This window comes from Gouania willdenowi, chromosome 17 (genome assembly GCF_900634775.1).
Source record: "Gouania willdenowi chromosome 17, fGouWil2.1, whole genome shotgun sequence".
Taxonomy (NCBI): domain Eukaryota; kingdom Metazoa; phylum Chordata; class Actinopteri; order Blenniiformes; family Gobiesocidae; genus Gouania; species Gouania willdenowi.
This window is the reverse complement of record NC_041060.1, coordinates 2,742,791-2,864,686: the sequence shown is the minus strand read 5'-3', so window position 1 is coordinate 2,864,686 and position 121,896 is coordinate 2,742,791. Positions and strand designations below refer to the sequence as shown.

The 121,896-nt window shown below is 36.2% G+C and overlaps 8 protein-coding genes across 10 annotated transcripts; 3 read left to right on the top strand and 5 right to left on the bottom strand.

Moving 5' to 3' along the window:
- Positions 1-5,753: 5,753 nt before the first annotated feature.
- On the top strand, positions 5,754-11,882 carry gfi1aa (growth factor independent 1A transcription repressor a). The gene is made up of 6 exons (XM_028472684.1): positions 5,754-5,943; positions 6,027-6,203; positions 7,070-7,473; positions 9,347-9,484; positions 10,325-10,490; positions 11,519-11,882. The coding sequence occupies exons 1-6, from the start codon at positions 5,832-5,834 to the stop codon at positions 11,695-11,697; spliced, it is 1,176 nt and encodes a 391-aa protein (XP_028328485.1). The 5' UTR covers positions 5,754-5,831; the 3' UTR covers positions 11,698-11,882.
- Positions 11,883-12,457: 575 nt separating this feature from the next.
- rpap2 (RNA polymerase II associated protein 2) lies at positions 12,458-28,983 on the bottom strand. The gene is made up of 12 exons (XM_028472683.1): positions 28,915-28,983; positions 27,813-27,861; positions 26,330-26,444; positions 26,155-26,253; positions 25,994-26,059; positions 25,134-25,222; positions 25,002-25,037; positions 23,112-23,808; positions 22,363-22,454; positions 20,617-20,697; positions 17,950-18,018; positions 12,458-13,237 (listed from the first exon to the last, which is right to left on the bottom strand). Exons 1-12 carry the CDS (start codon positions 28,970-28,972, stop codon positions 13,093-13,095), a joined length of 1,596 nt encoding a protein of 531 aa, XP_028328484.1. The 5' UTR covers positions 28,973-28,983; the 3' UTR covers positions 12,458-13,092.
- A 738-nt stretch (positions 28,984-29,721) lies between these two features.
- glmna (glomulin, FKBP associated protein a) lies at positions 29,722-39,433 on the top strand. The gene is made up of 19 exons (XM_028472891.1): positions 29,722-29,843; positions 30,037-30,089; positions 31,127-31,252; positions 31,331-31,444; positions 31,518-31,626; positions 32,726-32,954; positions 33,033-33,132; positions 34,952-35,133; positions 35,208-35,261; positions 35,825-35,855; positions 36,039-36,128; positions 36,432-36,473; positions 36,538-36,611; positions 36,711-36,795; positions 36,864-36,973; positions 37,948-38,011; positions 38,081-38,216; positions 39,047-39,120; positions 39,205-39,433. Exons 2-19 carry the CDS (start codon positions 30,051-30,053, stop codon positions 39,292-39,294), a joined length of 1,749 nt encoding a protein of 582 aa, XP_028328692.1. The 5' UTR covers positions 29,722-29,843; positions 30,037-30,050; the 3' UTR covers positions 39,295-39,433.
- Positions 39,434-40,171: 738 nt separating this feature from the next.
- Positions 40,172-49,215, bottom strand: cdc7 (cell division cycle 7 homolog (S. cerevisiae)). Its single transcript, XM_028472916.1, has 12 exons — positions 49,055-49,215; positions 48,781-48,857; positions 46,759-46,845; positions 46,532-46,667; positions 45,497-45,590; positions 45,257-45,399; positions 43,980-44,268; positions 43,741-43,854; positions 42,894-43,036; positions 41,838-41,920; positions 41,610-41,759; positions 40,172-40,707 (listed from the first exon to the last, which is right to left on the bottom strand). Exons 2-12 carry the CDS (start codon positions 48,836-48,838, stop codon positions 40,385-40,387), a joined length of 1,620 nt encoding a protein of 539 aa, XP_028328717.1. The 5' UTR covers positions 48,839-48,857; positions 49,055-49,215; the 3' UTR covers positions 40,172-40,384.
- Positions 49,216-50,531: 1,316 nt separating this feature from the next.
- On the bottom strand, positions 50,532-80,004 carry hfm1 (helicase for meiosis 1). Its single transcript, XM_028473278.1, has 40 exons — positions 79,800-80,004; positions 74,512-74,582; positions 74,295-74,416; positions 73,178-73,358; positions 70,660-70,756; positions 70,417-70,558; positions 69,834-69,875; positions 69,276-69,346; positions 69,058-69,190; positions 67,844-67,995; positions 67,646-67,723; positions 65,742-65,897; positions 65,470-65,670; positions 64,429-64,517; positions 64,313-64,356; positions 63,938-64,039; positions 61,674-61,819; positions 61,416-61,510; positions 61,178-61,311; positions 60,786-60,833; positions 60,623-60,703; positions 60,437-60,528; positions 59,907-60,013; positions 59,771-59,818; positions 59,598-59,695; positions 58,731-58,865; positions 58,053-58,138; positions 57,820-57,903; positions 56,487-56,644; positions 56,294-56,403; positions 55,499-55,684; positions 55,355-55,414; positions 54,794-54,918; positions 53,868-53,950; positions 53,678-53,745; positions 53,525-53,596; positions 52,492-52,734; positions 52,344-52,419; positions 52,124-52,229; positions 50,532-50,681 (listed from the first exon to the last, which is right to left on the bottom strand). The coding sequence occupies exons 1-40, from the start codon at positions 79,878-79,880 to the stop codon at positions 50,532-50,534; spliced, it is 4,353 nt and encodes a 1,450-aa protein (XP_028329079.1). The 5' UTR covers positions 79,881-80,004.
- On the top strand, positions 76,453-91,540 carry znf644a (zinc finger protein 644a). Of its 2 annotated transcripts, none has more exons than XM_028472436.1 (6): positions 76,453-76,603; positions 82,419-84,819; positions 86,993-87,583; positions 88,677-88,805; positions 90,335-90,437; positions 90,525-91,540. In XM_028472436.1, exons 2-6 carry the CDS (start codon positions 82,422-82,424, stop codon positions 90,724-90,726), a joined length of 3,423 nt encoding a protein of 1,140 aa, XP_028328237.1. In that variant the 5' UTR covers positions 76,453-76,603; positions 82,419-82,421; the 3' UTR covers positions 90,727-91,540. The 2 variants fall into 2 exon arrangements, with proteins under 2 accessions (XP_028328237.1, XP_028328236.1); XM_028472435.1 differs by lacking the exon at positions 76,453-76,603 and adding an exon at positions 76,825-77,157 and having other exon boundaries at positions 90,525-91,539.
- A 2,045-nt stretch (positions 91,541-93,585) lies between these two features.
- Positions 93,586-102,829, bottom strand: LOC114479404 (uncharacterized). 2 transcript variants are annotated; one of them, XM_028473070.1, is made up of 12 exons: positions 102,632-102,829; positions 102,319-102,410; positions 99,933-100,026; positions 99,477-99,858; positions 96,753-96,828; positions 96,607-96,670; positions 96,508-96,546; positions 95,457-95,604; positions 95,312-95,372; positions 95,110-95,240; positions 94,465-94,554; positions 93,586-93,727 (listed from the first exon to the last, which is right to left on the bottom strand). In XM_028473070.1, exons 1-12 carry the CDS (start codon positions 102,715-102,717, stop codon positions 93,707-93,709), a joined length of 1,284 nt encoding a protein of 427 aa, XP_028328871.1. In that variant the 5' UTR covers positions 102,718-102,829; the 3' UTR covers positions 93,586-93,706. The 2 variants fall into 2 exon arrangements, with proteins under 2 accessions (XP_028328871.1, XP_028328870.1); XM_028473069.1 differs by having other exon boundaries at positions 96,508-96,670.
- A 2,055-nt stretch (positions 102,830-104,884) lies between these two features.
- lrrc8da (leucine rich repeat containing 8 VRAC subunit Da) lies at positions 104,885-117,621 on the bottom strand. The gene is made up of 2 exons (XM_028473739.1): positions 117,320-117,621; positions 104,885-109,414 (listed from the first exon to the last, which is right to left on the bottom strand). Coding segments are annotated over exons 1-2 (2,562 nt in total). The 5' UTR covers positions 117,321-117,621; the 3' UTR covers positions 104,885-106,853.
- Positions 117,622-121,896: the final 4,275 nt, after the last annotated feature.

The window sequence follows — 121,896 nt, the reverse complement described above, 5'->3', positions numbered from 1 at the left end:
AAAGCTGCCCCACGTTTCCTGGTTATTGTGTGTGTGTGTGTGTGTGTGTGTGTGAGAGAGAGGGTGACACAAGCATTTCTGAGGCCAGAGGTCAACAACAGCTCACAGATCATTTGGATTTTATACTTCTCTGTTATAAAACAACAGCAGAAATACACAAAATGACTCCAAAAAACATAAAAAATTATATAAAAATACACAAAATGACTCAGAAGTAACAGAAAACAGTTAGAAAAATACACACAAATCTACAAAATGACAGCAGAAATACACACGATGTCTCCAAAAACACAAATCAACAATTAATATACACAGAATAACTAAAAATAACATTTGAAAAATGTACAAAAAGCACATAGAATTACAGAAAAACAGACGAAAGGATTATAAAATACACAAACATAACAGAAGAAAAGACAAAATGAGAGCAAACGCACAAAAATCATTCCATTAACAAAAAAAAATACACAAAATGACTCAACACATGAAACAACATTACAGAGAAATACACAAAAATCAACAAAATGACTCCAGAAACACAAAAACTATTCGTTGTTTCCTGCTCAGATTGTTCTTTATCCTTAATGCTGACATGAATGTTGATCATGTGACCCTCAGATCAGATACAGTCACATGTTTTGTGTGTCGTACTGTGATTAAAGTTGTGTATTCTCTGGTTTAGATAAAAACACCACAGTTACAAATGCTTTGCAATCATGACTTTTAGAACGTGTTTGGCTAAAAACATTTAACACCTAAAGTTTAATTACCAAAGGGTCAACAGGAGTCAGTTGACACAGTTTATCTGATAAAAAAAGGCCATCAGCGCAGAGCGTCTGTGACTGTGATAGAAAAGCTGCTACTGCTGTGAAAAGTAACACAGAAACAGTGGAAGGAGCTCCCCCGTCTTCTACTCTGATCATCCACCTTCCATTTCAATCACAAACGTTCTGTGAGCACGAGGAGCCGCAGAATCAAGGCCTGTGGGGGAACGAGGCGCAGACGGAGAGCAGGGGAAGGAGCTGTGGCAGCACTGATAGCGACTTTCAAACTTTGGTTTCCTGCTCCCACTTCTTTTCTGAACGCTGTCAGCTTAGAGAAGATCCCTGATATTTATTCTATATCTTATACAAAGAGTTTGACATATACATACTTCCACTAAATTATGAACTCATTCATTCATTCATTCATTCATTCATTCATTCATTCATTTATTCATTCATTTATTCATTCATTCATTCATTCATTCATTTATTTATTTAATTATTTAATTATTTAATTATTTAATTATTTATTCATTCATTCATTCATTCATTCATTCATTCATTCATTCATTCATTCATTCATTCATTTATTTATTTAATTAATTATTTAATTATTCATTCATTCATTCATTCATTTATTCATTTATTTATTTATTTATTTATTTATTTATTTATTTATTTATTTATTTATTTAATTAATTAATTAATTAATTAATTAATTAATTAATTAATTAATTAATTAATTAATTAATTATTTATTTATTTATTTATTTATTTATTCATTCATTCATTCATTCATTCATTCATTCATTCATTCATTCATTCATTCATTCATTCATTTATTTATTTATTTATTTATTTATTTATTTATTTATTTATTCATTCATTCATTCATTCATTCATTCATTCATTCATTCATTCATTTATTTATTTATTTATTTATTTATTTATTTATTTATTCATTCATTCATTCATTCATTCATTCATTCATTCATTCATTTATTTATTTATTTGTTTGTCATGTCATTACACAATCTTTTTTTTTCCATACATGAACAAAGAAGAACAGAAATAAGTTAAATCTTGTATTATTTGTTCCTAATAACAATTTTAACACAATAAATCAATTAGATTCTCCAACATTCCACCCCATCTCCTCACCAGCTCACAAAACATAACAAAAACAGCATCATTTATCTTACAGTTCCGCAGTTACATTCAGGTGTTTTCAGTTGTTTTTTTTCTCATAATCTCTCAGAATTTTGTCTCTGTGCATTTTTTTAAATGTGTAAAAAACACTTGTACAAAACTTAAATTCCACAGTTTAACTCCATAAACATTTCTGCTTCAACGATGTCCGTGCAAACATATTCCAGAAATGATATTTTCTTCTATGGCAAACGTCATGTCCAACAAAATTACTTTGAACATCATCTGGCAATTTTTTTTGGTTTAGTTTTCCATAAAATAATCAGAATTTTTAAGTCGACGAGATCCTTAAATTTCAGTAGTTTATTCTGTATAAATACATGATTGGTGTGTTCTCTACAACATTGAGTTGAATTTTTAACTTTATATAAAATGCCAATACTTTCTTTATACATAATCAATATGAGCGAGTCCAATTTACTTTTTTGTCTAAAACATTATATATTTTAACTCTATTAATTATGATTTTCACATTATCAATTTTACAATGATTACTGAAAATCGTATAGTTTGTTTTGTCCCAATTTAAAGACAACTTATTTTCATTAAACCAATTTCTCACGTATCATATATTAGGGAAAGATCATTGTATTCTAATTATATACAACATCCCATATGGGAAACTAAAGTCATTTTGTGTGTTTTTACAGTCAATTTGTGTATCTTTTTTGATGTTTTGTGTGTTATGAGTCATTTCTGTATTTTTATGCTGTCATTTTGTATGTTTTATGTATTTGTAGTTGTTATTTTGTGTGGTTTTGGTCAATTTGTGTATTTTTGTTGCTTTTTAGTGTGTTTTTTCTGTAATTTTGTTTAAAGACATTTTTGTGTATTTTAGTTGTCATTTAGTGTATTTTTTTTTTTTTGCGTATGTATAAACACAAAAAAGACAACAAAAACAAGGCAAGTATAAAATACACAAAATGACAAAAATAATACCCAAGAATGTCTCCAAAAACACAAAATGGGAGGAAAAATCAACAGACAGAACCCCAAAACACACAAAACTACATCAAAAACACAAAACTACAATAAAAATACACAAAATGACTACAGAAACACACGAAGCAACAACAAAAACACACAAAAAAAAGAGCATATACAAGGAGTCACAACGTTTGTGTTGTCATGAACCTTACTGTGTGTGCAAGATTAAGTCTGTGTGTGTGTGCGTGTGTGTGCGTGATCATTAAAATGAGAAGTATTGTATTTTTTTTTTATTTTTTACTTTACACAATTCAAACGTTCAGAGCTGAGATTTTGGATCAAATGTGACATTTTTAACATGAAATGTTAAAAAAATCTTGGATCAATTCTTACTGAACGAGTTGTGACGCTTGTGTAACAAATAAACTCCATTTATAAATAAATATTGTTGTACATTAGTAGATGTGTGTGAATGCAGAGCATGAATCTGTGTGTTGTCGAGTCTCTGCTATAAAGTGGCTGCAGTGTGTGTGTGTAGTGTGTGAGTGTGACACATGTGTGTGAGTGTGTAGCAGCTGCTTCAAACACACACTGTTCTCACAAATCCATTGATTCTCTGCCGCTTTGCTTTGGTCTGACCTTCAACACAAGGCCGAGCTTTGCTATGATTTCACACTTTAAGGCAGATTTCTCAACAAACCAAACGTCTGTCGGACCCTGAACGCATCTTCTATGAGCATCCCCCTGAATGCAGCTTTCTAATGATGTGAACCAATGGTGATGAAGTCAGTGCAGGTAAGCTGAAGCACAGTGAGTGTAAAGAGATACTCAGGCTCCCCTACCAACAGGCTGTTGTGCACAGCGGCCGTGCACGTCTCATTAACAGGATCACTTTACAGGCCTGCATTCAAACAAACGGCTCATTATCCATCACTGCTACTGCTGTCCAGGGCCTCAAACACTGGGGCACTCAAATTAGAGCATCACACCAACAACCTGTATCACAAAATGTGATTTTATCTCATCCAAGGGTCACATCATCAACATTTATGTCAGTGTTTATAGAATAAATGTCAATCTGAGCATTAATACTGGAAAGGACGAAGGGTTTGTGTGTTTTTAGTGTCATTTTTATTGTCATTTTGGCTCTTTTTTATTGTGGTTTAATGTGTTTTAGCCATTGTGTGTATTTTCATTATCATTTTGGGTATTTGTATTGTTGTTTTGTGTGTTTTTATTGTGATTTTGTGTATTTTAGTCATTTTGTATGTATTTATTGTCTGTTTTCATATTTATATTGTTGAATTGTGTGTGGTTTTTTTTGTCTTTTATCATATTTTTGTTGCCATATTGTGTTTCTGGAGTCATTTTTATATCATTTTTATTGTCATTGTTCCAGATATTTCTCTATTTTTGTAATTTTTTTGAGTGTTTTAGGAGTAATTTGAGTTTTTTTTCCCATTTTGTGTGTTTCTATTGTCATTTTGTGTGTTTGTGTTGTTTTTTGGAGTTATTTAATGGGTTTATGTTGTCGTTTTGGAAATGTTTTCTGTCAGTTTATGTATTTTTGTTGCCATATTGTGTTTTTGGAGACATTTGGTGTATATTTATTTATTTTTTTGTTTCTTTTCTGCAAGCTTTTGTGTTAGTCATTTTGTGCTTTTATTTTGGGGGCCGTACAAAATTACCAGTTGCCTATGGCTGCATTAATGATAATAATAATAATAATGATAATAATTTTATATAGCACTTTTCATAGACACACAAAGTGCTTTACATTGATGTGCATTCGATCATAAAAAAGTTGTGTTTACCTTTTCAATCTCAGTGAAAGAACAGTGTAAGAATAAGTTTATCATCTGTAACTGTATCTTTTACCCTAAATGTTTTACACACGTACAGTAAGAGGCAGTTCTTGGTCGAATTTTGTGTGGCTCCAACATAAACGTACAAAATGACAAAAATACACAAAATAACTCCCAAAACACACAGAACGACTACAAAACACACACAAATAACAGAATATCACACAAAACTATAACCGAAAGACAAAACTCAATAAGAATTATTTAAAATTACCTAAAATTCAGAAAAAAACACAAAAAAATAACAAAATGCACAAAATGAAAACAAAAACATCAGAAAAATTTACCAAAAAAAAACACAAAAAAAAAGACAAAAATGACCTAAAATACACAAAACTGACTCATAAAAAACATAAACTGACAGATAAAACACACAAAAAGATAAGAAAAATACACAAAAAACAACAAAAATACAGATTATGACTGCAGAAAACAGATCAAATCACAGAAAAATACACAAAACGACTACCAAAATAAACAAAAATAACAGAAAAACAAGCTAAAAAAAACAACAAAAACACATAAAATGAAAAAATACAAGGGAATTACTCCAAAATCAGCAACATCACAGAAATAATGCCAAAATCCTTTGTTTTTTCCTGTTTTAATGCTCAGATGAATCATTATCTAAACTTTGACATGAATGTCGATAACGTGTTCATTTGACTTTACTTTTGGATTTGAATGTGACTATAAATATTTAGTCCAAATCAATCAAATCCTGTACATATCTGAGTGATGTAAACCTGATGGTCTATGATTCTTTATTCTGTTGAAGTGTGTCCTATAGAAAAGTGATATCTCGCCTCCATTGAGACCCTTCTGGGGGGGGGGGGGGGGGGGGGGGGCAGAGGTCCTTCTCTTGGCCACCCGCCAAGCGACATCTGGTAAACGATACGGCCTTTCTGCGCATGCGTAATAGCCTGCCAAAAATCCCAACTCCGTCTCGCTTGACAGCCAACAGCGTCCCAATCCGTTCTCAGATGAAGTTGGAGCAGCGCGCGGAGCAAAGGACACCAGTTGGACAGTGTGAGGTTTGAGGACCAGACGCAGCACATCAGACAACATGCCTCGGTCCTTCTTAGTGAAGAGTAAAAGAGCCCACAGCTACCACCAGCCGCGCTACCTGCACGATGACTACACCAAGCTGGACACCATTCTGGCACGCGTTTATCCAGGTATGGCCCGTGCGTAATTACGCACAAGAATTGCGGTGATAATTACCTGATACTGATGGGATTGTTTGTTTCAATTTCAACAGAAGCCAATGAGCACCAGGACTGTGAGGAGGGTGCCGCTGACAGACCGTCCCCCGGGTCCAGGCTCAGGTCTCCGGGGTCGCTGTCCTCCAGCTCCCTGCTGAGCTGCGGAGGAAGTCTGTGCGATCGGTCCCCAGACTGTGATTTCTGGCGTCCTCCGTCTCCTTCCTCTTCCCCAGGTCTGTTGAAACGTGTTGTATTCGATAAAAACTAAAAAAAAAAAAAAAAAAACATTTTAAACAGCTGCTTAATGAAGCAACAAGTCTGTTTTAGTCGTTGGTTTTTGTTTATTATAACTGTAAAATTTGGCTAAAAAATTAATTGATTTAATAAAAAAACAAAGCTATTTTGGACGTTGGCGCACAACTGTAACCGTTTATGTCAGGGGTTTTTAAACCTTAGGGTCGTGATCCCATGTTGGTTCGACTGGAAATAAAATGAGGTCACCTAAAATGTCTACAGTTTTAGAATTACTGTTTAAAATTAAATTTTTTCGTTTTGAATGTATTTATTTTATTTTTATTTACCTATTTTGCACAATTTAAAAAAAAAACAAAAAAACAAATATAGATACACATGCAGTGCAGGAAAGAGGCAGAAAGCTCAAAAAGCTTAAGTGACTATTATTCTTTTTCACATGGAAACACCATAAACCATTTCAAAGAATTAAATTCTATACTTTCACTTTCTCAAATATAAGTTTAGTTAAAATGAAATGCAGTGTAAAAATATCTGCGCTGGTGCGTCTTGTCACTTTGTGCAGAATTAGAATTAGAATGTTTTTATTGTCATTATACACACGGTATTTGTATTTGAAACAGTTTATCAAACATGATTAAATGTGTGATAAAAATGGAGTCACGACAGCAACAACAGTAATAAAATAAAAATGTTGGGAACACTGGTTTATGTAAAGGAATGTGTGGTTTCTAATGCGCATTTTTCAACTTTTACGCGCAACAGTGACACTTCACGTCATGTCATAATAACGGACTGTTTTAACGTCTTAACGTCTCAAACACTAACGAAAAGCAACATTTCTCAGATTCAGAGACTTGCTCCACTCCAGCGGAGGACGGTCGCTTCCACATCCCGGTCTTTCCCTACTCCTGGTCGGCCTACAGCAGCTCAGAGCTGAGGCATCTGGTCCAGACTCATCTTCATCATCAGAACCAGCACCAGCAGCGGAGCCACGTGGAGCCCCAGCCCCGCTCAGCTCTCACCTTCTACGGGGCGCAGGATGGCGGCGGAGCGGAGGCGCTTTACGCACAGCGGGGCCTCGGCTCCGGATGTTACCAGGACTACTCTTCCTCATCCTCCTCTTCCTCCGAGCAGTGTGCGGACGTGAAACAGCAGCAGCCCCGCGTGACAGAGATAAAGACCGAGGAGGAGTTCATCCGCTCACATCTGGAGTCCAGCGGTTCCTACAAGTGCATTAAATGCTGCAAGGTGAAGCATCCACACTCAATATTTCACAATCCATAAAAAAATACCCATAGTTTATTATTATTATTATTATTATTATTATTATTATTATTATTATTATTATTATTATGTTTACTTTTCCAGAGGAACTATATATATATGTTTATATACACACATACTAGGGGTGTGCATTGCCATGAATCTGATGATACGATACGATTCACGATATGCATGTCCCGATACGATATATATACAATCACTTCGAAGAGCTGTTGATATCACAATATCAATCATTTGTAATATCAATAATTACAAATTTTACCATAACAAGTACAAAATGGTATGAAATACTATTTGCTTCTTTTTTTTTTTTTTTAAACTTGCGAGAACAAGTAAATGGTAACTCACTATAATTTAAGTACAAATGTAAAAAAAAAACAAGTGTTATGTTTATCAAACTGTCAAATTATATATTTTTAAAAAGATTACATTTTTCTTCAGATTCTGTTAAGTTTTTAAATTCTAAGAAAAGCAACCACATATATCTATAAAAGTGTATAATATGTTTTATGAAAATAAAGGTCAATCAACTTCCAGCTGAAATGCATTGAGGAGTGACGTAGTTTAACAAGGTCTGATGGTGCGTTCACTGACACCCAGTGACCGGGAGTTTATGTATGTTAGCGACATTAAAAGTTTTTTCCGCTAAAAAAACATGATTGAAAAAACCTATTTCGACATTTTTTGGATCGATACGTTAATTGCACAGTGATATATATTCCCTAATGGATTGTTTTTTCTCACACCTTTAATATTTACTAGTTCATAGCCCGATTTGCTGCAAGGAGAAAGGATTTTTTTTTTTATTATTAGAAATGTTATTTCAAGATTAAAATAAATAATTTTATGCATTTACATGTACGCAGGCTTAAAGTAAATACATTGTATTAAATAATTGGATGGCATTCATAAAGATACATATTGACCAATAATCAATACTAATACACAAAAAGTTAGTTTCAGTTTCATAAAAGTTTTTTAACAGATTTTTTTTTTTTTCCTGGGGGAGGGGGGGGGGGGGGGTGATGATGAGTCATCATTGCGCTTTAAAACATCTGGGTAGCTTATGTTTCATTTTAAGAGTGACTTCTATAATGTAATGTTATTTAACTTCCCTTTAGACCACGTGTCCAACTCAAGGCCCGGGGGCCAAATCTGGCCCTTTAATGCTCCAAATTTGGAAACTGTATTTTTCCACTGGGCTAAAATGAGTTTGACACCCCTGACTGCATGTTGAATATCGTAGTGCAGAGGTTCCCAACATTTCCGGGTCGTGACCCCTTTTAAATATCACAAATGTCCGGTGCCCCCAGATACATTTTTCTTCTTCTAGAATTAGTCTTTTATCATGTTTATTAAAGTGTGCTACAAATAAAGAGTAGCAAGGATTAGTGACGAGTGCACCACCTCAGATATTTTTATACAGCATTATATTTGAAATTGATTTATACTTGAAAACATTTAGATATAGGATACAGTTATTTGATCTATTGTGTTATTTGAAAAATAGTAATTTAGAAATTTTTAAAATATAATTTTTTGTTTTAAAAAAAAAAAAAAAAGGAAAAAAGTAAACTGAAAAAATATACAAAACTACAATCAATGTATACAGAACGGACTCCAAAAACACGAGAAAGAACAATAAAAATGCACAAAAACACAGAAAAGTACAACAAAATATACTGAAATGACTCCAAAAACCCAATTTTAACAATTACGAGACATTTCAGGCGACCCATTTTAATTCCAGGCAACCCCACATGGGGTCCCGACCCCAAGGTTGAAAAACACTGTCTTAGTGGATGTGTGATCTGATCTGTGTTCTGTCCTCCTGCAGGTGTTCTCTACTCCTCATGGTCTGGAGGTCCATGTGCGCCGCTCACACAGCGGTACGCGGCCATTCGAGTGCAGCATTTGTGGGAAAACCTTTGGACACGCGGTGAGCCTGGACCAGCACAGGGCTGTGCACTCTCAGGTATACGGGCCCCACACTCTCATCCTCAGGCCTTTCACGCACACTCTCAGGCCTTTTACACACACTGTCAGACCTTCAACACACACTATCAGACCTTCAACACACACTGTCAGACCTTCAACACACACTGTCAGACCTTTTACACACACTCGCAGGCCTTTTACGCACAATATCAGGCCTTTACGCACACTATCAGACCTTCAACACACACTCTCAGGCATTACGCACACTCTCAGGCCTTACACACACTCTCAGGCCTTACGCACACTCTCGGACCTTTTACACACACTCAGGCCTTACTCACACTCTGGCCTTTTACGCACACTATCAGGCCTTTAACGCACACTGTCAGACCTTACACACAATCTCAAGCCTTACGCACACTCGCAGGCCTTTTACGCACACTGTCAGACTTTACACACACACTCTCAGGCCTTACACACACTCTCAGGCCTTACGCACACTCGCAGGCCTTTTACGCACACTGTCAGACTTTACACACACACTCTCAGGCCTTTTACGCACACTGTCAGACTTTACACACACACTCTCAGGCCTTACGCACACTCTCGGACCTTTTACACACACTCAGGCCTTACTCACACTCTGGCCTTTTACGCACACTATCAGACCTTTAACGCACACTATCAGACCTTTTACGCACACTCTCAGACCTTACACACTCTCAGACCTTACACACTCTCAGGCCTTACACACACTCTTGGGCTTTTTCCACATACTCTCAAATCTTACGTACACTATCGGGCCTTTTATCTACACTCTTGGGTCTTTTACGCACACGGCTCCATAATTTACAGTGTGTGTGTGTGTGTTCCACAGGAGAGAAGCTTCAGCTGTAAGATCTGTGGGAAAAGCTTCAAACGCTCCTCCACTCTCTCCACACACCTGCTCATCCACTCCGACACGCGGCCCTACCCGTGCCAGTACTGTGGGAAGAGGTTCCATCAGAAGTCCGACATGAAGAAACACACGTTCATACACACAGGTGAGAGAGACTACAGAAGAGGATTAGGGACAATTTTGACGGAGAAAATAATTTTGGACAAATCAAGAATAAAGGCGAAATGTTGAGATTTAAGTTGAAATTTCAAGAAAGAAATGTAAACATGTCGAGATTAAAGTCGAAAAACGAGATTAAAGCCAAAATTAAAAAAAAATAAACTCAATAAAAGTCGAAGTTTTGCTAATAAAGTCAAATCTATGGAAAGTGACACTGGCGTATTCACCATATGACAACAAACTGCAGATTGTGGCCGTGTATCGATGAATGCGTTAAACTATACTTAGAAGTTGGGTTTAATAACAGATTATTTCTCTTTTAGCTCATAAACATGGCGTTGTCACGTCTTTAAGGACTTTGAAGAGATATTGCCAAAAACTGTGAAGTTTGGAAGAGGCGGAGCATCCAGTCCGTGTGGCTATTGAGGAGCAACGGAAACAGATTAGGGCCAGTTTGAATGGAGAGTGCAAGTTAAAGTATTTGAAAGAAGACGTTGGTCTCAAAAGTACGGAAATGGATTAGGGTCAATTTTGATGGAGAAAATAATTTTGGGCAAATCAAATCAAGAATAAACTTGACGTTTTGAGAACAAAGATGAAATTTCGAGAATAAAGTTGAAATATAATGTCGAGATTAAAGTCAAAATGTCAAGTAAAGTTGAAATAAAGCAGTTCTGTCTGAGATTATTGAGGAGCAGAAACAGATTAGGACCAGTTTGGACGGAGACTGTTGTCGCAGAGTGAATTGGCCCTCGTCAGCCTCCGTAGATTTGACTTTATTAGCAAACCTTCGACTTTTATCATGATATTGTATTTTGAGTTTATTTCTGAAATTTTGACTTTAATGTCGATGATATATTTCAACTTTATTCACGAAATTTCAGCTTCATTCTTGATTTGCCAAAACTGGTGCCAATCCTCTTCGGTAGAGTCTGTGAAACGAAACCCGCACCAATGAGCAGCTCTGAGCGTGCGTGTAAAGCTAACCATCACGGTATACGTGTCGTCCTACAGGAGAGAAGCCTCACAAGTGTCAGGTGTGCGGGAAAGCCTTCAGTCAGAGCTCCAACCTGATCACACACAGCAGGAAACACACGGGATTCAAACCGTTCGGATGTGACCTGTGTGGGAAAGGATTCCAGAGGAAGGTGGACCTGAGGAGGCACAAGGAGACGCAGCACGGACTCAAATAAACAAAGAGACTCATCACTTTACCTCTTTTTTTATAATGTAAATAAGTCTCTAATGACATTCATAATCTACAGTTTATGACAGATATACACAGTATTTTTCAGTGTTGTCAGAAAATCAGAAGCAAGTTGAGTATCTTTGAAGTTTAACTACAATTATTATGGAAGATTCTTCTGGTTTCTTTATCAATTGTGTTTTTACGTGTTATTAAGAAAAAAATGTGTTTATTTTCAAATCTGTAAAAGTGTAAAAGCTGTTTGAACAAAATAAGTATGTTTCTCTGTAAGTAAATATTATACACATATGTAGTACTTTGTTTTTCTTTCTCACACGCAGTAAAGACTGTGTCCAAAGCAGACATGATCAGCTATTTGTGTGGCCCCCGAAAATAAGAAAAATTACACAAAATGACAGAATAATATACCAAAGGACAAAAACTGCCAAAAAAAATTACACAAAATGACAACAGAAATATACAACAAAAAACACATATAAAATAACTAAAATAAATATGAAAAAACGACAACAAAAATATACAGAAATGACCAAAAACAACGAGATAAATATACAAAAAAATAATAAAAATGCACAAAATGACTCCAAAGACACACAAACTCTGTTGTTTCCCGTGTCATGCTCTGATCAGTCATCATTCTAAAGGTTGGCATGAAAATTGATCATGTGACCCTCAGATCAATCACGTTTGTGGCCCTCGCTGTGATAACAGTTGCTAATCTTTGATCAGTAAAAACAGTTTCCACACATATTTACAGATTTATTACATTTGATTCTGTGAATTTCTCATTATTGGACTGAGGCAGACTTCTGTGCAGGATCAATAACACACAGTACTTCCTTCACTCTCAGTCAGATTGAAGTCCAGTGCACATTGGAGCACTTGGTGTCCCTTGATTTTAACGGTTGTGAAAAACGAGAAGCAGCGATCAATCACGTTGACGGCGACGACAGCTCAGACTTTCTATCTGCTGTGCAGCGCACGCCACCTGGTCATAACCAAATATTTTCAGAGCAACACATTGTTCGCATACCCATATAACAAATGACATTATGGCACCATAAACCGTGGTGCAAAGGAAGGAGACGTGCATGTTTTATGACGGCAGCACGGTAATAAGTGGCTCTGGCTCAGTAAAGCTGGGTGTGATTTATATCGTTTAGTAGTTGGTTAAACATCCACGGCTTCAAAACTTGTTTCTAGGATGTGATTTGCTCACATCTCACCACAGATTGTGTACACAGTGCTTCGCTATCCGCTCCCACATCCTAGAGCAGTTTGTGTTGTCACTCAGATCACTGTGTGCAGCAATAACCACACACAACACACCCACACACTTTTAAAACACACAAAATGCAGTGGTTTACAGACACGTGTCACATCAGTGTGTGTGTGATTCAAAGATCTGGACCAGGTGAAGCAGGTCCAGCTCCCGCAGGCCGAGCTCTTCCATTAACGTCTTTAAATATTGAACCGACGCAGACGCCGCCAAAGCTTCTCTCACCACCGGAGACACATCAGACAGCCTGGAAACAGAGGAAGAACGGTTTTATATTTAATAACTGTTACCATTCATTAGGATTTGTGTCAAACTCAAGGCCCGAGGGCCAAATCCAGCCTTTTAGGGCAGGGGTTCTCCACCTTGCGACAATTTGAGCCCATTTTTTACTTATTTTTAACCTTTTTCTGCATCTCCACCAAACTTGTCATTTTCAACCTATTTTTAATTACTTTTTTGCTCCTTTTAATGCATTTTGCTACATTACTCCATTTTCTACCACTTCACCATCACATTTCCGATTTCAAGACATTTTCAGCACTTATAAACCCTTTCTACCTCTTTCCCACCTAATGTCACGTATGTTGACGCATTATTGTCACTCTTTTTACCATATTTCATGCTGATTTTTGCCAATTTAACCACATGCACGATGCCTTTATTTGCCGGTAAAATGCTGTAATTGTTCCAATAATGTATATTCCAATTTCCCCCTTGGATAAATAAAGTACTTCTGATTCTGATTGACACTTTGAACCCTTTTCTTTTTTTTTTTTTTTTACCACTTTTTCTGTTTGCAACTTTTAACCAATTTCTGTGGTTTTTAAAATCCAATTTCACCTCCTTTTACACCATTTTCAGTCACTTTTAACGCATTCCCCATGGAGAAAATATGGTAAGAATAGACGTTCCTGGACAACGGTGGATATTCTTCAGATGAAGAAATAAATAAATGTGGTTATCACAGATTCATAGAACAATGGACCATCATTTTGCTGACTATATGGTCCTGTGTCCACATAACTACATTTGAAAATGTGTTATTTGTCAGTAAATGTTTTTTTGGGGGGGCAATGGGCACAGGGGGACTTCAAAGTGGCCAATCCCCCCCCCCCCCCCAAAAAAAGAGGTTGAGACCCACTGTTAAAATAGCCTGAGGCACTGAATTGATTTTCACTAAATAAAAAAACTTTCTGTTAGATTTATTGTTGAAATGTATCCTAAAGGAACACACGTACACTTACTTTATTAAAATGAAGACGAATAATAAGAACCGTAATGTAAAGAAGAAGTGTTCTACTCCTGTGTCATCTACCTGTCCTGTCAGCATTAGGGTGCACTGCTGGTTAATCTCCGCTTCACCCCCCGGGGTCTAGTGTTGCATCAGGGTGGTGGGGGTGGTGGTGGGGGTCATCCATTATTTAGCCGGCCCCGACAATAGAGGCCAGACGAGCTCCGCAGCTGCCGGGCAGCGGATAGATAAGACCGCACGGCAAATTATTCATGACGGAGAAACAGAGGCACGGAGTGGAACCAACGCAGGTAAACGAGAACAAATGAAATCATAGAACCAACGCTGAGCGCGCACGTGACCAGGAGAACACACAGCAGCGATTGTTCGAACAAAAGCAGATGTCCATCAGTGGAAGACATCACTGATGAACCTTGATTGTGTCGGTTTGCTTTATGAAATCCCTTTAAAGAGCACCTGTAGCAGATATGTGAAAAAATACGTTCACTTTGGGAAGAAAACATGAAAATATGTACATGGTTTGAGTATGATGAATCCATTTTTAATGGGATGCACACTGGCAAACCAATGGTTCCCACTCAAAATCAAGAAATCCAATATGGCCACCAGATGGCCAAAGAATTTAAACATTTGTTACGTTCATTTAAATAATAATCAGATATCTACATCAAAAGTTTGAGCTTTAATAACTGTACGTGTTGGCAAGTGATGCAAAATAAACATCAGATTAATGCTTATACATGCACCAGGATCACAATGGATATAATCTCCCTGAGAAATTCATGAAAACAGATATTTTAATTCATGTTTTGATGGAGATTTAAATCAAATTGTTCACCCTTTAATAAGCATCTCATTTCCATTAACGGTATCTGCTCTACGCGGCTCCGCAGACCTCGCTTTAGGACCCGATACGATTTTTTCTGAAGCGTTTCCATTGAGCACCAACCTGCCAGACTCCACAGATTGCACTTTTCTCCTGCCATTCTCACAAGATCGCCAACAAAAACCAATGGTGGCCAAAAGCTTCCTCTCTGTGCGTGAGTTGATGACTCTAAGTTGTTATGATTCTCTGAACCAATCAGTGTCTGCTTTGTGTCTACGTCACATTGTCAGACCAGGGCTGCTTTTTTTTGGGAACCTCAACAAAGGAGGTACTAAACAAGGCAGCACCAGGTACCACGGAGGAGGTACTTTTTCCCGAGCACAGCCATTTTTGTTATACACAGCTGTGGCTGCAGAGAAATCACAATTTGTGGTGGCCATCTCACTCTGGATGCAATTTACAGTATTTTAAGCTATTTCATTACATTTTGCTAACAGAACCAAAGTTATGGTGAGATTGAAATTGCCAATACGCATGGCGGCCATCTTGGATCTTGCTCTGAGCACAATTTACAATATTTAAAGATATATTATTGAATTTATTGACCTAGAAAACATATAATTGGCCACCAACATCATGTTTCTATGCCAAATAGAACCAAAATTATGACAAATTATCCAACTTGGTAATATGGATGGTGGCCATCTTGGAGGTTTTGATTTTGAGTGGGAACTAGTGGTTTGCCAGCGTGGATTCAGCATACTCCAAACAAAAAAAAAAGAAAACAAAAAACGTACAAATTGTCATGCTTTCTTCTAGAAGTGAATATCTTAGCCTAATATTACGACATATCTGACGGGCTAATGTTATTTAAACTCATTTTCAGAACATGCCACGCACTTTGGTCTCAAAAAATTCTGAAATTTTTACCAATTGTTCCTTAATTATTCAATAGTCACACTGTAAATTTTTTGTTTAATCAGATTAACATTTTTTGGCCAATTCAGTGAAGTGGGGAATTTGTCAATTTTCACACGTCCTTATTTTTCTTCCATGTTCATCTTCCAATATCTCAGGAACTACATCACATAGGAAACTGATATGTGGTACAGTTATATAGCTCCACCTACTCTCTCAGAATATATAAACAGATCTGCTATACATCATATGTGGTGGACATGCCAGCTACTCAAAAGAGTAAAAAAGTCAGTGTGTGTTTGGGTCTGGAACATGTTTGGGCCTTCAGTAAACTACTTAGCATATGTCTCAGCTCCCTGTAATGTGATCAGCTTAGAGCTATGAACATAGACTGTTCACATCATTAATAATTAATCACATACATGCATTGGTTCTTGGGTGACACGCTCTGGAAAAACTAAAAAATATTTATTTTATACTGTTTTGATTGGTCCATAACTGCATGTGTTTTTGTTTATAGAAGTTACTCTTTGTTGGGATATAAAACTATTTTTCTTAACGCGACTTCTTCATTTTTATTTTGGACCCCAACTTTAGGTTATTTCACCACATGTGAATTTTGAAAATCCTTTACATGTGCCTTATAATCGTTTGTTTATTAGTTTTTCCACTAGTAACAGAAAATATATTTTAAAAACCATTGCATTAGAAAAACATTTGATTTTAATGTTTATTATGAACACATTTCTGTCCAAATGGTTGGTTTGATTAACTACAAACTGCTTAAAGAAAATACACCAACAAAACCTTTAGCATTTGATAGAAAGTGGAAAATGTCTTCTTGACACATCCTTAGAGCAGCGCTTCTCAAACTGTGGGGCGTGCCCGAGAACAGCCTTGCCTTTTTATTTTTGTCCGTAAAATGAACTTTATAACTACTGTTCTAAATTATGCAATTACACTTTATATTAAAGTAGAATAGTTAATTTTTCTTTACCTTTTTCAATCAAATTAACATTTTTGAGCCATTTTGTTTGAGAAATACACGACTCAGCACTTTCCTGAGCTTTTAAACAAACTTCCAACATTTCGTCACACACACACGCGCACACGCACATACACACTTAGCGTTTGTCTGCTAAGTCAGCGCCGTCCAGTGAATGAGCCATAAATCAGGACTGGTCGAGCGTCAGGTGAAAGTTTTCCCAGTCTGACCAATTTATGTTTCCTTTGTGTGTGCGTGTCCGTGTGTGTGTGTGTCTGTGTGTTCTGCCTCACGGATCTGTTGGGGGGGGGGGGGGGGGGGAAGGTAGAGATAAGGCCATGAGGCTTTTGTGTGTGTACTCAGACGGGGAGCAGCACGGATCTGTCCATGAACCATGAACTGCCAGCAACACACGCGTACGCATACGCGCACACACACACACACACACCCATGCACACACGGACACGCAGGCACGCACACACGCAGCTACATGATACGGCCACTGGCTGCACTCAGTTTAACTTTGTGTGACCCCCAAAGTAAACACACAAAAAATGACTGAAAAATAAATATGATGAGAAAATTACATACAAAATAATAATTCAAACAAACACAAAAACTACTCCAAAACACATTAGATGAGAAACAAACAAAAAATTAAAAAAAATATAATAAATAAGAGACAAAATTACAAAAATTACAATAAATGAAAGAAAATACACAACAACAAAAAAGTTGGCCATCTTTGATTTAGAGCCTCTATCTCTTGTAATTGAGGGTGAATTTAATAAAAATCATCTGTTTTATTTATTTAATTATTGTTTTTAGTGTGTGCATTCCTCGTACAAAAACACAAACCTGGTAACTTGATATGTGAATAACTTCTCACACATACAGTATATTTCAGCCAAAAGGTTTTCACATCAGTTTAACGATACGTTCACCAACTGAACTGAGTTTGTGTGAGAGTAAACTTACAGGTGCAGAAGAACAACAGATATCAGGGTCCACTCTGGAGATCTGTGGATAATGTTTGTGTTTGTGAGTCTGTGAAACAACAACAACAACAACAACACAGGTTAGACAGAGATTAGCAATGACAGCAACCTGATTCATAAAGAAACCAAAACTATCTTTAAAACAAACCAAAACACTTTGACACAATTCTGGAAAGATGTCCAAACTTATTCCTAGACGCTACAGTCCCGCATGTTTGAGATATCGCCAACGGTTAAAATGACACCCTTTTCCGTGTAATGAGTGATGATGTAGGCTTAGGTAGCATGCAGCACTGCAGTCCTCTAGGACACAGTTTGTTACTTAATGTTACAAATGAAAAGTGTTTCATCAGACAGGACGTCACAATTAGTGCCGTTAAAGCTAAAGTCGGCATCAATCCTACAGCGTGTTGAGACCCGGTACATTCAGAGGATTGAAATGTAAAAATATAAATGTAAATTGTATCACAGATGGACAACTTTTATCAAATAATGTGATTGTATCCGGTCTTACGGTCACATTATCAACGCATTCATGTGAACATTGAATAATGACTAATCTGAGCATTAATACAGAAAACAAGAGTTTTATCTGTGTTTCTGTCAATTTGTATATTTTTCTAATATTTATTTGAAGTAGTTTTGTGTATTGTCTTTTATCATTGTGTGTTTTTCTGTAATTTTGTGTATTTTTTTTATATTGTGTTTTTCTGTGATTTAGCTTTTTGCTTTTTTTTAGTAACATTTTGTATGTTTTTTTGGAGTGTTTTTACATTGTTTTGTGTGGTTTTTTTTTATCATTTTGTGTGTTCTTCTGTAGTTTTATGTAATTATGCAGTGGTAATTTTGTGTATTTTTTTTATTGTGTTTTTCTGTGATTTAGCTTTTTGCTTTTTTTAGTAGCATTTTGTATGTTTTTTTGGAGTGTTTTTACATTTTTTTTTATCCTTTTGTGTGTTCTTCTGTAGTTTTATGTAATTATGCAGTGGTAATTTTGTGTATTTTTTTTAATCCTGTGGATTTCTGAGATTTGGTTTTTTAGAGTCATTTTCTGTATTTTAATGTAATTTTCAGGGGGTTAGTGGTTTTGAGCATTTTTTCATATCCTTGACTATATGTATGTTTATGGAGTCACTCCATGCATTAATATGCAATTTTAAATGTGTTTTAAATTTCGTGTGAGTAATTTTGTGTATTTTTGAGCTAATTTTGTTGTTTTTTTTTTTGGAGTCATTTTGTGTATTTTCGGTTGTCATTTTGTATACTGTTCTGTTATTTTTGTGTGCGTGTTTTTTTTTTTTAAAGTAATTTTGTGTATTTTTTACGTTTACTTTGGTGCTGCTGAAAAAGCCACTTCAAGCTTCATCTAAAGACTTGTAACAGTTTTGTAATGAGCCGTTAACGCTTTATTTAAATGATTCTTTGGGGCTCCTGTTGTGCAACAACCCCCTCATAATGAAATATGCAGAGGCCACAGCGGTGATGAATGCCCGTGTGACAGCACTGTGTATGAGCTGTGGTTTGAGGGAGAGAATTCCTGGAAGCAGGAGGTGTTTCACTGCTGCCTCAAACGCTTTTAAGTCACAGACTCACTGATTTATAAGAAAAGGAGAAAACATCAGAAGCTGCCAGGGAACATAGACCAGGAAATGCTGACTTCTGGAACAACATTTAGACTCTGCTGGACTGGCAGCCTCAGAGGCAGTAGAAAACAACTTTATTCACATGTCTGCCTGTAGGTGGCAGCAGAGTTAATCAAATACCATAGTTTTAGTTTACACCAGTTAACCCAGGGGCCACTTTTATTACAGCGGGGCCAGAAAAACACTTGATAAATTGCATGTTTTCCTCTCATTTTGTGTGTTTTTGGAGTCATTTTGTTTTTTTACAGCCCTATTTTTTGTAGTTTTGTGTATTTTGGTTGTCATTTCGTATATTTAACTCGCATTTTGTGTATTATTGTTTTTATTATGTGTATTTTTGTTGACAAATTGTATGTTTGCTTCTCATTTTCTGGGTTTTTGGAGTCATTTTCTGTTTTTATCGTTTTGTGTGTTTTGGTTATTTTGTATATTTCTGTTTTTATTATGTGTATTTTCTGTCCTTTTGAAGATTTTGTCATTGCGTGCATTTTTGTTGACAAATTGAACCTTTTTCTCTCATTTTGTGTTTTTGTCGTCCTATTTTTTGTTGTTTTTGGAGTTATTTTGTGTTTTTATTGCCCTATATTTAGTTGTTTTGTGTGTTTTAGTTGTCATTTGATATATTTTTGTTGAAAAAAGTGTACGTTTTCCTCTCATTTTGTGTGTTTTTGTTGCTATTATGTGAATTTCTTTGTCATTTTTTGTGTTTTTGGAGTTGATTTGTTCTTTTACTTTGAAGGCTGCGTGTGGCCCATGTCTGAGTAAACCAAAACAACTATTTTGCTCCATGTTCCATTTGCAGATTTATTCTTAAATAACACATTATTTACCAACGAATCACATGTAGTTTGTAGTTCTTTGCCCCTACAAATCATTGAATAACTTGATGAGATGAGCTATGAGACATGCAGAACAGCCACCCTCTAGGACCAAAGCTGAGGATCAATAAATAGTACGATGCAGTCATGAACCAAAAATGAAAGTAAATAAATGATGATTCTGACCTGAATGTCCTGACCAGGTTGTTGAGGTGGGAGGAGACGTCGCTCATGGCAAGGCTCAGTGGTCCCACAATGTTTCTGAGGCTGCACAGAGAACATTATTATTACTCTTTTATTATATCTACAAAACCAAACAGTAAGAATGTAACGATTCATTCAACTCCCGATACGATACTAGGCTCACGATACGATTCTCTCGCGATTTATTTTACAAAATGGGACTGTAGACAAATGATGATTGAAAAATATTCCTTCATTTTTTTTTGGGAAAAAAAATAGAAAATACTGTACTATTTCCCTTTTATTTTTCATTGTCAAAAAAATCCCTTGATAAACTATTCAAAACAATGCAATTTAACTAAAAATAATTCTTGAATGAAATAAATAAAGGAATAATACAAATGAAGAAGAAGCCTATTAATTTAAATTCTGGTTCTATAGTAAACAATGCAAAACTGCATAATAGTTCTTTTTCTTTTTAAAAGTGCAACTGAAAATGTATTTTGTGCCTTAACAATTGGACTTAAAAAAAAAAAAAAAACAGCCAGCACTGTATTTATGTCAGATATTTGTTTGGACCAGCAGAGGGCGCTGGTAACCCAGTGGTCGGTTGGCATGCAGCTATTCTGTGCAGTGAAGAAGAGATGCTATGCCATCAGACTGAGCTAATAGAAAAACGTGACTTTTTACAGATATTCACGTAATATTACAAATATTCTTTCGGTGCTACAGGGGTGAGGAATCATTTATGAACATGTTTAACAGTAGAAGGCAGCCAGAAAGAAAGTAGTAGCAGATTCCGCCCGCCGCCTCAGCATTTGGACAAGAGAAGGATAAATATATAGCGCCCTCTGCTGTTTAAAAAAAGTACTGCGATTCAATTTTCAGAAACCTATGAATCGATTTTTAACTGCCTTACGATTAATCGTTACATCCCTAACAAACAGCGGTGAAGAATTATCTTAAACAGCTTTAAAAAAACAAAAAAAAAACACCATTAAATTATTTATGTTTAAAATGACCAAAATAAAGCATTTTGATGTAAATCACAATATAAACCTATGGAAATATAATATATTATATAATTTCTAATTATTCTGACAGCTGCAGGAGATTTTGTTTTGTAAAAGGTTGAATTTGCTGCTTGAAAGTTTGTTTGAAATCTTTTACATGTTTTTTTTATTACACGCAAATTGATTTATTGATCTATGAGGCTTACACTTTGTCTTTATCGGATAGAAAATCATTATCTCCAGCGGCTTTAAAGACTTCCTGGAAGAAGAAAAAAAGTATATTCTATAAAATAATGACAACTACATTTAGTAAAGAATTAGATCAGAGGTTTCCAACATTTTTTAGATCGTGACCCCATTTTGATATCAAGAAATACAGGTGACCCCAAAGACTTTTTTCCTAGAATTAGTTTTTGACTAAGTTTGTTATACTGTATTACAAACACAGAGTTGCCAGTATTAGTAACAAGTTATGCCAGGTCAGATATTTTTAAACTGCACTATATTATTATTATTGAATAATTTGTAAAATAATATTAATTAAAAAAATACATTTTTAATCAATAATTTTTTATCAATTACTAGACATTTCGGGCTACCCTATTTTAACTCCAGGGGACCCCAAGGTTAAAAAAAAAAAAAAAAAAACTGAATTAGAAAAAGGTTAGGGTTAGCAAAAGCACTTGAGGTGTGTTTATAGAAGAGAAGAAAAGATGTTTGTTAAAGGTGTACACACCAGCTGCTGAGTTTATCCACTACGATGCGTTTCTGGATCACATGCTGGTCCTTGGAGTCCTGCGGTGGCAGAGAGGAGACCCTGGTGCTCACCTGGTTCAGGAAACACGTGTCAGAGACAAGTAGTCGGCTTCTGAAACGATGGCCCTGCATAGGCCTGGGTAATTTATCCAGATTTCTGTTTTGGCCTCTAACAATATATTTTTTTATTTTATAGTGTATTTTGTATTAAAATACTTATTTTAGGAGTCGCTGCTTCTCAAGGCATCATGAAAAAAACAGTTAGATGGATTACTGAGTGCTTCCTCAACCCAAAATCTTGATATTTTTTTAATTCAAATAGAGTCAGACCAGAAAAACTATTCTGGGTTAAATTTGCTGATGAAAAATGCCACACAGGCTCATTTATTATCAAACAGCTGCACAATACGTGCCACTTTTGGCTTTTTTTCCCCTCTGGTGGACAGCACGTGTGAGTGAGTTCTGTAGTGTGGATGTTTAGGGGAAGGTCTGGGTTAAGACACACTCAGAAATCCATCTGACTGAGCTTTACATGCTGTTCTGAAAAATAACGAAAGCAGCAACTCCTAAAACGTGTATTTTAATACAAAAATAAGCTATTAAAATAAAATATATATATATACATATAACAATATAGGCGATATTGTAATTTTCTATATCGCCAAAATAAAAAACTGGATCTATCTTGAATCTCGATATATTGCCCAGCCCTAGCCCTGCTCCTCTCACCTGGTCTCCAGCCTGGTCCTCTGGTAGAACCCACGTCCCTTTATAGAACTCCTGCACCCTCAGCTCCAGCTGCTCCGCCTCCTTCTGCAGGGTCAGGTAGTCTGGAACAGAGGCAGACGCCCTTTTCTTCTCTATCACTTCGTTTGACAGGTCGTCTTCATCCAACTCTTCCTCTTCTGTCCCTGTGTCGATGGAGTTCAGCGTCTGCTCAGTGCCGTGCAGGAACCTCCTGGTCTCAGGGGTGCACCACTCCTTTAAGGTGGTCCTCAGGTAGTGGAGGAGGTTGTCCCTCACTGAGCGTGTGTGTTTGTTCAGCAGGTTTCTAAGGCCTGCAGCTCCTCTCCTGCTCACACTCACTTGTGTGATGCCCAGGTCACACACACTCATCTGTAGAGAGAGATTTTCTGCTCTGGACTCGTCTTCAGGTTCAAGATGGAGTCTCTGCTGCTGTGACTCAGACTCCACCTCTGCCTCCTCCTTCCTCTGCTGATCTCGCTCAGGTTGGATTTCTCCTTCAGGACGTTCCACTTGCTCTACTTTGACGTCCTCGTCCCAGTGCACCCCGTGTCTCACACTGGAGATAAAGTCCTGCTCCGTTTCGTCCTCGCTCACGTCGTCTCCTGCAGGTTCTGAGGTCTGGATCTCCATGATGTCCGCGCTTTTCTCCTTCAGCTGCACCTCCTCCCCAGACCTCCCACTACACACACCAGGGTTGGAGTCGATCACAATTACATCTTCAATTACAACCCAATTACCCAAAATATATGAAAACTAGGGGTGGTGAAAAAAAATTGATTCACATAAGAATCGCGATTCTAATCATCCATCATTCTGAATCCATTCATAAACTTAAAACATTTATTTAAAAAAAAAAATGTATATATATAGTATATATATTTTTTAGGCCTTAAAAAGTAATAAACTGCCTTAAATTTAGATCAGATATGTCTTAAATGTGCTTTACTGTGACTGTACAATGATATTTTTGAAATATCAAAAAAAAAAAAAAAAAAACAGTTACATTGTTGTGTATTTAGCCTAAGCTTTTATTTAGGCAATTTTATTTATTAACAGAAGCTTTATTTTTTTGAATGCCTTTACATATTCTGGTAGTCACTGAGAATTACTAAAAAAAAATAGTTTCTATTTTGAAAAATCACACAAAACACCAATTTGTGTTTCTGGAAGAAAGGGCTTTTATTTAGGCAATTTTATTTATGTAAGTTATTTCTTGTACAGTAAATAAGTTTTTATTTGTTATCTTATACAAACTATATTGTTTTGATGCCATAATTTGCCATCAGTCTGCCCCAGGGCAGCTGTGGCTACAATAGTAGTTTACCACCACTAAGTGTGGTGTGAAAGAATAATCCCTTAATTCTGTAAAGCGACTTTGAGTGTCTATGATAAAGCTCTACATAAAATTGATGAATTATTATTAATATTATTATTATTATTATTAACACACTGCGCATTGTATCAATTTTGACTCGAATCGTGAGACACCAAAGATTCACATCCCTAATGAAAACAGAATAGTTATCACTCTACACATTTCATAACAAACCTAAAGGTTCCTGACGTCCCGCCTTCAAACACAACCTCATTTAACCATCCATGAAAAAGCTACTGGCCCCTCCCACTTTCCTATAGTAACACATACTTGCTACGGACACTGACCTAGTTTAATTAAATCGTAAAGAACAATTTTTGTAGAATTTCTATGAAATTCCATAGAAATTTCTTGTTTTTAACTGCATATATGCCATAATTGTAATTAATTATAAATTACAATTATAATTGATCCCAACCCTGATAGTCACATCCATCACAGTTTCATTAGACAATAGGGAAATATTTAAAAGTGTAAAGGATGAGGGAATAACAGACCTCGATCCTTTGTTCAGCAGCTTGATTTCCTCAGGACTGTTTTTTTGGGGACAGAATGAAAGAATTTGAAGCAGAATTATTGATCATTAATCAACATGTGATTGAGGACAGAGATGGAAACCAAACACTTACGTCTCGTGCTGTCTGAGCCAAAGAGGCGACTTTGGTATTTGCAGCTCAAACTCTTTGGAAGCTTTGTAGCAGAAATTACTACAAAAACACTGAACACACAAGTATAGGACGATTATTATAGAACACACGTCTAAGCTAGCAATACTCGCTAATAAAATACACTAAATCAAAGAAAAAAAGAAACATTTTGAAAAAAAGAAAATTCAAAATGATACCAAAAACCCAAACAACACAAATAAACAAAGTGAGAGAGAAAATAAAGACGGACACGAAAAACAACAAACACGCAAAATAACACAAAACCACTTAATGAGATGAAAAATACACAAAATGACAGTAAAAACAACAAAAACACTTAAAAATGAAAATAAAAATATGATACAAAAAAACAACAAACACAAAAACTAAATCCAAAAAACATGCAAACAACAAACGTATAAAATAACACAAACAAATCTTAATGAGAGAAAAATTTACAAAATGACACCAAAAACACGGGGAAATACACAAAATGACAATATAAATACAGAAAAATAGTACACAATTACATGATACAAAAAACCTGCTAACAACAAACGCACAAAAACATCTTCTGAGAAAAAAATACACAAAATGACAGTAAAACAGACAAAACAACACCAAAAACAACAACAAAAACACTTAAAATAAAAGGAAAATACACAAAATGACGATCAAAACAAAAATACACAAAAACGACAATGATAAAGCTCAGATTAGTGATTATTCTATAACTGCTGACATGAATATGGATCATGTGCCTCTCAGATCAGATATAATCACAGTTTGTGTCACCGCTGTGATTATTTAGTAGTGATAATAATGTGAGTGTAGCAGCTCACCTTACGCTCTGTGATGTCATACACCTTGTTGGTTTTAGTGGAGATCATGTACTGTTGAGTAAGGATCTATAAAAAAAAAAAAGAAGAGTGAGCACGGAGCTGAGAAAACAAGGACACACACACACACGCACACACACACACACACACGAACAAAGTCTGACCTTTCCCAGTTTATTAGGACAAACAGGGTAACCACACAGTCGTGCGATGGATCTTTCCTCCACTACATCTTTGTAGTTTGCAGCTGTGATGAACTGAGCCTGTGGAGAAGTGACAGCATGTTTATTCAAGCTTTGATTGGTCCGTAACCAGACATCAAAGCGCAATGACACCCACACAGTCAACCAGAAAGTGCTCGGCCACGCCCTCTTCCAGCAGACGCTCCACCACCTCCAGAGCTCGTTTCTCCAGCTCCAAATTCTCCATCAGCCTCTCCTTTATTTCCTCCCTCCTAAAAACAGTAAACATTAGACACCCACCCACTTATGGGATCAAATAAGGGTCATAAAGATTTTGCGCGCAATTTTTTTCCCATTTTTGGAGAAATATTAGTGTGTATTTTACCTTTAAGTGTCGTTTTGTCTGTTTTTACTGTCATTTTATGTATTTATTGTTTTTTGTATCATTGAGCATCATTTTTGTTGTCCATGTTTTTAGTATAATTTAAGTTTTTTTCTCTCTAATTGTTTTGTTTTTTGTTGTTTTTGTATTTTTATTGTCATTTTGTGTGTTTCCCTTTTATTTCAAGTGTTTTTGTTGTTTGCTCTGGTTTTTTTGTGTCATTTTGTCTGTTTTTCTCTAAATTTTCAAATAAACCAATCTAATTTCATCTAATTTATTGTCATTGTGTTTTTCAATTGCATTTTTGTGTATTTTACCTTTAATTTAGTGTATTTTTGTAGCCAATATGGATATTTTTCTGTCATTTTGACTGTTTTTGGAGACATTTTGTGCACAAAAAGACAGCTTAGATGTGTGTTCTACTGTATATATAAATAATTGTCCTATACTTGTGTGTGTTCAATGTTTTTCTAATAATTTCTGCTACAAAACTTCCAAAGAGTTTGAGCTACAAAAACCAAAGTCTCCTCTTTGGCTCAGGCAGCACACAGATTTTTATTTTTGCGCACACAAAACTTTATGACCCTAATTTGGTCCCATAGCCATTCCCTGACCAACACAACTGGGCTTTAGTGGCTCTTAAAAGACTTGTAAGATAATTATTGGAATGGATTACTAGAAATTAAATCTATTCCAAATAAAAAGAAATACATTCGACTTATATTTTAATTCATTTATTCATGTTACAGAGTTTCCAAAAGTATCCGCATACACGTTTAAGCCACAGCTGAAATAAAAGTTTTTGATATATATATATTTTTTATTATACAGCTATTTGGGAAACATTTTGTAACATGAACTGAGTAAACATGCATTAAATCAGATTTGGGCAACAGGAGGCCACACATCCCAAAACATATCATTCAAGATGGTAAAAATTACTACTTTTGGAAGAAAAAACAACACCACAACATGCACCAAAAGTACACAAAATGACTCAAAAAATGCACAAAACAACATAAAAATAAACAAAACAATAACAAAAACACACAAAATATAGAAAAAACATACAAAATAATTTCCAGAACATAATACACAGAACAACAACAAAAATGCACCAAACGACAACATAATTACACAAAATGACTCAAAACAATAACAAAAACACAAATGGTTTCCCTAACATAATTTTAAGTTTTCAAAGCCCAAATGTTTATAACATTAACTCAGACAGATTATTACTATCAGTGCTCCTTACCTTCGTGCCTCTCCTTCTGCTGTCATCGTTTTCGTTGGTTTCCCACCACCTACAACACAAACAAACAAGAAAAACAATGACTTTCATTCTATTATATATAAACACTTTTACATTTTGCTTTTAAAATGTATAAGATTTGCTAACAACGTAAGGAAAGTTGTAATATTTATTGTCAAACACAAAATTTTGCAGCTCAGAAGAGATTTCTTTGTGTCCATATGTCATTAGGTTAATGTTTAGTTTGTCGTACTAATGATGATATTTTAATTTTCGATACGATGGCAATATTGCAGCCTTGGTTATTGACCGATACCGAGCCGATATCGGCACAAATCATACATACATACTTTTATGACTTATTTTGTAGTGTGGAATGTTAGAAAAGTATTAATTAAGTTATGTTACACAAACAGAGAACAATAGTCAGCAACAGTAGGGATGAATATAAATATAATATAAACGGAGATTTTACATGCTGTCCGATAAAAGCCAATATTCGTTTTCTGGCCAAGATTCAATATCAATATCGGATTGGGACACTACACAAAAGAACACAATTCTACTCTAAAAATGGCAAAAACATACAAAAATACTCCAAATAACACAAAATGATAAAAATAAAACTCAAAGAAATAGCAAAAACACTCCAGAAACGTACCAAATAACTGAAAAATACACAAAATACAGCAAAAACATACAAAAAGGACAACAAAAATACACATATTTACTCCAAATACACACAAGATGTCTATAAATAAGTGATTGAAAAACATACAAAACAAAAAAAAAAACACAAAAATATAGAAAAATACACACAAGCACCATATTCTACTCCCAAAACACACAATTATATTTCAAATAAATAATTTAAAAAAATGTACAAAAACACAGTCACCAATAATACACAGAAAAGTCAAATCTCAGATTGGTCATTAATCTAAATACTGACATAAATGTTGATAACGTGACCCTCGGATCAGCTATTAACACTTTTTTGTGACCCCTGCTGTAATAAAACTTTTCCGTCTCTGGTCCAGTTTGATTATGACCCGCTAAAGATCAATAAGTGAATGAAAATAAATGTTTCAAGACACAAACAAACCTTTTATAGAGGGTTTTGCGGAGCCTCCTCTCTCCCTCTTCTCTTTAGACTCCATCATGCTGCTTATGTTTTCTAGTACGCTTCCGTTTCCGGTGTTACAATTCAACTGGTGTCCGTTTTAAACGGTGATATACTTCCGGTTGCTTCGTTTAAGTTCTCGACGTTGAAACTCGTCAGTAATTGTTTTATTCGTCACCAACATTGTTTATTATTATTTTTTGGGATCTGTTTTAAAACCGTAGGGCTACATGTGAACTGTATAAATGATATATCACACGCTTTCACAAGCACAGACTGAAGGGCCGCTGGAAGTAATTTTGAACAGGGAGTGCTGTGAATTTATTTTTATTTATTTTTTTGACAAAAAACCTATGACCCTATAGTCCTACTTAAAATAAATTAAAAATAATAATACATGGATTGAGATTCACCACTGTATTGTCATATACACTTCAGTGCACACGGCCAGGGTCTGTAACGCACAGACATTATCCTCAGTGGTCGGGACGGAGCGTCTGTCTGCAGAAACTTCCTGTTGATAGATAGATGAGCAGTGTTGGGAACGTTAATTTAAAAAAGTGGGGTTAGTAATATTACTAATAAACAATATTATTAACAATAAAAAGGTATAATAACAATAATAGTAATAATAATAATAATAATAATAATAATAATAATAATAATAATAATAATAATAATAATAATAATAATAATAATAATATAAAATATGTATATTATGTCTATGGTAAACAGTGCACGCCCACTGTATCTAGTAGCACAGGCGGAAGTCGATCACCAGCTAACACGGTTACCGGTTGAAATAGACCCTTCAGCGACGTTTTACCGTTCTACGGCAACCCAGACGGTCAGTGGAGCTGCTTCGCGCTTAAAACGGACGGCGGGTGTTTACTGTGCAAAAAGAAGCTAAGGTAAGAAAGTGTCTTATTATCATATAATAGTCTATATGTGTATGTTTGTGTTACTTTAACACACACACTGTAGCCGTGCTAAGCTTTGTGAGTGTGTTACTGGTGGCTAACAACCTAGCTTCCTCATTAAAATGAGCCTTTGAAAGCCAAATGATGACTTGTTATATTATTTTAACTTTGTGTGTTATTGAAGGTGACACAGCAGATATGGCTCTGGAGCAGCTCAGTGACGTGGTTCAGAGATGTGTAAGTGAACCACGCCCTCTCAGTGACATCACACAACATCAACAACACAATAAGGGCAAGTACACAAAGTCAACAGCACACAATGATGTTACACTCAAATATACACACAACAGCACATTTCCTCATCACATTGAGTGACACAACATTAAGTAATTAATAAAGTGTGGATAAATGTAACCATATCATCTCAATATACAGTGTAACTTATTTATTACAAATGTTTGAGTTGTGTAGTTCTAGTTTTACCACATTTCTTCTAACATTTAAAAGCTGTAGAAAGACTCAAGCCAAATGTGGTCGGTTTAATTTAACATTAACAAATCTATATAAAATGACAACAGAAATACACCAATTTATCAAAAAGCAGAGAATATGATTAAGAATACACAAGAATGATTTTTAATTAACCAAGAGTTTCCCATGAATAAAAATACACTAAAAATAATGCAAATATATATATGTATGAAATGACAATAAAAATCCACAAAATTAGTCAAAACAACAAAAAAATACAAAGAAAAATTACTAAATGACAACAGAAATACGCAAAATTAACCAGAAAACAGAGAAGATGATCAAAAACACAAGAATAATTTCTTCAAATTACAATACACAAAATTAGTCAACAAAAATAACATAAATATATATAAAATGTCAAAAGAAATACAAAATTAACCAAAACTTGTGCAAGATGACCTAAAATACACAAAAATATTCACAAAATGATAACAAAAACACCCAAAATTACGAAAAAAACTAATTAATTTTACAAATATATAAAAAACGGACAACAAAATAACACAAATATATGAAAAGTAACAACAGATATACACACAATTAACCAAAAGTTGCACAAGAAAACTTAAAATTCACAAAATTAGAAATATTTTCAAAATGACAACAAAAATACACAAAAGTACTCCAAAAGCATATGATATGGCTACAAAAACCAGAGAAAAGTAAGAACACACAACATGAATACACAATAATGACTCCAGAAACAAAGAAAACGTTGTAGATTACCTTCCTTGGTGCAGCAAACTGTGTCAGACGACGGCTACTCATCAGAGGATCACGACGTGTTCACCATCGCAGGGCGGAGCTGCATCGAGGCAGGAGACAGCGCTCAGGTTCTCAGCATCGTTCTGGATGAAAAGAATCAGGTTTGTTCCTTTAGTTCTGCTCCTGTCTGCAGAGCATGGAGCTGATGGAGCTGTGTGTGTGTGTGTGTGTGTGTGAAGGACATAGTCCAATCCATGGGATGGAATCTACTGCCTCCGTTGGTCCGAGTTCTGCTGAACAAAGAGGATCAACAGCTTCCTCAGTGTGTGGCCATCTTTAATCACCTGCTGGAGGTCTGGATGTGCATCATCATAATAAACACTATGATTATCATGAGGATTGGGGATGATGTTTGTGTGTTTGCAGACGTGCAGACCCAAAGAGCTGGTGATTGGCCTGTTGGAGCAGCTGGAGCAGGACGACCCTGAGGCGGTGGCTGGGAGTCTGCAGCTACTTTTACAACCTTTACAAACTGGTAAAATACAGGAGGTTTGTTTTAGAGGCCTGATGAAATCCTACGCCTCATGCATGAAAAAATCACCAAATTTTCCACTAAGCTCCAGTCCCAACCCAGATGACCTCACCTACAAAAACAGATCAATCATCCTTAAGGTGGCGCTACAGCAAGCCTCTAAAGTTCAGCATTTAGAAAATTCACAATAAATCAACCTGATGTGCTACAGATTTGCAACTCTGACCAAAAAGTAGCCCCGACACTGAAGAAACCTTTCTACATTTAAACCTTTTCTAAATCTTGAAGTGCATCACTCTGTTTTAATTAAAAACTGTAAAACGTATGAAATCTGACTTCTCCCACAATTTTTTGCTCAGTTGACCCCAAACTGTGTACAGCTCATCTTCAAAAACAAAATACGGTATTAGAATTTTATTTGAAAAACTGACTTTTTTTTTTTTACAGTATTATACATTTTGCTCTCATGCAAACAATTGGCGTCAGTGTAATACAGATAAAACATACAAAAAAAAACTAAAAAAAACATACAAAATGACAGAGAAATATGAAAAAATAGCAAAAACATGCAAAAATACTCCACAAACATACAAAATGACAGAAAAATACACAAAAAACATACAAAATGATGGAAAAAATACACAAAAAAATAGCAAAAACATACAAAAAAATAGCAAATACATACAAAAATACTTCAAAAACATACAGAATTATGGAAACAATTGGAGTCAATGTGAAAATGTCATTTTTAAACATCAGTTTTTCACTAATGGAGCCAATAAATCATTGTTAAAAAGAAATGACCATGCTATCTAGATGCAATATGTGTATTTTGGGATTTTTGTCTTAATAAATGACATTTAAAATCTGCCTTTAAACGCTAACAGCTGCTGACTTGGAGACATAGAACATCCTTTCTTTTTTTGGCAGAAAAATGTGAATTTAAGCCACATTAGAGCCTCACCTTTTTTATCTTCCTACGCTTTGCTTGTTGTGTATTGTGTGTCATTTGGATATTAATCAAACGTGATGCAGAAAGTTGTTATTGTGTTGGTGGTGGTGGTGCGTTCACTGACATCGTTCTTCTGTGTTCTCCTCTCAGTGCTGCTGAGGCTGGGGAACAGGAAGGCCCCCTCCGTGGGAATCACTCTGTCCTCAGCTCTGGAGCAGCTGGAAAAACTTCCTCTGCCTGTCACCAAAGAACAAGAAGAGGACGACGTGTTCTCTCTGTGTCGCTGCTGCGGTCGTCTGACGGAATTCATCCAACCGTTCGTTGAAGAGGCGACGAACAGCAGAAAAGAGGACGAGCTGCGCACGGAGCTGCTGAAATTGTGAGTGCACGTGTGTGAAGTGCTTGTTTAGTTCAGATGCACGGCTTAGAGATGAGTCTTGTTTTGTTTTTCCTACAGCTGCATGAAAACGCTGAGTCACCCCCTACTGATGGTTACGCTCAGAGATGCCGACACGCTGCCGACGTCTCCACTCAGGACGTTCGCCGTGCAGATTTTGGTGAGTGAAATAAATCCAAACTTAATGAAATGATTCTAATAGGAACAGCTGTCAGACAGCCCATCAAACACAATCCTGGCTCTGATTGGTTCTTTTTGCTCGGTCGCAGTGCATTCTGACAATCTGCCAAAGGCTGCAGGAGCAGCAGGGGGCGGGGCTCAATGAGTCTGTTTCTTTCACACAAACTACTAGTTTGATGTAAATCTGTCCTTACATAGTGACAGCTTTAGCAAACATGACAAAAAGTCACTTTTATAAGAGTTGCAGACTGCACCTTTAACGGAGGAGTAGTCATTTGAAAAATGGGGCCCCCTGGTGCCCCTGTGACACGTAATGATTAATGGGTCCCATTTATATATTGGTATGTGCCAATGATTCGGTACCAGCAACCATCATAATATTTAGCTCGCAAATAAATGAGAAAGCGACTTTCGCTTTTTTTTTCTTTTGGTGCCCCTTGGGGCTCCCCTGGGCCCCAAATCGAAAATCTTGCCCCGAGTCGCGATGCGTACACAACCATAAATTATAGTTACCAAATTTCAGCCCGATCCGTTCACGAATAACAGAGGAGTAGTGATTTTAGCTTATGTACACAACAACAACAACAACAACAACAACAGAGTGAGGGGCGTTATGAGTCTAAAAACACTTTTCTCTCCGTGTACCCCTCAGTACCCCTTTCCCTTGAGTCTTTTACTTTCATAACTATTTACAACCATAACCAATCAGTGTGTGTACCCATGTTATATACAAATTGATACAGAGACAATTCGACAATAAATCCTTTTCCTATTTATATCCAAAATATCTTACGTCCAATTTGACCAAAACTGGGTAAACCTTTCTGTTTGTAATCTGAGGGAGAATATGATTTTTTTTCCATGACATAAATGTCATTAACTATGTTCTCCAACTCTTCAAATGTGGGGGAGTCAGAATGCAGCCAATGTTTAGTTATGGTGGGTTTTTAAAAACATAACATCCCGAAACCACTGAGAGAAAGGTGGGACCGTGCTGGACTTCCACTGTTATAACTGTAAACTGACTCATGGGGACAAATCGTTTTGCTCACACCTAATATTTTGGAAAGTCATAAAATAATTCTGCCAGAAATTAGTCAGCTTTGAACATTGTTAAAACATGCGACTTAAATAATTTTTCTATTTTTTTTTTATGAGGCCAGTAAAGCAAAAGGACAAAAATACTTCAAACGCCAAAAAATGGAAGTAAGGCTACAGTAAGGCATAAAAATGGGTGAAAGTTTTTCAAATAAAAACTGGAGGTAAGTAAGACATAAAAATAGGGGTGTCCCAATACGATATTGATATTGGATATCGGTCCGATATCAGCCAGAAAACGAATATTGGATTTTAAATCTCGCGCTGTCAAGTGTTTGTTGTTTTTGTCCCCGCCCTCAGTTGTTCCCACTGTATACTGACAGTAAAAAATAACTGAATTGAACTTGAATAGTTGACTATTGATCAAGCTTTTTTCTAACATTCCACACACAAAATAAAAGTATGTATGATTCACGCTGATATCGTATCGGATCAATAGCCAAGGCTGCAATATCGGTATCAGATTGGAAGTGAAAAAGTTGTATCAGGACATCTCTAATAAAAAAGGACGAAAAATATTTCAAACGCCATAAAATTGCGTTAAGGCCGTTATTGGAGGAGTTAACTGCAACTTCTTTGTCAAAGAATGGATTGTTCAGTCGATCTTAAGCTTTACTGAGGGAATAAAACTGTTCCATCACATCACTTTTCTATTAGCGCTGTCTCACTTAAACTTAAATCATTTGTGTTTTTTTGTGTAGAAAACTCTGCGCAGCATCGGTGAGCCCCTCCCCTCCCTCGTGCAGCAGCCTCTGCTCAGGAGGAAACACGTCCCTGGTTTCCTGGAGGAGGAGGTTCGTTATCCCAAAGAGTCGTTAGCCAGCTTGGCTCACCTGGTGTTTGTGCATCACCTGGCAGCAGATGCTTTCCCTACTGTTTACAGGTGATCAATCATATCCACAGATTTAAAACAAGTGATTTTCACACACTGATGACGTCCCTATTGTCTACCAACAGCCCAGTGTTCTGTCTGCGGGGGAACATGGAGCATGTGACCGTCCTCCTCTCCAGGTGATTATTACACACTGATCAATACACCGTGAGTCCATCATTAATCTAAGTTTAATCTATTGATTTTGTGCAGCACCGCAAAATAAATCCTCCAAATATTGTAATTCAAGTACGGTAGGTGGAGGAAATCTGAAACTCAACACAATACACAACATGACTTCAAAAACATACAAAAAACAGAAAAATGCACAGAATGTCAACATAAATAATCAATTTTACTCCAAAAACACACAAGATGACAACAAAAATAATCTAAAAAGGAACAATAACATAGAGGGTGAGGGGTAGAACAATACACAAAATAACAAATAACAGAAAAATACACAAAATAACTCCAAAAAGCCAGAAATAAGTACCCAAAATAAAATGAACAGAAACCCAAAAATACTAACTTCTGACATGAATGTTGATCATGTGACCCTCAGATAAGATACAATCACAGGTTTTGGGGCCCCCGCTGTGATTAATGTTGTCGTTTTCATTGCATTTTTTATTGGAGAATTTCAGCAGGTTTCTTTAACGCTTTGAATAATTTGACTTTTTGAATTTTTGTCTGTTTTTAGCACCGAGGAGTCCAAGCTTGGGAAAGGACTGGTGAGTACGTCTGAGATCACATTTGATCACGTGGCGTGTCCGAGATCACATTTGATCACGTGGCGTGTCCGAGATCACATTTGATCACGTGACGTGTCCGAGATCACATTTGATCACGTGACGTGTCCGAGATCACATTTGATCACGTGACGTGTCCGAGATCACATTTGATCTTTCTTTCAGGAGCTGTATGAGAAAAGCCTGGTGCGGCTGACTGACAGCAGTCTGTGTGCAGAGCTGCTGGAGATCAGAAGCTTCCACACTGTGCCTCAGGTGATTCCACGATCACATGACCTCACTCCTCTATCACTTTCATCATGTTATTGTTTGATTGATTACTATTGGAGACCAAGACTCCGCCCAGTTTACAACCTGCCTTTTCCCCCTGTTCTCCCGTGTTTCATCTACAGGTAAATACGGGGCACCGCCCTTGTGGCGACCCACAGTTTTAACGCCCCTGTCTTCCCGTGTTATATGTGATTGTCTTTTTATGTTTTTTGGACGGGATGAAACTGATATGAAATTTTGTTGCTCTATAACATGTGCAATGGTAAATAAAGCTGATTCTGATTTCAGAGCATGGTGAAGGTCATGACCTTATGTCCCCATCTTCACTTGGTAAGTCTGAATCACTGTTTATCTCTGATCTGAGATAGTGTGTAATAAATGTTTTGATCCACAGAGAAACAAAGCACTGAAGGTGTTTCAGCTCAGCATTGATAAGTTTGACACAGAAGCCAAATACCGTTTCTTCCTGTAAGCGCCATCGTTGTTTTGTTTTTCTAACCATTGGAAACATCATCAGACGCCACTTCCTGTGTGTGTGACGTGTGCTGATGTTCTTCTTTCTATCAGGTTCCTGCTTAAAACCAGCGCTCACTCAGGAGTGGAAGGTTACATCATTAAAAGCATCAAGGAGCAGATTCACGCAGCGCTGCAGGTGTGTTTAAATTAAACTCCTCCTCCTCCATGTGTGAGTGAGTCTGTGACTCTCTGTGTTTTTTTTAGCCTGGAGGAAGCAACATCTGGTTCGAGGGCATCCACCTACTGCCTCTGCTGAGGAAAGTCTTCACTCTGCCTGAAGGTCCAGAGACCGACCTGCTGCAGAATCTGGACAGGTTTGTACGTTCTGTTAAGTTTACTAAAGGAGCACAGAAAAAAACTAAAGCAAAAGGAGAACACAGTATTTTCACTCTATAGAGAGATTAGATTATATCTGATCTGAGGGTCACATGATCAACATTCATGTCAGCGTTTAGAATAAAGATCAATCAGAGTAAAAACACAGGAAAGAACAGTTGTTATTGGTATATTTTGGTGTTTTTGTTTATTTCTGCTGTCATTTTGGTTTTTCTTTCATGTTGTTGTGATTTTAGGTTTGAGTAATTGTGTGTATTTGTGTTCTTTTGTGTGTTTTAGTTTTTTGGGAGTCATTGGTGTGTATGTTGTGTGTTTTTCTGTCTTTTTGTGTTGTATTTATGTTGTACTTTTGTATATTTTTCTGTTTTGTGTATTTTTGTTGTTGATTTGGGTTTTTCGAGTCAGAGTTGTTGTCAGTTTGTAAATTTTTCAGTTTTTTTGGTGGTGTGTTTAGTAATTTTGTGCATTTGCTTTGGAGGACCACATGTTTGAATTTGAGCCTTAATATTAATTGATCTGTAAATTGTGATTGTTCATTTGTAGCAGAGTTCAGTCACAAGTGGGCCGCATGTTTATAATGTCAATGTTCAATCTAAATCTTAAATATTAAATCTAAATGTTAAATCTTAATCCAAATGTCAAACATTAAATCTAAATGTTAAATGTAAATGTTAAATCTAAATTTCAATGCTAAATCTCAATGTTAAATGTGAATCTTAAATGTAAATCTTAAATAATAAATCTAAATGTTAAATAATAAATCGAAATATAAATGTTCAATATTAAATATAAATCTAATTTTTATTTAGCTTTTTTTTTTATTTTATCTTCTCTCTTGTGGGCCGAATCAGATGTTCTGAAGGGCCGGATTTGGCCCCCGGGCCTTGAGTTTGACATGTGATTAATGGTATTTTATCTTATTTTGTGTCACATCACGTGTTGATTTCTACAGAATCATGGATTCTCTGAACCTGCTGCTTTACCTGATCATCAGAGACAAAGTGACAGAAAACCAGGTGAGCAGCTGGACTTTTTAGGCAAAGATGATGAAAACATCACGTTTTCTAACTGCTGTGACCCTACAGACGGGGATCTGGACAGAGCTTTGTAAAATCGAGGACTCGTTCCTGAAGCCGCTGCGTGTGGGACTCGACATGTCCAGAGCTCATTATGAGAGGGAGATCCTCAACATGAAGGAGAACAAGAAGAACAAAACTCAAGGTCAGATCTACAGCCACTCTTTGTCTTTATCCTCCATCATCTTCTTCTTCTGTGGTAATCCTAGATTTTACACAAAGCTCCAGTTCCATCCCAGATCACCTCAGCTCCAAAAACAGACCAATCGTCCTAAAGGTGGCGCTACAGCAAGACTTTAATCTTCAACATCTTTGGAAACTCACAACTAATCAACTGTCACAAAAATGTGGCCCCAACACTGAAAAAACTTTGGTACATTTAAACCTTTTGTAAATTGATTTAAAATTTAAAAATTCTTGCAATTTTTTTTTATATTTTCCAAAAAAAAAATTTCATAGAGGATTTTTAGAAAATATCCACAATTTATCTAAAAAAAACTGTTTCATTATTATTATTTACAGCATTTTGAATTTCACTCTCATGCAAACAATTGGAGTCAATGTAAAATGGCAAAAACATACAAAAAGACATAAAATACACAAAAAATAGTGGAAAAAACACAGACTACAAAAAAACATACAAAAACACTAAAAAAAACATACAAAAACACAAAAAAAAAAACATACAAAATGACAGAAAAATACACAAAAAACAGCAAAAACATACAAAATGATGGAAAAAACACACACAAAAAAACATACAAAATGATGGAAACAATTGGAGTGCCAATAAATTACTGTTAAAAACAAATGACCAACATCTGTCTAGATGCAATGTGTATTTTTGGATTTTTGTTTACATTTTTGAATCTTTGACGGCCATTTGAAATCTGCATTTAAACACCAACGGCTGCTTTAATATAGAAGCTGCTTCTGTCTTCAAAATGAATGATTTCTACCATAATGAACCCACAGAAACGCAGGCTGAAGTTTGTGTCACGGTCGGTGATGAAACGCTGCCTCACGTGACAGAAGAGTCTCAGATTCAGGTCAGACATGGTTTTTTCTCTCAAACACTTCATCATTAAATGATCATAAATCTGATGAAAAGCTTTCATTTTTGTTCTCCTCAGGCTTTGAACTCGGCTCTGTACTCGTTCGACCTGATGAAGAGCGTGTTGCTGAGGATAGTGGAACTCATCCAGGTCTCCACCCCCGCGTGAGGAATCCTCCAGGATGAGATCCAAATGTGTAACTGATGGAGATCCAAAGTGTTTGTAGCTTTTCGTAGGTTCTTTATACCGTTTGTATTTCTAACTCAATTCATCTGTTCAGTTCTGTCATTAAAAAGTCAAACGTTAAGATTGTTTAATAGTGACATTTGTTTTATGGCTTCTGCACTAAATCCATATAATGTTTTTACAGAAAGTGCGGGACACACACACACATGCTTGAATCAATTAAAGACTGTTTTTCAACCCTGGGGTCGGGATCCCATGTGCGGTCGCCAGAAATGTCTAGTAATTGATAAAAAATAAATGGTTGATTAAAAGTGTATATTTTTGAAAATTTTAAATTCTTTTACACAATCTTAATCAACTGTATTCAATACTTTCACTATATCAAAGAAAAATTAGTTAATAATAATAACAAAATATAGTATAAGTATATAGTATATAATGGGGTCGCGATCCAAAAATGGTTGGAAAACACTGGTTTAAGAAATAAATCATATAATTTTGTTAAAATCTAAATTTTATGGGCCCCATTTTTCTAATGACAACTCCTCCGTTAATGCTCGTTGAATCAGGCTGTAATTTGACATGGATATTTTATGAGCGGATGTCAAGAGGCTCTCAGAGAACTTTTCTGGTGATTTCTAAATTTATCGGAACAGTCGTTGGATTGCGATACATCGTTTCAAAGGCAATTCAGCGTAGATTATGATTTAAATCACACATATTGTGTCATTTGACTGAATTCCTGGGAACGCGGTACGTGCTATTTGGCATTGAGACATTCCGTGGGCCTGGCCGTAGTTCATCAGAACTTGTTAATTCATATAATACGTTGGACAAAAAAAAACAGAACAAGGAAAAATCTAATCAAAAATTTAATTAAGATGTTTCATGACAATCTGACAAATAGATACACAGAATAAAATAGATCTTATCCTACATTTAAAACATATTATTTACACAAAAACACACGTTCAAATTTCACCAAAAGGCAGTGTTGATGTAATGAAGGGATTTCAAAATAAGATTAGCGAACATCAGAATGTAAAAGCTCCTAAGGACATTGTAGCTGCCGTTAACAATGAAAAGCTGTGTGGTCAAACAGCGGGTGCTGCAGAGCCTCAGCTGCTGTGATCCTGGTGTTGGGGTTCAGGTCTAACAGCCTGTCCAGGAGGTCATAGGCTTCATCTGGAACTGGGCCCCAGCCCTCCTTCTTATTCACTTCCTCCTCCTCTTCCTCTTCATGTTGTTGGTTTGGAGGACTGGAGGGAGGATCATCTTCTAGGATCTTAGCTCTACAGGGCGTGGCTTTGTATTTTGACCGACTTCCTCTGAGCAACTCGCACAATTCCCTCAAGTCTTTACGTGGAAAATTCCAACTGCACATCACTGATTTACCTGCAGCAGAAACAAACCCACAGACACATTAACACAGGGATGTTTCTGAAATAGAAAAAAAAATCTTACCTGTTTATTTTCTCTCTTTTTATTCAAAATCAGGCCCCAACATGCATGTTTTAGAACAATATCACACATTTACGCTCTATTTTTCCACTAGGAAACGTGTTTTTTAATTTATAGAAAGAGAGACAAATGTGTCCAATTCTACCCACAATCCTGTTCTCTCACTAGGTGTAACGTATCGAGTAGTGATTGTGTTATCCTGTGACTGGAAATGAATGCAGAGCTTCATCTGACGTGTTTTTTTTCTGACAGATTATTAGGGCCACTTTTTAAAGTCATAGTATTTTGAGAATAAAGACGTCATTTTATCAGATTAAAGTAATAATATTTCAAGATTAAAGTTGTAATAATTTGAGAATAGAGTAGAAAAATACTAATTAAATTAGAAATTAAAAGACTAATTAATAGAGAGATAAAGGCTCTGGTACAAAGGCAGGTTTAGCTGATGGTGTATTAGCTGAACTGGTGATCAGTTAATCTGGTGACACGTCACAGTGTCTGAATGAGATTTTGTACAGTAAGTCAGGGTTATTCTTTAGCTGGCAATAAAGTTATCACACATTTCCATGGAAATGTATCCTTTTAAACAGGTGGCTGAGGGTTAGCAGTGTGGCTAATCGCGTGATTTCAGCGTAACCATTCCGATTTGTAAATCATCTTCACATAAAATGTAAAATGAACAACAGTAGTTGACTCTATTAACCTAATTCAGCATGTTTGATATGATTTCTGGAAGTTTGATAGTCAGTAAACTTGAGGGTAAACAGTGCAGGTGAACGTATTAGCTAATGTCGCTTCAGAGTTCAGAAGTCAGGGAATAAAATATTGAAACGTACCGAAGGATTTGGCAGCCTCGATGGTTTCTGTGCTGCCTCGGACCGCCATGATCTGAGAAAGAGCCACCATGTCATCACTGGCTTTAAAGAACGGATAACGTCCACTGAGGAGAGAGAGCAGGACCACGCCCGCTGACCACATGTCGATGGCTGGAGGACGACAGGACGGAGATAAAAACGTCAAACAGGGTGAGTCGTTATGATCAGAGTGTGGTTGGAAACACTGACCTGTGCCCTGGTTGGGACATTTAGTGAGAACCTCTGGAGCTCTAAATCCTGGAGTTCCTGCTCTGGGCGCCATCTGCGGCTTCCTTTAAAAGGCGTGAGAAACAAAGGACGAACGCATGAACAATGTTTTTCTTTAGGACAAAGTAGATGTTCTTGTATAATTTCTTTATTGAGCATTTTCACAAGAGTTTGCACAAATAAACTAAAATCAACAGAACCTGTGGACCCCAACCTGAGAACACAGGAGTTGCAATTACAAAAAATATACAGTATACAGTGGGGCAAAAAAGTATTTGGCAGCCACTGATTGTGCAAGTTGTCCACCTAAAAAGATGAGAAAAGTCTGTATTTTTTTTTGTCATAGATACACTTCAACTGTGTGAGACAGAATGTGAAGAAAAAAATCTAGCAAATCACATTGTACAATTTTTAAATAATTAATTTGTAAATTCTTGCATAAAATGAGTATTTGGCACCTACAAACAGAGAAGAATGCTGGCTCTCACACACCTGTTACTTTTTCTTTAAGAAGCTGGGACCACAGTGATAAAGGTTACCATTAGTAACAACACACTACGTCGTCATGGATTAAAATCCTGCAGCGCCCACAAGTTCCCCCTGTTTAAGCCAGCACATGTCCAGGCTCGTCTAAAGGTTACGGAGTAACCATCTGGATGATTGGTAGAATGTCATGTGGTCAGACGAAACCAAAATAAAGCTTTTTGGTATAAAGGCTCACCGTGTTTGGAGGGGGAAGAATGCCAAGATGTATCCCAAGAACACCATACCCACTGTGAAGCATGGGGGTGGAAACATTATGCTTTGGGGCTGCTTTTCTGCAAAGGGGACAGGACGACTGATGTGAAAGGATGAATGAGGCCATGTATCGTAAGATTTTGGCCAAAAACTTCCCTTTATCAGTGAAAATGACCTCTTTTTAAGTTTAGCCAATTAGCACAATCAGTGGCTCCAAATACTGTTCTTGCCCCATTGTACCATGAATGCACCTTAAAGCAGAATCTCCTCCATGTTCAGAAGCAGTTAGTGTTTGTTTACCTGGACGTACAGACGTCGCACACCTGGTTGGTGAGGAAGCAGCTGCACGTTTGTCCAAACTGTTTGTGACGGCTGCTCTGAGCTCTGATTGGATGAGACCCACGACCAGGAACGCCCGCTGCTGCTCGGACAGACTTCCCAAGCTGAGGACAGAATTCACAATGTGACTGAGTTTAAATCTATCAATAAATAAAAAAAACTAAACTTACCTGTTTTGATTAAATGATCAAAGCTCTTTTTTAAGTCATTTTCAACATTTTTGTAGCCGTCTTGTGTGTTTTTGGGGTAATTTTGTGCAATTTTTTTTAGTCATTTTGTATATCATTTTATGAGTGTTTGTTGTTGTTTTGTGTGCTTTAGAAGTCATTTGTTGATTTTTGTCGTAATTTTGTATATTTTTCTGTCATTTTGTTCATTTTTGGAGCCATAATGTGTTTTATTAAGTCATTTTGTTGTCATTATGTGCGTTTTGCGAGTAATTTTGTGCATTTTATTGTTGTAATGTGTGTTTTTTGAGTCATTTTGTGTATTTTCGCTGTTGATTTGTATTTTTTTCAGTCATGTTCTACATTTTTGTAGCCATGTTGTGTTTTCTACGGGTAATTCTGTGCATTTTGTTGTCATAATGAGTGTGTTTTTAATCATTTTGTTCATTTTTGTTGTCATTTTGTATATTTTTCTGTCATTTTGTGCATTTCTGTAGTCATAATGTGTTTTTTGTTGTCATATTGTGTTTATCCACAAATACACACTAACTAAAGCAAACAGAGCCATTCATGAACCAGAGCTCTGCCACGCATGTCTAATTATTCCAGCTTGTGTGCGATGACGAAGACGTGTGACTTACTTCCGTCTTCCTGGCGGCTTGTTTGGCGGTGGAGGGCGTGGTCGGCGGTGTGCAGCTGTTCATGTTCCTCTCGCCAAAAACAGGCCGAGACTCTTTGAGAACTTTAGAAAACTCCTAAAAAGCAAACATTAGCACTAGAGTCAGACGCACACACGTGTAATGTTCATCTGCAGGTGATTTAAAATCAGTGTGAGTCAAAGAAAGCAGGTGAAAGAAAAGGACCCAGTGAGTGCAGAAACCTTGGTGTGTTTCCCTCGAGTGGAGGCGGAGCTTGTGACACTTTGTGCTTTTTTATCCAGTGCTCGCCGACAGGTGGAGGAAGAGGAGGGGGAGGAAGGTGGAGGTAGAGAGCCCGTAGCAGTGGCTGTGGGAGGACGGAGAGGAACGGGCGCCTTGCTGCGCCGTGTGACCTCGTGTTTCCCAGTGGCCCCGCCCCCTTTCTGAGACGGCCTCTGGTTCACCACCTTCAGCAGGTTGATCTGGGTGTCGGCCGTGCCCTGGGCCAGGCCAAAGTCCACCAGCGCAAAACTACAGGAACACAAAAATGTCATTTCACTACTTTTTGTCGTTGTCTCGTGCATTTTCCGAGTAATTTTGTGAATTTTATTGTCGCACTGTGTTTTTTGAGTCATTTTGTATATCTCATTCTGTGTTTGTTGTTGTTTCTTAATTATTTATTTTTTTGGAGTCAGTGTATTTATGTTGTTGTTTTGTGTGGGTTTGAAGTCATTTTGTGCATTTTTGTTGTTTTGTATTTTTTCAGTCATTTTCAACATTTTAGTAGCCGTCTTGTGTGTTTTACGGCTAATTTTGTGAATTTTATTATTGTTCTGTGTGTTTTTTGAGTAATTTTGAGATCTCTGTTTTATTGTTGTTTCTTTTCTTTTTCTTGGAGTCGTTAAGTTCGTATTTGTTGTCAAAATACACGTTTTAGGAGTCGCTGCTTTGGCTATTTCTCAGAACAGCATGAAAAGCACAGTTAGATGGTTTTCTGAGTGCTTCCTAACCCAGACCTTTCCCTAAACCAGGGGTTCTCAACCTTGGTGTCAGTACCAGGAGACCCTGGGAGGGGGTTGCCAGATGTCTTCAAGAAATTAAGAATATTTTTTGAACAATTTCTCTACAACTACACCGTATTTTAACCTATTTTCATCACTTTTTCTTGCCATATATTTGCTACTTTTAATACGTTTTTGCTACATTACTCCCATTTCTGACACTTCTTCATCAAATTTCAATGTCTGCACACTTTTTTAACTTTGAAGACATTTTCTGATTAAAACAAAAAATTACATCTTTAAGATGATATACTGTGGCGCAAATAAATCTAAACTTCCTGGATAACAGTGGATATTATTCAGATAAATAAATAAATGTGATTATCACAAATTCATAGAACAATGGACCATTATTTTTCCAACTTCATGGATGGCCCCCAAAAAGCTCTCCCCTTTATATTTATATATTTTAAGTATATCTTGAACTGTTTGTGGCTGTTGCTACATGAACGACTTACCTTTTATTTTTCCTGTTGTAGAGGAAATTGTTGGGTTTAATGTCTCGGTGAATGATTCCAAAGTGGTGGATGTGTTTCAGCGCCCTCAGCAGGTTGTAGATGTAGTGATGGACCTCCTGGAAGCTCAGAGACTGAAGGATGTCCTGATGGGAACATTTTAATTTTAATGACAGCTGTGGCTCACATCTGGACAGCTGCATGATGATGACGTCACTGAGGTGAGTGAAAGCGTGCACGTACCACAATGGCCTGGTGCTCCATGTAAGGCATCACAATCACGACGTGGTCCTCTTTACGGAAGCAGTACGTCACACCCATCACATTCTCTCGGCCTCTGAAAAACACACAGTATTACCTCAAAGTCGTGGATCTTATTCGTCTAAAGCTGATGTTAAAACAACATCAAAGATAACTTTATCACACTGAGGGCCATGACATCAACAATTTACACAAGCATTTAGAATATTAACCAATCAGAGCATTAACACAAGATACAAAAAAAGGGGTTTTGTCCGTATTTGTTATTTTGTGTTTGTTGCCATTTTGCATATTTTCCTCTCATTTTGTGTGCATACGTTTCCTTTTTTAATCAGTTTTTGTGCATTTTTGTAGCATTCTTGCATGTTCCGCAGGTATTTTTATGCATTTTTTTTATGTTTGTTGGTTCATTTTCTGTATTTTTGTTGTCATCTAGTTTGTTTTTCAGCAACGTCATGCATTTTTTTGTCATAAAGTGTGTTTTTGAGTCATTGTGTACTTTTGTTGTTGTTTTATTTCTTTTTTTCTGTCATTTTCTGCATTTTTTTTGTCGTAATGTGTGTGTTTTTATAAGTCATTTTCTGTATTTTTGTTGTTTTATATTTTCTCAGCCATTTTGTGCCGTTTTGTGTGTTCTGTGGGTAATATTTAGCATTTTTGTTGTCATAATGCGTGTTTTTTGGATCCACTTTTTATATCTCATTTTGTGAGTGCATTAAAGTCATTAAATGTGTTTTTGTTGTCATTTTGTGTGTTTTTGAAGTCATTTTGTTCATTTTTGTAGCCGTAATGTGTTTTTTTCCTTGTTAGCTTGTGTGTGTTTAGTCACAAATACACACTGGGTCAATTAGTTAGAAATCACAACACAAAAATACTACGACAACATACAAGTGTTTAATATTTAGACATTTGGAGTAGATCGTCTGTTGTATTACTTGCATAACCAGCTTTACAGCAGGTGAAAAGTGATTTTCCATCAATGGGAAGATATTTAGAAATGCATAAAGATGGACTAACCCTGCAACAGTGAGACACTGGAGCTCAGCAGCGATGCGTGTCGGGTGACTGGTTGGGATGAGATGCTTCAGGGCAAACTTCTCTTTCCTCCCGTTCTTCATCTGAGCCTCACCCAGAAACACTGAGCTAAACGTACCTGATGAAACAACACTTCTTTTAACTCCCTCTGCATGCTCCATCATTTTTAATAACTAATAATAAAATGGAACGTGTTTTTTTTTTTTTACCTTCTCCAATTTTATCAATGATGTGGAAAACTTTGGCCACTTGAGGAACAGCTTTGTAAAGGTATTCAATGTCGATCTCCACATCGTCTGGAATGAAAAGAAGACATTCTATCTCTGGTGTACATACAGTATATATTAAATAAGTAGATTATACACCCACACAAACAGTGACAGAAAAAATAGAAAGAATACATTTAAAAACTGCAAAAATACACAAAATGTTAAAGAAAAATATAAATACAGACAAAAAGGACAACTAAAATGCACAGAATTACTCCGAAAAACACACAACACATTTGATATGTACAGAATAACAGAAAAATATATAAATCACAAAAAAAAAACAAAATGACTCCAAACCCACACAAGACAACTACAAATAAATGACTGAAAAATATCCAAAGCAAAACTTATACAGATTGAAAACTAAAATAGACAAAATGAGTCAAAAAAAGATACAATTACAAAATTACATTAAATCAGAAAATAATACACAACAACACATCAACAACTATTTCTAATTAAAGCACACTGTGGCTGTCACTGTGATAAAAGAGGAGTGTTTAGAAAAATTATTTGAAAAAAATTAGTGTGAAACTTCATTTATTGGACAGAATATTTAGGTGTCATGTCATTGACCTAAATACAAAAAAGAAAAAATCCAATGAAACTCCAGTCAGTAACATTTAATATATATATATATATATATATATATTAGGGATGTAAAGATCAATTCAAAGGTGTCACGGTTCGCATCAATACTCGATAAATTGAATCGCAGTACTTTTTTTTTTACATCAAAGGGAGCATTCTGTTTAGAATTTGAAATTCAAGACGCACCATTGTGTTTTAAATCATAAATGTGGAAGTATTTTGGCATCCCCAAGATAAAATGAAAAAGGTGAGAAAGAGGGAGCGTGTGAAATCCAAAGTAAGAGGGTCACAGAGAAAGAAAGAATTAAAGCCATAGATTTATATAATTTATTTGATATGGGATTTGTTTTAAAGTCCAATTATTTAGGCACAAAATACATTTTCAGTTGCACTTTTTAAAAAGAAAAGGAACTATTATGCAGTTTTACATAGTTTACTGTAGAGCCAGAATTTAAATGAATAGGCTTCTTCTTCATTTGTACTATTTCTTTATTTATTTCATTCAGGATTTATTTTTAATTAAATTGCATTGTTTAGCAAAGTTCATCAAGGGATTCTTTTGATAGTGAAAGATAAAAGAAAATAGTACAGTATTTTTATTTTCGAAGAAAAAAAAAATTGTTTTTCATTCATCATAAGTCAACAATCTAATTTTGTGAAATAAATTGTGAGAGAATCCGTGAACCCAGGATTGTGAATTGAATCGTATCGGGAGTTGAGTGACTCGTTACATCAGAATCAGAATCAACTTTATTGACCAAGTAATGTATTGAATACACACGAGGAATTTGTCTTGGTGAACTGTGCTCTCTCTGATAGTGTAAACATTAAATAATAACAATCAACTAGAATAAAGAAAAATAAATAAAAAAGAAGTATAACATAAATATAAAGAGTAGTTAGACTAATATGTACAAACTAAATAAATTAACAAGATAATAATAATAATAATAATAATAATAATAATAATAGTAATAATAATAATGAAATGAAATAAAAATACAATAATAATAATAAGATAATAGTGCAGTAGTGCATAGATGAGTAGTGCAGGTGAACATTTAAATGAAAATATTATGTCCGTGAACATTCTCAGTGACAGGTTGATCCAGGGTTGATATGTTTAGTTCCATGGTTATTTTACAGTAACAGAAACAGGTCTGACACTCTATGACTGTTTAGTGTTGATCAGAGTGACAGCCTGGGGGAAGAAACTGTTTTTATCCCTATCAACTTAAGCATATATACTGTAATAAGTTACTACATGTTTGGTATCTTTTTATACATTCAAACCTTTTTTAAACAAAATATATAGGTAACGTGTGCACAACAAATAAAAAGTGAGATTGGACACAGATTGTTACTCACTCCGGGCTTTTCTTTTCCCAGGAACAAGATCACTGGAAACAACAGGAGAATCCTCCATCAAAGAACCACGGAAACCACTGAAAAGACACAATGAAAGTTAGTATATGTTCATGTTTAGAGACGTTCTTTTAATTAAATGTACCACAATAAAGTTGAATGTCAGTCAAACTATTATTTAGTGAGTTTTAATCACTAAACAGTTTCCACTGACGGCTGTTACATAAACATTAGCTGCGGCTTTGTGAGACAAGCGAAACAAAACAAAGAAACTCACCACTTCCGGTGACAGGTAAGGACGCTAACTCCTATTAAAGACTTTAATATAATACGTTAAAACTGTAGAAAAATTAAGTTAATAGTTGGCATTTGTAAAAAGTTATTCCGTCTTTGTGCCGACAACAAACTCCGCGCTAAAAGTGACGTAACGTCTTCTTCTTCGCTTGCTTTTTTTTTCTTCTTCGCTTGCTTTTTTTTTTTCTTCTTCGCTTGCTTTTTTTTTCTTCTTCGCTTGCTTTTTTTTTCTTCTTCTCTTGCTTATTGGCGGTTACAGGTGACTGTTAGGTGTATAGCGCCCCTGATGGTAGATGACGGTGCAACATCACCCCGCCATTACCCCGTTAGCTCCCTATGCTAATATCCTCTTCAAAACACAATTTATATAACATTAACAATCAAGAACTAAACAGAAAATAAAGAATTAAAACCAAAATAATTCAGAGGTCACTGTAAAAACCAAATTCCAATAATTTGGAAAATTTCAACAGCGTGTTTAGACCACATTTTACATCTTTTAAAACATATTTTCAGCAAATTTATTAAATATAATTTATAATGAAATACTACTATTACCAATATTTATATATTATACATTAACAATATATTACCTGCACTAAATGTATAATATGTTCATATTTTCTCCTCTTTTTTTCTTTTTATTCTCTATATTTATTATTATTATCAATATTATTATACAGTTGTCAAAACTCTACTTGGTAAGATATTATTATAAATTAATAATTTTATTTTTGTATGTGTAAATATTGTAAATACGTGCTCATATTTTACTGGTGTCTGGGATAAGATTATTATTGTTATAATAATGAATTATCAATATTCTACCCTAGTTATTCATGCTGTCTGAACTGCTAATTTCTTTTACTCTTCTCACTGCTGTAAAAAAACAAAACAAATTCTGAATAGTGGTCTATCGTATGTAATATGTAATATGTAATTATTTTTAATTTTTCCCTTAAGCTTAGGTGTTGTATTGACAAATAACAAAAGTCAATGATAACATTGACTCGAACCATTAAACCATTGACCATAAAAGACGTATTTTTCAGGATTTAAGTAGTGGAATAAATAAATAAATAATCTTACATTCTACAATAAACAATTAAACAGGAATTAAATAAAAAGAAAGTTCGAAGCCAAATCAAAAATCCTGCTCAGGAAGTTTGTGAACAAACTTTATTAAACCGAACTCGTCCAACAAGAACATATTTAATTACACGTAGAACCGCAACAATCAAAACTGACTAAAGCAACAATAGAACCATTCCACAATAATAATAAATAATAAGTACAACAGCAATACTAAAAAACACCATCAAAAATGCCAATGAACGCTTCTTCTTCTTCTTTGCAGTTGGAGCTGGATTTATGTTTAAAAGAAGAAGAAGAAATAGAGATAAATGTAAACTGTACTTTGATTGTGTAACACTAGTTTTTAATATGTTTGTGTGTTCTCTCTACCTGGTATTAACAGTCGCGCTAGGGCTGGTCGGGAAACTCATGGCTGTGAAAAAGTCCAACCTTCTGGTGACTGGAGCCACATGCGGCGGTTTGGGATGAAACTCTGGAGTTCTGGCGTTTACGTCCTGATAGAAAATGTTTGGTTTCTAAACAAATATAACAAAATGGAAGGAAGTGTGTGAGTCCAAGTTACAAGATACTCAACTATGATTCTACAGCAGACCTGGAGGCCACAAGCCGTCAGTCTAATGTTAAAAGAAAATGGTAGACAAATATTTTTTAAAAACCCAGCACAAATACACAAAATGACTCCTAAAAATTTACAAAATTACAAAAACAAAAAATGACTGATGACACAAAAAACAAGAAAAATATAGACAACGGCAGAAAAATATACATGACAACCCAAAATGCATAAAATAACAACAAAAATGCACAAAATGACTCATAACACTAAAAAGACAAAAAAATTGCAGAATGACAGAAAAATAAACAAAAAAACAGTAGATAAAAAAAACCCTGCAAAAATGACACCAAAATGACTCCAAACCCATACAATACACATAATTACTCATAACACAAAAGTAAACAACAAAAATATACAGAATGACAGAAAAACATTTAAAAAAAATGACAACCAAAACTATTTTTTAAAAAAAGGACAAATATGGCAGAAAAATACACATAAAAATCCTCCCAAAAATGGACAAAAAAAACTAATACACAATAAGGACAAAAAAACACACAGATTACTCCAAAACACACAGAAAAATACACAACAAACCAAATATAAAAAATGACAGAAAAATATGCAAAATAACCACAATTACACAAAAAGACTCCAAAAAACACAAAATGGCAGAAAAATGTGCAAAAAACTGTAAAAGTACACAGAAAAACTGCAAAAACCTTTTCTTCTTGTCACAGCTTTCCTTCTGTTTGCCTCCTACTGTACATTCATTGGAATATGGATTTTTTTTTAAACAATTAGTGTGACATGATTTCTTTTTGCATTTCATTTCCATTTGTTCTATAATATTATTGTCATTTTATTCATGCATATCAATGCTTTTTTAAGTGTTCAAGCCCAGTCCATTTTTTAGTTAAGTTTGTTGGTTTAATGACATTTTTCTAGTTACTTTTTTGGAGTCACAATGACCTGCTTTATGGCGACGTTGCATAATATGATTTTATAGCCACAGTAACAAAGTCAAAGTGTTAGAAACAAAGTGTTAGGAAGTTATTAACTAGCAAAAGTTATTAACTCTCTGTTCAATACGTCAGGAACTATGGTAGGCTGCATCTTCCCTATCAATTAAATACATTTAATTCAATTAAAAAATCACCACTGAGGGTCCTGAGATAAAAAAAATAAATAAATAGAAAAAATAAAAAAATATTGAATTCAATGCATTCACAAAGTTGTAGGAGTTATTAAACATTTCTATACAGTGAAAGCTGATGACTGAAACATGTTACAGTTAGAACTAGTGAAGTGTAAATATGTGTAATGGAGTACTTTATTTAGTCTGTTTGCTCTGGACAAACACAAAGAGTTACGCAAACACACTAACGCACACGAACGCACCGTTTGATTCCAGTGGCGTGTGATCCTCCTCTGTGGTGTAAATGCCTGACTGACACAGGTTGGCCCAAACGTCCCGACTTTAGGACTGACTGGTCGGCAAACTGGTCTAAAACACACACATACACCACATTTAGCCCTGAGTGGAACTGAAAAACGTATTTTTGTGATTTGACATTAGAATGATTCCTTTTGTGATTCCAGGTGTGTGATCCAGTCTTGCCTTGTGGCTGTGGAAGCTGTGGGTAAACACTGCTGGGCCAGTGAGGAGCTGGGATAAACTGACTTAATATTGGAGTCTGTGGAAAAACACAATCCAAGTAAAGTTGAAAAGGTTCACAAAACAACTAGGATTAAAAGAAAAACTTTACCTGACGTGTCATAGCGCAAACGTTGCACAATCTGAGGTTTGGGGTTTGTCGTAGACAACGACGCGTCACTGGCATGAACCAAGTCCCTGTCGTCAAAGTCGCCCCAATCGTCCAACACGTCTCCAAGGTCAAAGCTGACTGAGGGCATGAGATCCTGTGAGGGGTGATGGAGCACAGCCTCCTGATGATGATGATGATGATGACTATGACCTCTGACCTCAGGGCCCGCCCACATTACAGAACCTAAGCAGTGAAAAATAAAGATGACTCTTCTCTCTAGTTTACTCTACACCACACATGGGCAGTAGGGACCATAAATACAGTATGTGATTTTATGATCCAAGGTACAATTTGTGTATTAGATTTGGAGTCTTTTTTTTCTCCAATGTTTCCGTATTAGTTGTCCTCTTGTTTATTATTGTTGTCTTCTCGTGTATTTTTGTCATAATTTTTTCATTTTTTCTGTAATTTTCTGTTTTTCTTGTCCCTTTGTGTATTTTTGTGAATTTTTGTTGACCTTTGGTGTATTTTTTGTCTTTTTCAGCATTTTTTGTAATTTTGTTTTTGTACTAATTTTTGTGTGTATTTCTGTCCTTTTGTGTATTTTTTTGTAACTTGTTTTTTGTGCTCATTTTTGTATTTTTTTTGTGTGTATTTCTGTTCTTTTATGTATTTTCTGTAATCTTTTGTTTTTGTACTCAATTTCAGATTCTGCTGTGTATTTATCTGTAATTTTGTGTTTTTGTAGTCATTTTGATAATTTTTCTGTGTGTATTTTTTTTGTCCTTTTTTGTAACTTTGTGTATTTTTTGCTGTTGTTTCATGTTTTTATTTTCGAGCTTTTGCCCCCCAGGCCGCCAGTTGCCCATGTCTATCTTTATAATCTTTAGTTTTACTAATTTAACTAAAGCTACAGAGACAATGCTGTTTCACTCTCAGCACTTTATTGTCATGACTTTTGTCAGCGTGAAGGTCTCATAACGTGATGCGTATCATGTCATTATTAGCACTGAATGAAGGACTTTATACGTACTGGGACGATAAGAATGAGCAGAAGTCCAGGACGGCGTGTGTTCCTGAACTTCTTCCACATAGTCATCATAACCTAGCAAACAGAGAAAGGAACATAACAGTTTATTAATGCTCTGACCTTTTAAAGCATGTGATTAAAGTCATTGTGGTTTACCGTCATTTCCATCATCCAGGCATATCACGTCCTGCTGCAGAGTGTAGCCTTTACCATCAGTGGGAGGCCTGAATACCAAAGGAAACGGCATATTAATTTACATTTCCACCGCACCATCTCCAATACTGTTGGGTTTGGACTGGACTGAACTTTAGGTGTTGCTGTGTAACTATGTGTAGTGTTAGTGTACCATGTAACAGGAGCAGGCGTCTGTTTAGGCGTGTAAGCAAACGCCTGCATGTTGACCGATGCAGACTCCTCGCTGATCTTCATCTAAGGATGTAAAACCACTGAGTCAGCTGGATTGATCACGATAACCGAGTCAAACGAGACACAAAACATGCATAATTTTGAGCGGCCCCTGAAGTAAATATGCAAAACGACAACAACAAAAAATACACAAAATGACATAAAAAATATATAAAATGACAACGAAAATACAACAGATGACAATAGAAATACACAAAATGACAACATAAAATCACAATAAATATATTAAATGAGAGAAAACAGACAAAACGACAACAAAAACACACAAGATGACAGGAAAAATTCACAAAAACAAAACAAAAATGCAATAAATTAGAAAAAATACACAAAAAGACATCAAAGATTAACAAAATGACAATAAAAATACAATACATGACAATATAAATAGACAAAATGACAATAAAATTTCACAAAATAAAAATAAAATAATAATAATAAAAATAATTGCACGAAAAACATTCGAAAATACATAAATTGACTCCAAAAAATGACAAAATCGCAAAACAAAAATAAAAATTGATAGAACCCTTTCTTTATTTGATGTGCCAATGCTCTGATTGGTCATTATTCTAAATACTGACATTAATGTTGATAATGTGACCCCTCGGATCAGAAAACCACATCTTTGTGACCCCCGCTGTAATTAATGTTGCCCATCTATGCATTAGAAACATTAAAATAGTAATATTTTCCACCACTAATCCTTCTTTAATCCTATTTCTGCAGCAATGTCACTGTAAATCCTCATCTGATGAACAAATTAAGTAACTTTCCAGGTGAACTGCATATTTGCAGTGATGTGTGAGATGTGATAGCTTTAGAAATCATGTCTTCTGTGTTGCTGACCTTGAGTCGTTTGACTGGAGTCTGCACGAGTGCGTCTGCCCTGTTCCTCAGGTCCTTCAAATAGGAACAGAAACTAGATTCTTGGCTTGTTGACCTCTTCCGTGCGACAGCTACACCCACTTTACCTTCAGGAGTGATGGAGAAACTCTAATTCACAGAGTAGTAATAATACATCTTCATAGGAATGCATTCAACTCAAACTCAGCAGGAAATCTGGTGTACAAATAACACAGACACAAAAAGACAATAAAAAAACACAAAAACCAAAATAAAATGACAATAAACATACACAGAATAACTCCAAACACATACAAAATAACTGCATAAATACACAAAAGGACTCCAAAAACACAAAACACAACAAATCAAACATACAAAACTAAAGAAAAATACACAAAACGACTCCAGAAACACACAAAACGACTCTAAACACACACAAAATAACTCCATATACACAAAAGGACCCCAAACACACACAATACAACAACTGAAACACAAAACAACAGATAAATGCACAAAGTGACCATATACACACACACTAAATTGTTGCATTTTACTTACAACAGTCATGGCCACACATATCCTTGTTCTTGCAGAAGTGGTTACAATCTCTTTTGTTTTCTGAGCGATTGCAAAATAACAACAAATCAATTTTGCATAGAGAATAAACAGTTTTCTTATGAACAGTTGCAGGAATATTAGAACCTTTGTCAAAGCCTCGGTCTACAGGTGTGGGAAGTTGCCTCTGCACTGATGTCTGTTTGACCAACACAGACTGAGGCTCAGCTTCCTGTCCAGTAGGAACTGGTGTTAAGTTGCAAACATTCTCAGTAACAAACCCTCTGGCTGCAGAGAAGTGCACAGTAAACTTAAGCTGGACGTCCAGGCCCACTGCAGGAGAGAGAGAGAGAGAAGGGAAACATGAAGCCATTTAACTGTCAGGGGCAATAATTCACTTCAAACAATCTGAACATTAATATTATTGTCTTTTTTTTTACAGTCCTTTTGTGTATATATGGTGTCATTTTGTGTATTTCTGTTAGCGTTTGTGTGTTCTTAATATTAATTAATGTATTTTTCTCTCATTTTGTGTTTTGTTGTTGTTGTCTTGTGTGTTCCTTTGTCATTTTGAATATTTTTCTGTTTTTTTTTGTAATTATCATGTGTATTTTTCTCTCCTTTTGTGTATTTTTTGTGTCATTTAATACATTCTTCTTTTTTTGTTATTTTTGTAGTTATCTCATGCATTTTTCTGTCCTTTAGTGTGTTTTTGGTGTCATTTAGTACATTTTTTCTCTAATTGTGTTACTTTTTTGGTGTCTTGTCTGTTTCTGTTGTCATTTTAACTACTTTTCTGTTATTTTTGAATATCTTTCTGTAAGTTTTGTAGTTATCTTATGCATTATTCTCTCATTTTGTGTGTTTTTGGTGTCATTTTGCTTATATTTGTAGTAATCTTGTGTATTATTCTAGTAAATCTTTATCACTTTGACAGCTTACCGTATGTGGAGCTGATGAGGTTGACACTGATCTCATCTCCCTTTGAAGCCTTTGGTACATCAATCTTCTTGGACCAACAACTACCGGTAGTTCTCATCAACGCCATGTCCCTGCCAAACAAATTCAACAGAAGCACCAAAAGTATAGGAAACTAAAGGAAAAAGGTATAAGTACAGCACAGAGTTTTCCTCACGTGAGTTTTTGCAGAAAAACCACCATGTTATCAGCGTTTCCGATGATCAGGGAGACAAAATGTTGGTCCTCAGCCGTTCTTCTGGACAGAAGCTCTGCTTGGTTTTTCAGGCTCACCCTCACCACGACCTCTGCCGTGCATCTACTGTACTTTGGAAGCTGCAAACATCAACAATTATTCACTGAATTAATTTCCCACTGATTTCCAAAGCGTTTGATTTGTTAAAAACGTCACATATGTAAGTTTAATTTAAAAATTTACTTCCCAAATACAAACAACCCCTGACAGGGAGTGATATATCCAGCTCACTTTACATTATGCAAGCTTCTTAATAATAAAATACGTAATTTAACACCTATATTTGGTCAAAATGCAATGTTGTTAGACCTGAACTGTATAAAGTTTGTGCAGAAGGACAAATTTAGATCAACTACATGGCACGCCAATTGTAAAGTTGCACACGCATGCTAAAATAAACAGCAACTTTTTGCACCATTTAAGAACAAACCACATTTAAAAAACATGTGTGAATTTTTTTGTTACTTTTGACCAGATTTAGATTAATCCGTGAGATTTTGATTTAACATTTAAATTTAACATTTAGATTTAACATTTAAATTTAACATTTAGATTTAACATTTAGCGTCCAGATTTAACATTTAGATTTAGCATTTAGCGTTTAACATTTAAATTGAACATTTAGCATTTAACATTTAGCATCTAGATTTAACATTTAACATTTAGATTTAGCATTTAAGATTTAGCATTTAGCGTTTAATATTTAGATTTAACATTTAGCATCTTGATTTAACATTTAGCATTTAAGATTTAGATTTGACATTTAGATTTGGCATTTAACATTTAGCGTCTAGATTTAACATTTAGATTCAGCATTCAACATTTAGCGTCTAGATTTAACATTTAGATTCAGCATTTAACATTTAGCATTTAAGATTAAGATTTAACATTTAGATCTAACATTTAGCATTTAGATTTAACATTTCGCATTTAATGTTTAGATTTAACATTTCATATTTAAGATTTAGCTGCTGTAAGTGATATTGTGTTGTTGCTGCTGCTGCTGAGGTGTGTGCACATTGAGAGAGAAGCACTGGAGTAATATGCTTTTAACAGAGCATGTTATATTACTGTGATGTCGCTGTCGGACTAACGTTAGCTTGTTAGCTCTTCTGAGGGAGGGACTTTGGAGAGTTTGGAGGCAGGGCAAGAGAGCAGCAGGGAGGGAGGGGGAGAGAGGGATCTGAAAGTCGCAGACTGCACCTTTAAAAGGAATAAAAACTGCGTTATAAAAATACAGTATCATAGAGCTTACCTGCTCCAGAGTGACGTCGTACTTTGGGAGGTGCAGGACAGATTCCCTGATTTGATTCCCAAATGGTGGGTGTCTATTAAGGATCTGTATCAAGACACAAAGACGTTACACAACTAAACATATTCTATTAACCTATGACACAAATTCTGTTAAATGTTTCTACTAACCACATTATAATAAAAAAAAATGTATAAATTAAAAAATGTGCAGATGTAAAAGTAAAAGAGACCAACCAGTTCCAGCTCTCTGGGATTCGTTTGCTCTATTTTGCTGAAAGTGGTGAGTCCAGCGTTCACCATAGCGGTTGACAGACTTTGTCCTGAAACACATTCATTATTAATGGTAAATGACTATAAACCACATCTATACTGAACAAAAGCTTATCCACTATACAAATGACATTAAATCACTGTTCTTTATGTTGATAAGCTTGTATTTAATCTTATATTTCAAATGATTTAACACACTACAATGTTAGAGCCTCTGATTTCTGTTTCAGGTGAATCTTATTTCCATGCATACTTTTTTGGTTTCATCAACTTTCAGTGTTTCAATGACTTTACTGGCTATTAAACTTCCTGAAATTGTACCGGGCATGCTAAATAGGCTTAATAAAGTCAACTACTGTTATTAATTTTACATTTTTATGCTTCAGATGAATTCAAACTTATGCTGAAAATTGGACATATTTGTCTATTTTCTGGTGTAAAAAAGCGTCTAAATGTGTAAAATTGTCCCAAAACATGCATGTGAGGCATTTCCATGTCATGTTTGGGCTTGATTTTAAATAGAGAAAAGATAAAAACGTGAATTCCTCTTTTTCCGTCCATTTTCCTTGATCATTGAACACCGGAGGCCCTACAAAGTCATGCAATATGAAGCTTTCAATGCGTTTGCGTGCATTCATTCACCTATCTTCTCCAGCTGTTTGGAAACATACGATGAGTTTTCCCAAAGCTTTGCTCGAAAGCACTTAGCCAGAGTCACAGAGTTCAGCAGCGCAGAAAAACCAGTCTTCGATCGCTGATTTAGAAACTCTGATAAACCTGATGGGACAAAAAAAAAATATCAAAAGTTATCCAATCAAATGAGTTTTGAAGAACTGTTAGAAAGCTACTTCCTGTTAAGTAAAGTTACTCAACTTACTTAAAGTTAATTAAAACAACTTTATTACACTTAATTGAATTTACTTAAAACTGACTCAGGTTTACCTTACCCTAATCAAACTTACTTAAACTTAAATAAAGTTAATCAACATGCTTAATATCTATCAAACTTAATTAAATTGACTTAAAACCTAATCAGGATTACCTTACCCTAATCAAAACAACTTAATTTTAATTAAACTTACTGTAGTTAAGTTGACTTAAAACTTACTTAGGCTTAATTTACCCTAATCAAGCTTACTTAATCTTACCTGACCTAATACATAGCTAAACTGAAATAATGTTGAACAAACATATTTAAATCAATCCTCTTCTACCTTTACACTGAAAATATATAACATCTACTGTGTGAATAAATCCCTTTCAAAATAAAAGGGTAATAACTTTATTCAGTTGTATATTTAAGCAGGAGAAAAGCCTGAATCCAAAGAAAATGATTCCAGTCTAGTCGATGAAGCAGATTTACGTGGGTTTAGTTGTGAATGTAAAACAGTGAACAGAGTCAGAGACTGCTCTTTATTCAGTTGTCTCATTTCAAACACTGTGTAAATATAAAGGAGAAGGAGAAAAAAACCCCAAATGCTACGTCCTGGTCTGTAGACATCCACGTACATTTACTGACGCGCATTCCGCTCCTGAAGATCCTGGCTGTGTCCTGTGTTAGCCCGTACTCCTGGATCAGGATGGAGCCTAACTGAGCCTGAATCAAGCTGAAGTGAAAATCCTGGATCAAATACTAATGTCATGAATTCCTTATAAAGTTTACAGGGTACGGCTGAATCTACCAGTTAACTTTCATCTCGCTGCTTTTGATCTTCCCATCAATAGGAAATCTGAAAATAGAATAAAAAGAATGTTTATCCACGTGAAAACGTTAGAGTTGTGTGTGCGCACTTGTCCGTCGGCTGGAAGACGTCTGACCTGATGGTGACCCTGTTCTTGTCCCTGTTCAACGTGTTCAAAGGTCTCTTCTCATTAACTCTCAGCTGAACATCACTAAACTCTTTGCTCTTTGATACCAGCTCGATCTGCACACACAGCACCAACACAACACATTCTAAACTGTTTTACTATATTTAAAACTTGTCACAAAGTCTAAAAGCCAGATGTATTGTTTGCACAAATTCAAAATGACTGAAAATCACATTATCATGACACATTTAAGCCAGGTATCAACTTTGGAGATATTGTTCATAACACGTTATGGAACCTGAGCCACTTTTCTGTAAAAATATGTTGAGCCTGTCAACATTTTAGAGATTTGGCCTCGTGGATCAATAAATTAAGGATAATTTGCTTCAAGAAGACGTAAAAGATTGAAATTGCTGTGCGAGAGTTTGTTATCTTATTCACTGTAAACACTTTCTTATTGAAAGTTGGAAAACTTTGGTGCATTGCATTAGTGTGCAGACTCTACATTTAGCTTGACGACAATGGTGCAGAGAACTTACCAGTTCAGACAGATCCTCAGTGCCTGAAACTTTACTGAACTGTTTCATGGTTTCAAAAGCAACACAATACCGAGCCATCAACCTGCCAGCCTCTACAAGAAAGACAAAAATATGTGAAATATCTGTACAACCAGAAAACTTCACTGTGTCTCAACAAAATGACTGTTTAAGACAGTCAATGTAAACCTGTTGGTTTGATGTTGATGTCTTCGTCCATGTCAATGAGGCCAATGGAGGACAAGGAGTTGAGGTTCTTCAAACACAGCTCTGCACAGGACAGAAGACAGAAATGTTGTCATTAAAAAGTGACTCTTATCCTGTCAAGCAAACAAAACAAACGTGTGCTGACCTTGCAGTTTAGCTTCGATGTCATATCTGTCTGAGTCAGCAGAGAAACCTGCAATAATAATAAAAAACACATTTTATTTTAAAGCCTTTTTTAAGAAACTCAAAGACACTTTACAGGTTAAAACAACAACAGCAAATACAGCAATGAAAACAAAGAAATATAAATCAGAAAAAAAGAAAGAACATCAGTAAAAAAAAAAAATTAAAAAAAAAAGGCAGGAAAAAGGCACGAGTGATTGGATGGTTAAATGTTAAAAGCTGAGTGAAATATGTGAGTTTTGAGAAAGTAAGCGCATGTCGACAGGAATTCAGTCTCAGTACTCCAACCAAAAAAAAATTAAATTTGAATGACCAGTTTCCAATGATGGTGCGTGTTGTGTTTGAGGCCCTGACCGTAGTGAGTTGGGTTTTTGAGCGCTCTGATGTAGAGAAAGGTGGAACGTATCCAATCCAGAGCCATGTTGACATCACTGATGGTTTGGAGGACGATCTCTGCATTCAGGTGCTCCACCAGGTGAGTGTGTAAGCTGTGAAAACAAAGTGTACGGACACTCTGACTACTCTGACTGCTTCTAATGTATGAGACTAGGAGAGAGAGAGAGAAAGCATAAGTCGTGTCATTCTCATCTACCTGCTTTCAATTATTTCCACCCCATTCATAATGTTCAAGTACTTGTTCCTGGTTTGAATCTTGGTCATAATGACGGCAGTAGCTGATGTGTCGAACTAGAGCAGGAAAACAGAAATCCACTGTAAACCTTCAGCGACAAGACTTGTTTCAATTTTCTTTTTTTGCTGTGTTTAAAAAAAAAGAACTATTTGCAAATATAGATCCCAGGAAAAACACATTCACAAGGTTTTCTTCTGGTTTTCATGGTGTCGTTGATACCTGTGGTCTCCCTGCACGACCGATCATCTGAAGCAGGTCGGCCTCGCTGTACTCCTCACACGCGCCTGCCACATACTGCATGGTGGACTTGATCACCACTAGGTGAGCTGGAAGATTCACCCCCATGGCCAGAGTCCTGGTGGTGACTGAAAGTGGCAGAAATTAGTCCTTTGGTTCAATCCAAGCTAAATAAAGGGCTAAAAACAAATGATTTGGGGTTATTTGTTATTTGTTCCCAGACATCCTAGATACAGATGTGCAGAAAGGTTTCCTCAAATGGCAAATGTAGTGCTGACATGAAGCGGACTAGAAATAGGTGTGATTCAGATAAAAAAAGAACTTCGGATGTGGCTGTGCATAGGGCTGAACGATTATGGCCAAAATGATAATCACGATTATTTTTTTTATCAATATTCCAATCACGTTTATAATCATAATTATTTATCATGTTAGGGGGAGAACCTGTATTTTTATTGTACTACTTTTAAACAAACATAATGTAAACAGTTTACGGTCCAAAATGAAGCTTTAAATAAGAATTATATTTTTTTTTATTATTCCAAGAATTTAAAATGTAGTCGGGCGAAATTTTCATTAGGAGCACATTTGGGAAAACATTATGTCCGGGCCTGATACTTTTTAACATAATGTTTTCGGGAAAAATTTTATCGACTGAAATCAAGTGTGAATTGCTTAATAAAGCAGAAAAATCCTAGCTTCTCAGTTCCACTAGTTTTTTCTATAATGCAGGTTGGATTGACAACTTTTAGCAGTTTTCCTTTTCCTTTCCATTCCGTTATCATCAAACGTATCCATGGCAACCTGAGAACATCTTTTTGATGTCAATTTTCAAGTATTAGAACAGGAACCACTGAGTTGTACCTCAGTGTGTGATGGCTGGGACCAACTTTCATGTTTTTCATTCCACTTCGTTACCACAAAAAGGTAACGGAGAGGAAAGACCTTCATCATTCAACCACGTGTTAAACAAAAAAGAACAGGAAAAATTCAACACTGCTGCTGTGCTGCTCCTACAGCACAGCTAATGTGGAACATTAAATGAGATACCGTAACCTTTAAATTCCATTATTTTCAACATTCCAAATGCACCCCTTATGACAATTTTAACTGAATAAATACACTATTACAGATTGCTATCAGGAAATGTATTTCATTGGAAACAATTACAGCTTACAGCTCTCATTGGCCCACCAAGTGACTCAAAGCTGCCCCCTGGTGGTTGGCTGACTACTGGTTGATTAGATATGCAGCAGAGCTAGCGATCAGGTAAATTTAAAGGTGGAAACCTTAAAATCGTGATCTTGATTGAAATTCCATTAACTGTGCAGTGCTAGCTATGCACGGGCACCAGGGCTGAGGTCAATTACATTTTTCAGTTACAATTACGTTTTCAATTACCCATGTTCAATTACAATTCAATTACAATTACAGTGACCAGTAATTTTTTCCAAATAGAATTAAATTACAATAATTTTTTTTATCCTCAGAAAGTCAATTACAATTATGTTTTCAATTACTAAAGTTCAGTTACAATTCATCACATGTACTGAGCCTGAAAAAGTTTACCTTCCTTTTGTGTTAGCATCTCTTATGATACCAGGTCAAACAAATATCTAACATCTGAGTATTATCTATTGGTTACATTGTTAGGCTTCCTAATCAATGAAAATGTAGGTTTCAATATTTTTGGTGTGGGCGTTTGAGCCTTTTGTGTCAGTGTACGCCTATATTTTAATTTGATTTAAATGGTAAAATGTGGGAAAGCTTGATATGAAACATATTTTAATAATTACTAACTACATATGTGTAGAACTGTACATAGAACTGTAATATGGTTCCCCCCCAGTTTTGCGTTAAATTATAGACAGTTTTTATAGAATTTTCATGGCAATTACAATTACAATGTCAATAATCTAAACTCAATTACAATTTAATTAAAATTACGACAGCAACAGATTTTAAAAATTACAGTTACAATTATAATTACCATATTACGCCATAATTGTAATTAATAATCAATTATGCGATTACAAATATAATTGATCCCAACACTGACACACAATCAGGGTGCTAGGGTTGGGGTGCACAATGACACAGCACTGCTTCTTTGATCTTTGTGCTTTGGCGGACGTCGTCACATTCTAACCTAATTGATCTAAGATCTCGGATTATTGTAGCATCTGACATAACTTATATGATTAATTGGTCGATCACCAAACAATTGAACAAAGCGTATGCCTCACAGAGGACAGGCAGGTCTCCCAAAGTGAAGGCTTTCTCAACCATCTTCCTGTCTGACATTCCGACTCCAGCGTGGTGAAAACCAACTCCTAACATGACGAGATCTGCACCGAAAAAAAACACAAAATTAGGTTTGTTTTATGTCAAATTAATGCTTTCACACACACCCAACCAACACTTCATATCCAACATGTGTTAAAGTACAGCAACTCTCGTGAATAAAATGGATAAATAATTAATGAATACTTCAGACATTGTTAGAACACCTTTGATGATCAAATATTAATGATGGTGTAAAATTGTCTAGTGCTCAGAAACTATTGAGTTACTGGTGCAGGTGATCAACACCTACAGCCTCTCATTCCCAGTATCCTCACCTCTTAGTTTGGAATCCAGAATGGAGTTTGCATATTTCATGAGCCTGCAAAGTTAAGAAGATCTCAGATGATGCAGCAGACTGACTGAAGGTCGATATTAAAAAGCCTTAAGTTACCTTTGCTTGTGTTCAACGCTCATGATGAATCGAGCATCCTTGGCGAGGACTGAAGCCGACTGCTGAGCTCCTTTCCTTGTTGAGCAAAACTACAGACACACATGCACAGTAACAAGGTTAGTGCTCAATAGAACTGACTTTTTAAAAATCTGTACAAACCATAAAAGAAAGCATATAAATATAAGTGATGCACCGAAAATTTGGCCACCAAACATTTTTGGCCGAAAATGGCCCAAAAGTTCATTTTTGCTTTTCGGCTGAAACACTTTTATTCACCGAAACAACCGACAGCCAGCTATTGCATTTACATTGTGCTATTGGCTGAGATTAGATCAGTGACGTTTTTTAGAATCAGTGACATCACCAACCGTCACTGTTGACCCCGCCCCTCCTATAAAAGATGGGAGGAGGGACCCGGTTTCGTCCTCTCACAGCCCTCAGTGAGCATTGATTGACAGCTCCATGTGGAACTGTGCAGCGCTGTGGGGGCGGGGCTGCTGTGACTGGGCGTGTTTTAACTACACTCGGAGCCACGCCCACAATCAAGGCATTTTTTTAATTTCCCCTAGTGGCAGGTCAGCAAAAACCTGGGGGTGCACTTACACTTTAATGCACTTCATTTGACTTTCTTTCAGCAGCCCAGTCAGTTATAGGCCTGTACAATATTATTTAATGTATGAGTTACAGATTTTATTTTATTTTATATTGTGCATTGTTGAAATGTTAGTGCAAAAGAAATATTTTCATATTTTAATTCTTTGAAGCATTAATATAAATGTTGACAATTGCAATGTTTTGATTTTAGGGAGGTTAGTACATATTCAGAGCCATAATTTACCGCAATGGGACTAATAATTTGTGTGTTGATTTTCTCATTTTCAATTTCAGCCAACAATTTTCATTTCTGTGCATCCCTAGTATAAATGTAGAAAGACGATCAGTGTCTAAACTCATCACTGCACTTTAATCAATCCTATGGATGATTAATAGAATGCGACCCAGATTCACAGACATAAGACAAATGAATACATTGGAACGCACCACTAACGCAGGCTTCTGCTCAGAGTAGGTCTGAATGACGTTGGCCATTTTGTAATTGAGAGACAAGTCGAACTTAAACTCGGTTTGATTGGAGCTGCAGGGGAATCCCAGGACCACCTTCCTCAGCTTCACTGGGCGATGACTCTCGTCCATGTGAAGATACGTGGCGGGGCCGCTCTCATTGGACAGCCAATCGGCTATCTAGAAACAAAGGAACACTTCAGGAAATGTCCTGAAAACGACAGGTTAAGCAAACGTCGTCAGCGACTTACATCCGATACGTTAGGTATGGTGGCTGACACAGCCACGAAGCGCATAGAAAGGCCTCCCTCTGGGTCTTGTAGTGTTCTGTGGGTGTGCACGGCCTTCATCCTGCTAACCACGACCTCCAACGTGGCACCTCGGGTCGTATCTTTCACCACGTGTACCTGAAACACCGTTCAATGCCTTACAGTTGCAACTTCGGAAGCAAAAGCAGAGGTTTTGGTGAATCCACACGGAATATAATAGTTAGCTGTGATGTGAGAAAGAACATCGTGTGCTCTTCTAACAAGAGCAGCTGGAACACAATGTAAAATAGCATCTAACCTTAAGGTCAATGAAGAGCTGAGAGGAAAAGCTCATTATGACTCATAAGCCTTTGAAGCTTTATATTTACTTTGGTGCACGAGTGACTTCTGCAGCTGTGAGAATCTCTCACTGTGCTGACAGTGATTGATTGATTGATTTTATTTTGGTTAATGTCGTACATTGATACAATTCCAAGACAAATTGTATTGAAAAATTAAAAACACAAAAAAGGAATAGGCAAGAAGCAAATTCTTATATTCAGCCTATCCTTTTCCCTCTGCATACTTGTTATAAATACCTTTTATTAACTGTTGAACAGCAGCATTGTTATATACATATACGTATACACACATATATATATAGTGTCAGATAACCTCGATTAGAAACCTGCATTATGCTTTGGCGTTCAGAAGATGATTTAGGAACAAATTTGGAAGAAAAAGGAGAAGTTTTAAAAGTCTTCTAAGTAACATTTTTATGAAAGTTTCAGTTTGTTTTACACATTTTCCAATATGCCTTTTTTTATTTGGCTCGCTATCTTATAGTATGGAGCAATGTTCAAGTGCCTGGTGCAACCTCTAAATATGAATTAATTTCCATAAAATTTAAATTTGGAACCAATTTATTTGGCAAGTTATGAGACCAAATGCAGGGTTCTAATGTACATAATCTATTAAAAAGAAAGAAAAAAAACCCAATATTATCTCAACTTAATATTCATGAATAATTTGATATTTCAGACATTTTTTTTTAGCTTTTCGTCACTGAGATCATTCCATATTTTTACACATTCAACATTATGAATACCTCTTAAATTACATTTATGCTCTCTTACTTTAACTAAATCTTGTATATTATTAGTAATATTTTTTTTTAAAAATTAATTTTATTTCATATAAACAATATCCTACAATTTTAAGGTTTTTAGTTGAATAAATAATTAATTACTACATTAATATACCCTACTTTATTAAACATTCTGATAGCTCTCTTTTGTAATTTCACTAATGTATCGATAATAGTTTTTTCCTGCATTTTCCCACAGCTATACACAATATGTTAAGTATGGCACAACCACAGAACAATATATCAAATACAAACAGTTTTTTTTGTTCAATAGGTTTGTTTAGTTGGACACTTTACTTTTAATATGCTCAATATGGGGATTCCAACCATTTAGCTTCCTAAACTCCTTCTATTTCCACACCATTCAGATAAAGTTTTGCACGTGTGTGAAGGAACTGAGTAACTAAACCCCAAAACCACCTTTTTTTTCCTGCTGAAAACAAATGTATTTGGGTATGATGTTTAGTGCAGTTGATCGATTCTTGTCCAAGTCTTGACTTTTTAGTCAAAGCATTTCAAATAGGCATATTTTGTTGTTTGAACTTTGCAGCCACACTTTGGTGCAATCAAGATACGTATATGTTAGGTTTCACTTCCACAAAGGACTCTAGTAACTTTTAGAAAGTGACTGGGTGTGTCTGAGCTGTTCCGGGAGCGCCACTCCTATTAATTAAGGCCTTTTTAAAATTTCATCCATAAGGTGCACTTACACTTGAAGAAATGACAATTAAATAAAGAAATATCAGATGAAGTCACTGACCTCGTCGATGAGAAAGAGCCGGACGAGCTGCAGCAAACAGTTGTCCTTCCACTTTCGTGTCAAGCTGTCCCACTTTTCCTGTAGAAAGTCGCATACACGGTATTGCATGAATGCCAAGGAAAACCAACAAAAATACTCACGTGTAGCATGACAGTTATTCATAATGTTTCAGATAAGATGGTTGCATTTTTTACACACAGGCGTCGTCAAGATGATCTGAGAGTCCTGAATCTCAAAGAAGTCGTCAATCTCTGTGTCTCCCGTGATTTCTTTGCAGTTCAGCCCCAAAGGACCAAATTTCTTCTTCCAGTTTTCAGAGCACTGGCTGCACAGTGCTTTGATTGGAGCCACTGGTGAGAGGAAGAAAAAAACCCTCATTTCATCAAAGACTATGAATCATACATATTACTTGTGTTTTTAAATGAACAAAAAAAAAAAAAAAAATCAAAAGCTGACATTAATGTGAATGATCAGTTCATTAAATAAATATTTCTCACAGAAAATCAGCAGTAATTAAAGAGCCAGGTTTACTTCTTTAAGACATACATTTAAAAAAAATATTTGTCTTCTAAAAATGGACCCCAATAATAATGAAAAAAGTTGTATGGCCAGGGGTGTCCAACTCATTTTACTTTGGTGGGCCAGAGAAGAAAAAGGGTTAAAACAAAAAATATATCATTTTTGCCTTCAAGTTTGAATTTTCGTATTTAAAAAATGTCTATAATTTGCTTAGAATATCTTAAATGTAAAATATAAAGTTGCGGATCTTGTGATTCAGAAGTCCTAGAGTTTGTGGTCAATTTTTTTTTTTAAATATTTATAAAAGAATTTAAAGAATTATTCAAAAGAAATAACAGTTTTTTTGTTTAAAAAAGAAAAAAAAAATTTCTGGCAAACAATTTTCCATTAAAAATGACAGAAACCATGTAACTACGAGCAGAGATAAATTCCAAGTCCCCGTATATTTGGGAATTGTCATTAATTATTTGAATAAGGAGGGACTGAGAAATCTGGAACTAAACCTTATGATGACTTACATAATGATTCACGTTATTGTAGTATTTTTTTAATACATAATGTATATAATAATGAACAAAATCCTACTGCAGACTGAAAGGAAGGTTCTCTGGAGGTCGGATTTGGCCCCACAGGCCCTGAGTTTGACACCACTGCCTTAAACTTAAACTGATTCAGTTGGAATGTTAAGTTTAACAATCTTGAATTTGGACTTTTGTCTGATTTCAGGCGACAATAATTAGTCACAACAATAATGTAAATCTACAATTAAGTATTTTTGTAATTTGTTGATGATTTATACACCATTTTTTAAATGCAATGTTTCCAAAACAAACATTTTTATACAATGGTTGTGTAAGCTCCAGTGCTAAGTGAATGTAGCATTGTTAGCTCACTGTAAACAGCCTTGACGTCTCGCCAAGGCTCCATCGTCTCCATCAGCAGGCGAATTATTGCCAGTTCAAACAGAACAGTTTTACCTGATCCAGTGGGAGCACAAGCCACAAAGTTTTTACCCGTGTAGAGAACCTGGTGGTATAATATAATATGTTAATAACATGTGATAAAAAAAAATAAAAAAATATGTGAATTCTGTGACTAAAACAATGCTTACGTCATCGAGGGCTTTGGATTGAACGTAGTTGAAAAAGGGGAACTCGCTGAAGACGGATCTGAACTTAACAGCTGTGTGAATGTTTCATTAAGGTAAACCAACATAGTTATACTGCTTATATATATGTATATATATATATATTGTATATATATATATTAGTGGTGGGACTCGATAAAAAATTGTATCTACCTTGTAATTACTTAATCTTGACTCATCTAAATTAATTGTATAATAATATTTGACACGAGAAGCAACGTTTTTCTAATTTAAATGGATTTTGGTATTTGACTGAATCAATGAAAACAATAAGTGTTCTTAAAGAACAAAATTGTGTTCATTATTTACATCACTGAGTGCTAACATAAATAAAGAATATTATGATGGCATTGTTCAGAAAACGCAAACTTAAATTTAAGTAAGATATATTCATGCTTTTCTGGATTTTTTTGGTAAACTTTCTGAAACAAATGTGTATATATATATATATATATATGTGTGTGTGTGTGTGTATATCAAGCATGCTAAAACATGTTAAATACAAAGCAACTAAAAGGATACGGATTTCAGAAACCGGTCTCAAAACTCCACACCCGTTTGTGCCTAAAATATATCACATTTAAAAGTTTAGAATACAATAAAGCAGAAAATGTACAAACCATTGAAAGTGTTGGGTCAGAATTATTGCAGTGAAACGATTGAAACGCACATTGACAACCATCATTATTACCTGAATATATATCCATCATTTATCCTTTATATTTACTATTATTATTATTATTATTATTATTATAGTGTTTCTGATTTGTTAATGTTCTTCGTACCATCCACCAATTTAAATTCCCCGTATTGTTTTAAAACTGTACATGGAGAATAAAACTGATTCTGCTGTTTCTGCTGAATAGCGGCACCTAGTGGCCAAAATGTTTCCCTACAACAAAGCAGTCAATGGGGGTAGCTCACCTCATTTCACCTCAGCCTACACACAAACACAATTTGGCAGCAGCTGCCATGGTGAGGCATTGATATTTGCTGATTAGCATGTTTTTAGTTTTTTTTAATAAACGCAATGACAGTGATATATTTCCAGAGCCTTGGCGGGGAAGGGGGAGTGGGTGGGGGGGGGGGGGGGGTGTGCTGTCACCTTGTATGTGCAGCGGCTGAGGAGTCATGGGTGGAACCAGGGCTCTCTTTGTCGCCTTATGCTGCGTGTCTGCACATGGTCCCTGCTGGAGGGGTCGACCGCTCACTGCAGACGAGCCCAAAGGAGGGGGCGGGAGGAGGGGCTTTGGAGGAAAGAGGAGAAAGAAAAAAAAAATATGGCGTGAGCAGCGAACGTCTGCGGATGCTGCCGAAGAGCAGAAGAAGATACTGTCGTCATGGTAACCTGAGTGAGGAAAGTTTGAGGCCTGCAGCTGCCGGTGCTGAGGTCATCGGTTTTTGAGGAGTCGCCTCCACTGGTGGAAGCGGGGGTCTTGAACAAGCTGTAGTGAATAAAAATGGTAGAGCAGGTTGCGGATACTGTATTTATATTTGTTCTTTATTTATTATTATTTTATTATTTATACATTCTCCGTCGTCACATTTTGTCCTTAATGGAAATCTCTGTCAAGCACCTAAAGGGCCAACAATTGACACGGAAACATTGGAACTGGACCATCAAGCAACTGGACCTTGGCCTGTAACACATCATTAATGTAATGTGATTTACTGTCCTATTCAGAATCAGAAAGTCTTTAATAATCCCAGGGGAAAGTTATGGCTGCTCCAAGTAGAAATTATAAGAAAGAGGAAAAGAAACACTAACAAGGAATATACAGTATACTGGTACATGATATGACTTATATATGTATATACAGTATACTGACTTACCTTTTTTGTGCACTGTTTTGTAATGTGTTTTATTGTGAATTACTCCTATCCTCAGTCTTATTGCTATGTTTTTTTTGTTGCCTGCCTAGCAGCTGTGGATACAAATTAGCCTTGTCGCTATAATTTGGCATATTTACGTATATTGCTGTCTAAATTGATCATCATTAATGTGCACTGTCCCTATCAAATCAACAAATAAATACAAAATTACATAATACCAAGCAATTTTGTTGTTGTGTAATAACACCTGCATTTTCAGACAATGAGTTAAAATAAATTATTCGTGCATTTTTTTGTATTTATTGCTTTTATTGAACTGCGGTTGTTACTAAATGTGATTGTGTAATAATGTGTTGTGTTGAGGCTCCTCATTACAAAATGTGAGTGTTTTAAAATGACATGTATTATATTTTGACGAGATGTTACATAACGCAGCCTTACTAGATAATGTGTTGTCAAAAGCTGTTTAAAGCTTGTGAACAGGATGGACAACAGAGTCTTCTGGGAATACTTGGGTTGTACCATTTGTGTGGACGGCGCTTTCAACAAAATTAGACCTTTCATCAATTTTATACACACACATATATATATATATGTAGTTTCTTTATTCAGCAGGTGAATGCTGGTAGAAAACACAAACTATATTTTTGACCACGTTGTAAGTAAACTGTTGTGTTGATTAGGGCTGGGAGGTCTGGACCAAAACTCAAACCTCAATATTTTTTAACTCAATACAGCCTGACCAGAAAGACAATTCTGGGTTAAATTTGCTGATATAAAATGCTACATAGGCACATTTATTAACAAACAGCTGCACAATATGTGCCACTTATGGCTTTTTCTCCTCTAAGGGACAGCAAGTGTGAGTGGCCATGATTACATGATGTTTTTCATTCGCAATTAAAGTGTTCTGCTTCGTGTTTACATATAAATAATAATTCGCGTGTGTGTTTAATAAGTCTGTGAGTGACGGTGTGAAAGTTTGCATGTTTATGCTTCCGTCCATCCACTCTTTCCATTATATCCATGTATTTAAAGGCTCTTATTAAATAGTCTCGGCTGGAGTCTGGGCCGCCGCCATCTTGGATTATGTCGTCACTAGCGCGTCATCGCCGCAAGTCGCGCAAGTGTAGAACGACCCAAATTAACTTAAATTATTAAGCAAGTTAAGTGTTTACAAGAAAAAGGAATTATCTAATTTGGAATTCAAATCAGAATAAACCAGCCACTTAATTCAGATTTAAGTTTAATTCAGAATTAAATTAGCGTTAGGAATTATGTGTTTACAAGGTCAGGTTAAAGAGGAGTTAACTTTTATTCTGCTTTAAAGAGGAATTAAAGCTCCCATGTAAACGTGGCCACTGAGTTCTGTAGTGTGGCTTGTTTAGGGGAAGGTCTGGATTAGGACAAACTCAGCAATCCATCTAACTGTGCTTTTCATGCTGTTCCGAGAAGTAACGAAAGCAGCCACTCCTAAAACGAGCAACATTAGGTGGGAAAAGTGGTGGAAACTGCTTAAGACTGCCTAAAATGTTTTAAAAGTGAAAAAAAAACTTGCAGAAAAGACAATGAAATTTGATTGAGAAGTGGCACAAATGGGAGTAATGTAGCAAAAAGGCTTTAAAATAGCAAAAATATGACAAGTTTGGTGTAGTTGCAGAAAAATAGTAAAAATAGGCAAAAAACAGGCTCGAATTGTTAAAAAATATTCTTAGGTTCATGAAGCATTTTAATACAAAATAAGACATAGAATACATATCTCAGAAATATGGAGAAATTGTAAACAAGTACACTGTACTCTATGAATAATACTAAATACTTGTAAGATGTGATTTGTACTGTGTGCTTGTATACCTAAAAACAAGTTAAAGCAAAATTTTGATACATCTCGATATAGGCGATACTGTCATTTTCTATGTCGGAAAAATGTTAAAAACTATATATATTTTGAATCACAATATATTGCCCAGCCTTAGTGTTGATCTGCTGTTGTCATGACAATAAAGATCTCTAAGCTAACAACAGACACTTGCCTTCTCCTCTTCGACGGGTTTATTCGATGACCAGAGTCTGGCGGTGTTTCATCTGCACCTCTGCCCCTCCAGAAGCCTTGTTTTAATCTGCTACCGTGGCTCCCACTACGAGTCCCATCGATGTCGTCATCATTGTTGACATCTGATGTACACAGAGCTTCATCAGATCTTTGTGAAAAATCTGTGGAAACATTAGAGAAAAGAGGGAGATTGCATTTTATGCACACACATCTCAAATGTAGCACTTTTTGATCAGGTGAAAATTATCTTACATTACCATAATTTCTCATTGTTTTTCCACATTTTACAAAAAAATTTAAATACTGAAGGGAAAATGATGCCCTTTCAAAGCATGGTGTCAATGATTCATGTTGCTAAATTTAGCAGGGCTTGAAAAAGCCAGACTATGTGGAGTTTACTCAAGTCAAGTGAAAAGGATTTAATTCACCCTAATCCACAGCACAACATAATATACAGCAGACATGGGAAACTGGCAGCCCTCGGTCTAATTAAGTAAACGCACAAAAATACAAAAAACAAAAGCAAGAATACATTAAAAAAAACACAAAGAATTATAGCATTGCAGAAAAATACAGTAAGAGACAAGAAAAACACAGAAAATACTCCAAAAACCCACAAAATAACCTCAAATCACACAAAACGACAACAAAAATACACAAAATTACATATAAAATATACAAAATTGGAGAAAATGACAACAAAAGTGCACAAAAAAACAAGAACACACAAAAATGACTCTGCAAACCCACAGTACTAACAAACAAGCAAAACAACAACAAAAATATGCAAAAATTACCCCAAAAATGCAAGATGATAACATGAATACACAATATGATGCCAAAAAACCAACATTTTAAAGGACAAATACACAAAAGGACAACAGAAATGCACAAAATGGAATCAAAACAAGCAAGACAACAACAAACATACACAGAATGACAGAAAAACACACACAATTACTATAAAAACTCTGTTCTTTCTTGTGTTAACGCTCAGATTGGTCATTATTCTAAATGCTGACATGAATGTTGATAATGTGGCCCTTCCATCAAACACACACATTTCTGTTGTCCCTGCTGTGATAGAAATTGTCCACCTCTGCTGTACAGAGTGGTGAGAGACTCTGCCTCTTCCTGGAGTTCTTGAGTGGCTGGAATCTCAGTAAACGAAGGCGGCGGCTCCAGCAGCCATGCGCTGGCCTCCTGGTGCAGTGGCTTTCTGCTCGTTGCATTCCAAAGAGGAGGAGGACATTAATTATTCGGAGAACTCAAAGGACAAAACAGAACAGCTGTGCCTAAGGTCTTCATACTTACACTTTATGGACAATGGGTTTCTCAAAGAATAGACTGCCCAAAGGCAAGCTGAAGTCATTGGAGTCCATCGTCTGATTGGATAAGAACAGATTTGATTACATAATGACATCACAGGGAGTCTGTAGTTCATTTTTTACAGTTACATTTTGCCTTTTCTGATTCATACTAGTTTACTGATTGAGATTTGAGCAATTTTAATTTTGAATTATTATTGTATTCCTGAAATAGTTTGCAGAAGTTTGCCTTTTCTTATTTATCAGTTATTTATGTTCAATGTGTTACTAATAAAGCTCCTAATTTTAATTTAGGAGTGTTCTACTTATTTGTCTTGAATCATATTTTGGGTATTTTAAGAATTTGTGTTTTATGTACAGTATATATACAATAAATGTTATTATTTCAGATATCAACCGATATCTCATATAACATGTATAGGCAGATACATCAGTTTTTTAAAACCCCCAATATCGTTAATACTCAGTGGGATGTGGTATTACTTACTTGGGCTTGTGGTTAGACATTTAACAAAAAAGGTATTGGGCAATTAAAAATAAAACAGTGAACAACCGAGAGGCATTTGGCAAATGAATCAATCAGAATCAGGACTGATAAATCAATGACTTCTGTCCCCAATATTTAAAGTGTTTTGAAAGTCAAAGGCCTGAGTAGCTGAGCGTAAATCATATTTAATGTGAATCATTTAATATTTCAGTGGTGATGTTATTTTGCTTTGTTAAGTGTCATTACTGTAATTTATTGACATAAAACAATTTAGATTAAAATGAAAGAGGTTCTTATTTTCTTATTATAAGTGGCATAAAACTTTTTACATATCTTTAATAATTGGGTGTTAGCATTTATGCTAATACAATTAGAGCAATTAGTGATAACATTTAATTCATTATAACAATATATCATACAATTGTCGTCAAAATTAAACATATAATTTTAAAAAGTGGAGGAAAAGTGGCTAGGGCCAATGTTCATCTAAAAAAAAAAAATTTTTTTTTTTCCCAGTTCTTTTGCAGGTGCTAGCTTTAGCGTCGTTCACAACCAGCTAGCTGCTAGTGCACACAATAACTAACTAAATAAATACATTAAGTGTCATAAAAACTCTGATTTTTTTTGACACATTAAATGTTTTATTAAAATTTAAGAGGTTGTTATCATTTTATAATGTCATAAAATGTCATACTTAACAATCGTATTGCTAATTGGGCGTTAGCATTTATGCTAATACAATTACAGCAATTAGTGATAAAAAAATGCAACTTATTGTCACAATATATCATACTATTGTTGTCAGAATTAAACATATAATTTTAAAAAGTGGTAGGTGCTAGCTTAGCATCGTTCACAACCAGCTAGCCGCTAGTCCACACAATAACTGAATAAATAAATACGTTAAGTGTCATAACTGTGATTTTTTTTTAACACATTACATTTTTTATTAAAATTAAAGTGGTTATCACTTTATAGTGAGTGTCATAAAATGTACTTACAAATAGTTTTGCTCATTGGGCGTTAATATTTATGCTAATACAAATAGAGCAATTAGCGATACAATTTGCAATTTATTGTCACAATATATAATAATATTGTACTATTGTCATCAGAAATAAACATGTAATTTTAAAAAGTGGAAAAAAGTGGCAAGGGCCATTATTCTGCAAAATAAAAGTTATATTTTTCCATTGGTGCTGCTAGCTTTAGCATAGTTAACAACCAGCTAGCTGCTAGCCCACACAATAAATAAATAAATAAATAAATAAATACATGAATACATGGATTACAGTATATTATATGGTTTTATAGGTCAACTGGGTGTACATAGAGTTTATTTGGCAGACACGGTCAATAAGTTTACTTTTTTCACCTCTGACCTTAAATCTCGGTCCCTCCCAGTGCGCGGTTGTGTTCGCAGGCCGTTCCCCTTCCCTCAGCTTTGAGGCTCAGTTGTGTGTCTGTCGCTATAAACTACTACTGGGACTTCAGTAAGTGTGAACAGTCTATGGCGTGAACCCGCTAATCATCAACCATAACCACAACAAAGACCCCTGAGATCAGAACTAACCCATAGGAGACATACGAGGTACGTTTCCCCTGTGCTGGCCCTCAACCCATGCTTGTGTTTACTGGGTTTTTAAAGAAAAACTCAACCAACGTGTTCTTAGAATCAGTTTGTTTACAATATTATAATTTTATTACATCATCTAGTTGGTTATTAAACCACCATGAAGGTAACAAAAAGATGTGCAGCCCCAAAAGAGAGATGGTGGTGATTAACTCCGCTTTATGCCTCCTGCCCGGACGCAACCATTACAAACCTTTAGGGGGAGCCCGGCGCCGGCTTCTTAGAATACATTACGGAATTATACACAAATATAACCCGATAACTAACACAAATGTAGCAGTTTTTAACGTTGTGATTTTTAAAAAAGTAATTTCTTGTATCGGACGTTAGATTGTGACAGCAGGGCCGACTATTAGCATTGTTGCCCTTACGAGAAAAAAAAAATGGATCTGCTCCACAACCCAGACCACCACGGAAAATGGCGACTGTGAAATAGATGGAAGACAAAACTAAAGAAATAATTCAATGCGGCGTGGAAATCAAAAGCGGACGTCCATCCACACTGCACGGAGGTAACGCTTGTTTGCTTTTCGTTTCCTATTGTTGTGTGAACAGTTAGTAGCGAGGGGTTGATTGTCTTCCGCTGTAGCTTTTTTAGCCTGAGCGTTGGTTGTAGATGTGAAACAGCCTTGATGGTTTCTGCAGCATCCAACAACAACAGCAGCTTTATGTAAACGTCAAACACATGCACAACACCATTTTTCTATGATCTCAGTGTGTAGAGACTTTACGATAAGTGTGTGACATGGTTCGCCATTGTTGGTTGGCTTACAACAGGGCTGCTGTGTGCAAAGTTTTTAGCTCTGTTACAAAAAGAACCCCCTTTAACCGCTCATCAAAAGCCATTGTGGGGGTCCATCGAGCAGAGCGGACCCGGTGTTGCTGCTGCTATGGAGGAGGATCACCCACTATCTGTCTATCAGACACCGGCTCTCAGCACAGGTGACACTTTTATGGCCCCTCGATTATTTCAAGACAACCCACTCTTTCATCTTGGTCGTGATAGCCATTATACCATATGTGCTACAAATGTCACATGTAAAATATCATGATCGCATCTGAATGTTTAGTTATACATGTTTAGACCACGTATAGGGTTTACACCACGTATAGGGTTTACACCATTAGGCATTAAATCAAAACCAAAACTAGTCAGGGTGTCCCAATATCAGATATCGGTCCGATATCTGATATCTGTTTTTTCGGCCTGTATCTAAAATTTCGGATATAATATATTATTATTATTGGATTTATTGTAGGGATGCACCGAAAAAATAAAATAAAATAATCTTGGCCAAAACCGAAAATGAGAGAAACCAAGGCCGAAAACCGAAACACTGAAAAAAATTAGGCTGTGGGTATTCGTACGTACCTGTATCAATATATCGACATTCTATCCGTACGTAGCGCCCTTCATTGGCCAGTTTAGGTGACGTGATAGGTCACGTGATTAAGACGCTACGTACTTCTGTTTGCTATTAATACGTAGATTCTTAAACTACGTTACGGACATGCTACGTATTTATGAATTGTTGTGATATTCATATGTAGCGCCCCTCATTGGCCAGTACTTATGTTTGCTATTAATACGTAGATTCCTAAACTACGTTACGGACGAACTAACCCTAATCGTAACTCTAACCCTAAACTACGTTCCGGACTAACTAACCCTAACCATAACCCTAACTTTAAACTACGTTACGGACTAACTAACTTTTTTGGCATGTAAAAAAAAAAAAAAAAAAAAAAAAAGTGAATGTAACCATGTCGGAAATAAACTGAATAAATTAAAAAAAATAAAAATAACCTTCTGAAGTGGATTTGAATTTCTTGCGCGGAATGGTCACATGACTTCCGGTAACATCATAGGCCACGTATGAATAGCACCGGTAACGTCATAGGCCACGTACAGATAGCACCGGGGGATTACCCTAATCGTTACTCTAACCCTAAACTACATTACGGACTAACTAACCCTAACCATAACCCTAACCATAAACTATGTTACGGACTAACTAATCCTAACCTTCTGAAGTGGATTTGAATTTCTTGGACGGAATGGGTACATGACCTCCGGTAACGTCATAGGCCACGTATGAATAGCACCGGTAACGTCATAGGCCACATACACATAGCACCTGGGGTTGTCCGTATGGCTACATACAGATAGCCACTTCAAATAAATTATTATGCAATTTATTAGTCCCATTGCATTTATGGAGCTGAATGTGTTCTAACCTCACTAATGTGACACAGAAACATAAAACACACTTACTGCTCCGTCAACTCTTCTCAGAAAACGCATTAGTGCTCAGATGTGTTTAAATACAGCTGCTCCGTGAGTTTACAGACAAGCGCGCGCACGCTGACCACGTCATCACAACGTCCTGTTTTAATCGGCTTTTTTTGGTGAGAAAAGTGTTTCGGCCAAATACCGAAAATATATTTTGTGCTATTTTCGGCCGAAATTTTTCGGTGCACCACTAATTTATTGCTATTTTTCAGGGTCTTTGAATTATTATTATTTTTTATTTAATTGTAGAATATTCTTCTGCTTGGGGTTAAAACTTAACGTAATTTCTGGACTATAAGCCACTATTTTCCCACGCTTTGAACCCTCCGGCTTAAATAATGACGCGGCTAATGTTTTTCCAGTTTTACAAGCTTCATGCCGCCAAAACATTTAGCTCCCTCACATAAGACCATAGACTGTAAAAAGAATGGACGAGACAAGCTCTCCGGTGGAGTGAAGCTTTTATTTTTAGTGCTCCCCCTGCTGACTGGCTGCAGCATAGGTCATAAACTCCACCTCCTCAAAGATAACTGATGGGATGTGGGTCAAACTGTAGAGTTAAAATTCTCGTCACATAATTTTTTTCAAACCTAAACTCTGCTGTGATCATTAGTTATCATCACCCTACATTGCGTTCAAGTGCTAATTTTTCTGTGAAGTTTGTTTTAAATAAGTTATTTGAAGTTGAAATACAGGACTTTGCTTATATATGATGATGATTGACAGCTGCGGGTCTTGCGTAGCTCTCTTTGTGAATAGCAGTTACGTCGTGAAGGAAAGCCGAAACACGTGATTTTCTTCATTTTTAAATAGAGTACGTTTAGATATTTGAGTTGAAATATATAGTGGTTCTGTACTAACCTGTATGATCTGAACAAGCCCTTGAATTTCTAGAATTTCTAGATACCTATGTTCGTGGCGTAGCTGGGCTGCGTAAGTCATCAGGGCAGTACGCTAAATGGGCGGGCCGTGTTACTAGGGTTCCTCCCGTCGGATCCTACTGCGCAGATTCTGGTTCCAAATGACGACATATTTGCAAGATAGAACCGCCCCTAAGTGCCGTATTTTGGCTTCAAGAACGTTGAGTGGTAACAGCTACTTTTTCGCGCCCACTGCATAAGACCAATGGAATTACCATTAAGGTGGACCAATTAAACTGTTAACATTAAATCCCACTGAGTCATACTGATTAGTCATTTTGACATGCACACACACTGGACTCTGAGGCTGATGGAGAAGCTAACAGATGGCGATAAAGCAGAGATCAGAACAACCTTGATAAAGTAAAAGTCAGCCAGTTTATAATAGGAAACAATAAGCAGCGTATAGTTGCCAAATCACCACGTTTAGTTTGTTTAGAGCGATCGCATCCGCATTCTGACTCAGTCCGAACTCGACGTGAATGCTCCACGGTAGTTCACGGTAAGAAGAACAAACAAAGCGGTGTATCAGTCTGGATCCAATAAAAAGTGACCATAAATTGACTGATATGTAGACGTGGGACAGTGAGGAGGAGAATTTCATGTGGAAAAGAAAACTTATCAGTTGAAACTCAGAAATCTCAGTTAAAGTTAAAGGAAGTCTAGTAGCCCACCTACCTGCCCATTCTGATTGGCCGAGTCATTTGAAGGACACCCTCTTCAGCCAATAGCGTGTGGCCTATGTGACGATGCGGCCTTTACGTGCATTTTTCTTGGAAATTTGCTATATTATTGGAATGTGGTCAATACATAATGTGTGCACTTTATAGTCTGGAAATGACAGTATGTAACCATTGGTTAATAATAAATTGGCCAGTTTTTTGTCATACCTACTGGTGCCAACAATTGGTTTCTGTTCGAGTAATATCACCCGATCAACCCTATTCTGACATTTCGCACTACAAAATAAGTAATAAAAGTATGTATGATTACCCATATTGATATCGTATCAATATGGGTAAAGGCTAATACTAAAGGCTGCGGTATTGGTATCATATAAGGGTGTAATAAAAAATTAATTCTGCGATATATGGCAGTGTTTCACCACGTGATTATCACATCACTACGTATTAGTATCGGGTCATATCATATCGTGACATGCAAATCGTGTATCGTATTATCGGATTCATGGCAATGTACACCCCTAGTAACCACCAACAACAGCGTTAATGTGGTGAAGGCAGCAGCTTTTCAGTCCATCTCGCCATTGATAGGTTAGAATATCTGTTGGAGTGTAAAATTATAAGCTATTTAAATGTACTTCCTACTCCACCTGATTGATGCAATACATTTTCATTAGTGTGCATTGTTTATTTACGATTATTTTTAATCAATTTTTCTTTGCTAAAGGACTATATAAACATTCAGAAACATACTATTGTAAAATTTACACTTTAAGTTTATATGGCGATATGATATGAATTTGAGATCATATCGACCAGCCCTACTATAGGGCCTCTGATTTTCCTTGCATACATATAACGGACAGAAGTCACGGAATTCACTACCTCAAATCGAAATAGCATCATGACGAAAATATACGCTTACGTATATGTTTTTGGAATCTAATGCATTCACGGAACATATTTCTCTGTAAATGGGCGGTTGAATGTGTTGCTTAATAAGAAACTTGCGATACAAAATTTTGTGCCCAATACGTCACCTGAGCCACGATCACGCAATAGCAGATGGCGGAAACAGAAATAGCACTAAGTACGTGTGCTTGTGTATCAAATTTTTGCAAAAGATTGTAATGTTAATGCTGGTTACTGTCACTCTTTTTTTGTCTATGACTTTCAACGGATGAAAAGTTCAGGGTTAATTTGCACCTCATATTATTTGTTGTCTTCCCTTGCTCTTTGCCATGTCATATTTTAGGCCATCGCAACGCAGCAAATCGGCACCAAAACTTTTCCAGGACTATTTGTGTTTGAATTTCCAAAACGAGTGCCTCTGAGAAGTTCCACTGTGTGGGAATCGTCTTCTGTCGGTAAAGATCCTCCGAAACGGCCAGGGACTTTCACATGGGAGAATTTACAGAGCCAATATCCGTTTGGTTGAAGTCTTTACGCAGATAATGTTAATCTTCAGAGAAGAGGCTTTTATGAACAAGGGGATTGATAGGTGGACATCAGCAAAGTCCAGGCGCTCTGGGTCATTTTAGCCAAGGACGAAGTTGAGGGTGTTTCTATGGCTGCTGCTTCTTCTATCATGGTTCACAATTGTTGTAGTTACTTGAAAGTTATACTTAAAAATGTGGTGGAAATGCAGAAATTAACAAGCCTTTTGGTAAATATGGTTTTGGGGAAATATCCACAGAGAACACATATCTATATATATATATATATATATATATATATATATATATAGAGATATATAGATCACTTATTTGTTGCAAAACAAGTGATTGGCAGTGTAATGCGTTCAGCAAAAAGAAGCCCCCTAGATTTTGTAGTGAAGGATACGGTAGGAATTGACTGAATTTTTTTATCTTTCTTAGGTCATGGCAGCTGAAATGTCATGTCTGAGAGGCATTGACGACAATGGCAAGGATGCTGATACCGAAGTCAATGCCCTCACCCTCCTGCAGAACCCAGTGAGAATGATGCAAGAAACGTCCTCTTGCACCATTTCTTTCAACAAGCCTTCTCCAAAGCCAAATTGTGTCCTAGATGCAATATCCAATGCTGATATGTTGTCTCCGGTTGGACTCGGCAATGGACCACCTTCACATCAAGCCACGGAAGCCCTTGATATCAACAGCATTTCTATTGAGAAAGAGGAAGAAAAGAACATCACCCCGCTCAAAACTGTGCAGGAAATTGACACAGCTGGAATTTGGGGATTTGATGTAGAGTCACCGGAGAACTCGTTGGATAACTTGAATGGCGCAGAGGACCTTAGCTGGGACCCTCACAGAGAGTTCATGCAGTTCCTTTGGGAGAACAATAGCAGTGGCCAAGGGGAAGAATCTAAGGATGAGGTCAAACCTGTGCACAGCTTGAAAAAAAGGAAGCGGAAAATGGATATGGTGGTCATGGCCGATCCCTCAGCTGACCTCTATCATGACTTAAGCCCTAGGTCATCTGACGATTTATCTGATGCCGATGTCCAATTAGACTCTAGCTCTGTCAGAAACGCCCTAAAGTCAAGGAAATTCTCAAAGTCACAGTCCAGCTATCCCAATGGAACTGCTAAGGCCATAAAGGAAATCCTTTACACTACATCGACAAGAAATTCCCACGAGAACAACAATCATGGTCTTTCATCTTTAAAAAGGAAGCTCGCGATGAACTCTGAAACAGAGAAAAGGCCGGCATATTACTCCTGTTCCAAATGTGAGCTTGAATTTAAAAAGGCGCTTCATTTGAATCGTCACATGAAGTGTCACGCCGAACCTTCTAAAATTTCACACGACTCTTTCGTGTGTCGAGAATGTGGAGAGTCTTTTCAACAAAGTAACGCACTTATTGAGCACATGTCCACCCACCGAGAACAGAACCCAAGACTCAAAGAGGAGACCATAAGCACTAAAGATGAGAAAGAAATGGAGAAAAATGCTATATTTTACTGTCCACAGTGTTCGTTTGGAGCAGATTCCCCAAATTCATTCGTTCAACACGCAAAAACACACGAGAAGGACAAAAAAAAGTACAGCTGCGACAAATGTAGCTTCAAGGCTCTGAGCGAGAAGGATCTCAGGAGACATGAAATCATGCAGCACACTGTAATTACAAATATAAATCAAATCCCGTACGATCGCTCTGACAGCTTCTCCTGTAACATTTGTACTTACAAAACTTATAATAAAACCGTGTTTACAAATCACCTGCTGCGACGCCACCAACAGACCTTTAAGGACTATAACTGTGATCTACTTGGCAACAAAAATGCACAACCCACTGGGAAAGGTTCAGATGATGGCAAGTTTACATCTAAAATCTTAATAAATAATCAGATCGCCTCCAAAACAACTTGTTTGCCCAATGAGACCAGTGGCATTTCTGATTTGTTCAAAAACAGCAAGATGAAGAGGAGTCCCAAGTCTCAGCTAACGGAGTCAAAACTGGACAAATCGATCAATGTTCTTCTGTCTCGACAAAGACTCGGAAAGAAGGCTGCAGAATTGATGGAATGCAATAATTCAAAGTTATCTGATCTGCATTCTAAAGCAGATGAAGATGGCTGTAATGAGTTGCCGGACATAACAATCGTCAAGACCAAAGATTCACTAAACCACCGGTCACCAAATGGTCCTAGGTTTAATGCAGAAACTTCAGGTAATAAAAAGTCATCTTCGAAACGAAAAATGTCCACCCCGTATCATAACACTTCAGATCAAGAATCATCCTTCAACTTTCTGGAACCTTTGCAAAGTTCTGAGATGGTTGACCAAGAAGAGGAAGATGAGTTGGAGAACGATATTTTCCAGTTTGATGATACAGATTCGAATAGCACAGCTTTTGATAACAATATCAGAAAAGAAAAGCAAAACATAATTTATACTTATAGCAGAAGAATGCCCATGAGGGAAGCTTTGCAGGCATCGAAAAGGCTGTTTAAGAAAATGAAGAGTGGGGACCAGACAGATAATGACTCCGAAATCAAAGAAGAATGCATAGAAACGGAAGTCTTTCAAGATACCTTTGAACCCCATCAAATACCACTGGGAGAATCATTTTCAGATGACTTTTCAGAGTTCGACTCGGAACACAACTGCCCTTACTGTCCGGCTATCTTTGAGTCAGGTGTTGGACTGTCAAATCACGTGCGAGGGCATCTGTACAGAGTCGGACTTGCCTACAACGCCCGCCATGTTGTGCCTCCCGAGCAAGTCGCTTGTCAGGATCGGAGGCCACGAATACGGAGAAAGATTTCTGCATTACGGCAATTAAAGAAAGGTATGTTTGCATTGCTTTGGTGTTACGTGGTGTGAAATGATTTTCCTGTTTATGTTACATATTGAGAACTGAACTGAGTAGAGTCATTGAGATGTAACGAAATGCCACTATTGAAGCAATTCACCAACTAAAAGATTATTTTATTTTATATTTTAAGGAAGCCACAATGTCCAGTGGCACGTTACAAGGTCTTGTGCTACTTGTCGCCACATGGTGGCCTGAGTAAATAACTAATTACTTTCAAACAAAATTTTGAAGTCACTGACAGTCACGGCAATAACAAGAGCACTCAGAGAGCGCAAACCTCCACCAAGCTCCAAATCTCCTTTTTTCCAGATATTGGCAATTATGATCAATGATCCTGATCGTGGTACTATGATTTCTCACACTTTAGGCTTGGATGAAAATTATATCCCAATTCATGACCATATAGTAGGTCCAAATATATGGACACCCCATTTTTTTTTTTTCCAAAAAATTGCGATAAAATGGATCGGATCCAGCTGAATCTCGGTGGGTAATTGATGAACCAACCTGACATAACTGTGTCAAATTCCATAAAGATCAAAGATGAATTACAAACCAAGTTACACATTTCTGAAATTTCACCAATGATGAGATCGGGATTTTTTGATTTTTCAAACTGATCCAGATCACCCTCCAAAATATAATGGAAACTTCCATGGCCTCAAAAAGTCAATTACAGTTATGTTCTCAATTACAGTTAATCACAATTACTGAGCCTGAAATAAATAACCTAATAAAAGTTAACCTTCCTCTTGTGTTAGCTTTCTGTTAGCATCTCTTATGATAACGGGTCCTAAATCAGCTTTAAAATACACTAAAAACTAGGGATGTAACGATTCACTCAACTCCCGATACGATTCGATTCACGATACTGGGTTCACTATACGATTCTCTCACAATTTATTTTACAAAATGGGACTGTAGTCAAATGATGACTGAAAAATTTTAGAAAATACTGTATTATTTTCCTTTTATTTTGAATTGTCAAAAGAAACCCTTGATAAACTATTCAAAACAATGCAATTTAACTAGAAATAAATCTTGAATGAAATAAATAGAGGAATAATACAAATGAAGAAGAAGCTTATGAATTTAAATTCCGGTTCTATAGTAAACAATGCAAAACTACATAATAGTTCTTTTTCTTTTTAAAAGTGCAACTGAAAATGTATTTTGTGCCTTAACAATTGGACTTTAAAAAAAAAAAAAAAAAACGTCATTGCACTGATTTACGTCAGATATTTGTTAGAACCAGCAGAGGGCGGTGGTCACCCAGTGGTCGGTTGGCATGCAGCTAATCTAGCGGTGATGAAGAGATGCTATGCTAGCAGACAGAGCTAATAGAAAAATGTGATTTTTACAGATACTCACGTAATATTACAAATATTCTTTCGGTGTTAAAGGGGTAAGGAATCATTTATTAACATGTTTAAGTGTAGAAGGCGGCCAGAAAGAAAGTAGTAGCAGATTCCGACCGCCGGTACACTTCTGGACAAGAGAAGGGATAAATATATAGTGCCCTCTGCAGTTTAAAAAGTACTGCGATTCAATTTTCAAAGTATCGATGTCAATCATGATACCTTTGAATCGATTTTTAACTGCCTTACGATTAATCATTACATCTCTACTAAAAACAAATATCAGTAAAATTATAGGTTTTAATATTTTTGGTGTGGGCATCTGAGCCTTTTTTGTGTCAGTGTACCCCTGGATTTCAATGTTTTTAAATGGTAAAATGTGGAAAAAGTTGATATGAAACATCTTTTAATAATTGTGAACTACATATGTGTTGAAATGTAACATTGTTCCCTAGTTTTGCGTTAAATTATGTTTGACAATTTTCTTAGAATTTTCATGGCAATGACAATTACAAAGTAAATGAACTAAGTTCAATTACAATTGGATTACAACAGCTAAACATTTTTTAAATTACAATTATAATTACACCATAATTGTAATCAATTACGCAATTTTATAATTTACCCCAACCCTGCCTACACTGTTTATCTAATATAAAAAATTATTTTGGTAAATCTAGTATGTACAGACCAATGGATATTAAGAAAAATCCAACTTGAGTTTTATTTAATAACTAATGCCATCTATTCAAGTGTTACAATAATGATTTTTTTTTCTTTTCGTGCAGCGTTACAGCAAGAGTCGGACTCAGAAACCGTGAGGACGAGCATTCATTCCTGTCCGTTGTGCGGCGACTCCTTTGATAACAGGACGGGGCAGTCCAACCACATTAGAGGCCATCTGAAAAAGATCGGTAGAAACTTTGCTTCAAAGAGCAAACCTCCTTTAGTTTTACTCCGTGAGTTGATGAGAGATAAAAGAGAGTTCCAGCGCGCCATGCAGATTATTGGAAAGAGACGTAATCATTATCACTACGGCACGTCGCCCAAGCGGCCCGCCGTCGACCGCCTCACGCCACCCCCCACCGACATCTTACAGAGCGGTTCTTTCCCCAGCCTTTGCACCGATGCCAAACCCCCGATGCCCTCGTTTTCTGTGGGAGAGCTGGAATCAAAAGAACTGGAGGCCAAGTCGGATATTAAAGATTCACTAGCGGGCACGACTGCTTTGATAGGAATCCTCAAGAAGAGGAAGTGTCAGGAAGACGCAAGACTAAAGACATCCCCTCCCATAGCCAGAAACACCCAGTCACTGGTTCCCCCAAACACTGAGGATTCAGCTTCAAGAGTCGCTTCTTCACTGCCAAACTCAATATCTGGTTAGTAACGGAATTAAATGTAATTTTTAGATCCAAAGAGAATTATTTTGACTTTGTATTTACCTTTTTTTTTTTTTTAAATATTTTTTGAATAATTTGAGCCTACTTTTGTTTATTTTTACCCTTTTTCTGCAACTACACCAAACTTGCCATATTTTAACCTAATTTAATAACTTTTTCTTGCCATATTTTTTCTCCTTTTAATGCGTTTTTTACATTACTCCCATTTCTGACACTTCACCAAATGTCAAAGTCTTTTCTGCACATTTTTCATTTTTTTCACTTTAAGACATTTTCACATAATGTCACATATGTTGACTCATTATTGTCACTTTTAACCTCTTTTCACTATATTTCATGCTTATTTTTGCCATTTATGGTTTGTCATGCCCATTATTAGCCAGTTTAAACTAATTGTTTCAATATCTTTTTTGTTTTTTTTTTAACCTGTTTTTGTGTCTGTTTTTGGCTTCTATAATTTACAACTTTTTACCAATTTCTGTGGATTTTAAAATCCCATTTCACCACCTGAAAAGGTTGAGAACCACTGGTTTACATCATGCTCGTCCATTGGGTTGCAAAGAGGCGCAAAATTTCCGGTTACATTTCCACTGCAACCTAAGCTCTAGAATTTTTAAAAATATAAACTTTTCATGGGAATTTTTTATTGGAATTAACCTGAAATTGTGGAAGTGCAATTGTAAATAACTGCATCATAACCTTACATAAATATTAGCAACCATTTGAAATAACACAATTAAGAAATATAACTTTTCAACTTAGGGCTGCAAAATTCCTGAAAATTTTGCAGGAATGTTGGAAACTTTCGTAGAGAAATAACTGGAAATTTCCAAAATTGAAGGGATGTTAAATATAGTTGGGAAAATAAATTCGCGCAAAAATCAACTTAGTTATTCCAACAAAAAAATACCATGAAAAGTTTCTGTTTTTGAAAATTCCAGAGCTTAATTTCTCATGGAAACATAGTTTTCAACAGTTAGATACATAGAAGCAGAGAAAGTACAGTATGTAAGCCACAAAAAAGCTGATAAAATGCAAACTATCTTCTGTTATTGTTTTTTGTTTTTTACAGAAAAGGGGGAATTCAACAGGAAAGTTTGCATCCACTGCAATGCCACTTTCCACAGTGGAATTAGCTTGTCCAATCACCTCCGGGCGTATGCAAAGAGACAAAGAATTGCCTTACGTAAGGGAACCACCAGTAAGTATGAAACTATCCTCTGACTAAACTGTCTAAAGTTCTTAAAGGTCCTATATCATGCTAAATCAACGTTTTTAAGCTTTTAACCTTGTTACAATGTTAATACAAAAACACCCCCAAAGTATTACTGGGCTTCCTTCCTGCACCTCTGAGCAATCCTCACTAATACTGCTTTCTGAGCTGCTGCGCTGCCCTCTTCTGAAAAACGAGCGCTCCCTCCAGTTCAGACTTTTGTGACGTCACTAAAGTCTGAACCGGGCTACATACACAAAATATGTTCTCTGCATTTAACCCCTCCCTGTGGAGCAGTGGGCAGCCAAGGTGTAGCACCCGGAGCTGTTCCATTTTTAGTATCCGTTACATTGCCTCGTATCACCTTTGACTTGATCTGACGTGTTTGTGACCCAATGCGACGCAGCGGTTGGAAAAAACAAATGATTATCACCTTAAATGCACTATTCCTGTTGTTAATAGAGATGAGGAGGAGAAGAAAGTGACTTAGCAGCTTAACACTCTGAGTGTTTGAAACAGCTGACTGACTCTGCTGCTGCTGCTGTGATAAACATACACCCTGAAGCAGCGCTGAGACGGACTCACAATAACAATAGCCTCTTAAATATCCGTGTGTTGTACTGTAATGTGCAGTTTTTTTGTCTGAATAGCAAAAAGAAAATCGCTTTGGTGATCACTGATCTACCTTGCAAGAGCGAGGCATGAAGTTAGTATCTATAGACATGCCCACTCATGAATATGCATAAGTAGGCTCCAAAACAGCCTGTTTTTAGAACTACTCAGAAAGTCACTTTTCAGAGGCTAAAACTCTGAAAAACAGGTGAGTTTTGGAAAATAAACTCAAATACTACAGTATGTTTTTGGGGTTCTTAGAACAAATGGAGATGGGTGAAAAATAGCAGAATACTGGAGCTTTAAATCCAATGGACTAAAGAAAAAAGGAGCTGAACAAACTGCTTGTGGAGAGGATTAATAGGATTCTGTTGACTTTCATCACACAAGTGTAGCGGTATGAAATATCAAATTTTGCTCATAATCTTGCGCTACGTAATCACATGACTGTGCAGGATAATATCTCTGACACGTAAAAACCGACTTATACGTTTTCAGACATTCCCATGAATTTCTCCTGTTAAACGGGTGGCTAAGGGTTAGCGGTCTAGCTAACTGACATTCTTGGGACGCAATCTCGTGGGATTTTAGCGTAACCATTCTGGTTTCCATCAGTCATCTTAAGCATAAAAATGAATAACAGTAGTTGACTCTAATATCCAGTAAAGTCCTCTAAACTGGGAAAGATGATGAAATGGAAACAAAATAAATGGTTAAAATGAAACTTATTAATATTATTAATCATTGTTAATTTATCAAATAATGGTTAAATAATTAAATTAAGTAGTTAAACTGAATTATAAATTGAAACAAATTGCTAAAATTAAAATTGAATAGTAAAGTTAAATTGTTCCGTCAGTGTTAATATTAATATGAATATTAACGATCTGAATCTGGTCTTCCAGCGATAGACTGTAAAGCAGTGAGGACCCGCTCGAGGCCCGGCTCCAAGAAGAAGACCCCTCCCATCAACCAAACTCCAGAGGAAATCTATAGGCTTACCTGCAGGTGGGATTTACACAGATTATTATTATTATTTCAAAAAAAAGGTTTGAATATGTTGGATATTTAACACTTTAACAATTGTCTGCACAGGTTCTGTGACCTGGTCTTCCAGGGTCCGTTATCGGTGCAGGAGGACTGGGTGAAGCACTTACAGAGACACATAATGAACACTGGGGTCCCCCACACTGGGCTGGGCATGGTGGAGGTCACATCATTGTCTAAAAACTCTCCAACCCTCAAGACAGAAGAAGAAGAGGAAGAAGAAGACAGTTCTCCAACAGCTGCCTTGTGAGCCTCGGCACCTTTTTTGTTTTGTTTTTTCTAGACTTCACTAGACGCCGTGTGTTTGTACTTTGGATGTGCTTTCACCTTTTTTTTTTTTCAGTCGATGACAAATTGGCGAAATCCCTTTGGATATCGTTACCTTGGTCAGTTTTTTTTACACGATTCATCCACGCAGACGGACTGTTTCCTTCTTATATGCAGTGAAGTGGTGTGGAATCAACAACTTTTTACCTCAGATTTCTCACGGTTTCATGGTCTTTTACTCTGAAATTTGGAAAACATTCTTCTTCTTCTTCTTTTGCAACACTTGCAACTCACTAACAAACTCCCAGAATCCCGTTTTTCTTTGAATGCCAATTCAAAAATCAAAGCCCACCAGTTACTGAAATATTTCCACTGAAAGTATGAGGAAATAAATGTTATGCATAGTGTTTTTATAGTAAACAGCGTGTTTCTAATAAAGTCAAACTGAAAAAAACAAACTAACACGCCCCTGCCCGTGCTGATGATTCCCCTTCATACATGTCGCCTATATTTAATGTTTAAATATACTGTTTTGAAATAATTTAATTTTAAATGTACTATATCACACAGATACGATGCTTAAAACATTTGTTGTTGTTCCAAAATAAACAAAAGCAATGAAATGATGACGAGGCTTTCAGTTTTGTTTGTTTTTTCAGTCGTTTTCTGTCTAAAAAAGCAATAATACAACTGTACAAGGTTTTTCCATTCGAATTCACTGCTTTTCCATGTTCACTTGTGTCTGTCACTCAAAAATCCGAGAGGAAAATGACAAAAAATACACAAAATTACCAGAAAAACGTTAAATGAGAGCAAAATATAAAAAATAACAAGAAACAAAATACGGTAATAAGCATTTGGTGCTTCTGTCACTGTAGAGTTGTTTTTTTTTTGTTGAGTTCCAACAAATTCTGAAAAATACAAAATGAGTGAAATGTACAAAAAGACCATAAAAACACATAAAATTGCAAAACAAATACAATGACCACAAAAACACAATGACAACAAAAATGTACAAAATAAGAGACAAATATTCAATATGACATAAGGGGCTTATGTTATAAAGCGAGTTTACCTCAGTGTGTGCTGTACTACAGAGCTCGATCATCATGGTAACTTAGCCTTAACAACTAGCCTGGTCGGGAGCAGGTTTTGTTCTGGCTAGAATCTTAACGAGTGCTAAAGTCCCGCCTCTTGACCAATCACATCTCTTGGAAAGCGAGCTGTCCAATAAAAGGTGATGTGTGATCTAGGGATGTAGCGATAAATTGTAAGGCAGTTTAAAATCGATTCATTGGTATCACTGTTCATATCGATTTTCTGAAAATTGAATCGCAGTACTTTTTTTAAACAGCAGAGGGCGCTATATATTTATCCTTCTCATGTCCAAATGCTGAGGCGGCGGGCGGAATCTGCAACTACTTTCTGACCGCCTTCTACTCTTTAACATGTTCATAAATGATTCCTCACCCCTTTAACACCGAAAGAATATCTGTAATATTACGTGAATATCTGTAAAAGTCACGTTTTTCTATTAGCTCTGTCTGCTAGCATAGCATCTCTTCTTCACTGCACAGAATATCTGCATGCCGACCACTGGGTTACCAGCGCCCTCTGCTGGTCCAAACAAATATCTGACGTAAATACAGTGCAGACTGTTTTTTTTTTTTTTTTTTTTTTTTAAGTCCAATTGTTAAGGCACAAAATAAATTTTCAGTTGCACTTTTAAAAAGAAAAAGAACAATTATGTAGTTTTGCATTGTTTACTATAGAACTAGAATTTAAATGAATAGGCTTCTTCATTTGTATTATTCCTTTATTTATTTCATTCAAAATTTATTTTTAGTTTTTTTCCGAAAACAAAATAAAGGAATATTTTTCAGTCATCATTTGACTACAGTCCCATTTTGTAAAATAAATCGTGAAAGAATCGTATCGTAAACCCAGTATTGTGAATCGTATTGGGAGTTGAGTGAATCGTTACATCCCTTGTGTGAACACGTCACTGACAGCTGACAGGAGAGAGAGAATATTTAGACATCGTTGCAAAATCCTTTCATTTACTGATGACATCATTTAGGAAACATATAGATTTATATCTGATGGACTGATCTACAGTCAGATGATGAAGCCTGTGTCTTTGTATGCGCGGATGGATGAAGTCATAAATTCATTCATACGCTATAGTGAGGCTGACCGCATCAGCAGGAACATACTGTTCCTATTGCAACAACACATTAGTAGGCTAAAGCTAACCTGTCTGTGAAACAATGTGCTCTCATCCCAGTGTGTGATGAATAGAAACACGTGTGAAACTGAGTGCTGTCGGTTTATCATCAATGGATTAAAATCAAATAATCTCCTGCTGTGCGCTGCACTAACACTGTTACTCTTCACTGTCATCATGGATTTATATTCATTATATTTGTTTAAGATCATAAGCTGTTCCTCTATTCATTGTAAAGATGCTCAGTCTGACAGTTCTCTCCATTGATTGGTCAGACGTTGTAAGCTCCACCCCTTTTATGTCCGTCGTATGACAGCTTCTGTCTGACAGGGAATGTTTGGTTTGTTGGAGCCCGCTAACGGAGATGAATCCAGGATATAATTATCTAGATTTGTAACATAGCGCTAAGAAATGAGACAAAACTACAAGAAAAACATTCAAACTGAGTAAAAAGTACACAAAAAGACAACAAAAACAAACTAACATGCTAATGATTCCCCTTCACATGTCGCCTATATTTAATGTTTAAATAAACTGTTTTGAAATAATTCAATGTTAAAGACTTTAAACATTTGTTGTTCCAAAATAAACAAAAGCAAGGAAATGACGACGAGGTTTTCAGTTTCGTTTTTTCTGTCTATTAATTAAAAAAATGACTAAACACAAACATTGAATGGAACAAAAACACAACTGTGCACGATTTTCTTCACTACTCTTCGATTTTCCCTTGTGTCTGTCACTCAAAAGGTGTCCCGCCCTGAAAAGGAAAAGCAACAATCATTTTAGCTGTAAATAAAGGAAGAAAGTAATCAACACAATTATTCATATGTTAATACTAGGAATTAATAAAAGATTATTACAGAAAAAGACAAATTAAAGGACAAACATGAAAACAAAAATATTCAAATGAAAAACTAGGGTTTAAAGTTAAAGTTCACTGATACCAGCTATTTTTTAACAGAACATTTTTTTTAAATGTTGGTGGGTTCATAGTAATTTCTTTAAATCAAACATGTCGTTTTTTGAAAGTGTGGATTCAAAGCTTTCCAAAATACACAAAACAACTACAGAACAAACAGAATGCCACCAAAAAAATCATAAAACAACGTGCAAAATGAGAGAAAAATAGACAAAATGACTACAAAGAGGCACAAAATGCTTCCAAAAAGACACAAAACTATTATATTTTTGTAAAAAAAAATATTTTTTTTAATTTTTCAAAATAAAACACCATCACACAATCTCAAATAACTGTATTCCATACTTTCACTTCTTCAAATATAAATCTAGTTTAAAAAAAATACAGTATAAAAATATGTGAGCTGGTGCATCTCGTCACTGTAGTGCTAGTCGTAACAATAAATCACAAACATGATTAAAAAGTCATGTTTAAAAAAAAAAAAAAAAAAAAAGGTCAAATGTGTATTATTGAAATGGGGTCATGACCCACTGCCGTAGATTTATCTTAAGATGTAAAGTTAGTGAAATAATTACCTTGAGGAATACATCAAACTGAGGCTGCAGGTTTTCAATGATACTTTCAGCTCTACGGAGGGAAAAGTGTCTCTGCTGTTCTTCAAAGTCCTGCAGGAAAAACAACCACAGCGCAGCGGTTTAAACAGGACGTGGCACGACCAGCAAGGTGCAAACATGAGCCCGAAATATACAAAAATACACAAAATACAACAAAAACATGCAAAATGACCACAACAACACACAGAATGAAAACAAAAACTTGCAAAATGAGAGAAAAATATACAAAATGACATCAAAAATAGAGAAAACCTACAACAAGAATATTCAAAATGACAAGAAAAATACACAGAATGACCACAAAAAATGAGAGAAACATATACAAAATGACATCCAAAATAAACGACGAGAATATTCAAAATGGCCACAATAATACACAAAATAACAACAAAAACTTGCAAAATTAAAGAAAAATATACAAAATGAAAAGGAAAATACACAAAACGCTTCCAAAAAGACAGAAAATACAACAAAAACATGCAAAAAGAGGGAAAACTATACAAAAATGTAAAAAAAAAAATAAACAAAATAACCACAATAACACAGAAAATGACATCAAAAAATTGCAAAATGAGAGAAAAGTATAAAACAAAACGGCTGGACTACCTTGGTGTTAAACAGATGCTCCTGTGACGTGATGTGACTGTTCACCTCTGTCGCAGACGTGAACACAAACACTTTGCACGGTGCACAGTGAAACATTTCCACTTTGGTCAGGTGATCGTTTTCCTGTAAGACTAAAGAGAAAAAACACGAATTAAAGTGTGGAAAAGGGAATAGCTGCTGCATGCTTCCCCAGAGGATTCACCTTGATGAGCGCTTTGCTGCACGGCTGGACTACACTGATGGCTTTTATACAGTAGCACATCCTGCACACGCACACACACACACACACACACAGTGAGAGTGAATGATGCACTGATTACACAACAAACATGTCTGCATTGTCTAACCTGCAGAAAGGCGATCATCACGTCGCTATATTTATTGTTCCTCTGAATGTGCTCCATTGTGTCCCAGTGACCTTTGGAGTCCAGATGATCCCTCAGCTCCTCCCCACTGGCACACACAACATCACAGAGCTCACACATGATGGCGCTTCTGCAACAAAAGAATGAAATAATAAATGTTTCAGTTCTGAAAGTGTGGCTTCTAAGCTTTGCGAAAGACACAAAACAACAACAACATGCAAAATGAGAGAAAAATATAGAAAATTGCAAGAAAAATATACAATATGACCACAAAAGCACACAAAATGTTTCCAAAACAACAAAAATGTGCAGAGAAAAACATACAAAATGACAACAAAAACATGCATAATGAGATAAAAAAAAAAATATATATATATATATATATATATATATATATATATATAAAATGACAAGAAAAACACACAACATGCTTCCAAAAAGACACAATAACAAAAATGTGCAAAATGAGAAAAAATATACTAACTTGACAAGAAAAAAAACACAAAACGACCACAAAAATACAGAAAATGCTTCAAAAAAGACACAAAACACAACAAAAACATACAAAATGAGAGAAAAATATACTGAATGACAACAGAAAGAGAGAAAAATGCACTAAATTAACACCAAACTCACAATATGACAACAAAAACATGCAATTAAAAAACAGGAAACACAAAATGCTTCCAAAAAGACACAGCAACAACAACAACATGCAAACTGACAAGAAAATACACAAAATGACAAAGATGTGCAAAATGATAGAAAAATATAGAAAATTATATTTAAAAACAATAGACAAAACAACAAAAACATGCAAAATGACAAGAAAAATACACAAAAATAAACACAAAAAATGACATCAAAAATGTGCAAAATGAAAGAAAAACATGCAAAATGACAAGAAAAAGACACAAAATGCTTCCAAAAAGACACAGCAACAACAAAAACATGCGGAATGTAAGAAAAATACAAAACGACATAAAAAATAAACAAAACAACAACAAACTCTGGCTCAGATAGGGATACTCACTTGTCTGTTACCACTTTGTTGGTGTTGCTCGTCTGGTTGTTTGTCTGGTTGCTCGTCTGGTTGCTTGTCTGGTTACTCGTCTGGTTGCTCGTCTGGTTGCTCGTCTGGTTGCTCGTCTGGTTGCTCGTCTGGTTGCTCGTTGCCACAGGGTTTTGTTTCTTACCTGTTGACCAACATCACACAGAGACAGAGTAAATAAATCCTCTACCTTTCACACTGAGCTGATCTAATAATAACGATCCCACCTTTGCCTCGATGTATCCTCTCATCCTCGTACTCACGCTTCAACTGTTCTGGGGGGACGTTCAGGCTGAGGCTCATCTACACAAACACAGAGTGGAAGTCCTCGTTAGTGCTTTTACAGTAATGTAAAAAGATCTGTTGATTAAACACATTCACAAAATGGTTTAATTAGTGTTAGCTGAGACAGAATAACGATGCATTGCTACTATTACTTCCACTATTAAACGGTTGCCATGGTTACCTAATGAAGCATAGAACAGTCAGCTGAGCACTAGCTTAGCTAGCACTAGCAATGATACTAGTTTACCAAAAAGACAAAGACGCTGCCTTATGGCTTTAAAAGATGGAATGAAAAACAGGAAGTGAAAAAAAACCACAGGCTGGAAGCACTTTACCCCAGGGTGTAATACTTCAACTGGTCACCATGACAACTGGTGACACTTTAATGCTGTCACGCAGTGATTAGATCAGGTTTGTTTTGATTACTAAAATATGTGCAGCTTTTTAATAAAAAAACACTTTTTAGAATGATTCTATACCTCAGAGCATAAACTATGGAGAGTCCCCATTATGACACGTTTGCTAATCAGCACAGCCTGTCGCTTTATAGAAATGGTGCATTGTGGGAGGTAGAGGCTGTTTACATTATGGGAAGTGTAGTTTTTTACATTTGTTCTCCGTATTATGGAGTGTCGTTATTTGGCTTAGAGAAGGAAACAATGGTTTTGTGGGTTTTTTCTCTTGTTGTTATAGCAACCATTGTTCAGAAACTGGAGACCAACGAAACACTGTTGCCTAGCAACGGCTAATCGGAATGAACGAACGTGCGTCATATCCGGTGCAAAATGGCGACACTCCATAGTTTATGTCACTAACATATAAAATTCATTCTAAAAAATCCTTTTCATTTTATTTTTTTTAAAAAGATGCACATATTGTGTTTATTGGTATAACATTAAACACATTTTTTAATATATACATTTTCACTACAGGTACCCTTTAACATATTAATTTCAAAAATAAGACTAAATGAATTTGCTGAAATTGTTAGTTTGTATGTTTGTTTTGTGCAATAAAAAAAGAGAAAAATGAAGCATAAAGATTACAAAAATGTAATTAATCAATGAATAGACTAGGGGTGTGCATTGGCAATGAATCTGACGATACGATACATGATTTACATGTCACGATACATCCCGACATTAAACAATACGATATATCACAATATCAATAAATACAAATTTCACCTTTACAAGAACAAAATGGTATTAAATACAATTTATTTCATTTTTTTAAACTTGTGGGAACAAGTAAATGGTAACTAACTGTAATTTAGGTACAAATATCAAACACAAGTGGTATGTTTATCAAAATTTATGTTTTTCTTTTCTAAAGATTCTGCTTCTGCTTTTTTTTTTTTTTCTAAAATAACCACATACATCTATTAAAGTGTCCAGTATGTTTTATGAAATAAAGTGCCATCAACTTCCATCTAAAATGCATTGCTGAGTGAGATTGTTTAAAAGGATCCTCCACTGTTTTTACAAATGTGGCCTAAAACCTTTGAAATGTCCTTTTTAGAAGATCTGTGTAAACCAAACGCATCATTTTGCACCATATTTGTTTTTATTAACTTTTAAAATGGGACAATTTTTACCGTTTGAGAGCCTGTGTGCCGCCATGTTGAAATGATGTCATTGATGACGTGAATCGCCCCTTTTATTCCATTGAGTTCTATCGGAGTGAAGCATTCAGGATGATTTAGCAGCTTCTTCAGTCAAAATGACTGTGTTGCTCTAAAAATCAGTAAAAGTTAAAAATTTTGATGTAAACCTCGTTTGTTTACTGAAATTTGATGCTGAAAAAATCTGTGGCCGCAGGGGGCGACAGTTCCAACTCTGCTGTTTCGTAGACGGCATGAAGAAGAGAAGAAGAGCTCCATGAACGTAAATACAGGAAGCCAGGATTGACTGCTGCAAAGAACTGGTGTTTTATCAGAAATGGTTGAAGGTTTGGTTTAATTATCCAGATGTTTTGCTCTTCTTGCCATTTTAAAATGAGTATGGTGTAAAATAATGCGTTTTGTTAGGCATAGATCTTCTAATTATGACATATCAAAGGTTTTAGGCCACATTTGTAACAAGTTTGGATGAACACGTTACTGGGAATTTGGTCAAATGACTCGGTTCCACTGAGTAAAAAAAAAGACTCTGAGAGTCTCTTGACATCCGCTCATAAAATATCCATGTCAAATTACAGCCCGATTCAACGAGCATTAACAAAGGAGTAGTCATTTAAAAAATGGGCCCCCCTGTGGCACACACAGAGTAATTCATATATTGGTATGTGTCAATGTATTCAGTACCACCAACTAGCGCAATATTTGACTCACCAATAAATGAAAAATCGACTTTCGGTCTTTTTTTCCTTTTTCTTTCGATGCGTACACATCTATAGATTATAGTTACCAAATTTCAGCCCAATCCATTCACGAATGACAGAGTAGTGATTTTAACTAGTGTACACAACAACAACAACAAAGTGAGGGGCGTTTTGAGCATAAAAACAGTGAAGGGTCCTTTTAACAAGATCTGATGGTGCGTTCACTGACACCTAGTGACCGGGCATTTACGTGCTATGCAGATGTTAGCACAATTAAATGGTTTTTACATTAAAAAACACAATTAAAAAATGGATTTGGACAGTGATGAGGACCATTGTCGTACCTCTTTCTGACATTCAGTCCTGGGCCGTCTCTGCTCCTCTCCGTTGGCCCTCAGCTCTTCATAGGAACCAGGGAGGTGTTTACTGGAGGACTCGTGATGACGAGGCCCATCAGGACTCACAGAACCAAAGCTGGGACGACTGGTGGATTCAGGGTCAGGGACGCGTTCCTCTGTGACTCTGCTTTCAGAGCCTGGGCGGTACTGGAGGTCCCAGCGTCCGCTAGTGCTCTGAGAAAGATGCTGACGCTGCAGTTTGTTGTCCTGACTGGACTGGGACTGGGGCTGGGACTGGGCATGGCTGCGCTTCATGTTCTTTGGCAGGTTGTGCTCAGTGTCAGACGTCAGCGGACTGTACGGTTCGTAGACCTCGTCTGTTCTGGTCCTAGAAGCGAGAGAAGAGAGAGAAGTGTTGATATGTTCTCAGGATGTGATATACTGTATCTATAACTTTCCCACCCTTCTGAATCGTCTGCCTTTCTGTCCTCAGCGTTTCCTTCTTTTCCGTCAAGTGGATTGAAAGACGATTTCCATTTGTCAGGTTGTGTCGAAGCTGTGGTATATTCATCATTTTAGTCATCCAGTAGATCTAAAAACAATTAGTCATTTTCTGTGACATATTTTCTGTTTTGTCTGAAATATATAAAGTAGTCATACTTTGTCTTGTTGCTGTGCTCAGTTGATGTATGTTGTGTTTTATCACCGAATCTAATCCGAGGGTCACATGATCAACATTAATGACAGCATTTAGATTAATGACCAATCAGAGTGTTATTACAAGAAACAACAAAGGGTTTGTGTTGTTGATTGGGCATATTTTTCGCCGATTTTGTGTGTGTTTGACGTTGTTGTTTTGTGTTTTTTATTTCATTATGTGTATTTTTCTTCTCATTTTGCATATTTTTCTGTGTTGTTTTTGGTCATTTTGTAAATTTTTTTGAATTTTAGTATGTTTGTGGTTTTCTCTGGGTTTTTTTTTTAGTCGTTTTTTGAGTTTTTAGCGTAATTTTACATGTCTCTGTTGTCATGTTGTATATTTCTAGTACATCGTGAGTAATTTTGGGGATTTTTGTTACATTATGTTTTTCATGTGCATTTTGTGGTTGTTTTGTATATTTTTCTCTCATTTTATGTGTGTTGCTTTTTTTTTTAAGTCATGCTTTTGTTATCATTTTGTGTGTTTTGAGAGTCTTTTTGTGTCTTTGTTGTTTTTTTTTTCTGTCATTATGTGTATTTCTATAGTCATCCTGTGTGTTCTGTGAGTAATTTTGTTCATTATTGTTGTCATATTGTGCTTTTGTATGTGCATTCTTCCATTTTGTGTATTTATGTTGCTGTAATGCTAAACGGCTGAATTAGACTGAGGGCCACATCTGTTTTTGTTGTAATTTAGTTTTGTGTAATTTTGTTTTTCCATTTGTCTGGTGGATTTTTGAAGAAATTTGTGTATTTGTGCTGTAAGTTTTGTATATTTTTCTGTTTTTGTGTGTGTTTGTTGTCATTTTGTATATTTTATCGTCATTATCTGCATTTCTGTAGTCGTACTGCATGCTTTGGGAGTAATTTTGTTCATTATTGTTTTATGTGCGTTTTGTTTTGTATATTTTTCTATCATTTATGTTGCCGTAATGTTAAACGGCTGAATTAGACTGAGGGCCACGTGTATTTTTCAGAATCAGAAATGTTTTAATGGCCAAGTACAGTTTTTAGGAGTCGGTGCGCGAAACAAAAAACAAAGAAACAACCCAGCAACAATAATAATACTAATGATAAATATAAAGGATGAGGGATAAATAAAGGATAGATAGAGAATAAAGGATAAATAGAATAAATATAAATATATATATAGTCCGACTCGTCTCCATCAGAGATGAGACGATGATGGTTGTGTCGTCTGCAAACTTCAGGAGTTTGACCGACTGGTGAGAGGAGATGCAGCTGTTGGTGTACAGGGAGAAGAGCAGAGGAGAAAGAACACAGCCCTGAGGAGAACCAGTGCTGATAGCTGGCAGCAGAGATGGTTTTTCCCAGCTTCGCGTGATGCTTCCTGTCAGACAGGAAGTCTGTGATCCACCTGCAGATGGAGTCTGGCACGTTCACCTGGGAAAGCTTGTCCTGAACGAGAGCTGGGATCATTGTATTAAAAGCAGAGCTGAAGTCCACAAACATCCTGGATCCTGGCGTAGGAGCCTGGGGAGTCCAGGTGCTGGAGGATAAAGTGGAGAGCCAGGTTTACAGCATCGTCTAAAGACCTGTTGGATCTGTAAGCAAACTGCAGGGGGTCCAGGTGGGGGTCGGTGAGGTCCTTGATGTGGGAGAGCATGAGGCGTTCAAAGGACTTCATGACCACAGATGTCAGAGCGACGTAGTCATTAAATCCTGTGATCCTCAGCTTTTTAGGGACAGGAACGATGGTGGAGACCTTAAAACAGGCTGGTACGTGCATGTCTCCAGTGAGGTGTTAAAAATGTTTGTTGTCATTTGGTATAATTTAGTTTGTTGTTTTGTGTATTTTAGTTTTACTTCTGTCTGGTGGATTTTAGGAGAAAGTTTGAGTATTTGGTGCTTTCCCTTTCGCATATTTTGCACTAATTTTGTGCATTTATTTAGGAGGACATGACAAAATCACACCGAGGGCCACACATGGCCCCTGGGCCACCAGTTGCCCATTGTCTGTATACAATATAAATATAGAATATCAGACTTTGAACAGCTCTATCTGTATAAATTGATTCAGGGTTAAAACTGAAGCACTGTAAAAGCAAAGAATATAATTTATATGATAAAGAAAACAAAACAAAAAAAAACCTAACAGAAATAGACTGAAATGAGTTTATATTTGTACCTTTCTGTGGAGTTTGGGTCAATGCAGACATGTCGGATTGAAGTAGTTTCAAGGCTTCTATGAAGGGTTGAGGAACTCTGTTTTCAGGTTGACTACAGGTAGGAAAAAAATTATATTTAAGACTTTTTAACGCATCATCACAAATCAAACGCATTAGACAACAAACCACTGGAACATTAAACACATATTCAGCTGGATTTCTTAGTTTAAATAAAGCAGCCGTGACTTTTAAAGGTTGAAACTATATAATATGGATGTAATGTTAGCTTTGTGATGCTAGCACAGCAACAGCAGCAGTTTGGTTCACACGTACCGAAGATGAGGCTGCACAACCTGGGGCTGAAGGACTGGTAATCCCAGAGGAACCGCTGTATACGGTGAGTATATCCAACGCTTCATTGTTCCGCAATTTATTTACTTTATATACAAATAATCTGTTTTCAGTGACTCGACGTGAAAGGAAACGGAATTCGTCTGCCTCCTTGTGTGGATTGTTAGCAGCTAGCTTAAAGTAGCACTACCGCCACCTACTGGACTGGAGTGGTAGCGGAATGAGTGAAGGGTTGCCAGATTGGGTTAGTTCTCGTACATAAGGACGGGTTTGAAGGCGGTTTCCCGTGAGTATCAGCGAAATTAACAAAAATATGCACAGTTTGTGCTCGATTAAGGCAGAAATAGTAAACATTTATCACAAAATTGTTGCTTTGTGTTTTTATTGGCATTGTATATATTTTTGTAGTTGTCCTGTGGGTTTTCAGTGAAATTTTGTTTATTTCACTGCACTTTTTATGCTTTTCGAGTCATTTCGTCCATTTGTGGAGTTATTTTGTGTATTTCCATAGTCATTTTTGTTATGTCTGGAGTCATTTATTTTTTTCCCTTGACCTTAGTAAATTTGTTGTCATTTTGTGTATTTGATTTTTTTTTTCTTTTCATTTTTACTTTGTGTAAAGTTGTCTTTTTGTGTATTGTAATAATTTTGGGCTGCACATAAATAGATTGATTGTGTTTTGTGTTGTTATTCTCATTTTGTATATTTTTCTAATATTATTGTAATTGGCTTGTGGGGTGTTTTAGTGAATTTTTGTGTATTTTAGTTTTCAATTTGTGTTTGTTGCTGTCCTTTTGTGTATTCCACTGTACTTTTGGAGCCCTATTGTTTACTCTAGGTTTTTTGAGTCATGGATGCTTTTGTTGTCATTTTGTGTGTTTTGCAAGTAATTTTGATCACTGTTAACATATTGTGTTTTTGTGTGTGCATTCTATTATTTTGTGTATTTATTGTTGTGATGTTACACGGCTAATTTGTGTATTTTCCTTTTGTCAAGTGGATTTTTGGAAAAAAGTTTGTGTATTTGTGCTGTATCTTTTGCATATTTTGCACTCATTTTGTGTGCGTGCGTGCGTGTTTGTGTGTAGAAAAGAGAAAGAGGAGACATTGAAGGAATGAATAAGATGCTGCTGTCTGAAGTGCTGAGAGCTCACACACACGCACACACAGAGAGAGAGGCAGACATCTCATCAGGGATGCAGCAGAGCTGGTGTCTGCAGACAGATCTTTTCCTGTGATGTGACGTGTGATAGAACGAGTGTGGAGGTGTTTATATTTTCTTCTATTTTTGTCATTTGTCTGGTGTTTATGTCGTTTCTTTGTTTTTATTAACATTTTGTATATTTTTTTCCTCATTTTGTGTAGTTTTAGTTGTGATTTTGTAAACAAAATGACTTTTTTCTCATGCGGCCCTCATTCTAATTTTGTGTGGCCCCCAAAAATACACTAATGACTGCAGAGATTTAAAAAAAAAAAAGATGCTAAAAAAACAAACTGTCATTAAAAGTACATAAAACCACAAAAAAATGACATCATTCCAAAAACATAGAAAATAACAGAAAATGTACAAAAATGACTAAAAAAATTGATAACTAAATGACACACAAAATGTCACCAAAAATACACAAATAATTCCAGACATAAAAGAAGGCAACAAAATCTCATGAAAGTACAAAAAACGACACAAAACTAGATTGCATGATTCCAAAAACACATTGATTACGGACGTACAAAAAGACAAATCATGGCACACAAAGACAACAAAAAAGGCAAAATGACAGGCAAATACACAAATTAGTAAAAATAAAATAAAAAATAAACAAGACTACAAAATCATACAAAATGTCATAAAAAGTACATTACATGATTCTAAAAACACATAACAACGAAAACTTGTCAACAAAGATGATAAAAACACTAAATGACAGAAAAAATACAAAAATGTCAATGGAAATGACAAAAAAAAAAACACACTAAATGGAGATAAAATTACTCAATGTCAACAAAAACAGATAAAAAAAGCTTGGTCCTTTCCTGTGATAATGTTCGAATTAGTCATGTCATTAGTATTGTGCACCTAAAACTAGAACTATTTGTTTTGTTACAGATTTGACGAGTTTAATACAAAAAGGATCAACTATTATTTTTTACAATGTCATAAATTTATGAACTTTGAGCTGGAAACCAGCTGCATTCACACTTCATCACAGCTACAAGAACGAAAGCAAAACTACCTATTGTTACGTGATTGTGACTTCGTGCGTCGTACCAGTTTTTATTTACACATCTACAAATATCAAAGAAGCAGGATTTCAAACATCAGACGTCGTCCCTTGTAAATCTGCATGAGTTGGTCTCTGGACATTCACCAGTCTTGACATGATTAGTCATTCAATGTGCAAAATTAAACACTACAGGCCTCGGTGTACAATCCCTACAGCAGTAAAGGTCAAAGTTCACTTCTCTTCCACCTGAGTTTCACAACGTGAAGGTGATTCCGTTGGCCACAGGAACGTCAGACATAAGCGTGAGGAAAATAAATAGAACAAAGATGTGCTCGTGCATTTTCTTTTTAGAGCCTCTGATTTTGTGTGATCGCTGAAAAAACGGACTAAAAAGACGATATTTTTAAAACAAATCTAACCCTTTTCAGTCACATGCCTCACATTCATCTTTTGGGACAGTATCACACATTTACACGCCCTTTTTCTTTTTTTTTTTAAAATCGGAAAACAGGTGACAGAATGATTAGAAAGCGTGACAAATATGTCCAATAGTACTGAACATTCTGTTCAAAATCTCTCTGGTTCAACTAGTGATCTAAAAACAATGCACAACTACTAATACTTACTGACTGAGCTGCTGAATGACAGTCAAATTAAATATTTTCTCATTAAAACAAAAAGGGCATTTAAATCACAGGGCACTTTGACTGTGGCGAGCATCATTGGTTATGAATTTTAGAGGATCTCTGAAAAGTGCGCGGACAGACTCTGAAACCAGATTAATCCTGCCGATGTGCTGCCGTGTGGTCCATGTTGACGGAGTGCGACACTTAACTACAGTGTCCACGTGACACAGAAACAAAAAACATGCTTATGTTCCCGGTCAACTCTGCTTGGAAAACGCTTCAGTGCTCAGATGTATTGAAATACAACTTCATCCTGATTCCAGACAAGTGTACGTGCTGATTGTGCTGTTTGCTCATGTCATCACAACATCCTGCTTCAGTCAGCTTATTTTGGTGAGGAAAGTGTTTCGGCCGAAAACCATAAAATTCACTTTTGGGCCTCTTTTAGTAGCTGGAATTTTGGTGCATCACTAGTTTTTAAGGTATTTTCAGATTATTTGGTACAAAGAGGGGTTTAGCTGTTGGTGTATTTGGTGAACTGGTGATCAATTTACCTGGTGACAGTTCACGAAAGAAGCATCTCTAATCACACGACTGAGCGGGATTTCTTGCAAAACGAGGCGTTTCTCCAATTGGCAATAATTAAAGATTTCCCAACTAAAGTTTCAGGACCATGTCACACATTTCTATGTGTTTTTTCCAGTTAAATGAGTGACTGAGGAGTTAGCCGTGTGGCTAACGTAGCTATTTTGGCGCTTCAGTGCAACCCTCCTGATTTTGTAAATCTGAAGCATAAAAAAATGTAAAATAAATCGCAGTAGTTGACTCCACTAACCTTATTAAGCAAGTTTGGTATGATTTCTAGAAGTGTAATGGTCAAGAAAGACGAAACGGAAAAAGTATAATGTGACGCTGAATTGGATAAACCCTGAAAAACAAAAAATCAGAGGCTCTTAACATCTCGTATCAAAAAGGTTTTCTGTGGAGGAAAAAACAGACAACATGCATCACACATTATTTGGCCATTTGGTGAGACAAATAGTAGCAGTTGTTAAGGCAAAAAGATTGTTCCCATGGTTACAGTTATACCTGAGTACCTAAACAAGGACAAATCTACACGTGTCAGTGGTACAGACAGTTTTGGTCTAACATGTTACAGTGTGATTTTTTTAATTTTTTTTAAACTAAATGTTAAGAAAAAAAAGATGTTAAACAAGACGTACTAACAAATATAATTTAAAAAAAAATAAAATCGTACAAACTGAGAGCTAGAAATTGCTAAAATATCAATATAATGCATTCATGTACTTCTGGACATTCGTTTTTTTTTTAAAAGAAAAGTTTAAATTTGAACTATAAGCCACTTGTGAAGGACACGTTCGGGTCTCGACTGATGCTCTCCTTCACGTCCACTGGCAGCGTGTCGAAAAGATGGTCCTCCACGACCAGGCAGGTCTTCCTCAGCTGACGGCAGTTCCCCAGCTGGGCCGGCAGGCGGTCCAGGCAGTTTCCCCTCAGCTCCAGCTGCGTGAGCTGCACCAGCTGGCCCACAGACTCCGGCAGCACGGTGAGCGCATTCTGACTCAGGCACAGCATCTTCAGCTTGGTGCACCGGAACAGAGGCTTGGGCAGCGCCTCCAGCTTGTTGGCGTTGATTGCCAGGTGCTGGAGGTTCTGCAGCAGGCCCACGTCCGGCGGCAGCACAGCGATGGAGTTGTGGCCCACGTCCAGGTGTCGCAGTTTGGGCAGCGTGAACAAGGCCGGGGGCAGGGACTCCAGCTTGTTGTGGGACAGGTGCAGAGCCTCCAGGGACTTCACCTGGCCAATGGATGAGGGGATGGTGATGATCTTGTTGTGCCACAGTTTGAGGCACGTCAGTCTCTTGAGGTGCTGGAAGCTGATGATCTCCTCGATGGTTCGGATGTTGTTGGACTTCAGGTCGAGTTCTTGCAAGTTGGTCAAGCTGAAAATGGCGTGAGGGATCCGCTCCAGCTCACAGTTGTGCAGCTCCAGCTCGATGAGGCTTGTCATTTTCTTCAAACTGTTGAGCACCAACAGTTTGGTGCCGTCATTGTGCACCACTAACCGGATCAGGTGAGGCGAAAGCTCTGTGATGTTGGTGGGCATTTTTGTCAGGTTGCTCTTCAAGCACAGCGTCTTTAAATGCCTCAAGTCCCTCATCGACTCCAGGCCGATCATTTTGTTGTTGTCCGAGCTCAAATTACCGATGAGGTTGAGCTCCCTTAAGCTCCTCAGGAGGTACACCCAGGCCGGGATCTCGGCCACGTCGGTGAACTTGACGTGAAGGCAGCGGAGATGGTCGCGAAGGAAAGCGAACCCCGTTTGCTCGACTTTGGCCGGGCAGTGGCAGAGATGCAGCTCCAGCAAGCTGGTCATCTGCGAGACCTTCGCCGAGAACCTCACCTCGGGGATCAGCTCCAGCTTCAGGACCTCCAGGTCCGTGAGGTCAAAGACGGCATTCGGTAGGCCAGAGAGCATGAAGAGGTGCAGCTCCTGTTGGTCCTGAGGGTTGCGCGTCACCAGCTGCCGTAGCTTCTCGAATGTCCACTCGTGGTTGAGGCTGATCTCCCTCAGCTTGTTCTCACTGACCTCGGACAGGAACACGCCGAAACGTTTGGAGTAGAGCTGATCGTACTGGTCGACCATGTGCAGCAGGAATGCAAAGTCGTTCTTGACATCGGGAATGTCGCTGAAGCTGCTCTCTTCGCGGACCTTTTCGAAGGAGTACTCCTTCAGAGGGCGCCGGAACACCCAGAAGAGTGAGTACAGACAGGTCATGCCGTAGATCAGGATCAGAGCCATGTAGCTGATAAGCAGCTTGTTCAGCATGAACGCCATATTGTGCGTGCAGAAGAACTTCTGGTATCCCGTCAGGTGCTTGATCTCGGGTTCGCAGATGTGCTTGAAGTTGATCTCGACCAAAAACGTGGAAGTGTAGGACAATATGAGAATGAACTTGACGGTTTTGACGACGGTCTGCGCTACGTAAAGCTTGTAGATGAAGTCGCTGTCCTCCACGTGAGCGCGAAACTTCCGGACCTTCTCGAACAGGGCTTTGGCTTGCTCTCCGTCTTTCTTGTCCAGGATGGTCATGCTGCTTGGCACCTCCACGATGGGCTTATCTGCCGAGAACGCAACACCAAGCATGGGCGTGGAGGAGTTGACGTTTGTGCTGTCCTCTTTTCCCTCGGAGGACACGTGCTTCGGGGCCGAGGCGGTGCTGGTCAGACGCTGCTTGTTCTCCTCGGAGTCTTCACACGCCGTTTCGGACAATGCCTTTGTCGTCCAAGGAGATTCAAAACACCGGCCCAGGATGGAAACAAAGTGCTCGATCTTGGAACTGGTTTTAGGGTATTTGAACCAAAAATTGCTACTGACCATGAGAATCAAGGTGTGGATGAGGCAGAGGTACGGAAAGTACTTGGAATACCAGGGCAAGGCAACGTGGTAACATATTTGGTTGATGAAGATATACTGCTGGTAGTCCAAGTTAGTCTTAACCCCCGTCGGTTGAGGTTGTCGGACGTGTTGCTCTGCTGCTACAGACGTGTGGAGGTGCGTGGTGTGGATCTCGTGCACGGCCTCGTCGGGCAGGTCCTTGGTGTCCATCGAGGTGCTGGTGGTAAACACGGGGAGCCCTGTGGTTGCCGCCGAGACCACCTCCCGTGCTGCGCTCTGCTCCGGTTTGACCCTCGAGGCAGCTTCTTCGGGTTCTTCCAGATACGGAAGGCACGCCACCTGGTCCTTGGTGATCTGCATGGTCATGGCGAATATGGCCAGCATGAGCATGACCAACCCCAGGTAGTCCATAAAGACGTCCCACCATGGCTTTAGGATGCGATACGTTGGCTGGATGTCGTTCAAGGAGGCTACTTCGGTAAGAGTGAACATCACTGCAACACACGGAAAAAAAACATCAGACTCAGTTCAGAAACACCTTTAGAACACACGTACAACGCAGGAAAACATGAGGATGTTATTCTTCAACATTCACCACTTAAAGGCTGTGCTGGCAATCGATACTAACGTATTACTCACACTAAGTTTGACATCAAAATTAGTATATAATGGATTCACATTAGAAAGTATGAAAAGATTGAGAATACGAGAAATACCCAGATGTATTTTCCAGTCATTTTGGTTGTTTTGTGTATTTTTCAGGAATATTTGGGTGTTTTTGCTGTTGTTTTGTGTATTTTCCAGTCGTTTTGTGTCATTTACAGTAATTTCTGAGCTTTTGCCTTTGTTTTGTGTATTCTCCAGTCATTTCTTTTGTCCTTTTGTGTATTTTCCAGTAATATTTGTGTGTTTTTGCTGTCGTTTTGTGCATTTTCCAGTAATTTGTGTTTTTGTTGTTGTTTTGTGTATTTTCCAGTAATATTTGTGCATTTATGTTGTTGAAATAAAAAATAGGGCTCCTTTGAAGTTAAGTTTTGTCAGTAGCATAATTAAAGTTCTCCAAAATGTGTGAATGAAATGTGTTTTGGGCTGAACGATTTTGACCAAAAGCAAAATTGCGATTTTTTGCAATCAATATTGCGATTTCGATTTTACTGTGATTTTTCCTCTGTTCACCACAATGAATAACAAAAATGTACTTCATGCATTACTGGTCATTGATTAATAAAAAACTAGACAATGTTATATTTTTGGAATTCCAAATTTATTCAGTGGATTGCCCATCCGGTTAGGAAACATTAAGGAAAACCAAGCAAAGTGCAGAGAGTGCTGCAAACATATCTGTGTATTAAACTGTTCAACATCTGAACTATTCAGTAAACTCACTGCCTCCACGATTTCGAAATCGCGTCATGTAATATCGCGATAAAATCGCAAATGCAATTAATCGTTCAGCCTTAAATGTGTTTGAGTTTTATGGATCAAATGAGCACATGATATTCTACTTGGTCACTTTCTCACTTAAAATATTTTCAGAACTTTCAAAGGTGGAGAATCAACAGAGATATTTAGCCTCAGTGTGATTCAGGTTTTTAATCGTAGGTTCCAAATGCATCTTGGGAAACTTGGAAGAATTATACTTCAATGGAACACTCACCATCCTAATCATACCTACAGTATATATATAGTAGACAGTATGTATTCATTGAGTTTGTAGTATATAGTACATTTGTGTGACATTTACAAAACAGCCAAAGAGTGTGATCCCTTCACACCCTCAAACACAGCACATTTTACTCTCACCCAACAGCTCACAAATACAAAACCTCATCCAGAAGCAAATGTGTTCTGTTCTGCAAATAAGAAACGTAGCCATCAAACGAATACAGCATGTTTAACACGTCTCCAATTACAAAAAATGTTTTTCATGTCGACAAAAAACAATTCCACAACACTAAGAAATGTCTTTTTTTGTACTTATTTTAAACACAAAGTGGAAATTCCAATATGACACAGAATATATTAGGGATGCACCAAAATGGAAATGCAGAAACCGAAAACGATATAAATAAAGGTCAGAAACAAAAAAAAAACAGTTGGAAGTGAGCAAATACAAAGAGACAGAATCAAATCTGATTGGTTCCCCTGAATCTGCGGCTTCTCAGCCAGGTCTTGTAAAACCAGCAGGAAAATAACTTCCTCTACATTATTGTTGCTACGATCACATGGAAACCTTTGTTTTTTTACAATGAACATCTGTTTCAAAGGAAAAAGTCTGAAACCAAGATTGAAGAAGTGTCCTGGTCCACCTGATGGTATCCACTCCTCTATTAATAAAACTCATAATAATCAAAAACATCACATCTAAAGGTGTAAAATATGCTGTTTAATGGTAATAATGTTGCTTTAAATAAGCTTGTGAATAAAAAGAGCTTTTAATGCATAAACAGTCTGTGTTCCCCTTTCAGAAATCCCAATAAGACATTTTAAAAATAACTTGAAGAGTTTGTGAGCGCACACAGTTCTCTGGGTCAAATCCATAGGAGGATCCCAGAGTAGAGGGACACATAGTCCTGGAGGCTAAAACTGCTGCTGGAGCCACATATTTAACCTCCGGCCTCACAATCCTGGCATGGTTGAAGACGCTGAGACACCTTTGAGTCCAGAGAGTAGTGCACTCGTACTTCCTCACTGTCTCGTCTCCCTCATTAGATCTTTAAATGATGATTACACAATACATGGAGTCTAGACTGAGCTTAATCCAGATGTATTACACCATAGTTTAGCGAAGCTTGAAATAGACAGACTTGGGTAAATAAAGGGTTTGATGGTGGCTGATAATAAAGTCTTTACCTCACACACTGAACCCAATGTTAAAGTAGTCGAGGAAGAAATTAATTTATACTTATGTTTAGAATTAGATTTTGAGGGATATTTAGGGACATTGTTTACACACTACACGCAAGTAATGTAACTAACTGTGACACACCCGTCCCAGACACATTGATCACTGATACAGATTACGTGGGTGGGGCACCCAACGGAAGAAGAGGGGCGAAGGAGATAAAGCCGGTGAGGAAAACAATGCTCGCTCTCTTCTTCTGGATCCCGTCACAGTGAAGGAACTCAGAATAGTATCTCACTCACTCGTAAATCGTATCTGTAATAAATGGTGTTGAATCCATTCCTTGACTTCATCATCATTAGAAGTGTATGATTATAAATGTGTGTCTTCCTCCAGCATTAAAGAACCGGGCGGGTTATCGGCTCCAGACGGGATCGGAGCGCATGTCGGCTCTGGTCGGCAGTGTAGATCCTCTAGGGACTGGACCAGAGCACATGTAAAGAATATAATCCAACAATGTTAGGGTTTTTTTTTTTTTTTTTTGTTTGTTTCCTCTTTGTGTGCATCACGACATAGTCACATTTTATGCCACAAAATACAGGAAGTGCCAACTTTATGCATCACAGCACATGTTATTCAACCATTCAAATAGGAACCGTTAATACTCGGTGCAGAAAAATTATTAACATCCATAACTTTTAAAAATGTGTTTTTATCTGATCTGAGGGTCACATGATTAACATTCATGTCAGCATTAGAATAACGACCAAATCTCAAGAGTTTGTGTGTTTTACTTGTTGATTTGTATATCATCAAGTAATTTTGGTTGTCATTTAGTGTATTTTTCAGTCAAATGTGTATTTTTGTTGTCATTTTGTAAATCTTACAGTAATATTTGTGCATTTTTGTTGACCTATTGTGTATTTTTCAGTCATTTTTGTCTGTTTTTGTCATTTTGTGCATTTTCCAGTCAAGTGTGTGTTTTTGTCAGTGTTTTGTGTAATTTCCAGTGATTTTTGTTGTTGTTTTGGATATTTTTGGAGCCATTTTGTAAAGCTGTTTTAGTGTATTTTACTTGTTTTGTATATTTTTCAGTCATTTTAGTTGTATTTTGCATTTTCCAGTCATTTTTGTGTGTTTTTGTGGTCACTGTGCATTTTCCAGTCATTTTTGTGTGTTTTTGTGGTCACTGTGTATTTTCCAGTCATTTCTCAGTCATGTTGGTTATCATTTTATGTATTTTCCAGTAATATTTGCATGTTTTTGTTGTCATTTTGTGCATTTTCCAGTCATTTAGCACATTTCTGTTGTCATTTTGTGTATTTTCTAGTGATTTTTGTGCATTTTTGTTGTCGTTTTGGATATTTTTGGAGTCATTTTGTATAGCAGTTTTAGTGTATTTTACTTGTCGTTTTGTATGTTTTTTGGTTGTTGTTTTGTGTATTTACTAGTATCATTTTTATTGTCATTTTGTGCATTTTCCAGTCATGCATGTTTTTATTGTCATTTTGTGTATTTTTCCCAAGACATTTTTGTGCACTTTTGTCGTCGTTTTGGATATTTTTCTTACATTTTGTGAGTTTTGAAATAATTTTGCGCATTTTTGTCATCCTGCGTGTTTTTGTTGTTTTTTGTGTTACGACTGGAGTCATTTTGCATTCAATACCAGTGCAAACACACACACTACTACTGCTGTTTTAAAGCTGCGTAGTCATTTTCAAAGCAGTTTATCTCACAGAAAGGATTGTACATCAGCTCTTCTGTTAGATGTTGTGGTCTAAGTTGATGCAAAGCAGACTACGACATGGACAATTAATGCAGGGAAAACAATCACTAGCACGAGCACATGCAAACACTTACATTCACCCCTACAATCCAATTAGAGACTTGAGTTAACGAAAATCACATGCTTGGACTGTGGGAAAGAATTAGAGAAGAAGGAGGGAAACACCAACGCATTCAAACTCCAGGCAAAGAAAAACAGATTTAAAGGCATAGTAACACATTTAATGAGTGTTTATCATTACTACAGAGCTGCAGACATCACAATTAAATAGATGTATTTGTGTCCTGCATACAGTCATCCAAACAGGGTGTGTTGTTTGTTTTCTAAACTAAATGTTATGGTGATGACCTCGATTCATTCATTATTAGATCAATAAATCACTGACCTGATCTCTAACAGCATCCATTAACAGACGGGAGAGAAAACACCAACAATAACATCAATAAATGCTCTGAAAATGTGTGTATACAATAGATTCATAGTTTGACACAAGGATATGATAGTTTTAGATTTTTCCATTAGTTTTAGTTCTTATTTTGTTTTGTTTTTTAACTTTAATACTAATAATGATATTACAAAAGTACAGCCACAATTTTATTAAAGTAAACTCAAAATTTTAAGAGAATAAAATGCGGGTTTTGAGAGAAAAAAAGTCACAATTTAAAGAGAATAAATTCACTATTTTAAGAGAATAAATTCACTATTTTAAGTGGATAAATTCACTATTTTAGGAAAATAAATTCACTATTTTAGGAAAATAAATTCACTATTTTAAGATAGTAGTCACAATTTTTAGAGAATAAATTGACAATTTTTAGAGAATAAAGTGACAATTTCATGAGAATAAAGTGACAATTTCATGAGAATAAAGTGACAATTTCATGAGAATATAGTCACAATTTCATGAGAAGTCACAATTTCATGAGAAAAGTCACAATTTTAAGAGAATAAAGTCACAATTTTAAGAGAATAAAATCACAATTTCTAAGAGAATAAATAAACAATTTCAAGATAAGAAATTCACAATTTCAAAAGAATAAAGTTACATTTTTAGAGAAATAAACTCTGCTGTGTATTTATATCACTAAATCAAAATCCAAACTGCACCACATCATCATCACTATGACAACTGTGAAGAGAATATAAAAGAAATGTTTATTCTTGTATTATTACAAGTTTATTCTTGTATTATTACAAGTTTATTCTTGTATTTGGCTCTTCTGTGTCATATTGGGGCCTGATTTTATATAAATACATATATATTTAAAATGGCTCTTGTGGTTTTTCTATTTCACAACAGGTAACTTCCACATTTTCAGCTCTAAAATGTTATGTTAGAGGAAGCATGGGGCCTCTTTCTAGTTTAAACCTGTGGGGTGGGGTGGGGGGGGGGGGGTTGAAAAACTGCTGAGTTCACACAGCATATATCAACCAAAGCTCATCAGCTTTTCAATCATTAGGATCAATTAATAATTTACAGGTGGTAACAAGACTGCAGCTATCAGCTTCCTTTTAACTAGTCACAACTTTTTCTTCTGAACACACACACACGTCTATTTCTCTTAAATTTTGTCTGTTTAAGTCGTTTTGTGCATTTTTATAGCCATTCTGTGGATTTTTGTTGTCATTTGAGCGTTTTTTGTTGTAATATAATATATTTTTCTCTCATTATGTATTTTAAAAATTGTTTTGTACGTTTTTTCCACATTTTGTGTATTTTTGTTGACATTTTTAATATTTTACTGACTCATTTCATACATTTTTTTTAGGTCATTTTTGTTGTCAATTCATATGTTTTCCTCCCAGTTTGTTTTTTAATGTCCTTTTTCGTGTGTTTTTGGAGTCATTTTGCACTTCTTTGTTGTCATTTCACATATATTTCTCTCATTTTGTATTTTTAAATAATTTTGTACATTTTTATAGTCATTTTGGGTTTTTTGGAGTCATTTTCTGTGCTTAGTTGTCAATTTGTATATTTTCCTTCAAGTTCATGTTTTTTAATGTAATTTTTGTTGTCAATTTGTATATCTTGCTTCCAGTTTGTTTTTAAATGTCATTTTTTCGTCTGTTTTTGGAGTCATTTTGAGCTTTTTTGCTGTCATTTCATATATCTTTCTCTCATTTTGTATTTTAAAATCGTTTCGTACATTATCATAGTCATTTTGGAGTAATTATGTATGTTTTGTTGTCATTTTTAAGTCATTTTGGGTATTTTTGTTCTCAACTTGTATATTTGCATCCAAGTCTGCATGTTTTTTAAATGTCATTTTGTGTGTTTTTAGAGTCATTTTGAGCTTTTTTTTGGCTGTCATTTCATATATTTTTCTCTCATTTTGTATTTTCTTTTATAGTCATTTTGTGTATTTTTGGAGTCATTGTGTCTGTTATGGAACTAACCCTAAGCAAAGTAGGACACACACGCACACTTACTTTACTTATGTAAGAAGCCACATGTGAGGAAACTTGACACACTTGATTTGATTTCTTTTCATTTGTGGTGATGTGCAACAAACAGACTCTGCTGGAAATTCATATTTACGTTTTCAACACTGTTTTGTTTGTTTTTAACTCTGTAAAGCTTACAGATGGGAAAATAATTTTGAATGAATCTTATTTCTTAACATTTTCTGACCCGCTTCCTTATTTTAGGGTCACAGGGTTCATCTGGTGCTGGTCTTAAATGTGGGGCACAACTACGTTTATTCTAAATGATTAGAAAAGAAAAAAAAAAAAAGAAAACTGTTTTGTTGTCATGTTTCTTCCTTTTTTGTATGTCTTTTTAGGTCGTTTTTGTTTTAAATTTGTATATTTTACTTGAAGTTTGTATGTTTTTTTATAGTCACTGTGTTTTTGGAGTCATATAAAGCTTTATTGTTGTCATTTCATCTATTTTTGTATGTTTGTATGTGCATTTTTTTTTAGCCATACTGTAGATTTAGAGTGTTTTGTTGTCATTTTGAAAAATGTACTCTAATTTTGCAAGGTGTTTTTGATCATTTTTGTGTATTTTCGTTGTCAATTTCTATATGTTTTATTAATGTAATTTTTTCTGCGTCTTTTTTGCGTGATTTTGAGCTTTTTTGTATGTTTAAGTTGTTTTGTGCATTTATATAGTCATTTTACTCTCATTTTGTCTTTTTGAATGTAATTTTGTATGTTATTTTTGTAGTCATTTCAAACATTGAGTTATCAGTTACCATTTCACTTTTATTTTGCTTATTTATTTTTTGTCGTTTAGTGCATTTTTCCTGTCAATTTAAATCAGCCTTACAACTTGAATAGAGGTCAATGGAAATGATATATAATTATTATTTACAGCTTATTATTATTATTTCCAGCTTTATTTGTACAGTGAACAAACTGGTAGTTTTTTTGTTTTGTTTTTTTTTTTCATTATAGGTTAAGTTAAAGTTGTTTAATTGTATGTTTTATTCATTAACTGTTTTGTCTAGTTTCTTGTGCGTATGGAGAGTCATGAAGAGGTTAAAGTGTGAGTGTGTGATGGTGAAACAAACAGACATGCAGGCTGCCACATGTTTCACAGGCTTTGTCAAAGGAAACGGCACAATTTTTCAGAACAAAACACTCAGCCTGGCTTTGTTTTATCAGTTGTGTTCAGGTGTCTTAAGTCTGACACAGAAACCTGAACACCAGCATGTGTCCACTGGTGTTTAAACATTAAATCACTTTTTCCTTCATTATTGTACAAACTGACGTGAGACAAAGGAAACACGACCTGCCTGAGGCTGTTTTTAAACATATACTCACTTATCTTAATCCAATAAACCCGCGTCCACACAGCATAGCCACTTCTCCTCCGCTCCTCAGGTGCGTCTTTCAATAATCTCCGAGTCCGTTAACGGCGGACGGACACCGCTCGGAGGGAGGGCCGCGGCTCGGCGGAGGAGGAGCATTAGTCCCCGGGGAGAAACGCTCCGTCAGCGGCCGGCCGTCATGTCAGAGCCCGCTGGGCTGAAGCAGCTGCTGCTCCGTGCGGCCACGAACAGGTAGAGCTCATCTATAAATGCAGCGGAGAGAGGAGACGGATCCAATATGGACGCAACTGACAGACGGTCTGGGGTTGTGGGTGAGCACCGACGCCTCTGATTGGACAGTCTGTGGCTGTGGGGAGCACCGACGCCTCTGATTGGACAGCGAGATTCTAGAAACACCGCCTATCCTCTATCTCATGAGGCGTTCAGGGGCAGTGGGAGCTATCACAACTGCTGCTTCTTCATTGTTTAGGTTTTGTATTTTATTAACTATCGTTTATTCAGTTCTTAGAATTCAACACAGTTACATAGTGTAGAAAATAGTGGAAGTTTCTTTGCAACTTTACGTAAAAATATTATTTCATATAAATATTACTTTCTATCTCATAATTATGACGTTACTAACTCATAATTATGAATTGCCACAGTGATTTATTTTTATTTTATTTCATGGTGGAAATCAGCCTCCATAGGTTTGTCAGTTTGGATCAGAACTGTGAGTTTTTATAAAATAAAATAAAGTTTAATTTAATTTGACTTATTCTTCATTTCTTCATTTGTCTCAAACTTAAAAAAAAAATTTAAAAAAAAAATCAATAAGTCAAATACACCCATCAACTGCCTTTTTTTAAGCATCGAAATAAAATAAATTTAACGTAAATGTACAATATACAAATATTAATTTCATTGTTTGGCAATGGGTAGTTGTTCAGTATTTATTTTTAAAATTATTTTAAAAATAATGTTGTTCCTTAGTTCACTACTGTAATATTTATTAAGAATTTATTTTACAAAATAACATGTAACAAATATGATATAATAAGAAATAAATGATCATCAGCATTGAGGTTCTGATGCAAAAAGATAAAAATTTGGGTGTATAATTATTTATTATAATTTTTTAAATCCAATTGACATAATACATTTGTACGTCATTAATTTTTTAATAATTTTCTGTCATTTTAAAAGACTACAGGGTGCTAATATTTAAAGGACAACAATATATTCCAAATCTTAACACAATAATAAGCTAAAAAGGTAAGAAAAAACAAAAACAAAATATGGAATCACAATGTGCTAATATCTAAAGGAAAACAGGTGCTTCGTAAAAAAAAAAAATTTAAAAAAATGTAAAAAAAAAAAAAAAAAAAGCTAAATCTAATATGATCTAATTATTAGACTAGATCAGATGTGGGCAAGTTTTTTGTGTCCTCCAAAGAAAGCACTCAAAAATTTCTTCAAAAAACATTAAACATTAAAGAAAAATACACTCACCAACAAAAATACTCAAAAAGATTACAAAAACATACAAAACAAAATCACATACACATGTACAATGACAGAACAATACACATACAACATCAAAACTACACTAAAAGGCAGCAATAATACACAAAATGACTCCAGAAAGACAATAAACGGCAACAGAAATGTAAAAAAATTACCCTGAAAACACACAAAATGATAGAAAAATACTCAAAACAACCCCAAAAATATACAGGTGATAGAAAAATATACAAAAATGACAACAAAAATACACAAAATGACTTTGACAACAAACAAAAATACACAAAATGACTCCAATAACAAACAAAACGGTATCAAAAATACACAAAATGACTCCAAATAATGAACCCGATAAGACACAAAAATACAGAAAAATATGCTAAACTACTCCAAAAACTATACAAGTGATAGAAAAATACACAAAATGACTACAAAACGTACAAAGTGCCAACAGTTATATATGATCATCAGTGGTTTTTGTCATACTAGCTCAGAAGTAAACTGTTGAAATGAATTATCATACATGGTTTCTTTTTAACATACTATAATTAAATATCTTTATATTCAATATTCCTATTTACCCATAGTAAAATATATTCAGGTCAACTTTCTCAAAGCCTATTTTTTGGAACAAACAGTTTTAGAACATCTGATTTCAACTCAGTTTTAAATCTAACAATAACACAAACAAGTACGTAAGCGATGAGACAAATCAGATATACTGTAAATAACTAGGACACTCAGATTAACACTAAAAAAGACCGTTTGACCGAAAATCTAAATAATTAACAAATAAGAATAATTATATTTAATATATTAAACTTAATACACATTAAACAACTCATATACATATGTAAACAGACACAATAGACCCCTAAATGATGAATAATAATAATGAATAAATCAATAAACACAATTTGTATTGCTTTATATCAGCAGTAAATGTCATCTTTAACTAACTACAGTAACTGATAGTGTGATTTTTAAATGTAAAACATCTTCTAATTAAAAGAATACTGTTAGATATAAACTTTTGCTTTGTCCTATATAATGTGCGTATGTCCTGATCTTTGATGAGCTCATGTTTGTCCTTGACAATCACAAATATGTATCAGAACAAAAGAAGACACATGTGCAGACATGTGCCAGCCAAGGGAGGAGAAACACTAGATAACAACATGGAATAAAAATGCTGAGAAACTACGTCCGAGGCCCAGGGGTGAGCCGGCCCTGAGGCCCAGGGGCCCTGAGGCCCAGGGGTGAGCCGGCCCTGAGGCCCAGGGGTGAGCCGGCCCTGAGGCCCACAGCTGTGCATTAGATGACAGCCTGTTCTTTCCTACTAACTTGGTATTGTCGTTGATTCATTTCTGTTCATCTGGAATAAATTGATTGATTGACTGATTCAACAAAGCAAAACCTCTGACTATGTCGCTCTGTATGCAATCTCAGGTGCTGAACACGAGAGTATCTCAAAACTCTAACAAAACCTACTTCATTTTATAATATGACATGACAAAAATCTGGGTTTCCATCGTCTATGGCTGTGTGTGCTGATCTAATGCATGATTTCCAGCTCTTTCTGGATTCAGTTGGTGATGCACGAGCACACACACACACACACACACACACACACACACACACACACACACACACACACACACACACACACACACACACACACACACAGGGAGGAGGAAGTGTCTTCTCAGTTGCAATTCATTCAGGTTTCAACCGGTCTAGGGCTGCTGGCTGCTGCTCTCATAACACCTCTGTACTTTAAGAGAGAGCGAGAGAAAGAAAGAAAGAAAGAAAAGAGATCATGTGTTGTCGAGGTGCATGAAAGTGGAATGTAGAAATATGCTCTGCACGTGTATTTTAAACTAATATTATTGTCACAGTGTGGGGGGGGAAAAAATCATCCACTTTGTTGGCAAAGCTGTTGTTTCTGAGTTTATGTCACGATGTGAGGATGGAAAAAATGAAAAGAGGGAAAACCAGGTGTCGGTTTGGATTTGTGAAGCTACAGAGAAGCAACAGCGAAGAAGGTCAGATTCACTCATAGCAACCGTTCACCATCAGCTCAGTAAAGAATGAATAATTCAGCCTGAACTACAGTAGCTGTTGGATTCTGCAGAAGACACTGTATATCATTTAATATACATGTGTGTAAAAGATATGGGGCAACTTTTATCACAGCGGGGGCCACAAAACTGTGATTGTCTGATCTGAGGGTCACATGATCAAAATTAATGTAAGAATTTAGAAAAATTGTCAATTTAAGCATTAATGCAGGAAAGAACAAATGGTTTTTGTATGTTTTGTTGTTGTTTTGTGTGTTTTCTCAATTTTTTGGTACAGTTGCACCGTATTTTTTTTTTGCACTGAAACAATTTTTGTGGTTTCGAAGTAATTTTGGGGGTGGCACAAAATTAGGACCTAACCCTGCATGTGGTCCCTATTTTTGTTGTTTTTTTGGTGTGATTTTTGATTTTCTTTCATATTTTTGTTGTTGTTTTGTGTAATTTCTTATTTCCTTTTTTTTGTATATTTTTACATTTTTCTGTCAATTTGTATACATATTTGTGGTTTTGTTTGTTTTTTAGTTGTTTTTTTTATATTTTCCGGTTTCATATTTTTATTATATATATATACAGTGTTTTTGGAGTAATTTTGTGTGTTTCTGTTTTCCCTTTTATGCATTTTTCTCTAATTGTATGTATTTTTTAACATTTTTTTTGTGTGTTCTTCTTTGTCATTTTATGTGTTTTCGTTGTCCAATATTTTTTATTGTGTTGTGCATTTGTTTTCATTTAATATATTTTCCCTCATTTTGTATATTTTACTGGTTTTTTGCATTTTTGTTGTCATTAGGTATAGTTTTCTCTGATTTTTGTGTGTTTCTGGAGTCATTTTGTGTGTGTGTTCTGTCATTTTGAATATTTTTCTCTCCTTTTGTATGTTTTTGTAATTATGTTTGGAGTCATTTTGCGTGTTTGGTGGGTTTTTTTGTAGACATTTTGTGCATGTACTTTGGAGCCGCACAAAATTAGACCTAATAAATGCCTT

Excerpts from the sequence above, each read along its gene's own strand:
- hfm1 (XM_028473278.1), bottom strand. The coding sequence starts at position 79,880 with ATGACTTACGCAGCCCAGCTACGCCACGAACATAGGTATCTAGAAATT. Across the intron at positions 74,583-79,799 it reads GGCTTGTTCAGATCATACAG|ACGATGGACTCCAATGACTT; the intron begins GTTAGTACAGAA and ends TTATCCAATCAG. Across the intron at positions 69,876-70,416 it reads TCAGCCGCTGCACATACAAG|GCACAAACGGGTGTGGAGTT; the intron begins GTGACAGCACAC and ends GATATATTTTAG.
- rpap2 (XM_028472683.1), bottom strand. The coding sequence starts at position 28,972 with ATGATGGAGTCTAAAGAGAAGAGGGAGAGAGGAGGCTCCGCAAAACCC. Across the intron at positions 26,254-26,329 it reads AGCACTTTCTGGTTGACTGT|GCTCAGTTCATCACAGCTGC; the intron begins GTGGGTGTCATT and ends ACTTCTCCACAG. Across the intron at positions 22,455-23,111 it reads AGGACCAGGCTGGAGACCAG|GTGAGCACCAGGGTCTCCTC; the intron begins GTGAGAGGAGCA and ends TTCCTGAACCAG.
- LOC114479404 (XM_028473069.1), bottom strand. The coding sequence starts at position 102,717 with ATGAAGCGTTGGATATACTCACCGTATACAGCGGTTCCTCTGGGATTA. Across the intron at positions 100,027-102,318 it reads GACCCAAACTCCACAGAAAG|CTTCGACACAACCTGACAAA; the intron begins GTACAAATATAA and ends AATATACCACAG. Across the intron at positions 99,859-99,932 it reads AAGGCAGACGATTCAGAAGG|GACCAGAACAGACGAGGTCT; the intron begins GTGGGAAAGTTA and ends TCTCGCTTCTAG.
- cdc7 (XM_028472916.1), bottom strand. The coding sequence starts at position 48,838 with ATGGAGGATTCTCCTGTTGTTTCCAGTGATCTTGTTCCTGGGAAAAGA. Across the intron at positions 46,846-48,780 it reads TGGGAAAAGAAAAGCCCGGA|ACGATGTGGAGATCGACATT; the intron begins GTGAGTAACAAT and ends TTTTCATTCCAG. Across the intron at positions 41,760-41,837 it reads ATGTCCCAACCAGGGCACAG|CCATCGACATGTGGTCAGCG; the intron begins GTCAGTGTTTCC and ends GTCGTCCTCCAG.
- gfi1aa (XM_028472684.1), top strand. The coding sequence starts at position 5,832 with ATGCCTCGGTCCTTCTTAGTGAAGAGTAAAAGAGCCCACAGCTACCAC. Across the intron at positions 6,204-7,069 it reads GTCTCCTTCCTCTTCCCCAG|ATTCAGAGACTTGCTCCACT; the intron begins GTCTGTTGAAAC and ends AACATTTCTCAG. Across the intron at positions 7,474-9,346 it reads AGTGCATTAAATGCTGCAAG|GTGTTCTCTACTCCTCATGG; the intron begins GTGAAGCATCCA and ends GTCCTCCTGCAG.
- glmna (XM_028472891.1), top strand. The coding sequence starts at position 30,051 with ATGGCTCTGGAGCAGCTCAGTGACGTGGTTCAGAGATGT. Across the intron at positions 32,955-33,032 it reads CGCACGGAGCTGCTGAAATT|CTGCATGAAAACGCTGAGTC; the intron begins GTGAGTGCACGT and ends TTTTTCCTACAG. Across the intron at positions 36,129-36,431 it reads GCTTCCACACTGTGCCTCAG|AGCATGGTGAAGGTCATGAC; the intron begins GTGATTCCACGA and ends TTCTGATTTCAG.
- znf644a (XM_028472436.1), top strand. The coding sequence starts at position 82,422 with ATGGCAGCTGAAATGTCATGTCTGAGAGGCATTGACGACAATGGCAAG. Across the intron at positions 88,806-90,334 it reads CTTACGTAAGGGAACCACCA|CGATAGACTGTAAAGCAGTG; the intron begins GTAAGTATGAAA and ends CTGGTCTTCCAG. Across the intron at positions 90,438-90,524 it reads ATCTATAGGCTTACCTGCAG|GTTCTGTGACCTGGTCTTCC; the intron begins GTGGGATTTACA and ends TTGTCTGCACAG.